At 40.0% G+C, this 144,179-nt stretch overlaps 1 protein-coding gene and 1 pseudogene across 1 annotated transcript; one reads left to right on the top strand and one right to left on the bottom strand.

Moving 5' to 3' along the window:
• Window positions 1–1,516: 1,516 nt before the first annotated feature.
• ITPRID1 (ITPR interacting domain containing 1) lies at window positions 1,517–74,192 on the bottom strand. The gene is given in 14 exon segments (XM_045865218.2): window positions 1,517–1,822; window positions 2,292–2,403; window positions 3,164–3,291; window positions 9,932–11,233; window positions 11,629–11,711; window positions 48,610–48,667; window positions 53,391–53,965; window positions 57,439–57,641; window positions 59,655–59,741; window positions 62,573–62,624; window positions 72,255–72,298; window positions 72,628–72,673; window positions 73,143–73,145; window positions 74,033–74,192. Coding segments are annotated over 14 exon segments (3,159 nt in total).
• On the top strand, window positions 55,434–55,549 carry LOC123836230 (U4 spliceosomal RNA; annotated as a pseudogene).
• Window positions 74,193–144,179: the final 69,987 nt, after the last annotated feature.

Genomic DNA, 144,179 nt, shown 5'->3' on the forward strand with positions numbered 1-144,179 from the left:
GAAATGAGGCAGCTGGAGATAAGGAGAGGGGCATAATAATTGCAAGGAACAGAGGTTGTTTGGTGCAACACTGCTCTGGGAAGGATGATCCTGTGACTTCTCTCTAATTCTCTGGGATAGCCTAAAAGGACTCCGTGGCTACTCACCCTAGGTCAGGGTAATATGACCCAAGTGATGTCCAAGGGAGACCACTTTGGCAGAGGCCAGTATAGCTCAGAGAGAAGGAAGCTAGAGGCAGTTAGGAAGCCCCTCTGTTGGGTTGTCACCCAGTAATAGGTTCTGAAGGGGCTTCTGGGAATGACATTGTGGCAGTACCCTCAGCAGTGATGTGATAATTGATTCTGAGGGAAGAGGATGAAGGAGGATGAGGAGATGATGTGAAATTGTGGCTCTGAGTCTACACGTCAAGGAGAACGGCAATGCCATGGACAGAAAGTATCAGGAAGAAGGATCCTGGCTCTCAGGCTCTGGCATACAGTCGGCCCCTGGACTTCCTCTCCCTCCACGCTCCCATCACTCATGTGCTCAGCAACTCTGTCTGGTTCTGTCTCAGGGCCTTTAAACTTTCCATTCCTTCTGCTTTCAAAGTTCTTTCCCCAGAATTTCACATGGCTTCCTCTTCCTCACCATTCAGGTCTAAGCCAAATAACCTCCTTTCAGCAAGGCCCTGCCTGTCACCCTCAGTAATGCCGTTCGATTTTCTTCCATACCACCCCCTACAGTGTTCCCACACTGTCTTCTCCATGGCATTTGTCAATGTTGAAATTATCTTGTTGGTTGTTCTTGTTTTCTTCGCTCCCCATCCAACTCTTTATGTGTCACAGCCGTCTCCAGCATTCGAGGATCTCCTGGCACATGGTAAGAGCTTCATCAGTGCTTCCAGGGGCCGACTGCCTCAGGTACTTCTGGGGCCTGGATTTTCTTTCCCTCATCTGTTGTCACTTCTCAACCAGGCCCTCCTGACATCTTGATCTCAATCAGACTCCCTTCTATGTTGTCTTTCATAAAACCGTGTGATTTCCTTCAAAGCTCTTTCACAGTTTTCAAATCCATATGTCTTTATGTGTCCACATTCTATCTCCCCCAGTAGACTCTAAGTTTCTGCAGGGCAAAGACTGTATATCATTTTTACCTAGATATCTATATATCTCTATCTCTATATCTATCTATCTATCTATCTATCTATCTATCTATCTATATCTATCTATTATCTATCTATTATCTATCTATCTATTATCTATCTATCTATCTATCTATCTATCTATCTATCTATCTATCTATCTATATCTTGGCTACCATGTATTCCCAGTGCCAGACACATAGTAGGTACTCACTTATTCTGTATTGAATAGATATTGAAATATTGAGATTCTCTTGGGTGGAACCACAGAGTAGAATATTTTTAAAAATAGCTGAAGAAGGGTTGATAAACACTTCTTGGGGGCAATTTAGATTTCCTTGTCTGGCCAGAATGTGCTCTTACACTTTGTAGGAAGGTCACCAAAACCACTCTGATTTAGAGGAAGACGTTCATACCCATTTCTCCAATAGGACAATTTGACAAAGGGGCTGGGCCTGACTCTGCCTCAGCTGGAGGAGACATCCTGGTGCTGCTCTCCAAGGTGGGTGGAGAGAAGGCAGCCAAATGGGTCACCCTTGAGCTGGGAGCCTGCTGGCCATCGTGGGGAGGAAAGGCAACCCCCGGCACCATGGCTGAGTGGACTTTATCACCTGAAGTCTAGCCATTCTTTTCTTCCGCCCAGTTACAGTCATGCAGGTTTGGATAGTGTTCAGGTTGTTCCTCTGTGAGAAGCTCAAGCTGCTAAAAGGAAAGTAAGAACAAAAAGAGTGGGCAACTTAGCATATTTGCACCAAACAGCTAAGCCAGACTTTTGGGAAAGGTACTCCTGGGTGGGGAATTCTCTAGAGGGGGCTCTGTGAGTTAGCAGCAGATTCTGGCAATGACTAAGCCATACTAGTTCAACAGTTGTGTTTCTTATTCTCATCGGGAAAATGGCTAATAATAATAATTATTATTAATATGTATCACTTATTTACAGGACAGGAGGAAAGATTGGCATAGGAATTAGACGACCTGAGTTCTAATCCTCAATTGCTACCAGCTAGCCACGTGGCCTTGAGCAAAGGCTTCACTTTTTTTATACTTAAAATGGAGGTGTTGGCCCATAATCCTAGAATCTGAACTGATTGCACTATCAGGTTTCTGATTTAATGCATCCCTCCGGCGGTCGGCAGGACAGAGTCCAGCTTCACAACCCACTGCCCCGTACCAATAGAATCTCGTCTTTGATTTGCTGAGCCCGGTCTCCTAAATGAAACTCCAGCTCTTCTATCTGCTGCCGCAGGGCCCAGCGGAGAGTCTGCAGCTGTTCGGCCTCCTCCCTGCAGGTAGAGAATAGAAATCGACCACATTTCCCATCACCTCCAAGCGCAGTCCTCCATCATCCCTCTCAAAATGTAGGTCAGGCCTCTGACATTTCTTACAAGGGAAAGTCACCTTCTTTATTTGTTATCAGTGGCAGACATGGTATATCACCAGGGCGGGTGTTCTTTCTTTTTTAAACAACTCTATTGCAGAATAATTTGCATACCATGGAGTTCACCTATTTTAACAGTCCAATGCAATGATTTTTAGTACATTTGCCAAGTTGTTTCACTCACCACCAGTCAGTTTGGGATCACTTCCCTCTGCCCAATAAAAACTCCTGTGTCCCTTTACAGTTAATCCTTATTCCCACCCCTCAGGCCCAGGCAACAGCTAATCGACTTCTGGGACATATGCTTTTCATCTATGTGAAAATAATGCAGATTTTCAAAACTCTAAGAACCCCCAATACTTACATTTGCATAAGTCCCATTCACATTAATGGAAGATATCCTGCTGGCTATCCCCATCTTCCCAGCTGACTGCCCATCTTCTGACCTCAAAAAGCCTTGGCCTTAAAGAGTGAGTGTTGCTATCTAGCAAATAGTTCTCACAGACCCCCACTGAGAAAGCAAGAACAAGAACAGGAAAGCAAAGGAAAAGGATTCATTTCTCATTAGTCCTCCTCCCTGGTGCTCATCTGTCCTGCCCTGATTACCTTTCCTTGCTCCAGGTGTGTGGGCTCTACTTACTTTTATGACTCTCTTCGATAATTACCTTTCCTCCTCTGACATGTCCCTGCAAAAGAGTGCCTGCTGTCCTGTAAGGTGCTGTTCAATTTCCTCCAGATGCTCCCGGAAACTCCGGCACACCATCTTCATCACTTCCATCTCGTGGACTGTGCACTGAGAACAATTAGAAAGAGCTGAAAAGGAAGTCCTTTTGGATTCACTGCAAGAGCTCACCACGGTGGAGCCTGCCTTCCCCCCTGGGGCTCCCTTGTCTGCAATGAAGCCCTGTCGCTAATGTGTGGGGAAGAATAAAGAGGAAAGCCCAGCCTTTGGCTTCTCCAGGCCAGGGCAGGCAATACTTGGCTGGGACGGGACGGTAGTTGGTTGTTGATTGGCTCTTGGAGACATTATGTCCCGGAGACAGGATGGCTGTCTGAAGAACTAGGTGATGTAGGGGTACAAGGACGCAGATAAAGGACAGCAGGAGGGAAAGGGCCTAAGTAAGGGTTTGTGCTTAGGAAAGTTGAGCCCTGTTAAATCTTGTTTAACTTGGGTTTTGAATACTGCCTCACTCTGAATCTCAATAACATTGAACACATCTGTCCTGATGGTATGTGTTTGATTAGAGAAAGTCTGCTTAGAATATTTTTTTTTATCAGTCTTAGCCCTGCTTAACTGCAATCCCTGATGGTGAAATCTGCAGGATCAGCTCCATGTGGCTAACAAGCTCATCCAGAGTAAGGCAGGCATCATTTAGGCATCCCACTATCTTCATGAACTGGAATCTAGAATTGAACTCTGTCTATGCTCCCCATCCTGCTCCTTATTGTTCCTGATGTGAACCATTCTTTAAATCTTACTTTCTCTGCATGACTGTGCTTCTGCCTATATATATCCTAATCTATATCTATATCTATATCTATATCTATATCTATATCTATATCGATATATATAGATATAGATATAGATATATATCTTCCTGCAGCCCCTAAGTTCAGTCCATTTGTTGGGAACCTGATGATTTGCTGAGTTCTTACTAGCTATCGCCCTTGTTTTCCAGCCCAGGTTGGATCATGCTTTGAATACATGCATGATCCAGGACCCCAGTATCTCCACCCATCTGACTTTAAGCGACATTAATGCTTGTTAGACCCTAATGCTTTCTCTACCAGGCGCATGGGTTTGCCTGCCCTCCCTGCCTCCCAGAGTAGCATGGCAGAGGCTGCTAGCTGCCTGCTAACTGTCTTTTCCCCCTTTATTCACATGAACAGACTTCTAATGTCTTAGGGCAACAATGTGTCTAACAAATGACATTTCCCAGCATCCCTTGTAGTAGGATGGCAATGAGATGGAAGTGGAGAGCATGGAGTGGGGCTTCTGGAAAGCTCTTTAAAGGAAACTGATTTTCATGGCAGTCTTCTTTCAACTTTCTTTTCTTACTTCCATGGAGACCAGTCTTACAGCTGTGTTAATTCCTCTTAGCCCTGTTTTTAGGAAGTCCCAGATTTCTTACTCTTCTCCTCCAAGCCCCATGGCCAAGATCCTGGCAGCTTCATGGCTACTTTTACTGGAATTGTCATAGTAGAAATACTTTCCTACAAGTGATGCTTTTATACTGAAAACTCCTCATCATTTTGCTCTGAGAGTTCGGTTTGATTCTGTCCCTTAATTTTTATATTTGAATAACATATTTTACATGGCAAAACTCTCTAATTACTTTTGCTTCAGTGTGAGTGCATTTGAACCAGTTAGAGGAGTATTTGAAGTGTTACTGATGTTGGCAATCGTGCTTGAAAGGTGACCACAGTTATGGCTCTTGAAACTAGAAAGGATGTTAGAGACCATGAAGTGTTCTTTTTATAGACAAGTGTTCTGACACAGAAGGGCAAACTGACTTGTCCAAGGTCAAAAAAGGGCAGATTTCAAGCCTGATTCATTTCTTTTCTTCTCAAGATCTAACTGAGTCACAGCAGTGTGGCTAGACACGGGGACAAGCTATTTGTCCCTTAGGACTGAGCTGGTTGAATGGTCCTAGTAGATTCCTACAGGCTGACCAAGTTCTAGGGATGGTCAGGCCAGGGGCATGGAGACATGGTGCTCAAGTAGGCTGAGCATTAGAAATATTAAAGTTTACGCTTCATCTAGTTATTTTGGGGTAACCCTTTGTGATTGGAAGGCACGCGGGGCTGGGATATAGGAGTAACTCCTGGCTGTTTGGTACCAGAGAAGGGAGTGAGGTGGAAGATTCTGAAACACTGCCATCTTCTGGTCATTTGGAAGTACTAACACTACATTTCAGCTCTAGAACAGGTATAGAATTAGTTTTCAGAGAAAAGGAAACCTTAGGCAAGGAAAAAAAAATAAGAGGCTGTTTCAAACTCTTTCTTCCGATGTAAGTGCTAGGTTATAACCCAGAATCAATTCAAGGTCTACTCAACTGACTCAAGCGCATTAAGACAAACTTTAGTAGTAAGAGCAAGAAACCACCAGAAAACATTGAAACTTCACTTTTGAGTTGGCTCATCTGACTTGTTAAGCTGTGTATGCTTTCTTTTTATTTAAAGCTAAATCATGAACATCATAGAAGAATTTTCTAATATCCAAACATCTAATTTCAGATGATCTTATTTTCTTTTCTGGAAAGTTTTTTTTAATTACTAAATTATTTTGAAGAATTCACATATACAAAAGAATGAATCATATCAACAAACCATGGTGTCCCACAAGACCACAGAAATAGCATTTACCAATTAGTCAAGTGAGTCTCTGCACTGTTACATACTGCTCTGTAAGGGGAGGAGGTGGGGAGGTTTTTCTGAGTCTTTTACCTAAAATTGCTCTTACTTTCAACACTTGCTTGGAACTTCCATTGAAAGGTAATAGATAGGATCTATCCCTGCCTATAATCTGAACTTGATCCAAGATTAATTGTCCAGATAAGTTTTTTTAATAAATAATTTTTGTAACCGTAGTTAGCACCTAGTATCTGATTTAGAGACATTCTTCTCCAGAATATTTTTCAGGCCTTACAAACCCAGAGTCACTCACCATAGATACCTTTTCTCTCTGTTCCTGAGTTTGTTCTTTGGCTTAAGCAGCCTGCTCTTGTGGGTGAATGCAATCCCCCATTTTCACTTGCTTTTCTGCAAGTTCTCTGTGTGCCTGCGTGTATACCTGCCCACGAGTATAATAAGGCACATGTAAAAGACCGTTTTCTCTGTATGTTTGTGGTCCCTTGACTCTAAATAAGGAGAAATGCATTGTCATCTAATAAAACCTGAGATAGTATGCATTTCAGGGTGTATAATGTCAGATCAATTTGATGTGAAAATACCTTTTTTTTGTACAATTGTGAATTCTAGGAGGACAGCAGGCAGAGGCAATATGACACAAGGTTTTAGAAGACACGAGATGGTGGCATGCACACTCATTTAAACTCCTACTCATTTGAAAGCTACACACAACCCTGAAGATGGCCGTTGTGCATAACAGGACACAAATCCCCTGTATGTTCTGCAGAAGAGCCGATGTCTCATAGTGTCAAAGCAAGAAAAAGGTCTATTTTCAGTTGTCAGATCTCCCCACACAGCTGGGGCTACCTCGGCCCAAGTTCAGCAAGAAATGGGGAGAGCTCTGCTCTGCATGAAAGGTCACTCACCCCTGGAGCTGACCCAGGCTTAATCTTTGGTTCCTGTTCTAATCAATGTCCTTGCCTCACTGCCAGAACCAGTCCTTACCCTGTAGCTGGCTTCTGCAGTTTCCAGAACCATGCTCCTACAAATTCATGAGGACACTCCCAAATACCTTATAAATCCTTTATGTCTTATTAAAACCTTTCATATTAATGGTTTTGCTGGGCTGTACTAACTGGTCAGCTATGCTCTCTGGATGCTGTGGTTTTCCTAGCACCTGTCGTCAGGCCTACCCTTTGAATAACTGAGCCACTCCAGACCCTGGTGTCCCTTTTGTCTGCACTGATTTGTCACAGTCACCTCAACCATGCTAAAAACCCTCATTAGGTCTTTTCCACTTGTGCCATGAAAGGCTGAGTTCCCCTTTTTTCATTTGTGGCCATATAACTGAATAAATGATAGGCTAATTGAGTATCATATATGGCTATTGCCAAAGATACTTGATTATTATATTAATAAATGAAATGATAGTGCTTCCCAAAGACAGTTTGATGACAGACATCTAGCTTCTTAGTCTGTGGATATGTGTTTGTTATTTCTCTCTTTCTCTCTCTCTCTTTTTTTAGAGCGAGCGAGAGAGAGAGAGAGCAAGAGCATGAACGGGAATGGGGTGGGGTGGTGTGGGGAGGGGAGGGGCAGATAGAGAGGGAGACAGAGATTCTGTAAGCAGGCTAAGCAGGCTCCATGATCAGAGTGTGGAGCCCCATGTGGGGCTCAGTCTCATGTCCCTGAGATCATGACCTGAGTGGAAATCAAGGGCAGACACTGAACTGACTAAGCTACCCAGGCACCCCTATTTCTCTTTTTAACCCAATCAGTAAATGGGTTGTTTTTAAGAGTTGCGATGTGAACAGAAACTAGATAGTATCTTATTATGGAATAAATAAACATTTCCATTAAAAGATTGACATTGGGTATATCTAAAGAGACCATTTCTTCTGGAGTTTTTAGCACAATTTTGATTTTTATTATTTTTAATAAAATTAAATATAAAACTAAATATGGTTTAATTTATATATCCTTGTAGAACTTACCTTAAAAATGTAAATTAGAAAAAAATCTTTCAGGATATTTTGGACCAACAACCTGGTTTACATCATGGAAACTGGAGTACCTAATTGTAGGATTTAATATTTTTTTCCCCCTACAACCTCTTAAAATGTTATCTTCTCCAGCCATCTTTCATACCTAACATTTTCCTATGTTAACTATGTAGCCAAGTATATGTTTATTTCCTTAAAGCAGAGTTTTTCAACCCTGACATTGTTGTTATTTGGGGCTAGATAATTCTTTGTTGGGTCAGGGGCTGTCCTGCATATTGTAGGATGTTTAGCAGTATCCCTGACCTCTACGCACTAATAACAGCAATGCCTACCCCAGATATGACAACCAAAATGTCTTCAAACATTGCAAAATATTACTAAGGATGGGAGCAAATTATCCCCAGTTGAAACCCACCACCTTACAGCATTTAAAATCCCTTAATAAATATTAGTGATGATGATGGTGGGGATGACTCCTACTACTTTCTAGGATTTGAACCTGGGTCTTTTGAAAGTCCGATGGACCTCAGCCTTTGTTCTTCACTCCCATGAAACTTTTGGATAGTATTATAAGCAGAATTAATCTCAATGACTTCTTTCACTAGTTCAACCCTTTTAACAACCCACTTAAAAATATTCCAAATGTCTCAAACCTTGCAATTTGAAAAATGATGTAGTAAATTACTTATCTTTCATTGATTCTCTTTCTACTTTTATATAACATTTATGCAGATTTCTAGATCTTGAAGGGCTATGTAGTAACTTGCCTTATCTTTCTCGTAATCACTTTCTCATGTTGTTATTACACTTCTACAGATTTAGATACTTTAAAGTTAGACACATCATTGCCTGGAGTGTGTTGTCTGAGAATTTGGTGTCAGCTAGATCTGAATTAGAATCAGAACTAACCACTTATTAGTGGGGGAAGTTGGAAAGTTACACTCTCTTGGTTCTAGGTTCCTCATTTGTAAAAGAGGGAGGACTTGGCATATATATGAGGGGCTCAGGATTTATGGCATGGGTGAAAATGAAGGTTACTCAACATACGGTAAATAAAGTAATTAGCATAGGCACTCAATAAATATTTGTGGAATTAAAAGAATGGGAAGGTCACCTGTCAGGCATCAAACAGTAGATGCTTAATAAATTACAGTTGCCCTCCGCTCTCCTTTGAACAGCAGTAGCCCTATGTTATCTGTGCCACCTTTCTGTTTTTTCACTTTCAGTGCAGGTGGTTTCATGTGTGATGCTCTTAATTTTTTTAATGAATGGCTAACCTTGACAACCTAGATCATTTCTTACCTTGAGAATCACTGAAGAGGGGACACTAGAAGGACTCACTAAATGCTTATTGATTTATCAGGGGCTGAACAGGTTGGGGGTCATTCAGTTTTCAGTAAACTCAATGTCCACTTTTAAATAAACTCAGCAAGATGGAGCAGGAGTCCCTCTATGTGACATAGAGCTTCTAGAGAGGCTCTAGATTCAAGAGCTGAACAATAATAAAACAGTGATGAAAATTAATAATAAGAATAAGAGCCACTCAGTTAGCATTTTCTAGGGCTTTCTGTGGGCTGGGCACCATGCTGAGTGTCCGAGCATGCTGAGTGCTTTACAGGCTTTCTCTCACTCAATCCTAAAACAATCTTGTGTCTATGGCATGAAAAGTCTCCCTATTTTACAAAGCAGGAACTAGGCTCAGAGAGATGTAATGGCTTGTGCAAGATTATTCAGTTAAGTGAATTTAAGACAGAGAATTGTTCAGTCAGACTGAATTGTAGATGAGGTACAGATGCATTAATGTTTATAACCTTACACATGAATTTATTGTTCTATATCACTCTGTCAAATGGAAATTAATAATGAAATTTGCCTCCTTACTTCAGAAGGTGATTGGACATATGAGATAAGAAGAAACTTGTGAGAATATATCGTAAGATATAAAGCTCTCTGCAGATATTACTCATGATTTGAGATGGAAAGGTATGCCCTGAAAGCTTGCATTCAGGGGACCTGAACATTATCCCTGAGGGGCTATTGCTCCATCTGTCTTCCCTCTTGGCAGAGATGAATACTTACAGAACACAGCTCCTTCACTGTAGTGTCCTGAAGGACGTTCAAAGTCTTCACAAACTGGGCTTCCAGATGATGATGTGAGCATGAGCAGTGCCTACAGGCTGAGGGCACAGGGCCAGGGCTCTGCCTCTCTGAGTGGCAGTGGGGATGGTGATGACAGCACACACAGCAGTGGGTGGATACAGCATGGCAGATGCCCGCTGGGTAGATACGAGGGAAGCCTGTGTCTAGAGAGACGGATTTGGTGAGGCGCTGGGCCTTGGTACTTGGAGCTGAACAGCAATGCCAGGGCCTAGGCTCACTTATATTGGTCTGAACAGAAACATCACAGCACTGTCTCAATTTTGTCTCCAGTCCTGGTTCTGTTGTGGGAGCAGGGTCACGCACAGTGCATTCTAAAGTTGTTCTTTTACAACCAGTCCCCAAAGCCACAGCATTCTGAGCAGCTGATGCCAGATTGGAGGACATCTGGATTGTCACAGGCTTGGAACCAACAGTGTTTGAGTCAGCATTTAGAGGAAACTTCTCCATCTCAGGTTCTGCTCTATGTGGTATGTGACCCAAAGCACTACATACTGGCTTTGTGTGGGGAGTATCTCCAGTGGGTTTATCTAGGTGGGGAATGAGCTTTTCGGATGTTTGGATAAGGTCAACTGTATAGGACATGACATTACTGGGCTTGGGGACATGCTGTGGTGGGCTTTCTCCTGTCAGTGAGGTATTGTTGGTGTCCGGATAGATTTTGTTGTTTTCTGCTCCTCTTGCAGCCTCAGAGTCTACATGAAGGAGCTTGTCATGAGCAGGATCAACTCCAGGTGATCTTTGGGACTTGCAGTGGTGGGTTCGCATGTAGGTTTCCCCAGCTCCCTCAAGCTTCAGTAACCCATCCTTGACTTCTGTGATGTGGGGCACCCTAAACCCCAGAGGGCAGTCACATCTGGAGATAGCTGTGCCCACCATGGCCTCATCTTCCATTCGGGGCGTGGGCAGATGCTGCCTCAGATGGCTGTCTTTCCTTGGCTGTTCTCCTCTGGCGGGCTCGGCAAAGGCCATATCTGGGGTCAATGGCTCTGGTGGCTTCTCTGTATCCTCAAACGGAGACTCTTTCTCCACCGTAGATGTTGAGGCCTTTTCCTCCATGATACTCCAGTCTTGATTTGAGAAGGCTGTGCTCACCATACTCTTGGAATCAGAGCCATCTGACTCCTGCTGGCAGTCCTGGGGCGGCACTAGGCACTGGCTCTGATCCCTTGGCTTTCTACATCCATTCTCAGCAGGACTCTGGCTGCTTGGCAAGGAAGGCATCTGTGTGAGAAACCAGGATAAAGGCAAATGGGTCAGGAGGGTGGGGGAGGCGCTAGGTTTAAGACGTGTATGTGTCTTTTCCTTATCATTACCACTGATTTAGGAGTCAGAAGATAAGGGTTACAAACTCAGGTTTACTTTAGTTCACTATTTTAACTAAGCCCTTCCGTCTATGAGGCTCAGCTTCCTTGTTTGGCAAAATCCAAAGAAAATAAAAAGGAAAGGAATGCTAAGCTTTCTGTCACCTTGTCTAGTGTGACTCCAATCCCTGTCCCTTGGCTGCCTATGGTGCGTGTCTTCCAAGGGCTGGCTGCCCTTTCCGAATGTGGTGGCATGGCGTGCTTTCTACTTATCTTTCCTTTTACCCATATTCCAACCCTCCAGTGGCCCCCTACCTGCAGGGACAGCGGCTCCAGGGGGTCATCCAGGAACCCGCTGCTGTCAGACTGGCAGCTGTCGTCTCTGTTCACTGTGGCACCTGTGGAAAGAAGTCAAGAGGCCTGGAGTCAGGGAAGGGAAATAGGCCGTCAGCAGGACTGAGCTCAAACCCTCTCTGTGCCGGACAGGCCGCAAATCCTCAATAAATGCCCACTGCCCGCAGATAGAAATGAACAGGGGAATTCCAAGGATTTATTTTCTCGATTGTCAGAGTGTCCAAGTGAAATTGTGTCACTGGTTTCCTGATACAAGGAGTAAAACACGAAATAAAGGAGAAAGGATGACCATCTCTTAAGATGAAATAGCAAACGATTGTGGATGCATCTTCAATAAGGGGGAGAAAATCCAGAAGCAAATGCATAGCTCTTAAATGCCACGCTGACAAAACAATAAAAAACAAAATGTATATATCTGTGTGTATATATTTTGCAATGAACTGAATATTATGTCCCTCCCACCCCCCCCCAAAAAATCATGCCTTGAAATCCTAACCCCCATGGTGATGCTATTATGAGAGCTCTCGTTAATGGGATTAGTACCTTATAAAATACCTTATAAAAAAGACCCCAGAGATGAGAGATCCCTTGCCCCTTCTACCATGTAAGATGACCATCTGTGGACCAGGAAGTGGGTTCTTACCAAACACTGAAACTGCCAGCACCTTGACCTTGAACTAGCCTCCAGAACTGTGAGAAATAAATGTCTATTTTTATGAGCCACCCAGTCTGTGGTATTCTGTTCTAGCAGCCCTAACTGACCAAGACATATATATTCTTTTTTTTTTTTTTTTACTAAATGTTGGATAAGAACCTTACTAGCTTCATGTGGACTCTATACAACTATAAGTCCATGCTCATGGTTTAGACTGCTTCTCTTGTCATTGCAAAAGGCTGGAAGGAGCAGAGAAAGAACAATGTTAAGTGAGGGCAGGTAACGACTCTGTAAATATGAGCACCTGAAAATTCTAAATCTATCTGAACTTTTACCATAGATATTATGTTATATTAGCAGGGGTGGGGGATATGGGTGGCTACTAGAGGATGAACCTACTGAAGATTAAATTGTAAGATTTTTTTCTCCTACCTAATGAGAAATGCTTTATGCGTTAGAAGAGAAGGTCGCCTGGGAGGAGGGTGGTTGGGGTGTAGCCCTTCTGCAAGAAGAAGAAAGAGGAGACTTATTCGTCCTGGGAGAAAAAGTTGGATGTGGGTCTGGGGAGTGGCCTGAAGGGAAAAAAAACCTGATTGTTGATGGATGTTATTCGTGGCTATTTGTCTATGCTCACCTAAGTGAGAAACAGGGAATTTGCCTTCGCTTGAAGAACTAGCTGCTGCAGAAGAGTTCAAAGGAAAAAGCAAACACACAGTCCAGGCTCTATTTAAGTGTTCTGGATCCAACCTTCAAGGGCAGGCCCACTAATAAGGATTAACAGTGCCTCATCTCCTTGTAGGACTCTCTCCCACCAGTTTTAATTGCCCATGTGTCTGAGCAAAGACAGCTGGTGGAGACGTGGTTCCAGAGCTGGTTTACCCAGCCCAAATTCCAACTACCTCACCCTGTGGTGAAAATAAAGAGAAGGAAGCTCAGCTTTGTAGAATCAAAATTTATAAATTCCATAAATTCATTTTTTCAGCCTCAATTAAAATGAACGTCTGAATATCAGAGGATGTAAGTTTTTTGGGGCACCCGGGTGGCTCAGTCGGTTAAGCGTCTGCCTTTGGCTCAGGTCATGATCCCAGGGTCCTGGGATGGAGCCCCACATCAGGCTCCCTGCTCGGCGGAGAGTCTGCTTCTCCCTCTCCCTCTGCCCCTCCCCCTGCTTGTGTTCTCTCTCTCTGTCAAATAAAAATCAGAGGATGTTTTTAATAGCTGAATCCTAGAGACATGGAAGAAATTTGAGAAAACAATTTCTTTGATCTTGTTACCTCTCTTATTATATAGTTAAGGGTAAAATATGGAAAATATTTACTGGTTATAGACCTAAAGAAGACTTCTGCTTCTGGCAAGCTGAAGTAATAGGAACTAGATTTTCCTCCCACCTGAAACAACTGAAAAACTGGACAAAGTATGTGAAAAATGGTTTCAAGAATATGGGCGTCAGGGGGCGCCTGGGTGGCTCAGTCATTAAGCATCTGCCTTTGGCTCAGGTCATGATCTCAGGGTCCTGGGATCGAGCCCCGCATGGGCTCCCTGTTCAGCGGGAAGCCTACTTCTCCCTCTCCCACTCCCCCTGCTTGTGTTCCCTCTCTCGCTGTGTCTCTCTCTGTCAAATAAATAAATAAAATCTTAAAAAAAAAAAAAAGAATATGGGCATCAGGTAATTAAAAATGGCTGCCCCTGAGAGGCAGGAAAAAATAATGTGAGCCCTATAATCACCCAGCTTCCTGCCTTGAGATAGTTCATAGACTGTGGTGTAGCGAGGGAAGGCGGACCCAGGCAGAACCTGGCAGACTCCCTGAGTTGAAGAGATAAAATTAAACGTCTGGAATGACTGAGCCAGATAGAGTTTGCAGGGAAGAGTGGAAGAGAGGAGAGATCTTCACAAAGAGAGAACTCACAGAAACCCTTCTGAGTATGTAGCTGAGGGCTGATCTGCTCATGTGTGTGAGGAAACACCAGAGGCTGGGGAAAGAATCACTGGAAAGGCTTAGAAAACATAGTGCCTAACAGTCCCCAGGCCTGGAACAGAGCATGCTTCCATCAGCCAGACTCCAAAACCTCACAATTCCCAGAGTACTTATGGGGCAGAGTACTCAGAAGGGCCTTACTTCAGGAGTGAGGAATAATTAGGCCTAGAATGAGCATTTTTCCCACATCACAAATCTTAAAAATGAGACCTGAAAGGGTCAAACTGTTTTCAAGTCACTCAACTGTGTCCCAGACCTAAGCTCAAGCGTATTTATAGAAATAAAGTAATATCTAGCACCCATAAGGTAAAATCTACAATATCTGGCATCTAACAAAAAATACCAGGAATGTAAAGAAGCAGAAATATATGACCCATAGTGAGGAAAAAATCCAATCAACTGGAACCAACCTAGAACTGACAGAGATGTTAGAATTAGCAAGCAAGGACTTTAGAACACTTATTATGACTACAGTCCATACGTTTAAGAAGCTAGAAGAAAGATTAACTGTGTCATAAGGGGAGACTACTAGATATTAAAAAATACCCAATTGCAATTCTAGAGATGAAAACTCAATGTCTCAGGTAAAATTTATACTGGATGGATTAACAGCATTTTAGAAGTTGCAGAAGAAAAAATAGTGAAGTTGAAGACATAGCAGTGGAAACTATTCCAAATAAAAAACAGAGATTAAAGAAAAAAAAATTTTAAAAATCAAAAGAACATCATCAGTGAACTGTGAGACAAGCCAAGTAGTGAACACATAAGTCACCGGAATAGCCCAAAGAGGAGGAGAAACATTGGAAGAAATGTTTCAAAGAAAAGTTTGTTTCAAGATGTTCGACAAACCTTAAACAAGAGAAATATGAAGAAAACTATACCAAGGCACATCAGGATGAAATTGTCCAACACCAATGATAAAGAGAAACGTCTTAAAATCAGCCAGAGACAAAAAGACACGTTATACACAAGGGAAACAAAGACAAGGAAAGCAGTGAGTTTCTCACTGGAAATGATCCAAGCGAGAAGACAGTGGAGTGACCGAAAGAAAAAAAAAAGTGTGGGTACGTTTTTGTTTTTGTTTTTTTTATTCTTATGTTAATCCCCATACATTACCTCATTAGTTTTAGATGTAGTGTTCCATGATTCATTGTTTGTGCATAACACCCAGTGCTCCATGCAGAATGTGCCCTCCTCAATACCCATCACCAGGCTAACCCATCCTCCCACCCCTCTCCCCTCTAGAACCCTCAGTTTGTTTTTCAGAGTCCATCGTCTCTCATGGTTCATCTCCCCCTCTGATGTCCCCCCCTTCATTCTTCCCCTCCTGCTACCTTCTTCTTCTTCTTTTTTTTTTTTTTTCTTAACATATATTGCATTATTTGTTTCAGAGGTACAGATCTGAGATTTAACAGTCTTGCACAATTCACAGCGCTTACCAGAGCACATACCCTCCCCAGTGTCTATCACGTGTGGGTACGTTTTTTAAAAAAATATTTATTTATTTACTTAGAGAGAGAGAGAGAGTGTGTGCACAAGGGGTAGGGGCAAAGAGAGAGGGAGAGAAAGAATCTCCAGCAGTGTCCCCCGCTGAGTGCAGAGCCTGATGCAGGGCTTGATCCCAGGACCCCGAGATCACAACCTGAGTAGAAATCAAGAGTTGGACACTTAACTGGCTGAGCCACCCAGGCGCCCTGAATGTAGGTACGTTTTAAAAGATTTTTTTAATTCTCTAAATCTTTTAAAATAACAATAAACAATTTAAATAAAAAATAATAACACTGTAGTGTGAGGTTTATAACAAAGACTTAGAAGAGTAAAACCAAAAACCAATACCCCCAAAAAACAACTGTTATAAAATTGAATAGTTTGTGTGGTAGGAACTCCCTGTGAGATTTTCCTTTAACTGTGACATACAATCTTTATAGAGACTTTAGCCTGGATAGAAGAACATTTGTTTACTTGTTGTCAAAGGAAATAGTGTATACACATTGTATCTTTATTATAGGAAATTTACTTGTGTGATATTTACACAATATGGTGTAATATTTAAGACTCCACTGCTCTTGTTATAATGAGCTCAACCAATATTAAAACTCTTTGGCTCCTTTTAGAGTTAGAAAAAAATCACCTATTTTTCTCCTTATAACAACTATGGGTACGAAATCAGTGATGATTATGGCAGAAACTGTTCAAATGCTCAATGCAGAATATAAAGTATTTTTCTGGTACTATACAAAGGGCCCCGGCCACTTTGGTTGGAGCCCCTCCACTGAGTAGTCCTACAGAGTGGGGTGAGGGACCCAAGAATTTTCCACACAAGCCTCCCATCCCAGTTTACGAGCTTCAGGACCCATGGCAGCTTTTCTTTCTTTCTTTCTTTTTTTTTTTTTTAAAGATTTTATTTATTTATTTGAGAGAGAGAGAATGAGAGACAGAGAGCATGAGAGGAAGGAGGGTCAGAGGGAGAAGCAGACTCCCTGCTGAGCAGGGAGCCCGATGTGGGACTCGATCCCAGGACCCCAGGATCATGACCTGAGCCGAAGGCAGTCGCCCAACCAACTGAGCCACCCAGGCGTCCCCCACGGCAGCTTTTCTACTTAGCCCCCAGAGCCCTTTTACAGTAGACAGACCGTGGGACAGGAAGGAACAAGATGGGACTGACTGTACCCTTCACTCTCCAACCCCATAACATGTAAATGTTAGGGATCCCAGAGATATTCAACAGCAGAGTTGAAACTTGCTGAAGGATGGAAAAAACAGCTTTGGAACCTCTTCTTCTTTCTATATGTTTTGGTGCAAGATTTGCACCATAAGCTGTGAAGGACTCCCGGTACATCATTATCCTTTAAACTTTCTAGATGATCCCTAAGCAATTACTATTCTTGAGTATAATCTTCATATAAAATGGTTTCTATTCTCCTCTTACAACCCCAAGATGGAATTATACATTTGAGCACCAGAACAAAACTCTGGGTCAGAGTTCATTCCTCCATATGCTGCTTGGTCCATACCAATCTGGTCCATATGAAAATAAACAACCACCAAAGTAAAGGGTCCCTAAAAGATAGAAAGAGTGATTTCCTTTAAGAAGGGCATGTGTAAATTATAACTGTTAGCATCAGTTAATTGCACTAGTGTAAAGCACAACAAACCAAAACAAATAACAAAATAACCTCCTAAACTCATTTAGGTGAATTTGTGAAACAACCAGATTTTGAGAGCCTTTCTTTGATGGTGAGGTCAAATGGTGGGATGGGGCATAGTTCTCTCAGGACTAGAGGCTTGTTTATCTTGTATTTTAGAAGTCAAATACATGCATCTGAATCATTTGGAGAGTTACCAAGCAAAGTGTGGGCCAATTTACAGATGGTTTAGTTTCTAAAGAGAACTAAAAATCTTTCCCTGCCTATAGACCCACCTTTTCAGCAACTAGATGATAAACATCTCGAAATTGGTTTTGCAAATTCTAAATATTCTCTTAAGGTTATAGCAATTTAATGATACAAAGAATGAGACACTTCCTCGCCCAGGATGGTTACAATAGATGATTAAACAGACAAATGCAAATGTGCTTTGTTGTGCCCACGTCCTCACACCTAATACGTAACACGGAGGGCATGACTTAAGGGAAGACAGTATGGTGAGTAATGGAAATAGTACCCGCATCCACAGGCCAACGCAGCCCAGTTCCTGAAACTCTCTAGTCCAAGATTGGGAGAATTTTAGAAGCCTCATCAATGGGATTTTCCACAGGCTCTTAACATGCCCAAGAAGTTACAGTTCTTCCTTACTTCACTAGATTAGGTCCTTGACTTCCCACCATACGTCTACCTACCAGTCCTTTTCTCCTAGCTAGATCTAATTACTATAACCCTCCACTACTGGAGGGATCCTGCTCCAAACCACCACCAACCCCCTTATGGGTTTGTCATATCCCTTGAGACCGCTGGCTCCCTTACTCTGCCAATCCCATAGTTCCTGGGGGGCCAGCTTCTCTACAATGTATGCTACTGAGATCCAAGTAGGACCCTTAACTGAGTCATTTAGAAAATGGTGGAACCAGATCTACTGGATTCAGATTCTGACTCTCCTGTTTACTAGCGGTGTGATTTTGGGCATGCTGAGTGTTGTCTCATGGGGTAAAGAATAAATGCGGTAATGATGGGTTACTTGAGAGGTTGCAATGAGAGAACTAAAAATCTTTCCCTGCCTATAGACCCACCTTTTCAGCAACTAGATGATAAACATCTCGAAATTGGTTTTGCAAATTCTAAATATTCTCTTAAGGTTATAGCAATTTAATGATACAAAGAATGAGACACTTCCTCGCCCAGGATGGTTACAATAGATGATTAAACAGACAAATGCAAATGTGCTTTGTCGTGCACATTTATAATAATAATAGATACTGGATATGTGAAGACTTTATGCACCTGTAAAAGATGTTCTAATTACATACATAAATTTTGTTGCAGAACATCCTCTTAATATTATCAATTAGAAATCAATCACGAGGGGCGCCTGGGTGGCTCAGTCGTTAAGCGTCTGCCTTCGGCTCAGGGCATGATCCCAGGGTCCTGGGATCGAGCCCCACATCGGGCTCCCTGCTCTGCGGGGAGCCTGCTTCTCCCTCTGCCACTCCCCCTGCTTGTGTTCCCTCTCTCGCTGTGACTCTCTCTGTCAAAAAAATAAATAAAAAATCTTAAAAAAAAAAATCAATCACGATTCACATCATTATTAAATATCATTCATGTGTACCATTATTAATATTAATATTCGTTAGAAATTACCTTTTTCAGCACAGGCCTGTCTTCACAGAGTCAGATTCTACCCTCCCAGTTAGGTGGACCCTGCCTGGGCAGGACGGCTTCACTGCCTAGAGGTTTGGAACAGTCCCGCCTGTGAGGAGACAGATGCCTCAGGCACTTTGTCTGAATAATCAGCAGGTGGCAGCATTACACCAACCACAGAACCGAGGACCCGGGGCCCTGCCCGGAGTCCCTGCAATGGCTGAAAGTCGCCAGAAAAGTCCACCCCCGGGGCTGCTTTGCTGAGCTGAGTTGATAATAAAGACTTTTGAATCTTAAGTAGAGAGTTTTACTCTTAGTGTAGTCTGAGTTCCTAGAGGCTCGGGAAAAAGAAAGTCTATGGAATTGAAACATAAATGAGGGAGGGAGAAAAGGAAAAGGAGTCTTTGGGGGTGTACTGTACGGGGGAGTTGTGTGGAGCAAAAGAAATATTTCAGCCTTAGCCTGGGGCTCACCGTCTACACTGATCTATTCCACTGCACTGATTTCTTTGCCATGGTCTCCTCTTTTCTGTCCCCCAGTGGTAGAAAATTCTGTGACAGTTCTGGTGAAGTTGAGTCACAGGAACAAATTATCTTGGAACTGGACTGGACACGATGCAAATCGAAACAGGGCAGGTGGCATATGCTTGCGCAGCAGCTAAGATGCGAGACAACAGGGACAGTGTGGATTGTCTGGACTCCAGAAGATCTGTTCCCCCCGAAGGCATTTTAAAAGTTAATTTTAAATGTTTGGTAGAACAAACAAAAGTTCTCTGCGGGCCACAGTCTGTCCTCCAGATCGGAAGATAGGACGGTGCCACCTATCATCCAAGGCAGGAATCCCTTCCAGAGCATTCCTTACAGATGGTCATCTAGCTAGTGCTTACACATGTGTGGTCACAGGGACCTACTTCTATCTGGTCGGAGCATAGCCTGCCTTTTACAAAATGCTTCTTTATATTGAGCTGAATCTACATTTGCGTTTTCCATTCGTTGGTCACAGTTTGATCCAGGGAGTAATACAGAACATGCTTAACCCCTTTTCCTCAAGACAGAGCTCTTGTACTCTCCAGGCCTTTCCTCCTGAGCTTAAATCTCCCCAGATCCTTTAAATCAGCCCTCACAGGGCAGTTTTCAAGGTATTGTGTCTTGGACTTTTCAGTTAAGCACTTACCTAGTAATGTTTGCTCTAAAATCCAGCACTCAGAACTAGATTGAGTAGTTGTGACAGTGTCTGACCAACACGGAGCAGAGGACTGCCCTTTGCCTACTTCTGAATATTTCACTTATACTCACAGCCCAAGATAAGTCTAGTCAGAAGTTGAGCTCTCAGTGTTGGGTTATATACTGAGATGGGTCTCTCTTTTGTTCTCTCGTGAAATTTGATCTAGCTAACTTGGGACTACATTCCTTATTTTAAATGTGGCTAACATTTCAAAAAAATTATTTATTTTATTTTATATTTTTTAAGTAGGCTCCACACCCAGTGTGGAGGCCAACATGGGGCTTGAACTCACCACTCTGAGATCAAGACCTGAACTGAGATCAAGAGTCAGACACTCAACTGACTGAGCCACCCAGGCTCCCCAAAAATGTGGATAACATTTTTAAATGACCTTTGAGTCTTTTCCTTTGTTAGATGCATTTATTCCATCTATAACTATTTTCATAAGATATTCATTGGTTCTTATTGCTTGTAATTTTATGTTTTCTATTTTTATAACTGGGATTGACATAGCTAATATGTGGCACACTTGATGCAAATCTGAAAATAAGCATCACTAATAGTCCATAACAGTCTTTTCTGCTGAGCTGGAATCCAGCCTCAGAATATTTATCAGTTCGACATTGCCAATGGCTCATATAAATCAATGAAAATTGGGATACAAGTTATTATCTGTATTTGCTATCTTACTGTTGTATTAATAAACTCCAAACTTCACATTCAAGTAGACCTGATTTTGAACTGCACCATAAACAGCTATCTCAGAAACTTAAATGAGGATTAAAGGGGATGATATAAAACATCTAGCATAGTTCTTTATTATCTGAATATTCAGAAAGTGGCTATTTGGCCTCGATATTTGGTAGTATTATTAATGTAATTAATTTTTCATGTTTATTTTATTATGAACTATATTTTCAATGATTGCTTTTTCCCTCTGGTAATTCACAAGACATGTAGAGTGTTTTTAAATTTAATTGGTGATAACTTAAAAAAATCCAAACATTTCAAACTGCAATTATTAACATCAAGAATTAAGCAGTATCTACTGACTCCCCAGTTAATCAGTATTTGCTGACAATTTTATTTTCTTCTACATTCAGCTTTCTCTGATATGATCTAGGAGTTTAGATCTAGGATATTATTTTTTCATGTTTCTTTTCTTTTAAGAATTTTCATGGTTATTTGCATTATGCCTATATAATTTATAATTCCTCGGGCTTTGCTCTTCTGAAATGATGCTTCACTAAAAATATGACAACTCAAAAGAGTATAGAATATTTGAACTACAAAATTTCCGCTTCAAAATATGCCCCCACTATTTTCTGGCATCTAATAAGAGGATGTTTGTTGAGAAGTAAGTGAGCATGAAAACCCCTCTCTATTGATCCCACGGTCTGACCATGGCATTTTTAAATGCATAATTCACACTGCTTCCTCTGGCATCTTTTCAATACCATTTTCTTAAAAATCGTCATATGAACAAATTACCTTAACAATTGTTGAAAAGGACACTTTAGAGTAATATTTCACAGGGAGTGACTTGTGATGTTTCTCTCTGCTCCCTCCTCCCCCACAAGCTATGTTTCTACCCACAGGAGAAAAGAAGCCAGTGTGCCTGGGGCTAAGAAGCATAGAGTAATTAGGGGTCATGCAGAATTTTGGAATGAAACAAGTTAGAATTCCAATTCTATTAAATATTTCTAAAACAGAACATTTCTACGAATCTATAAAGATTATATTTTTTCAATATACGTATCTTCTTTGTCTAAAAAGATCCTTATTTATTAGATGTTCCTGAGTCATAAAAGAAGGGGCACAGATCCAGGTTTTAAGAGCAAACCTGCATTCACTGTCCTGGAAGAATGTAATGACACATTTAAATTTAGATCCAGTGCTTATCCTATATTTGAAAAGAGAAAATTAGAAGTTTCCAGGGTGAAATGAACAATGTCCCCATCACCATTGTCCCCATCACCATTTGAGACAATGAGTGGATTGCAAATTTTGTAATACCAATTTCTTTGGAGCTTTTAATTTCTGTACTGATTCGACTACCACTGGTCTAGAGACAACCAGTCCCAATGTTGTCTTTTTTTGTTTTTGTTTTTTTCTCCTTGTGAAGCAGTCTGGGAGCAAACATATTACTGCTTGAGTTAACCAATTGATATGCAGGTGATTATGTCAAATCCTCAGACAGTAGGAGGAAGTAGTCCTTTTACATGGTAGCTTACTTCATCAAAAGTAATAATCCAGGATTAAAAAAGGGAAAAGAAAATTTTGGATTCACCATGCTGGAGAAGTAAGATTTTCTTCAAGAATCCAGCTTATGGTTTCCATCTAGCTGCAGTCTAGGGGATAGATGTAGGACTCATGGCTGCATCAGGGACAAAGGGGGACTCTCAGGGAAGCCAGCTGTTTGCTGGTTGCTCTCCATTGGCCCTTCCTTGCCTCCACTGCCTTGACCCGGTCATTCTCTGCCCAATCTGTACTCCAAGTTTGCACTTGTGTTCAATCCCTGGGAGATGCCAGGAGAAGCAGGAGGTAGAAGGGCAGGAGAAATAACATGGTGTATTTATTCACCCACCTCCTTCATGGGTGTTTTTTGAAAATGGCTGCATTCCTTTAGTAAGTGTCTTGATGAGGTGTTCTCTTCTCAGTCTTCCACTTTTACTTGGATCCAGTAGCATGATTCTTTCTCACTGTCTTTTCAGACATGGCCTTCTACTCTTGCTAGCCTTGGGGTGCTTCCCCATCTCTTCTTGGTCCCTTGAATGGAGCCCACCCCAATAAATAGTTCCTTTTCAAACTCTTTTCAGTCAAACCCTTTGAATATACTTTCTCTTTCCTGCCTGAGTGATAGACTCAAAACAATCAATCAGACAACTAAAAATGCCCTGCCATGATTAATTTTGACATAGTATTGTATTCTTTCCTTTCAATTCTCATTAATCTACTTTTTAATAAAAACAAGGTTTGGGTTTTTAGGGACCTCAACTCACTCAAGTTTGGAGAAAAGATGAACAGAGAATTGGGCAGCATCTTCCATATCTGTCATATTTACCCACTCTCTTCTCTTTGTCCTGTTTATGCTGATGATTCTCTGAAGAATATCTTCCATGTCAGATTTTTCTTTTCTTTTCTGTTTTGCAATACTAATGTTCTTTTTTATTGCTCCCAAGTCATTTTAAGTTCTGGTAAAATTATTTTATATATATTCTCATTCATTTAATAACAACCGTTTACTGAACGGCTGCTCTATGCCAAGCACAGAATGGACAGTGAGGAGAATTGAAAGATGCCGTCCAGCCTTTGACGAGCTTGTCTAGTGGAAGAGCCACAGATTAAGGATAGAGTAGATGCTAAACAAAAATACTAAGACTGCCTTTTTATTTAATTCGATAACAATGAAAAATATCCCAGGACATCTTTCCCAACATATTTTTTTTAGAAACACATAATTCACAAGATATGCCTCCTAAGCAATAAAAATCATCTTAAAACTGATGATTAGCTATCTTCTAGAAGAAGCTTGCTCTATTTATTCATTCATTCCACAAATATTTATCTATTGAGTGCATACGGTGTGTTAGACAACGTGCTAGATTTAGGCAATACATGCCTCTCCTGAAGTTCACAGTCTAATATTCTAAGAATGAACTTTGAGGATGTCAGTGGCCTTTACCAAGAATAAGCTGCCTTATAACAAGAGTTTTGGGGCACATTTAAAACTAAATCCTTTTATCTGGGGCCCCAATAGCCCTGGCTTCTCCAGTAGAACATGGTTTCACTGACATGGGAAAACTGTTTGGATTCAAAAGCTAAAAATTATTCAGAAGAGAAATTCTGAGTAACCACTACAGGAGGGAACTCAAATAAAGCTGTTGTATCCATCTTTGTGTTATTCATGATAGCACAGGGAAGCGTGATAACAAAGGAAAAAGACAATCACAGATCTGTAAATAGTAAAATACAAACAAAAAATATATTAGGAAAACTTATTTCTACCTAGTAGCACCAGGTAAGTGAGGGCAACTTAAAATGTTATTAGTGGCAGTTCTCAGAACATAAGGTTATCACCCAAACTTAAAATAGAATTGTGGTCGTAAGGTGGCCTATTTCAAATGGACATTTCAAAAGGAGTCATACAGTTGGTCTCATTTCAAACAAGCAATTTTTATATCTTTGATTGCACAAAATATACTCCATTGCTTTATGTGATGCTATGATTCTTTTTCCTGGACTCTGCTCGTACGAAAGGAAAACCAGAAGATGCATGCACAGTAACAGATTTGGAGGCTGAATTCTTTTTTTTTTTCCCTTGGTAGAACATGTTTTTGCCAAGATTACAACCCACTTGAACTTCTGTCTGTTCTTTGATTTTAGAATCAACTTAGGCTCCTTTTAACACTGGAAAAATCACAGATTGAGCCATAGATAAAGAAGTCTTAGCAAAGTTCTTTGAAGGTTTTTATCATCACTAAATATCTGTAAATAAAGAAACTTCTTTTAACATTTAGTCTAGCTGAATCTGAATTATAGTGTTTTAATTTAAGGTGAGATCATTTTATTTTGATTAAGCATTTATAACATAAATTTATAAAGGAAAATATTTAAAAAAGACATCCTCAGAAAAGCTTACTCTGATTTTTTTAAATATTTAAAGAACATGCTTTATTTAAAAACCTATTTGGTGTCAGCATACATATTTTTGAGTGTTTGCTCTGTGCCAGGCACTAAGGTAAATTCTGGGGACTGAAGAGAAGTCAGACACTCTTCTTGACATGAAAATGCTGTGGTATAGTGGATTTACCTGCTTAACCTTTGCTTTGCACATATAGTTTAAACAAAGAATAAATTAGGACCATGTTATGCAGAGAATTTGTTAATCATAAAATAACTAGAATTGAAGATTCAAAACTGAGAGTCTTGGGTCTGGATTTGGCACTAATCATCACTGGCACTTGGAGCAAATCACTAACCTCAAGGGCCTTTCTTTTCTTCTACATGAAAGTATGAGGGTTGGCCTAGAGATGTAGTCATTAAGCCTTTTATTTTATAATCACAAAATTTTGATTGCCTGAAAATAAGCATGACCCCAATCCTGCACCTAAATATCTAACATGAGTATGCATATTGGCTCAATGTGGTTCCCCGAAGCCTATGGAGATAGAGAAAGAATACCTTGCATGTATTTACGGACAAAGAAAAGGAGAGGAGACTAAATCTATTTTTAAAACTAATAAAATATTATGGTTAATATATATAAGATTAAAGATAACATGAGTATATTTTAGAAACTGGAAGAAGAGAAAGGTAAACACAGAGACAGGGAGCAGTGGGAGGAGGGATTTCCTCTCTTCAGCGTATTATATATAAGGCAATGGACAGTCAGGTCATCCAGAGTGAATTCTGAAATGCTTTGTGTCACCCAGTCCCTCGTGAGACATGTAATAAGCCATCTTATCCATTCTGGCTTCTAATAGAATGCAATCTGCATCAGCAAAGCACATTGTATAATAAAGTTATTTACAGCATGGGATCTGGGCAGAGCATGCCATTTGGAGTCAGAGAGTTCTGGGCTTTGTCCTGATGCCAACACTTGCCAGCTGGGTGAACTTGAGCAAGTTCCTTAACTTTTATGAGTACTGATTTCCTCGTTCACAAATTAGAAATAATTGTAGGTAAGTCTTGATCCTCAACTATAATTATGGTGTTCTACATTATAACCCAATTAAGGAGGGCAAGTTTCTGAAAATCTGCTTCTGCCCTTTTTCTGGCTCCCTTTGGCTTTCTAGGCTCAAGACCTTTTAACGTCATCTCTACCTGCTCTAAGGAGAAGAACCTCCTGGAGGCATTTTGTCTTGGAAGTGAGCTATGGATCAGCAAAGAAACATTTGTACCTTCCCTTTCTTGACCAAAAGTTTTGTGAAACGTGGGTACCCAGAGATGGAAACACCCCAATGCCTCCAGCAGAGTTGTTTTCTCAGAGGAAAAGGACGTGAGAGGGAACCCCCAAAGAATAATGTAAACTTCCCTCACTGCATTTTCCCATGAGCAGCCCCAATTATTTGTTATGGGCTATTGGTCATATTGTGGGGGAAGAGGGGCAAATTAGTTGGTGACTGGAAAGATATATACAAAGCAGAAAAGGTCTCGAGTTTGGAGAACTGACTACACTTTTGATCTGGGTAGAGACATCACAGCCCTTGCTCCTATAACACTAAGGCATTCAAGAGGGCATGACAATTCCTAAAAGTTTGTGAGCAACATGGCTTCTGCCTTCTCCAGGCTTCCTTAGGATGACGGGGAGGCTACAACAACCAGGGAATGTTTGAAGAGCATGTACAATTTCTGCAACCACAATAAATATAAGTGTGCTTCTGAAATTCTTTTCCCACCATTTCTGTTGCTAAAATAGAAAAGGGACTATATTTTCTTCTCCTGCAGTGATTTGTAGTATTAGAAGTAAATTTAAGCACATTTCTTCTGAAGAAGTCAATTTTTTTTCCCTGAAATCCAATTATTTTATCTCCATTCTCTCAACCAAGTTAACTGAACTTATTTTAGATAAAGTAGTGTCCTGCAAAATACTGCAAAAATTGGAGGGAACACAACTATAAATCAGAAAATCACAAGAGTATGGTGTTTTTTTTTTTTCCTTAGAAAATGAGACATTGGTGGTGCCTGGGTGGCTCAGTAGGTTAAGTGTCTGCCTTCAGCTCAGGTCATGATCCCATGGTCTTGGGATCGAGTCTCGCATTGGGCTCCTAGCTCAGCGGTGAGCCTACTTCTCCCTCTGCCTTTGTCCCTCCCCCTGCTTGTGCTCTCTCTCTGTCAAATGAATAAATAAAATCTTAAAAAAAAAAAAAAAAGAAAGAAAGAAAATGAGACGTTGAATTATTTGGAAGGTAAGGAACTTGCCTAAAGAACAACTATTGATGGAGGAGACCAACTAGAATGCATTTTCTCTGAAATAATTTTGCGTGAGCTCTTAACTTCTACTCACAATGAGGTTTTCTTCACGAAAAGCAAGATGGTTTTGATTCTGGGCTGACAATGCGTTTTCTTTTAATTAAATTGTTGGGGATAGTTTGTTGCTATTTCAATGCCCCTCTTGCTTAACTTAGAAATCCTTACGACTGCACAGAGGTAGGGTACTTTTGGGCACTCTAACTGTAAGCCTGATTTTATCATAGGTTCTCAATGAATACTGTGGATTGAGAAACTCCTTTACATGACTCACCTTCTCCGCAAAGGTCTATCACTTTTTAGCCATTGGCGTTATCCCCATCCTAATGAGAGCAATGCTGCACATCTGCTGAGGGTATAGGACTAATCATAAGATTTTTTCGTCTCTAGGCTTTTCTTCCGGCAAGATGCCAAATGCTTTACTTATCGAACAAGTTGATAGACAAATTGTGCTGGGACGGGCACTCCCACCACTGAAGCGCCCCCACCACTAATGCCCACCCATCTCTGGGACAGCTCCTTGCAGCTGTTTCCCACCTCGCCATAGTGCCCAGGAGCAGTCGGCTTAAAAGGGAAGAAGACTGCCACTCAGAGCACAAGCAACAGGGGGCTGGAGGAAGAGAAGATATAATTATCTAGATTGGAACACGACCGGGCCAACAACACCATATATGCAAACCACTAAGATTAAAATCATTCCACTTATCAATGGAGTGCTCAGGTTTGAAAAGGCAAAAAGAAGGTCGGGGAAGTTCGGGAGTCTGACAATTATTTGAAAGACTAGCTAATGTGTTTATGCAGCCAGCATATGCATTTGAGAAACCTTCCTGATCTTGTGTTTTTTATCTCATTCCCTTGTGCATAATCCTCATGCTGTTTCCTGCTTTGGGCACAGAGGAAATCAGAAAAAAAGCCATTGAAAACTACTCTTCCGGTTGTCTGGGGAATCTACTGTATGATTTAAGGTACTAGCTATTTTCAAAGCTAAAATAGCAGATACTGCCTGTGGACTCAATGAAATGATGAAAAAATTTGATCTGTGTTGCTGTGCGGAAGGGTGTGTTAAAAAGTGTATTACCTCCTTCTCGTCATGGTCCCACTCTTCAGTCCCCTATGTTTGGTTTTTTTGTTGTTGTTGTTGTTTTGTTTTTTGTTTTTTTTCTGGGAATACTTCTTTTTTTTTTTTTTTTTTAAGATTTTATTTATTTGACAGAGAGAGAGACAGCCAGAGAGAGAACACAAGCAGGGGGACTGGGAGAGGGAGAAGCAGGCTTCCCGCCGAGCAGGGAGCCCAATACAGGGCTTGATCCCAGGACCCCAGGATCATGACCTGAGCCGAAGGCAGACGCTTAATGACTGAGCCACCCAGGCGCCCCTCTGGGAATACTTCTTAATACAACACTTTAACACAAACCTTTCCCCAAGGTCAGTTTCTAAGACAAATGGTAACGATGATTCATAACAGCTCTAGAACCTGAATGTTAAAAAATCTAATTTACTGAAAGCAAAAAGCCCAGATATGTAAATATTCATCACTGGGCCCTGAAAGGCTAACCATAAATATAATAAATAAAGAAAAATAAATTAGCAATGATTTACATTTTTAAAAAATCCAGAAAAGTCACAATCGAAAACCATGATCAATTGAAGGTAATGCTATTAATATACTGATAACAAACCACAATTCTTGAAATTTGCAAGAATTCTAACAATTTACACATCTGTATGTATAATAGGGATCTTGTAATGCTGTCAAAGCAGGCCTCTTAACAAAAAACTGAGTTAGAATTCCCAGTACACTCTAACATACTACTTGTATTAGTCTTTACTTTGAACTTAATATGTTACTAGTAATAGTCTTGATCTTACCTGAAGACTAGAGTATAAGCAATGACACATACCTTACTCATAAGCATCAGAGAAAGGATTTCCATCTTTTAAATCAGTTAATGTTTCATTTTCCTTAAAAGAGTAAGGACAATACATTGATAATCACTGATCATGTCTTTATATCTTCGTCCACAGAAATGACAGAAGAGGATTTGCAAATGATCTGTGGGATGAATCCATACTGATAACAATAGTACTAATAGCTACCGTTTACTGCTTGCTGTTATTACTTGTGATATTCTGTACATGTTGTCTCTCATTCTTACAACGGCCAAGTTAGGTAAATTTTATCATGCCCATCATGAAAATAGAAGCTTTGAGGTTTGTGGGCCTCAGATAACTTACCATAGGTCACACAAATAATACACGTGACCTGACCTTTTTCCAATAAAGCACATATATCAAATCTTTGGAGTTTTCTCCAGTCAGTCCTGTATCCACACCCAAAGAAGAAATGAGAATATATTGGCAGTATGTGTTTGATGAATCTGTATTACTTTATTTTCTAAAGGTTAATTCTGGACGATGGTAACTTCTACAATTTTGCTAATCGATATATATGTCCTAGAAGCTATCTTATTCTCCTTTCAAAAATTTATATAAAACTAACCTGAACTAAGTTACATTTTCAAGCCTACAGCTTATAGCTAAAAGGAAATATCCATGTAGCCCCTTGGCTGATGGTGATGGAAACTATTAGCAGTGGACCCTCAGTGAGGTCCAGTGTCCATCCCTGCCATTCTAGTCCAGGGAACAAGAAAGGACAGTTCAGGATTCCTTGTGATCTGAAAGCATAAATGTAGCTGCTAAGTCATGAGTTTTCTCAGTGGTTCTTTCTGAAGTTGGTTTCAAAATATAAGCAGACTTCTGTGAAGTCAGATGACAATGGTGTCTGATACTTTCTTCTCAGAAAACCTTCCTTAATTATCCAATAAAATATAGCTCCCTGGGCCAGGACACTTTATACTATATTACCCCCATTTTATTTTTTTATAACCTTTAAAAATATCTGAAATTATCTTGTTAATTAATTAATTCCATAAATACTTATTGAACATCAATTATGTACCAGGATCTGCATATGTTCTAAGGATCTGGGCATATAGTGTTGAACCACACAGAAAAAATTACTGTATTCATGAGGCGTATATACCAATGATCAAACACTCCATCCTACCTGGGATCAAGGACACTGGATGGTGTAGTGAAGAGTTCTCTAAACTTTAATATAGGTGACCTGGATTCAACTCCTAACCTTGGTGCATACTAACCAGTTGTTCTCTGGCAAGTCACTTAACTCCTCTGAGCCAAAGTCCAGCATCTAAAAAAGGTAATAAGCTTGACTGCTTGAGCTATTGCACAGATGATGTGGGGAACAAAACATATGAGCTAGAAAATATCGAAGCTCTTATTAATGACAAGAAGGACACAAATGTAACTTAATATCTTTATGCTGTACAAAAAGCAATAAGGAGTTCAAAATGATACCTGCAATTTAAATTAAAAAATGATACCTGCATTTCTGAGGAGCCACTTTTCAAATTCAGGAATGTCCAGAGTGTTATTAGGTATACAACATAAATATAAACATAACTACTGGATCTGGCTTCAGACTTAAAAAAACAGACTGCTGATCATATGGGAATTTAAAAGAAAGATGGCCTTAACTAAGAATATCTTTCCTTCTGGTGTGTCTTTCTTCCTGATATTCTACTAGCAGAAAATTTAAAATCCATTGTTACTGAATAATAACACAAATGTAGGGTCTGGGCTAAAATGTTAGAATGAACACGTAATTTTTTCTTGCAAATATCCTACGAAAGCTCCAGTAAAGAAATGTGTTTTATTACAAAGACATAAAGAGAGAGAAGTACCTCTAGACCTTCAAACCCTATTACTCCATAAAAGCAACATGAACATTGGCAAGAATTGTCAAAATTAACTCATTCAGAACTCTAGAAATTAACCAAAGTCCTGCAGCAATCTAAGGAACTATATTCAAGAAAAGAATAGCTGTATATAAGTAAGAACAGTGCACTTTGTGGTATCTTACCTTACCTGAATCCTGTCATCCTCTCCCCAGCTCTAACTACATTAGCCCTAAAACCCAGTACCCTTGGAGTAATGAGAGCTATGAAAACCAACAGCTCTAGCACTTATTGGAGCAAGCAGAAGGGATGCGAAAGCCCCATTCCTGGAGAATTGTCACTGTTGGACCTGTGTGGCAGCTCTCTTGTAGGACTGTGAAATGGCATAGCTGCTTTGGAAAACAATTTGACAATTGTTTAAAATGTTAAACAGAAAGCAACCATATGGCCCAGCAATCTCATTCCTAGGTATCTACCCAGGAGGAATAAAAATGTACATCTACACAAAAACTTATACATAAATGTTCAAGGAAGCATTATTCATGATAGCCAAAATGTGGGAACCACCCAAATGTCTATCAACTGATGAACGGATAAATTAAATGTGGCATATCCATACAATAGGTTATTATTCATCCATAGCAAAAGGAATAAAGTATGGATATATGCTACAACATGGATGAATCTCAAAAATGTTATGCTAAGTGAAAGAAGCCAGTCACAGAAGATCACAAATTGTACAATTCCACGATATGAAATGGCCAGAATCGACACTGAACCAAAAAGTAGATTAGCAATTGTCATAGGGAGAGGGAGCATCGGAAATGAAGAAATGACTGATAATGGGTATGGGGCTTATTTTTGGGGTGATGAAAGTCTTCTAAAATTAGTGATGATGGTTACACAACTGTGAATACACTAAAAACCTTTGAATTGGTACCTATGATAAGGGTGAATTTTATCATATATAAATTATATCTCAATAAAGTTATTATAAAAATAAATTGAAGAATACATAAAAATGCATGAGGGGAGAACTAGAAGGAGATGAAAACACCTAACTTCAAGAATAGCATACTTTTTGGAAAGCTACTAGAAATATTCCTCCATCAAAGTGAAGGCATCCCCAAGACAGACAAGTACCAAAAAAAATAGGGATCTAACAAAGATTCAATCCAACTTTTTATTTTATTTATTTATTTATTTATTTTAAATTTTATTTATTTATTTGAGAGATAGAATGAGAGACAGAGAGCACGAGAGGGAAGAGGGTCAGAGGGAGAAGCAGACTCCCCGCTGAGCAGGGAGCCCGATGTGGGACTCGATCCCGGGACTCCAGGATCATGACCTGAGCCGAAGGCAGTCGCTTAACCAACTGAGCCACCCAGGCGCCCCTCAATCCAACTTTTTAGAAAAGGAAAGCGGGAGAGCAAATTTGAGAAAAGCAGAAGACTTAGTTCGTTAGTGCCAATATGCAAATTATAGAATTTTCAGAATGAGAAAAAGGTGTTAAAAATGATTAACAAATAATTTGAAATTGAAGGACATGTATTTGTGATTAAAATGGATCCTGGTCACTGAGTCCAGTGGATAGAAATAGGCTCACACATGTCATTATGAAATTTCAGAACACTAGAGACAATGAGAAAATCTTTAAACTTCTAACAAGACAGAAAAATAAAACAGCATTCACCTTGGCTTTAGACTTCTCAACACTATAACATTGGAAGCAAGAAAACAGTGCTGCAAAGCCTTCAGAATTCTGCAGGAAAAGAATGTAGAATTTGATGCTGAGCCAACTTACCAATCAAGTGTGAGGGCAGGATAAAGACATTTTCAGATACACAACATCTTAGGAAGTTTACCCTTTTCGCATACTTCTTAGGAAGCTACTAGAGATATTCTTTCATCAAAGTGAAGGCATCCATCAAGACAGAGAAGTACCAAACAAAAACAAAAACAAAAAACTGGAGATCCAACGAAGATAAAACCCAAAGGAATTTCCAAGGTGATGTTGCCAAGATATCCTAGAATGATAACTGCATCAGGCATGAAAGGGCCACTATCTGATGCGAACGGCACACTGAGGGCAGGGCTTTATTCTCTGATTCTACACCCTTTTTATCTAATGAAATCAGTGGAGGATGTTCTATGAACAGCAGCAACAACAACAAAAAGAATTCAAAGAGAGAAAAGAGAAGACTTGAGCTCTAAGAAAGAGAGAATCTAACCCAAGAAAAAGGCAAAGGAAAGAATCTCAAGGTTGACTGCTTCATAGCAGGCTTAGAAATCATCCCATCCAGAGAAAAAAAGAATGAAAATTACCGTAAGGGTAGATGTGAAGAGTTCACTGAAATTATCAGACTTGCTAGCCTAAATGAGGTAAAATTTTACTGAAAAAAAAAAAAGTACTGAGAAGGTATTGGAAGGTGTAGAAAGAGTTGGCAATGTGCACAAAGGAAAATAAACAATAAGAAAAAAAATGCTTTTCCAGAAGAATCTTGATCCATATCTTTTATTCAGTATCTCCATTGTAAACCTTCAGTTTCTTCAATTTCCCTGATGAACTCCTCTATCGATACGATAGTTGATATATTTGAAAATGAGTGTCTGATGGACATAAAAAATCTTTTATTTCTCTAAATTCAAAGCTCTTTCTCCATATCAAGTCAGATCAACAGAAACCTAGGATAGTGGATTGCATTATCTTTGCAAAGTTTTATCTGTGTGACCTTGGTTTCATTTAAGCCTCAGCGCATTGGACATCATGAGTTTCTGTCTGTCCCTCTGTCTTTATGATTTCAGACATTTCGGGATGAGCTCGATTGTCTTTTTATCATAGGCAGAAGTACAACTCCTGGGAAATCTTTGTCAATCTCATTCATCCATTGAACAAACCGTTTTGAGCTTCTAGTAGCTATCAGGTCCCCCACTAGGTTAAAAGGGTATGTGTGTCAGGGTCTTCCAACTGCTAGGAAATCATAATTCATTCACTTTCCAGTTAACAAAGAGCAAATAATGGTTTTTGAAATAGTCTTCTTTCTCAGAATGCAAGAATTTACACTATCAGTATTATTTATTAATATAATAGAAAAAATAATGATAAAAACTGAACTTTGAAAGTCCCTGGAGACCAACTCTACACATTTTTGAAAGAAAATCATTTAATGAAAATAGAGTATCTACAACTTCATACCATTTTGTATTTTATAAAATAAATTGTAAAGCCCATTGGTTAAAGCGTCAGACCCCGATCAAGGTTAAACCTGTGGGATTGCCATGCAGGTGGGCAAATTTCACATGCTGCAGGAAATAGACCATGTCAGATATGATCGTTGACGTCTGTGTGGGCACCAGAAGCTGACTAGAGTTGGCAGCGGAAGAAACCAATCAAAATCTCAGCTGTTCTGGCTCGGTGCCTCTCTTTAACCTCTCTACCCAGGAAGAAGAATGAGCCTTACCTCTGGCTTCAACTTGCCCAGGGAAGGCTGGGAGGGGGAGATGCCAACTCTCTTTCCAAGGTGAGGAGAACAACCAGGATATGATCAGTTATGGAAGGAAAAATCCTAATACTCAAAGCCTCTTCTAGCACTGGTTTCCTTTTCAGTGGGATACCCTGTTTGCTCAACCTTTTCTAGAGCCTTGTGCCTACAGGATGATGCTTGCTACACTGGACAAGAATTGGAACTTCCTTCTGACAGATACTGAAAAAGGAGCTGGGAAGCTATGATTTCCCCCTTGTGCTTTCCCAAGCCACTGATCTTCAGACTACTTCATATAACCTGGGACTTCTGGCAAAAACAAAACAAAACAAACCACCTTTTAATTAATGGCCTGGTTTCCTGATTAATGGCCTTGTTAATTAATGACCTTATTTCACCTTGAAAGGTTTTACAGGAGCACTTGGCCAGTGATCAAAGGGACATAGAAAGGAGTAGAGAAGTGAGAGGGCTGAGCTGGGGTAAGAATAGGGGATAAAACACAAGAGAAAGAGCATCTGAAACGCTGTCCTTCCTTACTGTCCTTCTTTCATCTTTGGTGCTTCCATCAACTACCTGAGCCACACCCTCCCTTCCCTGCATAATCGCCAATCCAGGATTGAAAACATCAGTGAGAGAGTGATTTTCAAATCCCCTTCCAACACAATCTCTCGGGCTAAAATGAAATAAAGCATTCTTGGTTTCATATCTGGCATAAACTATCTTCTGAAAACACTTTAGAACACATCGCTTGTTAAACCAAAAAATTTTATAAGGGGCATGGCAAGGAACACTCCTGTTTATTTCATATCTAGCAAGTTCTGTGGGGGTGTGAATAATAATATTATAATATTAATATAATAATAATAACCATTATTATTATGTATTAAGTCTGAATTTAAATATTAAACTCAACCCTTGGTTAAGTCATAAACTTCACTTTGCTCCCTTTGTTGGTGTAGATGATTTCAACCATGTGAATATATGTTGATTTTAATATTTCCTTAGAAATACAGCAGTGCTTTCTCTCTGGAACTATCACAGTAGTTCTACCTACATTTTTATATTATGGTGGTATCTTGGCTATTCTAACATAACAACATTAAAATTTTTGCTAGGGAAACAGAGAAGTGTTTTAGCAAGAATAAAAGCTTGAGGTCAGACAGAACTGTGAATCCCAGCTCAGTCACTCATTAGCTGAGCTAGATTGATCCCAATTACTTATCCTCTCTGAGCTCGGTTTTCTCATCTATAAAATGGGAGTAAAACCCACCTACCCCCATGGCTGTTTTGATGATAAATTAAGAATGTAAAGTGCTTTGTAGAGTGCCTGGCACCCAGAATGCTCAGTGAAGATGTACGCTCATTCCTTAAACTCATTCCTCATGCTGACCCCTCTGTAGATGTGACGCCAACCCTTAGCTATGGAGATGTATGGAGAGAATCCTTAAAAGAAGTAACAGTCTCGTTAGGGACCTGTGTCTTACACCAGCTAATTATAATTCAAGGCAAACTGTGTTAAGGCCTAGAGAAAGGCATATGTCAAAATTTAGGGGAGCACTGAAGAAGGTGTATCCCCAGGGAACAGAGTTCTTGGAGGAAGTGATAGAAGAGTCATCAATGAACCGAGATACTGAGGATGGGTGACATTTGGCAGGTGGAAAAGGAGACTGGAGGGGGATTTCGTGAAAAAGAAGCAATGCATTGCAGAGACGGAAAGGTGGGGAACGCTGGAGGCCACTGAGCAACCCCATATATGCAGTGCAGGCTACGGGAGAGGAAGCGAGACTGCCAGGATGGACTGAGGCCAGAATGCGACAGGCCTTGAATTCAATCCTAAGGAGATTCACATTCATTTAGAGACAATTGAGAGAAATAATTTTTAAAAAATATGAATAAACACAACAACATCCTTATGGACGTAAAAGCCACCAAAGACGGTGGAGGGTGTTGTATCTACAGAACTTAGCATCAAGCAACTGCCCCTTTCATTCCATAGTGGATAATACCAGGCTCCACACTATTGGAACATACTCAGTCAATTAAGAAAAGTACTGATTGCCGCCTGCAAAATATCCCCATGGTGCCAAAATGTCTGTGGAGTGGGTGGGGAGAGGGAGGGAAGGTGTGATAATTAAAAGAATTGTTACTTGCGATGTCACAGGAGCCAATGTGTTAACTCTGCATGCTGGGAAGCTAGAGTGCTCCCAGCTGCCACGGGGAGGGAGGATGTGGTTTGATCCCTGGCACCACTCATTGGGACAAGATGAATCACAAATGTGTTAATAGTGAGGTTCCATGTCATAATGTGCCAGATGGAGGTGGTTACATCTCTGATTGATTGCCTCCTGGCCAAGACAGGGGTTTTCCAGAAGGCAAAATTGGCATCGGAGCTCAAGGGATCAGCAGGTCTTTATTTTGGTCAACGTGGACCTGACATTCTCGACTTTATGAAGTGTGGCTTCCCCCACGACACGGGCAGCCAGAAACAGTATGTGGATGAAGAAGGAGATGATGAGGGTGTGATACATGCAAGAAACAGTTTTGCACTGGACAGAGCTCCTCTGGCTAAATGTGGCCCTTAAGGAATCCACGAGGGTGCTGGAAATAAGGGGGTGGGGTGCGGGTGGGGAGTCGCAGTAGACGCCCTGCTTGCGAGTGAATTAAATAACTAGAAATGGAGAAAGAAAGCCAAGGAAGAGAAGGAGCCAGAGAAGGAGCTTCAGATACCCGATCCCCACAGCCGTAGAGTCCGGGCGCCAGGCTGAGGCCACCGGGGCAGAACCACAGAGCGGAGCGTGGCAGGGTGACCTTCCTGCCTGTTCCCTCCCACTCCCCCCCAACCGTAACCACCCAGCTCTTTGTTGTGGTGGTTTCCTTCCCCCAGCACAAGCTTCCAACTATAAACAGCCAACTACAAGGGCAATAACTGTGGCATCCTACTGGGAACTAAGGCAGCCTCTCGTGCAGGCGCTGGGTCCTAATACAGGACAGTGAATAAAGCTTCATTACAGAACAATGGAGTTAGCTGCCAGAGCCTACAGATTTGAATAAACAACAAATAAGCAACATCTGCTCCAGCATATGTGTATGGTAAAAAAAAAAAGTCACAAAATAAAAGAATTTGTAAATGCCAAAAGCAACACTAAACTGCCAGAGCTACTGTAGAGTGAATTTTTAATTGCACATGCAAAGCGGCAGGCTGTGGGTATTAGTCTCACATATGTTTTGTTGCTGCCAACCTGGGAGTATAGATGAATTTAATTAAATAAGGATTATCCCTTCTCCCCAGTACAATTACTTATTTATAACAATGATAAAATTGCCTAATAAAAAAATTGTAATATTTCAAAAACAAGCCTAGAAAACACCCTGCTTTCCGTGTAAGTCGTTCAGGGCTGTTTGAGTTTGAGTGTGTCTTTTAAAATTAAGTCTTTGCCTACTGCCAAGGAAGAAAAAGCAAACAACCCTTATCATAAAGCCTGCCGCAGTTAAACAGCCAGAGACAGCATTATGGAGAAATATAAAGAAGACACAGAGCAGCATGGGAATTGCCTTTCGTGGGGCGTGTAGAAAATTAAGCAATTGGACTCAAATGGAGGCCAGGTGACTGAGCCAAGGGACAGGGCCACTGAGGCTTGGTCTCCCCCATTGTCTCGGTCCTAATCTGTTTTGTGAACAGGCAGTCACCGGTGATTGATCAGTTCCCTTTATTTTGGCTCTCCCTCTTTCCTGCGTGCTAATTCTCTGAAAACAAGTAACACTACCCCAACCAAACAAACAACAGAAGAGATGGGCACTCGAGCCCCTCTTCTCCGTGCCAGAGGAGTTCATTTTTTACCTCCAAGTTAGCAACCCCCATCGTCAGGGAGGCCAGTGGCGATAATCCAAGTATGAAACTGTAGATGGCAAAGTAGATTCATGTGTAAATTACTACAGAAACCAGTATCTTCTGAGTCTCGTGATCTAAGTTTATCTTTGAGCAATTTTGTTGCTGAAATAGCTTTACTGCGCTAGAAGTTAAGGCAAGTGCTAAGAGCTTATGACCAGGTGCATTCTCCCGAAGTCAATTCAGAAGCCAGGCAGAAACAAAAGGCAGTCGGGGGCTCTGGGTGTGTGGCTGTGGGCCGTTACACCATCTCTCCACCTCAGTGTCCTCATCTGTGCAATGGGAACAGTAATGATAGAATCCACCTCCAAGGGAGGATTCAATGAATTAATACATGTAAAGTGCCTGGAATGGCACCTGGCATGGAGTAAGCGCTCAATAAATGTTGCCAAGAATTTAAAGGGATGCTTTAGCAGGGCACTCAAATCTGCACTTGGCTCTTTCGCAGATGTTAGTAGCTTTCGATTTATCTTTTGCTTTTCCTTCACGACACATCGCAATTGTAATTCAATAATTAATTGGTTTCTCCTGAAATTCACAAGCTCCACGAGACTAAGTTCTGTTTTGCTTTCATTTGCATCCCCAGAACCTAGACCAGGTTCTTACATGTATAAGCACTCATTAAATATTCATTGAATGAATGAATTCAGTATGGAAGGAGAACTAGATTTGAATTCAAAAGATCTTAACCTGAATTTTGGTCTTTCCTTTGCCACCTGTGTAAACTCAGGCAAGTTGCTTAATTTGTTGATGTCTTATTTTTAAAGAGGAAAGACTACTATGGTGATTACATTAAATAATGTAATTGAAACTGCTCAGGACACTGCAAATGTGGGTATCAAATATAAACTTTTAATTAACAATGAACCGCTTCCTAATAATAATTGATTGGATTATAGAATTAAGCAACAGATTCCGTGTATATTCAGGGAAAACAACTTTCTGAGAGATGTTGCTGGAATGTGTGCAAAACCAAAATAAATTAAGTCTACATTACTTAGGACTAAATGCAACATGCAAAAAGAAAGCACCAATTCATAGATTTGAAAGGAAGACACATATTGGATACAGTCCTAATTTATAAATACTGAAATCCATGCCAGTAAAATCATTAAAAATACCATGTGCTATATTTTAAGATAATCATTATACTCTGCCCACAGTGCACTGTTGCAACATTAAATCACCACTGGTGAATTTGAATGGAAACTCTTCTGGCTAAGGTAAGAGAAACTTAGATGGTATCATGTATGCTGTTCCCTGATGGGTCAGGCACTGTGCTAGGCGTAGGGATGGCAGGTAAATAAGACAAGATTCCTATTCTCAAGCAGAACATAATTTAATGTAAAGGAGAGAGGCATAAGCAAATGGTTACTGTTTTTCCAGATGAGTCCTGGAGAGGTGTTATTTACTAAGGCTAGCAATAGCATAAAGGGAGAGTTTACAGGTAGAGAAGAGAAAGGAGGAAGAGTGGTAGGGACTCCACAGCAGAATTTTCTGCTTAAGAAAAGACAATGGGCTATTTTTTGGTGTTCTTCTAAATTAGTATACCAGCCCCTTTGAAATAACAGAGTGATAAGAGAGAGAGAGAGAATGAGAATGAGAAATTGAAAGAGAATAAACAGAATCTAATATAGTGGTAACTGATAAGGAAGAAGACCAAAAGGCCAACTGGGAGACAGGATATAAAAGGGACCTCTTCAAAGCTACCTTTTCCAAATCTGCTTTGGAGCAAAAACCCTATTAGCAAAACCTTAATAATTTAGCTCTCACTCAATCCCCAAATATACTCAGTTTGTGAAAATGAACATTTAGCATTATCTTGGTTGAGTGATTATTTATTCTGTTGTGGACAAATTAGAAAATACAGAGAAGCAAAAGAAGGAAAAACCAGATGTCACTTATCATCTAGACTGCCATTGTCTGTACCATGTACACTTGCGCTTTCTCTATTTTTGTTTTTTTTGTGGGAGGGTTGAGGGTTAGAAATTTGTATTAAAAATTTTAACTTGTACCATATAAAATATTTAAAAAGAAAAAAATACATTACCTGAGACCCATCACTATGAGATGGTCACCAAACTATTAACTCTAGTTGAACTCATATGCAATTTTATTTTATTTATTTATTTGAGAGAGAGAGTGATCGAGAGACAGAGAGAGCATAAGCAGGGGGAGCAGCAGAGGGAGAGGGAGAAGCAGACTCCCTGCTGAGCAGGGAGCCCGAAGAGACGCAGGGCTCGATCCCAGGATCCCCGGATCATGACCTGAGCAGAAGGCAGACGCTAAACCATCTGAGCCACCCAGGCGCCCTTCATATGCAAATTCTATGTGTATTATATAGCTTATATATATAATTTTATATAAGCAAATTGAGATATTTTTCTGTAAAAACACATTTTATTTTATGGCTTTGTTTTTCTCTCTTAATTATAAGTTTTTAACCACTGTGCATGAAATACCAATTCTCATTTTTGATGATGGCATGATACCCCATATAATGTATCATGATTTAATTAAACAATTTACTTAAACAATCCTTTCTTTGGACACTTAAGCTAGTTCTAATTTTTCACACCTCTTTTATAATTGCCTTCCTGTAACTTCAAAGAGGACATACCCAGGTAGGAAGATACACACAGTTGCAAAGTTTCTGATACATATGTTATATGTTGCCTTCCAGAAAGCAATGTGTATTCTTGCCAACATTAGATTATATGATTTCTTAAACCTCTATCAATTTAATAACTCATCTGCCTATTTTAGTGTATATTTAGTGTATATTTCTTAGATTACTACTGAGGTTGAAAACTGCTTCGTTTGCATTAGCTGATTGAATAAAATTCCTACTGACACCTTTATTTTTTGTTCAACTCTCTTGCATTGGGAAATTTCAAACATGTACAAAGTATAGAAAATAACACAACATGTATCTATTTCTTCTCACCACCTACCAGTTCTATCCAGTTCTATTAAAATTTAACATTTTTCCATAGATACTTCAGATTTTTTTTTAAAGGAAACATTATAGATACAGTAGTCTTATTTACCTGGGTTTATCCCTTCCTGATCCCATTGCCTTCCTCCTTACCTTCCTCCCCAGAGTTAACCAGGATCCTGAATTTGGTGTTTATATTTCCATTGTGTATTTTTGTGCTTTTACTTGGTATGTGCATTAGTAATGCATACCAGGTGTTGCTAAGGTACATATATTTTATATATTGTATGCACCTAACTGTGATTTATTTACCCCCACCTTATATTCGTGATATTTTTTCATGTGGACAAATTAACCTGTTTGCTTATTATCATTGCGGTGTATTATATTCTACTCTTATGACTATGCTACGATATCATTAACCTTATTCTTACTGATTTGATTGCCTTTAGGTTGTTTTAAGTTTTTCACTATTTCAGTGTTGCAAAAAAAATGTTTTTTATATGTTCATTCATCTGCATATATGTGAGGATTTCTCTAGGGCATATGCTACCCATGAAATGGCTAAGTCAAATGGTCTGTGAATCTTTAACTTTACTTGATTTTGCCAAGCTGCTTTGCAAAATGGCTGTACCAATTTATAATCTCCCCAGCCTGTAAGATTTCTCCCCTCTCACCAATACTTGGTAGAATCAAATTTTAAAAATTCTGTCAGTCTAAAATGGTATCTAATCATTTAAATTTATCTGTTCTTGATTATAATAGGGTAGAGCACATTTTCTTCTATATAGGTTAATTTTTTAATAAACACCTTGCTGTATATAAATTGTAGATAACTTCTAGTTCGTGACTTTGTTTTTTAATTGAAGTGTAATTGACCTGTGACTGGTCTTTGAACTTTGTTTACGCTGTCTTTTTTGAACCAATAATAACATTTATAATGAAGTCATATTATCAGAATTTCTCTTTATAGTGTGTGTTTTTTGGGTGTCCCGTTCAAGAAACTGTGTCTTGCTCTCAGGTCATAAATATACCCTTCTTTATTTTCTTCTGTAAGGACCAATGCTTTGCTTTTCACATTTAGACCTTTGCTATACTTGGATTTATCTTTGTCAATGGGACAAGCTAAGGATTTAATTTTCAATCTTTTTCATATGGATAACCAATTTTTTGTATCAATCATGTTCATCTTTTCCCCACTGGTTTTGAAAAGCTTGCTCTGACTTTTCATTTCCATACATGTAGGGGTCTGTTTCTAATCTCTATTTCACTGGTTCATCATCTTAAAAACAATTTTTTAAAAGATTTTATTTATTTATTTGAGAGAGAGAGAGAGAGAGAGAGCACAGAGGGAGAGTGAGAGGGAGAAGCAGACTCCCCATTGAGCAGGGAGCCCGACGTGGGGCTCAATCCCAGGACCCTGAGATCATGACCTGAGTGGAAGGCAGATGTTTAACTGACTAAGCCACCCGGGTGCCCCCCCCCCAATTTATTTTTAACAGTGGCATAACACTTTAATTACAATTATGATATAAGTGTTCATTTCTAGTAGCACAAATTCCTCCTCCATGATCTTCATTATTATCTTAGCTTTTCTTGGCCCTTTACTAGTACATAGAAATTTCAGGACAATCTTGTAGGTTCCACACAAAAAAAATAAAACAAAACAAAAACCAACCCTATTAGGATTTATATTGAAATTGTATTGTGAATTTTATTATTAGTGAAGACTTGGCTTCTTTATAATATTGAGTGTTCCTGTTCATGAACATGACATAGCTCTGCTTTTATTTAGGTCTTTGTTATGAGATATGGTAATATTTTATAATGTTTTATAATTTTCCCAATAAATATCCTGAATCTTCTTTGTATATATTCAAAGTTACTCTTACAGGTTTATTGTTGTTGGAATTGTGAAAGAAATCTTTTTCTTTTTTCTTTAGTGTCTTCCTAATTTGTTACTGGTGGTGCTTGGAGATAATACTGATCTTTGCATTTTGCTCTTGCATTCAACAAACTTGCTAAACATTATTATTCTATTACTATGCCTATTAATTCTCTTGGGATTTCTACGCGGACAGTTATTTTGTCTGCAAAGGTGGACAGTTTTTAAGTTTATATACATCTTACTTCATGGTGTTGTCATTCTGCTTTGACTTCTAGTTTGATGCTGAATAAAAGTAGTGCCAGCAAGTTTTGTTCATGGTTGAATAGGATTTCCTTGAAGGTTTCGTTGTTAGGATTGATAGTTGCTATCAAGATTTGATAGATGCCTCTTAGGCTAAGAACATTTCCTTCTATTTCTACTTGCAAAGAGTTTTTGTTAATTCTTTCTCTCAGCTTGTCATTTGCCTTTTAATTTTTTATGATTGTTTTTCATACATAGGTGTTCCATGTTAGGTAGTGAAAAATTGATTAATTGAATTAGCTATTGCATTTTTTTAAAAAGATTTTATTTATTTATTTGACAGAGAGAGACACAGCGAGAGAGGGAACACAAGCAGGGGGAGTGGGAGAGGGAGAAGCAGGCTCCCCGCGGAGCAGGGAGCCCGATGTGGGGCTCGATCCCAGGACCCCGGGATCATGACCTGAGCCGAAAGCAGTCGCTCAACCAACTGAGCCACCCAGGCACCCTAGCTATTGCATTTTAAGCCACTCTTTAAAAATAGTTTCCTATTCCAAAATTATATAAAATTCATCTACATTTATACTTTTAGCCCTTTGATAATTTGGGTGTGTTTTTTGCATTTAATTGTCTATCTGAAATTTCATTCATCTAAAGCTCTATTGGTAAACGGTGAAATATTTTATAAACATACACATCTTTTTCCTAAGCTAACAAGTTGATCATATCATTTATTTCCTTTAATAACTTATCATTGTAGTTGATAAATTAGTTTTTCCATTGTGAAAAAACTGAAATGTTCAAATGAAAGCTAGTTTTCAAGGATTAGTATACTTTTAATGCTTTACTGCATTTAAATCCTCATTATTGAAAAATGTTTACATCTGTATTCATAAGGAAAATTCATCAATTTTGTGAGCCATCTTAATCAATTTTGAAATCAAGGTTTGTGTTGTTTTTCTTTTAATCTAAAAGGAACAGGAAAGATTTACAAATGTTTGCATTATCTGGAAGATTTATACAGAAGAGCAATTATCTCTTGAAAAATTGAGAGTCTACTCATGTAACAATTTTGGTTTTATTTTGTCATTGTTCTTTGCTGCTTTTAGAGATAGTTTTTGGTAAACTCAAGTTTTGTTTATTTTTCCCCTCTATGGTATTAGTTTACTTAACAGTTCTATTATGTTACTTTGTTAATTTTTTGGTTTAATTTTTTTTTGGTTTAAAATAGATATGTATATATGAATATTGACAACATAATGCCAATATAAATTTGGTAATATAAATATTTACATTTTCTAAAATATCATCCATATTAATTATCCCTAGTTTTAATTATACCACTTGTATTGGTATTGGTATTCCTTTATAATTTAAACATGGGTTTTGCAAATGATATAACTTCTTTTCTGTATCAGTGGTTCTGTCTTTTCTCTAGTTTTATTTTGATTATCTAATTTTATTTGTATGCCTTTCTCTCTTCTATGGTTTGACAACTTTGTTTTTATTCCCTACACAAAAAACTAGTGCTTTGATTTTACTTATCAAATTATTTTTTCCTGCTTTCTACATGATTAATTTCTGGCTTCTTAATCTCTAACTTCTAATTACGTTTATACTACTGTTTTTATGATGATGTCTTGAGGCAAATAATTTATTTCAGTTCTTACATGTTCGATAATGAAAACAATTAATGCTATGAATTTGCCTCAGATTACTGCTTCTGTTCCAGGTCTTCAATTTTATATGAAATATTCATCATTATTATTGAAATAATCTGAACTTACAGTTTTAAATGAGCAACTCCTGCACATTTTTTAGGATGGAGAACTCAGTCCCCAAGTCCTGGATTTAGTATTTTGTTTTGTTTGTTGGGAGGAGGGAGTGTTACTTATATTTTTATTTTTGAATTTGAATATTACTGCATTTATCCATGATAAGGTGGCCTATACATAATGTGTGCATATGTAAGAAATCAATGAGATAGTCTTTGCATTTACAAGTTGTTAGTTCTTTTAATAAAATATACCAAGAACACTGAGAAAGAATACTTATTTCAATATTTTTCTATTATGCTCATGTTTTCAATTATAATATTAATATATTACCTATCACCTTTTACTATGTCATGTTTGGTCTGTAGAAAACGGAGAGGAATATTAAAATTTCCCAGTTTTGGAAGAGATGTTGGTCAAAGGATATAAAGTTACAATTGGGTAATATAGATAAGTCTAAAGATCTAAGGTACCTGGTGACTATAGTCATTAATACTGTATAAAATATTGAAAATTTGCTAAGAGAGTAGATCTTGGGCACACTTACCACACACACAAAATGGAAACTGTGTGAAGAGATGATATGCTGAGTAGCTTGATTATGGTAGTCATTTCAATATGTATATGTATATCAAATCATCATGTTTCATACCTCAAATACATACAATATATTTAAAAATTAAAAAAACAAAAAGTGTCCAAAAGTTTTGGACTAGTTGTCATGGGGAGCAGAGAATTAATAACAACAAAATCTCCCACTTTTATTGTGTCAATTTCCTATAGTATCACCAGAATTTTTTGCTAAGTAGTGTTATGAAAATAACATATACACACAGTAACAAAAGAAAATTAAAAGATGCCAATTAATTTAAAACATGTTAGTCTCCCTTCTGTTAAGGTACTTCCGTTAGCAGTTTCTTATATATTCTTCCAGAAGCATTCTGTGCATACTTTCTCCCCTCAGTAGAAATAGATAACTTTTTTAATAAAAAGAGATGCCTATATAAGGTATTTTGCACATATTTTTTTTTCTCATTTAACAACTGTAGATCATATCAACACATAAATATCTGCTTCATTTTTCAAAATAAAGTCTGAGTAGATTTTAATGTAAAAATGTACCATATTTCTTTAAAGCTAATTTATACTTTTGGGCAGGTAGGCTGCCTCTAGCTGTTTGTTATTATAAATATATTTTTGCAGTCAAAATCCTTGTGTGTACACTGGAGTCTACTGATGGGTCAAATTGCAGAACTGGAATAGTTGCATACCTTTAAAATTATGTGACATTGACAGATTATACTTCAAGTACTTATGACGATTAACTGACAACCAACAATGGGTAAGTTTGTTTCACATTTTTACTATCACTTGGTATTACTAAACCTTTAAATACTTGTGACCCTAGAACCACAGTTGATTATTATCTATCAGGGTTCTTTGGGTTGACTCAGCTCAGCTATGTGGTTGTTGATTGGATTCTCTCATGTGGTGGCAGTCAGATGACATCTGGCCTGGAGTCATCTGAAAGTCTAACTGGGTTGGACATCTAGGATGCCTCACATGGAGGCTCGTTCAAGGCTGTCCACCAGAGTGGACATTCCCATGTGGTTTGGGATTTTCTCAACATGAGGGCTGCTTTCCCAGAGGGGATGTTCCAAGAGCAGGTATCTCAAGAGCCAGGAAGCAGCCAGGTGAGTTAAGGGCTACACACTGGACATAGCACAGCATCACTTCCACCATATCCTATTGGTCAAAATAGTCCATGTACTTTCATTTTCAAATGAAGTCATCTTGGTAACTTTGAGTCAAAATTCATTCATTGATATTCATATACATATATAAATTCATTCATATATAATTTGTTCATATATATAATGAATTCATTCATTCATTTATTCATATATAAATAAAAGTAATCTTTTCCCCTTTTTCTCATTAATAGAAATAGAACTAGTGTTACTTATTTTTTTTCTCAGTCCTATTTTTTCTTTGGTTAATGACACTGTTTTTGAAAGTAATAAATTATATTTGCTTTACTTTTGTTCAGATTGTCTCCATTAGGTTAACCTTCACTCACCTTACTTTGCTCTCTGAATTTGAAATTAAATGTAGGTTAGTGCTGTTGCCTAACTTTCCAAATCATTTTTTGGAATGATTGAGGTGCCTTATATGATATCAGCAGACCTCTTAATTGAATGTCAGGGAAGGCAGTTCCTATTGGCACAGGGACCTCCAGCTTCATTGAGAAACATTCAATTAGATGGAAAACAGATGCTTATTTTTGTCTTATAAACCTCAATGCAGGTTACGTGGTAATTACTTTGAAGAGCAGGATAACAATTTATGTAATCAGCAGGACCCTATAATTACTAATGCATAATTTCTAAACAGCATTTAGCAAAATGAGGCCCATACATACACTTTGTAATGAAAAAGATGTGTTTGACACCACACTAAATTAAATTAAAAATTTGCATATTTTCTTCCAGGAAATGCACTAGCTTCATCTGCTTTATTTTGCTTCACTAATCCCTATCTACTTTTAGCTCTGTTATAGGATCATGGAAATGCTGAATCACAATGATGGCTGAATGGGAGCTTAAGAATGAGGAGTAGAGAAAGCCCTCCTTGTCTGCTGTCTAGGATTCTATAACAGGATTCTGAGAGATTATTTGGAAAGTGACATCTAGGCAACTTGTTTCCACAGATAGTTAACATGAAGGTCCTACCATCACTTAATTTAGAATGTAAGGGCTAGCAGAGAACTTAAAAAATTACCTCCACTTACCTAAGACCCAGTAAAATGATATGACTTTTGTCACATCAAGCAGTTGTCAATAGGAGTTAGAAAGTATTCACTCAGTTAGTCCCAGTTCTATGTGGAATCCCTTCCACGCTCCTGATCAAATCACACAGAGTTAATCTGAGACAAACCACATGCTGCATCAGCCCAGGGATGTGGGACATATCTGTAGTAAGTCGCCTGAAATTTTTATGTACACTGGCATTGCTAGTAGGGTTTTTTTTTAAAATTTTTTATTGTTATGTTAATCACCATACATTACATCATTAGTTTTTTTTTTTTTACATCATTAGTTTTTGATGTAGTGTTCCATGATTCATTGTTTGTGCATAACACCCAGCGCTCCATGCAGAACGTGCCCTCTTTAATACCCATCACCAGGCTAACCCATCCTAATCATAGTAGGTAGGAATTGTAGTGGTAGTAAATAGCAGTAGGAGTAGCTATGCCATCTTCTGAAGATAATTTAAGCTATACATATTAAGAAAGTTGAGTACTAGTTCATCTTTCTGAAAGGCCATGGATGACTTTGCACACCGTAATAAATCTTACCTGTAATTCCCGACATCATGTCAAAAGGATCACCAGTCTCTTCCTCAAAGCTCTGGACCTGAGACACCAAAATACATCAATCTCATTAGGAATGTTTTCATAATAAATTCACTTCATTTATTTAATCAACATATAATGAGTGCCTCCTGGCTAGTGCTAAGAGGATTAACCATGACTTCCGAACTCAAATAGCTTACAGTCAGCTGCAGGCTGGTGGCATGTACAAGGCACTCAGGATAAAAATTAAAGAACTAAAGGAGATCAGGAGAGAGAAATGAGGGAATCACTTCCGGGTGGGAGGAACAGAGACCCTGCCTGGAAGATGTAGCATTTGAGTGAAACTTAAATAATAATGTTATTATTATTCTAGATTTTTTCCTTTTTTTTTTCCCTAAAGAGCTTTAAATATATTTGGAGAGAGCAAGTTATTTTCCACGTTTAATTTTATCTCTCTAAGGGATTTATTTATGACTTGGTAAATTTATGGAGAGCAATTCAGAAAATTCACAATTTAGTTGCTGTACAGAGCTTAGATAGCTCAAAGAAAATTGGTTTTCCAAACTGATAGGGCAGAATTTATTTTTAAAATTCTTTTCAGAAATTAATAAATACTACTCTATTGAGAATAAAATTATGCATAAAACAAAATAATAAGTATTTCTTTACAAATAATAATATAGGTTACTATAGAAGCTGGATAAATAAAAAAGTAAAGAAGGTAAGAAAACAGTGACTGTTAATATTTTGGAGTGTGTTTTGCAGGTTTCCTTTTTAATATGTTTTTTCCTGAATATAGTTATGTAATCAAAATTTTTCACTCAAAACTTAGAAGGGGAAATCTTTTCCCACTTGTAAGATTTCTTTGAAAACACCATTTTTAATGACTTTACAATAGACCATATTTAGAAGGTACATTAATTTACTTAATGGTTCTCCTAATGGTGGAATGTTTTCTGAATTTTGCCAATAAAAGTAATAATGGTGAGATGAGTATCCTTGTACAGAAATCTTTTTCTACATGTCATATTATTTATTTGGACTGGTGTCTGAATAGTGAAAGCTGAATCAAAGGACATTTAAACATTGTGGTACATGTGGCCAAAGATGACCTTTAACTCAGGAATAGAGGACCACAAGGATATAGCTCAGCAATGTGAGAAGAACTATCTATTCCTTCTTTTTAATCCTTCATCTCTTTTCTTCAAAGAAGTTATTTTATACTTGTAATTAATTAGACATACTTCTTAACATTATTTTTATTGGTTTTATAACTCAAACCAGTGTTCAGCATATAAGTTTTTAAGTACAATAAGGAGATTCTTTCGCTCTGATTATTATCATAGGGAAAAGCCCATTTAGTGCGATGTAAAGTATGTATTCATCTGTTGAGAAATAACCCTCAAACAACAAAATCCCAACAATCTAAAATGAAAACCAGATGTATTCTTCGGTTAGTCCACCGGAGCCAAATTTATTAATAAATTTTTAAAAATTAAAAATAAAGAAATAGTTATTAACTTTGGAAATATCTCCCACCTAATCAGGATGCTGGTTGGCATTGTTTAATAACATGGGCAATATTCTCACACATGAGTTCTAGAGAGCAGGATCCCTGTATGGAAGTGGGAAGAAGATTAAAATGCTTTATTGTGGATATAAAGAAGCATCCTACCTTGACTTTACAATTGCAGATGCTTCATTAGTATTAAATTCTCAATATGTTTGGGAATTAAAAAAGAAAGGAACAGACTCAGTTTTACTAAGTAAAATTAAACACACAAAAAATCTATGCACAATTTTCTTGGAATCATAGTTTTGAAAAGTGAGCCAAATATTGCCAAATTCAGCCTTTAATAGGATGTTAGGGAAATCATCATAGATTGATCTGGAGGCAAATTTTGGCCAAACACAGTTGAAATTCTGATAGCTAGATATTTAAGGACATTGGCTCGTGTTTTAAATGCCATGAAAATCTGCCAATTTCACACATATTTTTCATTTCTTATAATTGGATTTTTAAATTTGCCATTAAAAAATGACTATTAAATCTGGCATTAGCTCCTGTTTAAGACGCAACCTACCCAAGCCTCATTTACTCATCCATTGGTATCGAGTGAAACAAATATTTTTCTCCCAGTCTATGATGAGGATGTAATATTTTTTAAGTATATATTTTAGAAAAACAAAATTCAAGTAGTGAGTTTCTTTTATATTGTTTTCGGGGCTCTCTCTGCCTTAGATATGCAGACAGCCTCTCACACACACAAATCTGGGCAAATATTAAAGGAACACCATAAACAAAGTTAGCTATGTAGTTCAACAGAATAGTCTGTTTCTCTATGGGTGCCACCCACAGACTAAATTAATATTATCAAATATTTTTCTCGTTGACTTACTCATTCATAAATATTTACTGAATACCTACTATGTGCCTAAAAACAGGTGAGTTTGTTTTCTTTTATTTTGGTATCTGAGTTTCTTCCTACCCCCACATATACTACCAGATAGCTTTTCCTTGAATAATTGTCATTTAAGAATATTTGATAGTGTGCCGTGCAAGAACGGACATTCTTTCCTCAGGCCTTTTTATGCTGAATATGATATTTATCTCTCTCTGTACTCTCACATATAGATGGCATCCAATGGACATTATTTTCCTCTAAGTCAGTCTAGCCTGAAGCATAAAAAACTTCGTAAGGGAACAGTAGCCCCTGTGGGGTGTGCCAACAGGCTGGAGATGGTGACATTTCTTGTTTGGACCGTAGGTGATATAGCAGACTGACAAATGGTTTGCAGATTTTCTTGATATTCGTTATAGAACTTTGAGTAGTAGCTTGGTAATCAAATAATCTTTGCAAGATTGAATTAAAAGAAAATAATTTTTCTTAGTGCCACCTCAGTTTATCTTCAAATCAGGGCACGAGACCAAAGGTCTGCTCTTTTCTCCATTTGTAATTTTTATTCATTTGAAAGCTACTGGTTTACATTCAGATTAATATTTTAAGGTTTTTTCAAAATACTTTAAGGTTCTTGAAATCATTTTGACATAAGACATGTACACATATAAGCATATATATACATAGATATTAGGAGTATTGACAGCTACAGATTTTGAGGCAACTGTTGTATCTTTGTGGGATGGGGAGGGCTACCAATAGGCATATTCGCCTACTTCCTCTTCTTCTTTTAGGGCTATGGGTAAGCCTTACTTTCTTCAAATTCCTTGGTCCTCTAGCCCCCAGCGGGTTCAGAACCTCTCTTCTTGCTCCCCAGAGATCCCAAACGTGTCTAGAGTGATATAAAAGTTTATCAGCAGAGCTGGCACTCTCCCTGCGTGTTACTGGTTTCTGGACCCATCTCTGCCAGGGCACAGAGGTTCCCGTGAGGGCGGAGTCTGCCCCCCAGAGCCCATCAGAGCGCCTAGCATGTCCAGGGCTCAAAGGAAAGGTGGGCCCACCTTCGGATTTGCATAAAAATACCCTGCCCCACTTCTGGATAATTTACATGATAAAGGGGAAAATTTTGCTCTTTTGTTCTTCCTTGTCATTATATTAAAGAAAAGAGAAATGTGTGAAAATGTGGGAAAATGTGGGTATGTTTTTTTTTTTTTTAAAGACTGAGGAGTGCATGGCGGGGGGCTGTCATCTAAATGAGGGTGAAAATTAGCATGAGTGAGGGAAGGTAAAGATGAAGAAGCACATTGAAAAATATGTGAATAAATATATATATACATATATATACATATTTGTTGTTTTGTTTGAACAAAAGCTCTTTAACTATTTGACTGACATTAGTCTTTCTCCCAGTCAGGAGAGAGAAGTGCATGGGCTTATGAGGGTCTGACCCTGGGTGGATGGGAAATGAAGGGTGTGGAGAGGAGAAAACAGGCAGTGTGAAGAGGCATGGAGAAAGGGTCTGTAAAAGTATAATCTTTTCCCTATCCCATGGCTCACGCCTGTGTTTAAGCAGCCACTGACGCGTGAACTTCAGTCAGCCCACAGGACCCATGCCAAGGGGTGCTGTGCCGCAGTGCAGTCCAGGGAGAGCCAGAAGTGGGAGAATTACCCCAACAAGTCAGCCTCAAGTGCATTCATACTTGCCCGGGGTCGGCTCACAGCGGCATAGAATGAGGCGGACAATCAACTGCATGGGCGCCGGAAGAAGGTGGGACCAGCCCCAGAAAGGTATACTGGCCTAGGGATGAGGCTGACGCGGAGAGCTCTGGGTACACAGAGTGGTGAATATATATGTGTGCAATGCAAGTGTGAGTATCGATAAATTCTAAAGCAAGCAAACAAATAAAATACTAGTCCTGTAAAATCAAAACCAAACCCAAGTCCCTAGTTCTTTATCCAAGGCCCTGCATGAGGCATCATGGCGGGAAATACTTCCAAGACACATCTCCTTGAGGACAAAACCTGGTCATCGGGGAGCTGACAGACCAGCGGGGGAGATGTCATCGACACACATGTACAGTCTCTGTCATATAAGCTCTCCCTGCCAAGGCTGTGAGAACCCAGAGTGGAAGTGGTGGGCAAGTTGCATTGAATGGCAAGTACTTGTTTCACCCTCCAAGGCGGTGAAACAAGGAAAGTGAGAAAGTGGATGGAAGCATGCTAGAATGGCCTTAAATGTCCTAGACTCCTGTTCCAGGAGTTTGGAACAATAAGATATAATGCTGAGGGGGTGAAAGATTAAGAGGTCAACTGAATGTAGGAGGCAGAAAATGCCTTGGGGAGGGTTGTTCCCTTGGAAGTTGAGCGTGTAGGTATAACACTGACCTCTTCCATTTCAAAGGAGTCTGGTGCTTCACTTGCGACACAAGACAAGCTCTTGTGCTTGCTAGTTTGAGTAGAGTTCACCTTTTGAGTTCTATCCTTGACTGACCTCTCAGACATACAGGAAAGAGGAGCCCTCTTGGCCAGTGTGGATGAGCAAGACCATTGCTTGCTCGGAAGACCTCGGGGAGAATGACAAGGTACCAAATCATCACAGGCTTGGAGAGATGAGTGCTCTGCCGAAGGAGACAAATGACTTTGGTCATGGTTGTTTGTCACAACTGGTAACTCTGCTCCACACTCTCCTGATTTTGCAGAGGTGATGAAAAACTTGCCCCTCATCTTCAATGACTCTGATGCTTTTGGGCTGCAGTCTCTCCTAATGCTCTGCTTTGAAGCTCTCTTGAAAAGTTCACCCATTTTTCTTTGATGTTCTTTGGCTTCATTCACTGAGGTTCTTTGCACATTTTCCCCTCTATCTTCCTCTTCAGCTTTGTTTGGCAGGATGTTAACATTATTCATCAAAGATGAGAAGGCATTGGCTACGTGGTCCAGGATCTCCAGCTGTCTGAAACGACCTGAACAATTCAAGGAGCACAGAATTTTTAGACTGCATCTTTTCCATGAAACTGCATGAATATGGTCAAAATGGAAAAGGTTGGTGACACATGTGTTTTCAAGATGGGAAGGACTACAAGCTCTTGAAACTCAAGTTTTTCTCAGTACATGCCACTGGTTATTATGGAGGTGATTCCCCAACAGAAGGAGATGCCATTGTGTCATGGGGAAGTGAACACCTTTTATACTTGGTTAAATATTCATGACTATATACATTCATATATGCCTGTAGTGTTTATGTGTGAATCCATAAAAACTATAGGCGAGGATGAATCTTAATTTAATCTTATATATTAAACTAAATGGTAAAGAGTGAACCTAGCTCTTTCATATGAGGTGAACTTGCATATTCTTCCATGGCTTTAGGTGGCAGATATCTTAATCATCACTTCCACCATCTCCACCTATACTGTCACCTAATAGTGTGCAAAGATTATGGAATATAGAGTCAGAAGGCCTGGATCCAAATCCCAGGTCAACCAATCCCTGGAAGGGTGATGTCATAGTAAATGAATTAATAGAAATATGGTGCCTAGGGCCTGTGCCAAGCACATAGGAAATGGTCAGTTTCCTCATCTGGAGAATGAGGGTAATAATACCCATCTTCTGTATCTCTCACACCTGTTGTGAAAAGCACAATGTTGTACAAATATCAGTAGTTAGAGTTATAAATGTGTAAGACTCAGGACGGAAATATATTGTCCTCAATCATCCAAGAGAAGACAGTCATTAATGTGAAAATCCATTTGCCTTTTCAAATGAACCAGCTCCTCAATTTGTAAGTCTTTCTGGATGGTTCATTTAGGCAATTCGCAAGTATTGACTTCATTAACGTATGGAAGGGACCTAGTGCAGCTAGGGCAATTTGGGGACACATTGCCACTTTGAAAGAAAATGGTGAAAAATAGTTTTGGTATCTCCAGATAATAAAACCAAAATGATGGAAACAGAACACTTTGTTTTCATTACACAGCCTTTTCTCAACCCCATTGATAGCATGCTGGGTTGCATAGCTCAGCAGTGGTCAAAGGCCACGTTGGTGGGTAAGGACACTGTCCTCTGTTCTGTTGTTTGCACCAGCACAGCAATGCTACTGACTTTCCCATGAGCATATCCTTGTGCCTACCTGCTCCCTTCACCAGAAAAGGGAAGATAGTGACTACCAATCCTTCTACTTTAAAAACTGTGATGGACTTTTCACAGAAGATCGTGATATTTTTTTAAGACCAAGAGGAACTCTTGGGTTCTGAATATTTTCAGAAGCGTTCTGATGACATTTTCCCCCTAAATTCAGCTTTTGTTGAAACTAAATCTTTTTTTTTTTTTGTGAGCCCAAGGGTATGACTAAATCATAATTGTACTTTTATGATTGTCTTAACATCCATCCTATCGCAGAATTGTTAGACTAAGATAAAAATCTATCCATTTAGCTTTGCCCAGTGGCAGTATCGTAGCCAATGAGGTTTATCCGAGGTGCGATTATTACTAATTGAAAAATCTATCCATTTAACTGGTTGAGTCAATTCAAAGAACACAATCTTGTGGTATTAGAGGAGTGGGAGTGTTTTCTTATTGTTTTGTTTTTTGTTTGTTTTTGCCTTTGGGGAGACTGAGCAATGAAGCAACTGATTCTCATCCCTTTAAGTTTGAAGCTTTTTTGGGCACCTGGGTGGCTCAGTTGGTTCAGCGACTGCTTTCGGCTCATGTCATGATCCCGGAGTCCTGGGATGGAGTCCAACATCGGGCTCCCGGCTCAGCGGGGAGCCTGCTTCTCCCTCTGACCCTCTCCCCTCTCATGCTGTTTCTCTCTCTCAAATAAATAAATAAATAAAATCTTTAAAAAAAAGTTTGAAGCTTTTTTTATGGACTTTGAATGAGACATACTTTCCCTTCTGTTTTTAGAACAACCAACTAATTTTATTATTGCTTGTTTTACATTTGATCATCTCAGTTTTTTTGAATCAGAAGTGTCCTGGTAAGTGTTGAGTGAGAACAGTTACTGTGCATTATTAGCACGGTGTTGATGGTGGAAATAAGAGTGAGGCACAATCACAGGACTAGGGGCCCATTTCCCGGGTCTTCTTTAATCCCTGTGTCAATTTCATCTGTAAAATGTTTACATCACAGCTCAGGTCAAACACTCCCCAAATAGTGAGAAGTGCTCTTATTTTCTCCAAAGAAAGAACTGATCAAAGACCTCACATTTCCCTATGTCAGGAGGAGACAACAAAGAATGATACTAATTTCCTCTAAAAGGTAAAGAGACATGGCATTGCAATATCTTCAGGGATACATACTCTTTTTTAAAAATTGCATTGTTGAGATTTTGAGACCCATTTCACTCACATGAAAATGGGGGAGAAACAGAGGCTAAAGTGAAAAACCTAAGATATTTGATTGAGAAAGACACTTTATCTCACTTGACTTTCATGAATTTATTTAAAGAACAAATTTCAGAAACAGAATTTTGGCATTTTTTCCAGTCCAGAATTCCGCAAACTCTATCCCATGGAGGAGATGTTCTTCAATGCTCCTCCAAGAGGGGTTTTGTATTTAAATGATTTTGAAAATGCTGTCCTGCATCCTCTCTAGGAGACCCAGAGTGTACTTCAGTATATTAAATCAAATTCTGAAGTACATAAACCTGTTTAACTCCCAGTCATCTTTCCCCCAAATTATTTGAGCATAGTACACATGCTCCAAGAACATCCTAGTAATGTCCTAGAGAAAAGTATTCCATTGAGCACCAGGTGGGGGAAAATAGCAGCATGCGTGATAACTAAGAGGGTAAGGCATAGTTAATCCACAAATCTGGAAATGTGACAGCTTAACACCTACCACTTACAGCTCATGGTGGAATAGGAAGTGTTCTAAGCCTCATACATGAGGAAATTAAGGTTTCACCTTGTGACTGGTGATAAGCTTTGCCAGATCCTGGTTCCTCTGCCTCCTGGGTATGTGGTTATGGTATACGTTAGTGCTGTTCACAGGTACTGCATTTTCTTTTTTCTGGACATACGGTAAGATTGCACATTCTCACCCCTTTGGAGTTAAGCATGGCCATGTGACTGATTTTGGCCAGTGAAATCTGACAATGAAATCAATGGGTAAATTCTGAGCCGAAAGAGGTAAGAGTCAAGTATGATTCTCCATTTCCACCTTTTCTCTGTCACTGCAACCAGTGACATTCCAGATGATGGGGCCAAGTCCATATAGGAGGACAACATGGAGCAGATCTTTCCCCCAAATGTACACATGAACCTGCAGCAGACACATAGAGTGATCAAGATGTACACATTTCTGTTCTAGGCCACCGCAATAGAGGGCTGATTGCTACTGCACACATCTTCCAGAGAGTCCCTCCTGATACTGTGGCTCATCTGGCCGCTCACCCCCATTGCTGAGATTCGGAAGCCATGCAGCCTTCACTTACCGTATAAGTCAGGGTTCTCAATGTCCATTCGCTGCTTTTGAGCTTCAAGAAAAACCCGGATGTTGATTCCTCTGGCGGCTGAGCCACAGCCCAGGAATCTGGCTGGGATTTGTGTACAGATGTCTGGCTCATCTGTACCAAACCCCAGATCCAAGAGAATCTCCACTGGATCTTCTTCCCAAAATTCCAGCCATTCAGGAATGCTGTGGTAAAAATATTAATATCTTTATCCAGTAACAGTTCACTTAACAAAATCTGTTTTTTTTTTTTTCTAGTCACCTTGCCTCCCCACCCCAATCTTTCAGAAATTGAGTGAAAGAAATCTAAATAGGCAAATAGATGGTGCATCTACCAGAGCTCATACATACTTACTTAAAGGATAGTCCATCACTCCCACTCAGGGACTGCTTGTCTGTACTTTCTGTGCAAGACCAGTGAGTTTATTTATCTGACTTTCCATTTCATAACAGGCAAATGTTAAGTTAGATGGGGCAGAGAGATTGTGGGTCAGAAGCCAGAAGTAATACACTGATAACCACAAAGAAATGGTAGTTCATGGCAATGTGAAAGAGAAGAAAAAAAGCAAAACCCTGTAAACAGTGGAACTCAAAAAAGAATGTTTTTAAAAAGAACCAGTCTGGAAGCATTGTCAGCTACACAGATCTGTTGATGGAAATCACTAAAGGCAGACTCCAAGGACTGATACTTACAAGTAATGATTTTCAGTCCCTAAGTAGGATTAAAATATGTTCTGTATTTTTTTTTTTTTTGGACGTGGGTGAGAAATAAGTGGTTTCTTTAAACTGTTTGACTCAGTTTTGGCACTTAAAATAATAAACTTTGGTTATCTGGAAATTATATTTATGTATACCAGCTACTTCCCAATTACTGCCCTTCTTGGTGACTGGTGCTATTGACTACTGCTTTTAAAACTCATGGACAGTGTGGGAAGCAGAACTTTTGATAAGGTTTTCCTAGGTTTGCTAGGCTCTTTTGTTCCAAGTTCCCGTTTGCCTCTACTTTCCATGCAACACTAAGGAGCTTATTTGAGATAGTTTGGATGATCTATTTTCATGACTTCATCATTTAAATTGGATTAATTACAATTCATTTATTTAGCCATTCACATATTTAACAACAGCCACCTGTAGTCTCCTTGGGCTGGCCCACTTACCACACATTACCCAACATCGCATTCACACTTTCTTATGTGACATAGAGATCTGGTGCTTTGCCTCCTGATTCGATCAAGGAAGAAAAGATAAGCCAAAAACTCTTACTGCAGGGCTTAAATGTCTCAGCTTGGATATCCTAATCATTGGAAATAACTGGAGACCAGGGGTACCAATCACTTGATACCTTTAAATAAAAAAATTTCAAGGGAGAAAAAAATTCTTGTGAGAAATCTAAATTGCACATGAAAGATTTAATCTGTGGTCGTATTGACCTCACTGTACAAATTTTTATCCTGCCCATTTATACAAATATTTATGGAACATCTGTCACGTTCCAGGCTCTCTGCTAGGCACCCATGGCACAAAAAGGACCAAGGACATAGTTCTGCCTTCCAGAGGTTCAGAATCTCATGTCCAAGAATGTATTTATTGATTGATTTGTCACTAAACATATTTTTAATACCATTAACTCTTATTTATATTTAATTATGCAAGAAATACCTAAAATACATTCACCTTGTTAAAAAATTATTATATTATACATAAAGCTCTCTTTCCTCTTAGCCATTACCCCCACCAATCCTGACTCCCTTCCTACTAAATTTATATGTATCCTTCTATATATTTTTCTGTTATATATATGCTTTCTAGTTGTAACTGGTTCGCTCTATAAATAGTAGCATACTCTATGTATCTTTCTGCATCTTGCTTTTTTCCCCTGAAAAATATGACTCGAAGATCATTCTAAGTTCATGTATATAGTTCTCTCTGCCTATTCCTTTTATCACTGTGTAGAATTCCATAAAATGTGTTGGCCAGTAGTTTGTTTGGCCATCTCCAAATTTAGTTCAACAGATATTTAGTTTGATTTCACTGACTCTTTTACATTGTTCTTGCAAGTTGGAGACTTGAAAATCCTTTATTTATTCTCTCATCCGTTCATTCAACAAGTTATTTCTCTAGTGCCTATTTATAATTTCATGAAATCCATTGTCACACCGAATGATTTCTCTGGATGACAAGTGCCTGGAAATCACATACCTTTGTGGTATACTTGCAGCAGAATGGCAAGAGTTGAAACTGGTCCCTCTGGAAAGGGTAAGAGTTTCTGAAAACAGATGCAGAGATCTACAGTCGGAGGAAAATACCAACGATGAGTTGTGTTGATTTAGATAGTCCCCTGGAAGATCATTGTGGATCTTTCCCTTCCAGAACAAACATTTCCATTTCCTCCTCATTTCTAATAATCCCATAATGGCCACACCTTTGAAAAAGAGAGAGCATGCAGTGGAGAAGCTGCTCCTCTTTTCAAGAGCGTTGTGTTACAGAAGGTGTGAGAATTTAAGTGTTAGGTGCCTGCTAGTGCTCATTATAAAGGTGACAGAATGTCTCACTTTTGACAGATGGCAAATCATTGGGGAACCTTTCAGGAACACAGCTCTGTTAAGCACCAACTTTCCAAAGAAGTTAAAATTGTGTGATGAAAGAGGTATGGCGAGCAGTCACTGAAGTGACTCTGTATTAATTCCCATAATGGTGAAGGATTCCATATCGCAGGGTTAACAATCTCCAAATGCTGTCTCCAGGGCTCCTGTGGCCATCCATGTGCAACAAGGAGTAACCGACTCCTCTACTACCACAAAAAAGAGTGTCACTCTATCCAAATAGGCCTGCATTGCAAGTCATTTGAAAGTACTTCCAAACAGAATGAAACCCTGTTGTAATATAGTTCAGCTTTATAGAGCTCAGTTATAGCATCAGTACATCTAGCCTCATCAGTCAGAACAACCAGTTGGCCCAAGATTGAAATTAATCAAAGAACACCATGTAGATATCAAGTTTCGCTAGGAGACCAAGTTATCTTGAATTTACCTTAGTCCTTGTCCCACATTTAGTCAGAATAGCTGGTCCTTGCCTCTTTGTTCAATTGCTTCTCTGCGTTAAGGTGGAAAAAGTGTATGTTTCTGAATAATAAAGACTCTGGTTTTAACAGACGGTTGAGTTTGCTGGGAGCCCCAGAGACGCAGAAGATATCCTTTTATTTATTGCCTCCCCTCAGTTTGTTTTAAGCCTGCCATATTTCTTTTTCATTCTGGGTTTGAGGATCACACCTTACTTTGTAATGTTTGGCAGAGCCACCCAGAAACTGCCCTGGCCTTGGATCCAGGAGAATCCCTGTATGTATAGTCATGGTTCTAACCAAGCCATGAGAGCAGGAGTGAGTCACTGACCTTGGCTTTCATTTTCCTCTTCAACAAAATGAGAAAGTTGCCTAAGACATTTCTGGGGTCCTTTAGAGCTCTCTGATTCCGTGAGCAGCAAAAATAGCTAATCTGCTAAAAGGGGAAAACTATGACAAAGTAGCGTTTTACTTGTGACTTGGTGGGAGTCAGAGGGAGACACTATTGAATATTTGGTTTTCAACGAGTTGAGATTATCTTGAAAATGCAAGGGTGGCTGAGGTATGGGAACAGAGTTCCCAACCTAAAAAGCTCACAGTCTATGCCAGTGGTTCTTTTTTTTTTTTTTAAAGATTTTATTTATTTATTTGAGAGAGAGAGAATCAGAGAGAGTACATGAGAGGGGGGAGGGTCAGAGGGAGAAGTAGACTCCCTGCAGAGCAGGGAGCCCGATGTGGGATTCGATCCAGGGACTCCAGGATCATGACCTGAGCCGAAGGCAGTCGCTTAACCAACTGAACCACCCAGGCGCCCGCCAGTGGTTCTTAAACCAGAGTGTTTCTCAGAATCATCTGAGGGGCTTGTAAAAACACAGATCTCTGAACCCTACCTCCAGATTTCCTGACTCCAAATGTCTGGGATGGGCCTCAAAAATTGGCAATGCTATTAAGTTCTGAGGTGATGCTGTTGCCACTGCTGGGCACTACCTTGAGACCTAGTCTACCCTCGTATTAGAGACTCTCGCTGCTTTCTACCTGTAACATTGGAAATCTTATGCATAGTTGACCCTTGAACAACATGGGGGCTAGGGGCACTGACCCCCGACACAGTCAAAAATCTACGTATAACTTTGGACTCCCCTAATACTTAACTACTAATAACCTACTGTTGACTGAAAACCTTACCGTAAGAGTCAATTAGCACATATTTTGTAGGTCATATATAGTATATTGTGTTATACAGTAAAGTAAGCTAGAGAAAAGAAAATGATATTAAGAAAATCAAAAGGAAAACACATTTATAGTACTGTATTGTACTTATAAAAAATCTGCCTAGTGAAATAAGTCAGTTGGAGAAGGACAAATACCATGTGATTTCACTCAGATGTGGATTGAAGACACAAAACAAATAAACAAACAAAGAAAAAAGAGATAAACATAAAGCCCCAGACTCTTAAATATAGAGAACAAACTGGTGGTTGCCAGAGGGGAAGTGGATGCTGGGATGGGTGAAATAGAATTAAGAGTACACTTATCTTGATGAGCACTGAGAAATGTATAGAACGGTTAAATTGTTACATTGTACACCTGAAACCAGCCCTGTATGGTAATTATACTTGAATTTTAAAAATGTCTGCATATAGGTGGACCCACACATTCAAAGCCATGTTGTTTAAAGGTCAACTGTATTATTGCCCAGTGAACAGCATGGCGATGAATAATATTGACAAGGTGAGAATACGAACGCAACTATTTTATGAACCGGTTCTTCCGAACCGTTGTGTTATAGTAAAATGCCTTTTATGCATATGTTTTAATTAAATTCTTTGCCCACACCCCACACCAGCATTTGTTGATTGAATTGGTTCACTCCTTTATGACGTTGAAAGAACCTCTATTTCTCTCAAGGCTCGTGAAAGCATTCTAGGTGCTGTGGCTAAACCAGTGACAAGATCCCAAGCTCCCCGGCAGTATTAAGGAGTCTCCTCACTTCCATTTCATTTATGAAAGATGTGGTTGTAAAATACTGGAGTGGAGCCATGTGGGTCCCGCCACCTACCTCATGTAGTCCTTCACTGTCATGTGCACCATTCCTTGTTCATGCAAAGAAACTGCAACAAAGAAAAGAGGAGATGAGCTTAATTTCCTTTAAGCACATAGAAGATTTTCTGGTCCTCAAATGAATGAAGAGGGGATTGATTTTCATATCTGAGATGGTATTGACATGAGGTACAAGGCATCTCTGTAGCGAACAAGACAGAATGTAATTAATGGCTAAATTGTGTGACAACCACTTGAAGAAATGTACTTGTTCAGTCAAGAGGGAAGTCGGTGGCAAAGGATGTAGTCAGCAAAGGTTTCACGGAGAAACCGGCACTTGTCTTAGATTTTTAAGAACGGGTAGAATTTGATGGATGGAAAAGAGGTGTGGCCAAGCGCGAAGAGTGTCTGTAGCAAGTCTGATGAGATCATAGGGCATTTTGGAATACTCACTCGTGGTCCACAAGGTGGAGGAGCAAGGGTGGGGACAGGCAAAAGAATACACGAAGGACCCTGCATTTGTGGACCATCTGCCATGCATTTGTATCTGCTAATCCTTATGACAGTCTTAAATTTAGGACCTATCCTGATTTTTCAGATGAGGAAACAGACTCACAGGAGTTGAGTAATGAGCCCGTGATCACATAGTCAAAAATAGCAGATCTAGGAATGTATCATTACCTCGATGACTGATTACAGCAATTACAGTTACTATTTACTTAGCATTAAGTTTACAGGAGGCAATGTGCTAAGCACGTTGCATGCACCACCCCTTTTAATTCATACAACAAATCTATGGAATAGGTATTACGAATCCCCCTTAACAGAGAGGCAAACTGAGACCAGCAGGAGGCCACAGCTTATTTTTATATTTGTTGCTGTTGTTTCTTTTCAAAACACCACACTGCCAACACAATGTCCTGTAGCTTATTTGAAAACCAGAAAGAAGAGTTTATAGGTATGTGTTGGGCCATGGATTTTGAGCAAACAAATAAATGTGAGAGAGATGATGCTGAAGGTCCATTTGCCTGGTTAGTGGTGCTGAGGACAGATGAGAAGAGCTAAATGTTGGGAGGCTCCTGAACGAGCCGTGGCCACCTGAAGGATCTGTGTGTCACGATGTAACGCTGCAGCAGGCGTCTGCAGAGAGAAACGTTCAGAACAGGGGCCAGTTCCTCCGGAAGTTCACCAGCCTTCTCATTTCCTCTCACAGTGGCTTTCCTGGGGGCGAATGTGTGACTTGTATAAAACTGGAAGACTCACCACCCAGCACTTCCATGAGAAAGTCAAGTTTCTCATCACAAGAAATATATGCAGGTGGGGAGAAATTTTGGAAAAACAAACCTAAATGATTGAAACATATTAAAAAAAAAGGGTTGAAAATAATAAAGGGCTCTTCAGCCCTTCAGAGTTCTTGTCTGGGTAGGAGACTACGAATAGATCTCTAGGTATCTGTGAACTTGCCTTCGAGTGCCAAATTTTGGGGTGGAGATTAGAATACGTGTAGTTTCCAGCTGTTTTTTCTTTCTTTTCTTTTTGAAGATTTTATTTATTTATTTGACAGAGAAAGTGAGAGAGCACAAGCAGGGGGAACAGCAGAGGGAGAGGGAGAAGCAGGTTCCCTGCCAAGCAAGGAGCCTGGTGCGGGGCTCGATCCCAGGACCCTGGAATCATGACCTGAGCCGAAGGCAGAGGCTCAACCATCTGAGCCACCCAGGCGCCCCACCAGCTGTTTTTTCAAAGTCTCAGTGACCCTGCTGAATGGGGCAGGAACACTGGTCTAGAAAGATGAAGCCTCGAAGCCTATCACTGAGGTGTGAGCATACGGTGAGTTCTTAACTAAGCCCAGAATACACAACTACAATTTTAAAAGGTAGCAAGAGTGTGGTTGCGATAAATATCTGCCCTACAAAAACAAATGGAACTCTGTCACACAAGAGTCATAGGGAGTGAAAAACATAAATCCATGATGTGCTTTTCCAGCACTGGGACCAAGCCATTTAGAGTCTCACAGGACAGTCTGAAATTATTATTCCTTGCCTGTTGGAGGGTTTGTTGGGTTTTAGTTTAGTTCAGTTGTTGTTGTTTTTTTCCACTTTGCTAATTTGTAAGATAAACTTCTTGGGCTTGTCAGGGTTAGGTCCTTGTTCCCTTTGCCCGTTTTCAGTAATGAACCTGAACCCAGAGGCACCAGCCAGTGGCCCAGTTCTCGCCAGCCCTGGGGTTCCTAGAATTTCCTTACAATTCAGAAGATACAGCAGCATTGGCCCAGATCTCTTCAGGGAGCAATGTGTCAGAGCCCATTGTGCTGCAAACCTCTGCAGTCTCCATCCTACTCACTTGGTTCATTAGCGGTTACCTGCCTGGCTCCCGGGAGCATTTGAGTCTGCTACTTCTGACCACAAGAATTTGACACTGAGGGAATGCCACCATGGGACAAACTGCTCCTGTTACCCTGCATTTACTCAAGCTTCTGTAGGCATCATGCTCCAGTCTGCCCCAGGCAGAAGGTGGTTCATCTATGGATGTTCCTGTATCCATCCCATGAGGCCCTGCCTGCTAGGATCTCCTTACGTCCTTCTCGCTTCTCTAGTGGCTTCGTCTTGCTATTTTCCCCAATCTATTTTTTCCTTCTAAGATACCCTTATTAGGCTTTTAAAACCAGATTTTACGCTTTAAAAGCAATGGTGGATTGAGGGAGGAAAAAAAATAATAAGGTCCTCCCATCCCTAAGGCTCATAAGGGGTGCTTTGGAAGAGAATTAAAGCAAGGAAAAAAGTTCTCTGCTGTACTCACTACATCCCATTGCATGGGTTAAAATGCCAGTTCTGACTCCCTTTTAGATACTTGAGTCTCCAACCGCCCTCCCTACTGTTAGGTGGACTTCTGCCATCTGAAGCAGCACCCACCGCACTTAACCCTGCAAAATGTATTACTGGAGAAGATGTAGCGAGATATGCAGAAGGCACTAATTAGCACCTTTATTGGCTTAGAAAGCATTTTTTATTTTGGTTTTCCTAAGCATTTCTGACTGATTCATGGAAGACATTTGGTTCTTTGGAATATCGTCCAATAGACTAATCAAATTACATTTTCACAGGGCTCTAAAATAATAGCATTCTGCAGCTTTCTGTATATTTAACTCCTGCGTGACCAGACTCGGAGTAGAAGCCGTCGGCAGGGCTTATTTGTCTCAGTTTGCACATGATAACAATCTATATTCTTACAAAATAAAAGATTTCTTCGTTCTCCCTGACACTCATGCTCAGAATCTTAAAGCCAGTTGTAATGCTCTGCTCTTCTCCACTCACATATCTGCTTATTTTCCGGATGCAGCGGACTCCTCCTCTCTCTTCCAGCGCTGAGCCCAAGCCCTCGTGACCTCAAGCCTGAGTTCACAACAGCATCTTCCCAAGGTGTGCACCATCTTCCTCTCGCCAGGAGAAACACTGGAATCTGTCATCTCTCTTCTTAGAAACCATTCATAACTCACTCTAATAGAGATGGCAAGTGTGTAACATGCCTGGTTCCATTCCCCAGCAATGCACCGATGGCCGCTATCACTAATTATTCATGACCTTCTGTTCAGGTGAACAAAGATACAGTCTCGCAATTCTCCTCAACACAAACCCCAGTTACAACTGCCTCTCCTTTGACTGGAACCTGAGATGATCTTCATACATCAAGTGCGATTGCCTCTTTCTGGATTTTAAGGCGTTTATAACCAGACAACACCCTATTTATGAGAAAAATTTCCACCTTTGTTCCCCAGCCTGAAACCATTTCTCTAGTCCGACCGCCTTCTATATGCTTTCTTGCACACATTTGGTTTTCTTTTCATTCTGTGCCTTTGTTCAAGCTCCTTGAACCAAGTGACATTGTCTTCCTTTGCCTCTTTGTTTTTTTTCAAACCCGTATCACTCTTTGACTAGCTCAAGTTGCTCTTCTTTGAAGATTTCCCAGTCTGACTTACATCAGCTTCATTATGGACCAGTTTTACTGAGATCTTTTGTTGACTAACTTTGGGGAAATCATATGTGTTAGAGATCATTCCTACCTCAGTGGGATTTACAATTTTGTTAGTGAGGCCGCTCATATCCCTAATAATTTGAGGCAGCATGGACCAAGTGCCATATGGGTAGAACCCATCATGGATGTAACTGGTGTGCGGAAGAAAACTTGAGGCTCTTAGGGCAGGTGTCAGGAAGGGCCTTATAGAGAATATGAGACCCAAGGCACAGCTCAAAAGAAGGCAAGAGGAGAACAGAACAGGAAAGACTTTAAGACAGGAGACATTAGATGAAGAAAGGTGAAGCGTCAGGATAGCAATGAAAGCGGATAAGACAAGAGGGTCTTGTGAAACATTGGCACAGATTGTATTCAGATTGCAACGGTCCTGGGAAGTCAGAATGACATAAGTGAGAGCAGGAGCCATGCACTCTATGTCTTTGTATTCTCCACTAGCACAGTGCTTTCTTTTCTTTTTTTTCTTTTCTTTTCTTTTTTTTTTTTTAGAGAGAGAGAGAGTGCAGAGGGAGAGATAATCCCAAGCAGGCTGCACGCCCAGTGGGAGCCCAATATGGGGCTCGATCTCACGACCCTGAGATCATGACCTGGGCTGAAATCAAGGTCGGATGCTCAACCGACTGAGCCACCCAGGAGCCCCTCTACTAGCACAGTTCTTTGCTCTGAATGCTTTTGTTTGATAAGCATTAAGGGAGCATCTATTATGTTTAACTGGATTTACATCGACCTCATCTTATAGGCCACAGATTTTAGAATTTGATCTTGTAAGTTCTTATTTAATAAATTCCTCTGGAAAGATGTAACTTTATCCTTCAAGGACCTCTCTGGGGATTGGAGAAGAAATATCTAAATATTAAAAGGACAAATGAATTAACCACCCCTCAAGTAATCAATGGCTCCAAGCTGATCTTTGACAAAAACTTTTTTTTTTTTGCTGTAGACATTGGATCTGGTTTTTTCCCCTCACAGTTATGCTTTGCTCTGTTATAAACAAGGGCACATTATATAAAGCTTTCCAGTGACACATGCATTCGTGTAGGTGTCTGTCCCAGCAGGGTAACTCCAATGCGCTCTCACAGGGCAATGGTGCAAAGTCTAATTTGTTCTTCAGTGGTGGGAATGGGCTTGTCGAGAACCAGCTCCTCTCCCCAGGCTTTCTTATATGGAATCTGGGATTAAGAAGAATCAGCAGCCTGAGAAGAACTAGCTCCTCTCCCCAGACTTTCTTAATATGGAATCTGGAATTAAGAAGAATCAGCAGCCTGAGAAGACAGACCTTCACATCCATGACCACATACCATTTAGCACCCCAATTGAGCCCAAAGAGGTTCTGACTGTCCTATTGTGTTTGTGGTTATGGAAGGTCCACGGATCCTCAGTGAGCACAAACTGAGAATCAAACTTGTGTTTGCTTATGATGTTGGTGACCACTATGAGGATCTGCACCAGTGGTGGTGGTTCTCAGAAAGGGAAAAGCTAAAGAAATTGAAGGATGCCCATAAGGGTCTTCCCTGTAAGTCACGCATGTGCCTTGAGCAGACAATGCTCTGGAGATATTTAGGATGACTGCCAGACCACTCAGCTAAGACGGCCAAATATTTGTCAGAAGGCAGGGCAGACAGTGAGAGGGCATCCTTTTTGAAAGCCGACCTTCATGTGGCTTTCCAGAGGAATTATATGATGTATCTTTTTTATTTTAAGATCCAGATATGGTCATTTTACATTTCCATAGACACTACTCAATTGACATAAAAATTAGTTCTACTCTAAAAAATTTCAGTTCTGGAGGACTGTGTCCTGGCTCTGAAGGCAGGTGCACCAGAACCAGATGACCTGGAGAGAGAAGCAAACGCCAGTGAACTCAGCCACGATGCTCACACTTTGACTTTTCTCGCAGGGGGATTGGTGCAGGGCTTGCTTTCCTCCTGGGGGCTCCCATGCATAACACATAGAGTAAATGATCCTGGGCCTTTGGAGTGGCAGTGTGGCTCCAGAGTCAGGATCTGAATTCAAATCTTGACCCCCTTACCTACTAAATGGGCTACTTTGGGCAAGTTACTTAACCTTTCTGAGTCTCATTTTCCTCCTTGCAAAAGTTAGTAATATTTGCCTTGGGAGATGGTTCGGGTAAGTGAGATAACATAGGTAAAGTACCTAGGCTGTGTGCCCTTTGTGTGTATTCATTTCTCCCCTCCCAGTTCTACTGATGAAGAGGCTGACATGCCAAGGGTGAAGGGCTTTATCTAGCATGATGGTACTGAGCACAATGGGAAATGGGCCAGCCAGATTCCAGTTTAATAAAAATGAGACTTTAGGTAGCCACAGAGCAGCATGAATGCCAAAGAGTCACCATAAAAGGCCAACACCCCATCTTGGCCATCTCTAAATTCAGAAGGAATTCAGCAATAGGACCCCTGAAGCCTTATGCCACCTCCCCCACCCCATTTTATCTGGGACTCAGTCCAAGACCGGGAGGCCCACTGGAATGCTTTCTATGGGAGGTACTGTGTCACCTGTAAGCTGAGCAGGCACTTGGATCTTGTTGCTACTTCATTGTATGAAGACCTCAGGAGTGACCAATGAGGGAATCTAGCCTTAGAATAAATTCTACTTGTAGTGGGTTGAATTTAATTTCTGTATCTGAAATCTCATTTTATTTTTTTAAAGACTTTTAAGGGTTTTATTTATTTATTTGAGAGAGAGAGAGAGAGTGAGCACAAGTGGGGTGAGGGGCAGAGGGAGAAGTAGACTCCCCTCCAAGCAGAGAGCCTGATGTGGGACTCGATCCTAGGACCCCGAGATCATGACCCGAGCTGAAGGCAGATGCTTAACTGACTGAGCCACCCAGGCGTCCCTGAAATCTCATTTTAGAATGCATCCTTTATTTAGAAATAGGGTTTTTGTAGATATAATTAGTAAAAGTGAGGTCATACTGGATTAGGATGGGTCCTATGTCCTTACAGAAAGAGAAAAGCTTTCCCTCCACAAGGAAAAGCGGTCATGTGGAGACAGAAGCAGAGAATGGAAGGCTGTCACCACAAGCCAAGGAATATTGAGAATTTCTGGGAGCCATCTACAGCTAGGAAGAGGCAAGGGAGGATTCTTCTCTAGACCCTTCAGAGAGAGAATGACCTTGTCGACACACCTTGAATTCAGATTTCCAGCCTCCAGAACCATGAGAGAATAAATTTCTGTTTGAACCCACCAAGTTTGTGGTAATTTGGTATAGCTGCCCTAGGAACGAATGCACCACTCTGCGTCATACCAAGATTGCACGAACTGTTCTGGGATTTTTCCCTCCAGTTGCGAACATTCTTCTCTCTCCTCTTCCATTTCTTTTCATCTTGCCACAGTTCTTCTCCTTGCCACCCTCACCATGACCTTCAGGTTACCAGTTGCTGGTCCTGTTCTAGCTTCCACATTTTTTCAGTATGACTCTTGGCTTCTCTGAACTCTGCATTTAGTGGTCTCATCGTGGCTATGACCAGTATGCAGAGGGCTGATGGGATGCTGGGCTTCAAGTTCCTCTGACCTCTTCTAACCAGCTGTGCCCCCAAACCACGGTGCTTGATCACTCTGTGGCCCAGATTCTTCACCTGCAAAGCTCAGATGAACACCAGCCTTGCTCCCACACAGGTTACTGAGTTTAAAATATGATAGATCATAAAGAGCCTTGTAAAAATGAAGGCTCAATTAAACTTCTAAGAGGCTATTCCATTATTATTAAAACCTTCGCTGAAGATAAAGGACCTGGCAAATGGGAACTGTGCATTTCTGATGTGCTAGCCCTTCTTTCCTCCAGCTTTGCACCTCCTGTCTGTGCCTTTACGCTTCACCTACTTGATTCAGAGGTGGAAGGGTCATGGTTGTCTCATTTCTGGGAAGTGAAGCTTTTAATAATACAGTTACTGACAACACCAGAGTTAGTGCCAGGCCTCCCACTATGCCCTGGGCAAGATGAAACATCAGGGGGATCTGACATCTCATGCCGGCTGTATTTCTTAAGTTCTTGCCTCTTCTTTTCTTTTTTCTTTTCTTTTCTTTTCTTTTTTTCTTTTCTTTCCTTTTCTTGTTTTTCTTTTCTTTCCTTTCTTTTTCCTTCCTTCCTTCCTTCCTTCCTTCTTTTCTTTCTTCCTTTGTCAAGATCTTATTTTTAAGTAATCTCTACACCCAGTGTGGGCCTAGAACTCACAACCCCAAGATCGAATCACATGCTCTACCAACTGAGCCAACCGGGCACCCCAAGTTCTTGCCTTTTCTTGATTCTGCCCTACTATAAACAGAGATAAACAGAGATACTTATATTCAGTTTATTGGCAAACATCTTCAGAGATTTGGGGATCATGGAACTTTTATATTTAAAAAAATAAATAAACTTGGAGGAGGAAATTTCAATGATATACCTAGTTTTTTGTTTTTGTTTTTAGTAAAAAAGTCCCCAATTTAAACTGGTTTGTAGCCAGTGGTCAATCTTAATTTAAGATGTCAGTGGAAGAAGTGAGATAATTAAGATCAACTGAGTAAGTAACCATTAGACGAATAGTTTTCCCCTCTAATCATTAAACTCCTAATTTACGTCATTTTTCTACGTACATTATTTATGGTATTTCATCAGTTTTAAAGCACACATTTTTTCGCATTTTAACATCTATGAAATCAGGAAGTGTCTTGTAGCCAATGTTGCCTTTCATTTATAATTGCCAGGGCTTGCTATTTTATTTTCCTGAGCAGTACTTAACACGTGAACGCATTTCCTTCCTTCCTTCCTTCCTTCCTTCCTTCCTTCCTTCCTTCCTTCCTTCCTTCCTTTTCTTCCTTTTCTTCCTTTTCTTCCTTCCTTCCTTCCTTCCTTCCTTCCTTTCTTTCCTTTCTTTCTTTCTTTCTTTCTTTCTTTCTTTCTTTCTTTCTTTCTTTCTTTCTTTCTTTCTTTCTTTCTTTCATTTTTAAGTAATCTCTACACCCAAGGTGGGGCTCAAACTCACAACCCCAAGATCAAACGTCACATTCTCCACCAACTGAGCCAGCCAGGGTGGGGTAGGGGGCTGTGTGAGTGCATTTTATAATCATTTTTCTATGAAGTACAGTATTTCATTTAAAGAAGGTGGGAACTATGAGATCTGCAATTAATTTCTTTTTCTTTTTATAATATTCTTGTCAAATCTCAGTGTAACAAGTGTGATACATTTTCTGCGTCAGAAATATATACTTGCACTGTTTCCCATAGAATTCAGTCATCTGTTCTTTTTGAGATCAAATGCACCATTAGAAAGGGAGGATGTAATTTTGAGACTGGAGAATAGAAAGAAACTAGATTTAGACATAAAAGTACCATAAGTGTGAGGAAACGTTAAACAATTGCATTTCCATAATTACATCCTTGCAAAATGTCTTCATAGAACCCGGTGAATTTTCTGGTAGAGTCTGAGCTAATGATGTGGCAGGAAACCTGGTTTACAGCCCCCACCTGCTGCTGAATGACCCCCTATCCTTTCTGAGCCTCTTTTTATATATCAAACAAGGCAATTGAGCTGGATAGTTTTTGAGATCTGTTCCATTTCTAGCAGGCTCTGATAATTCTCATTTTAAGATTTATTCACATAGACATTTTAACAAATTTAACAAATTTAACAAATCAAGGCCACAAAGCCTAAATGCTTTTGGTTCTCTTGTCTTACCAGTGTGGTCGATGACTTGATGAAAGTTTTCATCTACAGAGACCCTATAAAGAAACAAAAATATTGTGAGTCAAACAATGTGTACAACTCAATTATACTAAATTGCATTTTAATTAAACAGATGAGAGTAAATGCAGAGCTAGGCTTTATTATGGGAGGACTTTTTAAAAGCAATCAACAGCCAGGGACTGGAACAGTATTCTGTTGTATACTTTAAAATTGATATATAACTTTTGTAAAAATAGAGCATTCCTTCATGCATTCAGTTAAAATGAAAAACCCTACATGTCTCACCTTGCCCCAGAAGAGTTACCCACATTGTTTTCACAGAATTTTGCAAGAGAGTTGTGTAAAGGCACGAAGAAACACTTACAAGAATCCAGAGTCCAGCCACTGCTGAATACTTGCTTGTTTCGAATCTTCCATAAAAGAGAAAGAAACAGATCAGTCAATCAAAGCACACCAGCTCAAATAATGTTACCCCATTAGCCAGGCCCCACCCATAGCTCTATTTCCTACATAGTAAGTCACATGTTTCTACAAGCATATTCATTTATTTTCCCAAGGCAAAACGTCCTGCTTTCCATAATCATTCTTCCCTGAGAATGAAGTATAAACTTGGCAAATGATTGACACCAAAACAGAAAGAAAGAAAGAGAGAGAGAGAAAGAAAGAGAGAAAGAAAGAAAGAAAAGAAGAAAGAAAGAAAGAAAGAAAAAGAAAGAAAGAAAGAAAGAAAGAGAAAGAAAATGTGAAAAGGAAGAAAAATAAATCACTGAAGTACAAGAGATGTTAGAATAAATTTTAAATTACCTGGTGTGGACATGAAGAGTGAAAAAGCATACCAGACTTTTGTCTTTCTCTTGTTCGATATAGATCACCATGGACCCTCTCCTTATTGAATCACATTTACCTAAGGCAGCTAGCCAGTGATGTTTATTTGCAAGGAGTTCTCTGCCAGGTTCTTAACCAAATTTGCATTCATTCCAGGGACAAATTGTACTGGAGTTCCAGGATTGCCAAAGGCACCCTGTGTTAAGAAGGCACCAGTCTTTTAAGGTGGATCTTTGTCACTGGCTTTACAAATAGTTGACGGCAAAAAGGAGAGGATAGAAAAGCAGCATTTCCTGGTAAATACTTCTTTCCTTTCTGGTTGGCTACAGGCTACTCTGGGCTGATTTTCTTTGACTTTATCCCACCAAACAAGGAAGTACCTGACTTACCCCCTCACAAGGTGTCTGGTGAACCAGAAAGGCCAAGTAGGCATGCAAGGTGCTTATTTTTTAACTTAGGGACTCTAGAGAGGTAGGATGAGTTGGGTGGTGGGCAAAGAAGAAAAACCATCAGTTATATCACAGTGGAGGGAAAAGTGTTTTCCTCCTTATGACTCTTTAAACTATTCAAATTATTACGGATGCTTCGTGCAAGACCCAGTAAATAAGAGCCTTTCAATAGGATGTTTGGTGTTCTGAAGGAAGCCTCATGTCTCTGGCATGGACTCCATGTCACTTCAGGGTCCTGGGGGACTTGGGACGAGGAGACCTTGGAGTAGAAAGGGAGAAGTTGGTCTATTTCCATCAAGAAGGTGTGTATTTCGAATGTTTGTGGGGGGAAGTCAGAAGTGCCCATTTCGTAGAAGTTTCTGGCATTTTGCCAGGAACACTGGTATCTTCAAAACCAAGTGTTTGTTCCAGAATCATTTGCCCCCAGCCAAGCCCCCATGAACCTCACCACCCACAGCAGGATGTTTTCAAATAGCCCTGAGGGCCTGTTCTCACCCAGCATGGGGATGGTGACATTCTGACTTTCCTCTTCAGAGACAGGAGGCAGCTGCTCATCTAGGGGAGCCCAGGCCCTCTTGGTGGACCTCAGGATCTCTCTCCTGCTCTTTTCTTGGCCTCCTTGGGAGTTGCTGTTTCCATGAGACCTCTCCGCCATTGTGAGAGAGTAATTCGGCAAACTAAAACATGGAGACAAACAAATCAGACCCGATGAGTCTGCTTTCAGGCTTGACTCAGTGAGAAGGAGAAGACAGAGTGCTAACAGGCCGCCACAGTCTTCCGGAGCCTGGAGCGCCCACCCGAGCCAAGTTCTCTGTCTCAGTGAGGAGAAGTGGTTCCCTCTCAATGGAGAGGCAGCTGGAGACTGGAGACTAATGTGGCTTCACCTGTTGTCAGACCACATCTACCCTCTGGTGGATCCAATTGGGTAGTCTGTGATGTGCAGGGAGAACAAAGAAATTGTGGAGTGGGAGGGCACTCCAGCCAGGAAGAAAGATTGAAAGTATTGATTAACATAATCAGTATCCTTCAAATTTATCCAACAGTTACATCTGCAAAAATATTTTTAGAGAACCCAAAATGTAAAAAATAAGAACTTTGGCAACAGATCAACCTGGACAAGTCTCACCTCTGCAACTTGTTGGGTAGCCTTGCATATATTATATAATCTTCCTAACTTCTCTTATTTTTTAATTGGGTATAAACTGTTCTGAGTTTTACTAACTGTTGACCTCAGTGAGTACTTATGATGTGCTAGATTCTATGCTGAATTCTATACATCCATTATTTAATTGCCAACAAAGGAAGCAGTCTGATTGTCACAATTCTATTTTATTTATTTTTATTTTTCAAAGATTTTATTTATTTATTTATTTGACAGAGAAAGAGACAGCAAGAGAGGGAACACAAGCAAGGGGCATGGGAAAGGGAGAAGCAGGGTTTCTGCTGAGCAGAGAGCCCGATGCAGGGCTCGATCCCAGGACTCTGGGATCATGACCTGAGCCGAAGGCCGACGCTTAATGACTGAGCCACCCAGGTGCCCCTAATTGTCACAATTTTATAGTAAATTGAAGAGCAGAGGGTTTGCATACCTAAAGCCACGCATCAACTCAAACCCAGGCACTGGACTCCAAGCATATTCCCGTGATTATTAAGCTAGACCATCTAACCGAAAAGATGGTTGGGACAGTTAGAATATTAATAAATATATTATGCATATGGCACAAGAAATATTGACCACCCCCATTATCTCATTTAACCTTTGTTAATATCATTATGAGGCTTGCAGGGTAAGAGGAGGAGACAGAAGCTTAGAGCAGCTGAGTAAATTGTTGAAACTCCCCAGATTATCAGGACATTAAGAATGATGGTCTCCCTCTTACTCATCAATGTGTCTCCAGTATTTGAATTCCCAGCATAGGGTAGATGTTAAATAAATATATATAAAACTAAAGTAGCAAAGCTAGGGTTCAAAACCACACTTTCTGACTAAATTATTTCCATGGCCTACTTGAATTTGCATTCGTTTATTCTTCAAGTTTAGAGAAAGGACTAAATAGTCAAATACCTATTTCAGCAGCATAACTTGCATCCCTAAACTCCCATAATCACTGGTCACATGACTTAAACCATCATTTCTAATCAGTGTTTAATCAAGGCAAGTCATTCAGATTTATTGTAAAGATTTGAATATTTTCATTTAAACATAGGTGAGCATTCTTGCTGCAATTGGCAGTCAGAGTTCCCTTACATGCTTTATATGTTAAAATTCTATAATTCAACTGAAGTATAAATATACATTTATTGTTACAATAGTAAATTACTGCAAAAATCAATGACAATTGTGATGGCAATTTTATAATTAAAAAAACAAATACTAAGAAATTTCAATTATTTAAAAGTTATGCCAAAGGGTGGACAGTTAAAACAGTGAGGCTTTTAGTCAGCCAACTTTAGAAAGTTAATTTTTGGGGGGTGCCTGGGTGGCTCAGTCGGTTGAGCATCTGACTCTTGATTTAGGCTCAAATTGTATCTCGGCTCAAGTCAGGTCATGATCTCAGGGTTGTGGGATCAAACCCTGCTTTGGGCTCCAAGCTCAGCAGGGAGTCTGCATGAGATTCTCTCTCTCTCTCACTCTGCTTGCCCTCCCCTCCCCCCGCACGGGTTCTCTCTTTCTCTCTCTCAAATAAATAAACAAATCTTTTTTTAAAAAAAGAAAATTAACTTTCAGAATATCCTCTGGGAACAAATAAATATTAATAAAAATTTCGATACTGACACAAAACAAAAATAATACAGGTAAGATTAAATTTCTAAACTTTATAGGATTATTTGGTGTAGTAGAATTCGTAACACTAGATAAAATAAACTTTAGGAATTACATTTAATTTCTGGCTATTTAATTTTACACACGCTTTGGATCTTTTGAGTTAAAAAAGTCTTCTTTGGCAATGCCATGAATCTTGCATGTGTATTCAACTCTGACGGTGCAAAATTTCACAAGGAGGGAAAATCTCCAAAATCGTGCTCAACAAGATTCATGAAATATCAGACTCGGTAAGTACTGAGGGTTTGAAGAAAAGAATAATGTATTAGGGAAAAATAAGATACCCCCGAAGAGTCTTGCTCCTCCACCAACCTCGGCTGAGAGTGCCGTCCTATTTAGCACAAAAGATTCTGCTCTGTAGTGGAAGCAGGAGATAACAAGCAGCTGACATCCTCAAATTGGCGCTTCTGTACTACAATGTCCAATTTTAATGGAGCTACCACTTTTTTCAACTAGAACGCTGTAAAAATCATCAAAGTTTTAGATAAAAGTGCTGCTTTATTGGTCTATCCACAAACTTCTGTTCCAAAATGCCATGTTTGACCTCAGCCACCAGGCTTGCACAACCAGTGAGGATATCTCCCTGCCAGCTCAGTTGTAGTTGGCTTTAGAGCGGTAAAAAGCCTTCCAAGAAAAATGGGAACCCTTGCTAAAGGCGAGGGTCAGGGACCAGTTTGTCAAGAAAAACTCTTTTGTTCCCATCTGTTTAGTGGATGCCTTTCTGGTTAGTAAACAAATCTGCTTTGGATTCTTGGATGCTTGGGTGACCTTCCTTTGGCATCCACTGGCTTGACCTGAAGAGCAGTTCTTTGCAAAGGGACGCGGATCAGGTGGCAGCCCTGAATTGCCCAGGGGAACCACAGGGCAGAAGTTTTGGGATGTGGTCTCTGCAGAATCCTCCGATTAACCTCTTTATCCCCAGGACCATTTGGAGCCAAATTCTTGCCAATGCTGACATGGTCCAAAGTGAATCTTCATCCGAGATTATGTTGCCGTCTGTGCCTGAAGGTCCCTTCCCTGTCTTCAGATCCTTTCTATTCTAATTACAATGCCATTAATCCTTATGTGTATAAAGAACTTCCTTTGATGTGGGAAATTTCTTATATTATCATGTTTAATTTAAAAAGAGGATGAAAAAGAATATATGCACCAAGAACTCAATTTTGTAAAAACAAAACTGAAGCGAAGTGTATTGAGAAGACAAAAAAAAAAAAAAGGGAAATGTACTGAAATGTTATCAAGTTTTCAAATTTTTTAAAGTACTCAAAACGAGAAAGAAATTGGTGTTGTTACATTAATTTTACATGACATTTTCTTTCACTTGAGCAAATGCAACTATATATATGAAGCTGCCAGCCCACAGTGAAATCACAGAATTTGATACTTTGATACTTGAAGCAGTGACAATGGTTACATTCTTGTCCTCTGGGGTTACTTAACTTTTTTCACCTCTATGCAAACAGGTTCTCTTGCCAAACAGCTTGTTCATACTGGAGAGTAGGGACTGTGCATTATTTATCTCTGTGTTCCCCATAGATTCCAGCACAGAACTCTGCCCAGGGTACATAATCTGTAACTGTAAGTTGATTGCTTGGTTATTTGGTAAAGGGATACCAGCTGGTTTAGCCAGCATTCTTGGCTCTTACATGGTTAAAAGAGTAAGTGCTTTCAGGTCAGTTAACTCCAGGTTTTAATCTCAGCTCTGCTTCTTTTCTGACATCTCCTTGGGGAAATTTTCAAACACCTCTGATAATCTATTTCTTCATCTCTATAATGAGTATGAAATAATCACTTGATATGGCTGTTGAAAAAAATTAATGAAAAATGTCTATAAAATAATCGATACCCATATTAATCAGTTTTTTTTCCTTTTTCCTTCTTATGTTGCCTCTCTAGGCCCTTTTCATGTCAAGAACTGTCAAGTATAGGAAAAGAATAGGAAAAGAATTACCAATCAATGTAACAGTTTGGTTCTTTTTCCACAGGAGATAAATTTGACCCTCACAGTGTATGGATAACCTGTGTTATCTTGAGATTACATAGTTTGAATAATTGAGAAGATACAGTTGGAGAGTATAAGAATAAAATATTTCTGTGACCATGAGAATGCAGATTTACCTGAGACTAGAGACTCATATGAGAATTTGAAAATTCCTTCAACTATGGTCTTAATTTCAAGGTTATAATTGATAATTGTAGGCTGTAGTTCTAGCCTTGGCCCCACTTGTGAAGGAGACCTGTGGTCAAGAAGAGAACATCATAATGGGAAAAAAATTCCACAAGCATTCTTGGTCCACAGGAATCTCACCATCTCTATGTCTCTACAATGGATCCTCATCATCACTGCCTCTGCTCAAGCCTTCCGTTAAGATCTCAAATGGTATCCAGGCTTGCCTTGCTCCCCTCCACATGCCATATATAATGACTTCCCCCAGTAGAAAAAATTAGGAGAAGTCTACATAGAGTCATATGATTCAGGAATACCTGTCCCTTTCTGAGCTGTGATGTCACTCATAGAGGTTTAAAAAGGAAGCTTGAGGGGTGCCTGGGTGGCTCAGATGGTTAAGCATCTGCCTTCGGCTCGGGTCATGATCCCAGGGTCCTGGGATCGAGCCCTGCGTCGGGCTCCCTGCTCTGTGGGAAGCCTGCCTCTCCCTCTCCCTCTCCCACTCTCCCTGCTTGTGTTCCCTCTCTTGCTGTGTCTCTCTCTGTCAAATAAATAAAATCTTAAAAAAAAAAAAAAAAAGGAAGCCTTGAGAGCCTCTCATGCTCTCAAAAAGATGATTACCATGAGCCTCAATATCACTCACTTCCCTCCACAGACCAAGAGACCAGTCCTGGGAGGCTGAAACTTTAAGAGAACTGATTCACACTTCTTACTCTAGGAGACAATAGGACTAATCCCATTATATCCTTGAACCATGCTCATATGGCAGTGGACATTTCCTCATCTGGCCCAATCTCCCAACTTCTCCAGGCGCTCCCAACCCCTTTGCCCTCTGGAATACATGGACTGTCACTTACCAAATCCCCTTTATCCTAAGCTCTTCACCAAATGTCTCCTCATCTCCTTTTTCTAATTGAAACCTGAACATGGTTTCCTTTGCCCCTCTCTCAAGCTGTGGCTTTTTCTTTTTTACCCATTGAATCAGGACCATAATCTTGGAGATGGTGTAAAGTTCCTACATGTTCCTCATTGATGCTTTCAGATTTTGTTTCCTCTCTCCTTTAAAGCATAAACTATCAGACTATGTTGTTATCAACATCCAGGACATTTACACTCATTTACTGAAAATGGAATGGTATTTCTGTCACCCTCCTGGAAGATTTCATTGTCAATTGAGATGATCCCTCAACACCTGACCACTCACTCAGTTCAATAATCTGCCTACTTTCAACATTCCTTCCCTCCACTCAATTCCCATGGTCATACTTCATTACTATAAATGAACAACTTCCAAATTCCCAATTTCAAGCATCCCTTGTCACCTCTATTCTACTCACAAATTTTGCTTAGACACCATTTTCCCTCTCTATTGGATCATTCCCTTTAGCTTACAATATGCTGTAATGTCTCTCATCTTAAAATAATCCTCCTTTGACCCTTCAATCTCTCCCTATCTCCTACTCTAGTTTTCTGTTCAACTCATGATGATTCCTGAATTAACACTTCCAAATCTTAGAATAGAGGACCTGAGCTTCAGAATGGATATTCCAAGTTACTTGACATCTTCGCTTGGATACTTACAATTTTAACTTTATATGTGCCACCCTGAATTCTTTACTCTTTCCTTGACTTCTGCTTGACCCCCTATATCCCTGCCTTTATTCCACTGTTCCCCATCTCAATAAATGGTGTCACTATTCAGGCCGTTGCTCAGGCCAAGAACTTAGGAGTCTTTCTTAGTTCCTCTATTCCTTTTACGTCTCACATCAATTCACTTAAAAGAGTGTGAGAGAGGGGCCCATATAGTATATCTCACATTGACCTCCTCTGCTGCTGTCAGCCTGATGTGAATGAGAACTTGTAGTCTCACTTGGATCACAGCAAATGCTCCCATGTACAGACCTATCCACACCTCCCACTCTTATTACCCACCCAAGTCAATATGCAACACTTAACTATCAGTTCTTATAATTTCAGAATTTTCAGTAGTTGACCATTTCCTTTTAATGGAAACAATCTTTTCATTTGTTTTTTTAATACCATGCTCTCTCAGATTTCCTCCTATCTCACTCAGGGCTTTTTTCTTAAGATCTTTTGTTGGCTTTTCTAAATTTTTTTTAGAGTTGGGGGGGAGAGGCAGAGAGAGGGAGAGAGAGAATCTTAAGCAGACTCCACACCCAGTACAGAGCCTGACATGCAGCTCGACCTCAAGACCCTCAGAGCATGACCTGACTCAAGATCAACAGTTAGACGCTTAACCGACTGAGCCACCCAGGCACCCCTGGCTTTTCTAAGTTTTGAGTGTTCCACACCTCAAATCTCAGCCCCCTCTTATCTCCTCTATGTACATGTTCTCCCTATATGAGTATGGCTTTAATTGCTCCTCTGTAATCTAATAGTTTAGTGTAAATCACTATTAAAGTATGCTTACATTGTTTTATAAGTTTGTGTTTACAATTCTGTTTAACCACTGTGGGATTTTATTCAGGATGGAGATCTTAGCTCTCATATCATAATTGTGGGAAAAAGGTACTCAATATATGTTTGCTGAATAAGTTACTGTTTAAATGAATGTCAACAAGGAATTGAGAAATATCAATGCAAATTTCGTTATGAAGTCATGGATAAAACTTTGATATTCAGCAATTACAAAATTTGTGGAAAGGTGCAACTTGCCAAGAATAGCTATATGGTATCAGGAAACAATGTAACCTGATTTAGAAAAGTGACCTGATTATATACAGATACATATATATTTGCACACATACATGCACATATATATCAATATATATTCAGTGATATAAATATATATACTACCTCCACTTTGAAGCAAAATTTTCTGGGTAGTCACCTGATGCTCACTTCCACTATTTCAACCAAAACTATCTGAGGAAATACCTTCTTTTACCTTCTCTTATGTGCCTTCCAACAGCTAACAGCAGATGAAAGATCTTAACTCATCACCAGGGAAACAAAATGTAATTTATTTTAATTAATCAACAAATACAAATTGGTTGTATGACATTGGGCATGTGGTTTCGAGATGTCGTGGAATGTAATTTCCTCTCACAGAATGTGCGAGAATTGGATGAAATGATTCCATAAGATGATTATTCTATTTCTAGCCTCCACATAGCCTATTAGTTGACCAATGGAGCTCACATTTTAAAAATATTTTAAAGCTATGTCCATCAACGCTATACAAGGGATAAGAATAAAACACTATTCCTACTACTTGGAAGACAATTCAAAAACTCAAGCAACGAAGTCAGGCCGGGAATGCCCTTCTGCTCTTCCTCCCTGTCCAAGTATCCAAGCCCCATAAATATGGATAAAGATTTCCAAGTGATTCAGCGAAGTAAAGGCAGATCCTAGAGAATAGAGTGTTCTGTCAACACTCTGCTAGAAGGAACACGCAGTCTGTGATGACTTGCTCTGTGGGTGGCTTCCTCCCACTGTGAAATATGTGAAGGGGGCTCTCTTCTGCCATTTAGGAGCAAGCTGGATTTAAAGACAAGGCAGTTGTGCCCAAGTTGGGATCCAGAATCAGTTCTCTCAGACTGGGAGTTTTCATTTTTTGCTGGTGAAATAAGCAAGAGTATTAAGATTATAGTCAAGAACCATATATACAGCTTCCTAGAACTTGAAATGCCTTTGAGGCTGGGAACATTGAATCAACTGATTCACCCGCTGCGAGCCCTGTTCCAATCCCTTTCCAACTTTAAAGAGATTTTTCTTTCTCAATGATTCTTTTGTTTTTCATTATTTCTACTCTTGTCTTCTCAGCATTTGCCTTGCCTCACCCTGGGGAAGGAGAATGAAAGGATGTGGGGCTATCTCCCATTCCCAGAGCATCATAATCTAGGTTCCTTCGTGTACACCGTATTCTGGATGCACAGAACTACGTGTGGTTTTCAATGTGCCCTCCTCTCTGCTGCTACTGGGAGCAGATCCCTCCGCTGGTGCTGCTTTTCTCTTTCCTGGATACCATTTCACTGACTGCAAATAGAACTCGTTCTGTACAACTTTCTCTCCTTATCACTCTCCACTTCCATCCTAGCCCACTTCTGACACTCACAGCAACCTGTGCAACTCCTTATGATAGCACTTTTCACACTCAAGCAGTTTATTTCCACTTCTGCCCTTCCCACCCAACTAAACGGACCCCCCTGGAGGCAAGGACCATGACTTACTTTTTTGATATCCGTGGCACTTAGCCTAGACCATGGGTAATAATTGGCGATCAGCCATGACTGTTAATGAATGAATGATTGTTCTGATACTGGACTCTTGTCTTTGCTCTCAGGAAGTGGGAATTGTGACTTATCTTTGTAGTCTCCATCACATCAGAGACAGTACTGTGCACTAGTCATTCCTCATAAAAATGCATTGTATGCATGAACTATTAAGTAAATAAATGCAACAATAGTATCTACTAATTCAATTCAATGAAATATTTTACTGTCTATGGTGTACAAAGAAACTTTGAGGAGCTTACAGGTGATTAGAAAAAATAGTGGTTATTAACTATATATTGTGAAGTAGAACATAATATGCATTTTAAGAGAAGTATAAAGCAACTGCTCTCAAATAATAAGGGAGGAAAATGCTCATTTAGGGACATAAAAAATGTTTTTTCAAAGGGGAAGTATTGGGTCTGGCTCTTGAAGATGGGTAATGGATAGGCAAACATTCCAGACAGGGGGATTAAAATGCATGTGAGCAATTATAGCATAAATTTCACCAAAGGGCTATTCAGCAGTGGATTTGCAACAATTAAACAGATGTTCTTCAATGCTAGCTTACTGAAATCACAAGTCATCTTATCAGATGTGTGATGATTAATTTTATGTGTCTACTTGGCTCGGCCAGGGGGTGCCCAGATATCTGGCTAATCATGATTTCTGGGTGTGTCTATGAGGGTGTTTCCAGAACAGATTAGCATTTAAATCAGTAGACTAAGTAAAACAGATTGCTCTCCCCAGTGCGGACAGGAATTATTCAATCTGTTGAGGCCTGAAGAGAAGAAAAAGGTGGAGAGGAATTTCTCCTTTTCTCTGCCTGACTGTTGAGCTGGGACATAATCCTCATGCCATAGAACTGGGGTTTACACCAGTGATACTCCTGGCTCTCAAGCTTCAGGCTCAGACTGGATCTACACCACCAGCTTTTCTGGGTCTCCAGCTTGCACATGGAAGGTCACAGAAATTCTCAGGTTCCACAATTGTGTGAGCAATAGGTAGGTAGATAGATGGATAGATAGATAGATATAGATTTTTCCCTCTCTCTCTCTAATTAAATATATGGAATTATTTTTATATTATATACATATATATGTACTAGCTCACTTCTCTAGAGAACCTGACCAATGCAGATGGCTATTTCTCTTAAAAATACTCTTAATTGGGCTCTATAATACCTTCCTTCAATACGCCTTTCCTAATACCTTAAAAAAATGACTGGTCAAGCAATTTGCTTTAGATTTGCAGGTGTACAAGGCACCTGGGTGGCTCAGGGGGTTAAATGTCTGCCTTTGGCTCAGGTCATGATCCAGGAGTCCTGGGATTGAGCCCCGCATTGGCTCCCTGCTCAGCGGGGAGTCTGCTTCTCCCTCTGACCCTCCCCCCTCTTGTGCTCTCTCTCTCTCACTCTCTCTCAAATAAATAAATAAAATCTTTAAAATATAATTTTAAAAGATTTTCAGGTGTACACATCTCACGTTTCAAAACATATTTGTTACACAATAAAAATTGCATCGTATTTCAGTCCAATAGGAAACCATCATAATGGTTAAATTCTTGACTACAATGAGAATGTGTTCCATCCAAGAACACACAGAAATAGCTGGTAGTGAGGAGAAGAGATCAAGATTTAAGCCAGCCCCTGGGTCTAAATCCTCGTTCCAACCTGGATTATTCACAAAGGCACATTCTAGCATATTCTTTACTACTCTGACATCAAAGGTGTCATCATCCTTGCTTTCCCACCATGATCATAACCATAAAAATCTCAGGGAATGTAGAGGAGGAAGCAGATATTATTCCTTATACGTAATTATGAGAAACTGTCCTGATATTACAACTTTATACCTATTAATTATGTTGAGAAGACAAATCTTATCCCAGATAAAAATCTACATATGTAGAAATAGGTTATTTATGCATCGTTGGAAGGATTCCTGCATTAAGGCAGGTAGACTTTATATTATTTCTTAGAACTGCATGTGAATTTATAGTTATTTCCAAATTTAAAATTTAATGGAAAAAATACAAAGCAAAACAAAAAAGAGAGCCCTACACAATTCATCAAAATAAATTCTAATAGTGTTAAGGATTTAATGTGAAAAAATAAAATGAAAATAGTCCTAGAATATAATATTGGTAAATGTTTTTCTAATCTTGAGGTGGTGAAAGCTTGGGGAGAAATGACACCAAAGGCAATGAAGAGAAATCGCAATGGATTTAACCAGTTAAGAGTTTAAAATTTCCTATGGCAAAAATAGTAAGAATGTCAAAATGTTAAAGAAGCTGTAAAAATATTGACAGTATATGTGACATGAAAGGCTTTTATATCCTTGATGTATGACATGCAATTATAAATCAATAAAAAAAAGACACATAGAAGTAGAAGCGATGTAATGAGGCAATTCTAAAGTAGGAAATCGGGGCGCCTGGGTGGCTCATTCAGTTAAGTGTTCAACTTTTGATCTCAGCTCAGGTCTTGGGCTAGGGTTGTGAGTTCAAGTCCCACGTTGGGCGTGGAGCCTAGTTAAAAAAAGGGAGAGGAATCTAGGAATGGCTAAAAAATGTAAATGTAGTGAAGCTTATTAATATTCAAAAAAATGAAGACTGAAAAGACAATAGGTTACCATATTAGATTCTCAGAAATCCATTAGCGTGAAAACACCTAGAAGGTGGGAAATTGACACTCATCATTGTAGAAATATTAATGAGTGAGACCTCTTGGAGAGCTCAGATAATATGTACTAATGTCTAAAGGATGCAGACCTGTGGGGAGATGGGAAAGCCATTCTTTAGAGAATGCCAACAAATAATGATAGAAGGAACGACAGAGAAAATCATGAACCAAATCGCAGTAATAAGTACCAGTGAAAATGACACACAAGTCCCACTAGTTACAATAGAAAGTAAAAATAATCTCTTCCTCTTATCTCAGAAACATTGCTTGAAATGGTATTCACAACCTAGGGGAAATAAACTAAGAATTTTGAGCCTCAAGCATTCCCATCCCCTGTGTTTTTGACCTTTCTGTGTTAATGGCAGCCACCCAGGCAGTCATGGGAGTGCTGAAATCATCCAGGCCAGAATCCATGACAGTTAGATTGCTTACCTTCCTGCTTATAGTCTTTCTTCCTGGGCATCACCCCGTCACACAGCTGCAGGTAAAGAAGTTTCAGATCAGGCCACAGCTGCCCTCCCATTGCAACAGACAGACAATGAGAACTGAGGACTGATACCCTTCCCCCACAGGCTGGAAAACTAACAAACAAATGGTAAGAATGACTCTACCAGAAGAAAGGAATTTTGGCAGAGAAGTGGCCCTTACAGCTTGCTGTGGCTGTTCTCAGAAAGTGTCTGTTCCTATTTGGACGCCTTCCTGTCTCCTTGAGCATCACAGCTGCTAACACTAAGAAGTCCTCGTGACCACAGAACAGTGACCAGGTTTCTATCTGCTCCTGGTTAGAAGTTAGAGGTGGAAAGCCAGAGTAGTGTGCTTGCCAAAATCTACAGTCAAGTTGGGGATAAAGATACACAGTGAATCTCTCTACCCTCCCCTCCAGGAAAGCAGTTAGAGAGTAGTTAGAAATGGTAGGAGTGGGCGCCTGGGTGGCTCAGTTGGTTAAGTGACTGCCTTCGGCTCAGGTCATGATCCTGGAGTCCCTGGATCGAGTCCTGCATCGGGCTCCCTGCTCAGCAGGGAGTCTGCCTCTCTCTCTGACCCTCCCCCCTCTCATGCTCTCTATCTCATTCTCTCTCTCAAATAAATAAATAAAATCTTAAAAAAAAAAAAAGAAATGGTAGGAGTGATTAGTAACGAGTCTGGGACTCAGGGGAGGGGTGCGGGGAAGGAATACAATGGCTCTAGTTGTGCTTTTATTTCTATGAACCCTCTGGCTGTTCCTTTAATGCCCTTGACTGTTGGCAGTACCATCACGTCTGAATACAGGGCTGGAAAGTACTTTGCTGAAGAAGTAAAGCAAACTTGTCTTCATTTGGTTACCATGGTTATGGTACCGTGTGTTACCAACCCGACAATTTGCATTGCAAACCATCACTGGAGATGAGGACAGTAGAACTTGATATTCCAGGTGGAGAGATTTAATTCCCAGGAAGTTCTATGGAAAATTCAGAGGAAACAAAACACAAACATATACACGCATTCCCAAACCCGTAAAGAAGGGGACCAATCTGTCAGGCCTAACAGTCAGTCCTACTTTCCGTGGGATTTCAGTATCTATGAAGAATTTTAATTGAAAGATCAGACAATTCCACTTTAGAAAGGTAAATAGGCACAACAGCAACTTCATTTTTAAAAAATTAAATTTCACAGTCACATTCACCGTGCATCCTTACAAAGGACATACTGCTAAAGCACTACTTAAATTATTCTGTTCTTGAGTCATGCATGCCAACAGTTCTTTTCATTTTGATAAGCAGCATTATCAGAGTTTGGAATGATAGAAAAAACCATGTGCATTTCAAATGATATTTAATTTTAAAAAATTATAAAATCCCTGCTTATAGTCTTTCTTCCTGGGCATCACCCCGTCACACAGCTGCAGGTAAAGAAGTTTCAGATCAGGCCACAGCTGCCCTCCCATTGCAACAGACAGACAATGAGAACTGAGGACTGATACCCTTCCCCCACAGGCTGGAAAACTAACAAACAAATGGTAAGAATGACCAGGGATGCCTGGGTGGCTCAGTCGCTTAAATAACCAACTCTTGGTTTCAGCTCAGGTCATAATCTCAAGGTGATGGGATCGAGCCCCGACTCAGGCTCTGTGCTCAGCGCAGAGTCTGCTTCAGATTCTCTCTCTCAAATAAATAAATAAATAAATAAATAAATAAATAAATAAATAAATAAAACCTTTAAAACAACAACAACAAGCAGGAACCCTAATATATAAAAGTGAAGGGATTAGGTTGTCTTCAAGGGGAATGAGGGGAAAGGCCTTATTATAACTCCCTTAGCCCTCTCTCTATGACAGCTTGTGAGTTCCTCGGCAGAGCTCCTAGTGTCTGAATACCCCTATAAACTGGCTTTGAACCTAACCTGGGAGATATCCCTTGTCTCTTAGGATTTATCTCACCTCTTTACCGCTAGCATCTGAGACCTTTACTCTCAGGAGCCCAGGAGTGTCTTAAGGTCTGAGGTAACACCATATCCTTTTCCTCCTGTGGCGCCCACTGCTCACTTATCCTCAAACCTCTACATCGCTTATCGATATGATGGTCTTGGACAAAAGCTAATTGACAAAACATATTTTAATTGAAATATCATGTCCAGAATTACACTTAAAAGATGAAGTCCCTATTTAAACAGTTTTCATCTCAGAAGATTTTTTCAAAAGTGATTTTTTAAGTAAAAATGGGCATGCAGTTGCATCTACAAAGAAACTCTCAATTACCCATATTGGTTATCTATTAATTACATATGTATTTATTCGTGTAGCTCATTTTTTGAGAGGTTGCAGTACACATGCATGGAAATCTGCATTTGAAAACAGAAGAACAGGAGCCTATCTAAACAGCTCCTACTAGAATGGTCTTGGGAAAATCAGTTCCTCTTCAGAGCCATAGTTAAATCAGAAAAAGTAATGCGTTCATCACTGAATTAAAAAAAACTTTTCTGCATGAAAATTAAAGAAGATATATTATATATCAAAGTCTGTGAAACTTTGAAACTGGCAACTGATAGCCAGTACATTGTTATTCCAAGAACAGTCTCCCAAATAGAACACTTCCTTCCAGGTCTGTCCTTCAGCTTACAGAAGAATATCCCTCAGCCACATATAGATGCTAAGGTGAACTAGTTCACCTTACTAGATATCACTAGATAGTAAGGTGAACTAGTTCACTGTCTTGGGGAGGAGGCAATAAAGTAGATCAAAATGACAATAGAGTTGCTAAGTTTTTCTGGAAAAAAAGAGAAAGTGTTATGGGATCTTATAGGTAGAGCTCTTGGCCCAGCTTTGAGGGTTTGGAAAAAGCATCCTGGAGAATATCAAGTCTAAGCCTGGTCCTAAAGGAGAATAGAAGTTAGTGGAGGAGGTGAAGGAGAAGGGAAATAAACTAAAAGGTGGAGTTTCTCCAGTTAGAAGAGAGGTGAGGGTAGAGCAAAAGTGAGATTGGAAAAGTGATGACATGCATTTTCCATATTTTCAATAAGTAGGTCATTCTCATAGCCTTGACTTCTTTGGATTGATACAGTCATCTTGTAATGGAATGTCAAGGATAAAAGGAAAATGAGACCCAGAAAAGCCAAGTGATTTGACAGTTTTGCAAAATGAATTTTTGGTATATTAGGCACTAGAACTAAGGTGTCAGGAATCCTTTACGTAACACTTCTACTGTTAATGGGTCATCCTGGGAAAACAGGCTAAAAGAAGCACAGTTTTAATGTCTCCCCAATCAGGTGAGTTCACCTGCAAACCTCTTTGTCTGGGGTAGCCTTCTTAAAGTGCCAGTAAGTAAAGGTAAGCCCCTACGTTCTACATGGGGTGGGAGGAAGGTAGAGGCAACAACATGTGCAAAGGCCTTTGGGCAAGAGAGAGAATGGTCCACTTGAAGAATTGCAAGAATCTAGGTATGGCTACTGCAAAACCTATGGAGACTTGTTTCAAGTGATATAGCTAGAGAGGAAGGAGTAACCAGATCATGAAAGATGTCATATGCTATTAAGAGGTTTAAACTTTATTCTGAGGGTAGTGGGAAGTGGCATGATCAAATTTATATTCTAAAAATGTCCTCTTGCTTCAATATGGAGAACGGAATGAGCGGAAGGAACTAAACTGAAGGTGGGAGGCTGGAAGCCAGGTGAGATAAAATGGTGACTGCAACCATGGCCCCAAGATTAGAGATAAAAATGTGAGTAACTTAGAACTATGTGGGAGAAAAGAATCAGTAGGTTTTAATTGCCAGCTATGTGGGGGGAGACAGTGGCCAGAGATTTTTCTCAGGTTTCCAACTTGGGCAAGCGGTCAATACCATTTCTTTATTGAGCAGGGATTACAGAAGGAGGAGTAAGTTTATGGACGGATCTAGTGTGTTTTGTTTTGCAAATGTAGTTTGAGGTTTCCGTGGAAACAATGAGGGGAAGTATCAGTATGCAGTTTGGATACTGAGTCCAGAGTTCAGTAGTGAAGTCTGGGCTAACATACATGTGCAGCTACAGAATAGCTCCTAGTTGAAGCCAAAGTGACAGATGAATTCACTAAAGGAAAGAGTCCAGAGTGAGAGGAGAATCTAGACCGAGAAGATGAGGAAAAGGGTTAAGGAATGCTAAAAACAGAAGCAGGCTTGTGAGCTCTAAAGAACTGAAACCACACCAGCCAGAATGGCTAAAATTAACAAGTCAGGAAACGACAGATGTTGGCGGGGATGCGGAGAAAGGGGAACCCTCCTACACCGTTCGTGGGGATGCAAATTGGTGTAGCCACTCTGGAAAACAGTATGGAGGTTCCTCAAAAAGTTGAAAATAGAGCTACCATATGACCTAGCAATTGCACTACTGGGTATTACCCCAAAGATACGAATGTAGGGATCCGAAGGGATATGTGCACCCCGGTGTTTATAGCAGCAATGTCCACAATAGCCATACTATGGAAAGAGCCAAGATGTCCATCGACAGATGAATGGATAAAGAAGATGCGGTACATATATACAATGGAATATTATGCAGCCATCAAAAGGAATGAGATCTTGCCATTTGCAATGACGTGGATGGAACTGGAGGGTATTATGCTGAGCGAAATAAGTCAAACAGAGAAAGACATGTATCATATGACCTCACTGATATGAGGAATTCTTAATCTCAGGAAACAAACTGAGGGTGGCTGGAGTGGTGGGGGGTGGGAGGAATGAGTGGCTGGGTGATAGACAATGGGGAGGGTATGTGCTATGGTGAGCACTGTGAATTGTGTAAGATTGTTGAATCACAGACCTGTACCTCTGAAACAAATAATACATTATGTGTTAAAAAAAAAAAAAAAAAGAAGATAGCAGGAAGGGAAAAATGAAGGGGGGGAAATCAGAGGGGGAGACAAACCATGAGAGACTATGAACCCTGAGAAACAAACTGAGGGTTCTAGAGGGGAGGAGGAGTGGGGGGATGGGTTAGCCCGGTGATGGGTATTAAAGAGGGCACGTACTGCATGGAGCACTGGGTGTTATATGCAAACAATGAATCATGGAACACTACATCAAAAAATGATGTAATGTACGGTGATTAACATAACATAATAAAAAAAATGAAGAACTGAAGCCTTTGACCCACATGAGAAGCCAGATTATAATCGTCAGGTTGCTTGGAGTGGAGAATAGTCAGATGTATTGTTGAAATGTCTACTGGGAGTAAACTATCATAGGGAGAGACAAGAGACAGTTCAGATTTTTAGTAAAAGGGTTCTCTTCTAGAGGGGAGGGGGGTGGGAGGATGGGTTAGCCTGGTGGTGGGTATTGAGGAGGGCACATTCTGCATGGAGCACTGGGTGTTATGCACAAACAATGAATCATGGAACACTACATCTAAAACTAATGATGTAATGTATGGGGATTAACATAAGAATAAAAAAAAAGAAAAAAAAAAGGGTTCTCAAACCTGGGAGTTCCAGGAGCCTAGAGCTTTTTAGTCAGTCAGTAGGTCTGGGGTGAAATCAGAAAATTTGCATTTTTTTCTCAAGTTTCCAAAACAACTGATGTAGTGAATCCCAATAACAGCATTTGAGAATCATTGTTTCTGGCTAGTGTGTCCTTTCTCCTGATTGAACTCTAACCAGTTTTGCCTCTTGTCATTTTTCTTCTACACACACGCTCACCTCCTATTATTAAACATTTAAAAAAACATACTGATTAGGCTAGAAGAGTGCTACAATTCCCACTTTCACCCTCAGAAAACTCTTACAGAGAAGATGAAAATGATGATGGTAGTGGTGGATTAATGCTCAGAAACAGAGCCTGGGGTAGGGAGTCAAAGCTTCAGCCTCCCTAGAATCTTCATCAGACCCACATTCTTTACTAAGACCCATTGAAGTGTTTCCTGTTTTATGAAAAAGATTATGTCAACATAACTTCAAAAGTATACCCACTCTCATTTCAAGCTAGTCCTTCCCATATAGGAATTCTGTATTTAATAGTTATGACAAAAATAAGACGATAAAATGATGGTAATGATGGCCACTATTTATTATTGACTAGTGCCAAATCCCACACTAAAAGTTTTACAAGATTTTCTTACTAGAGTCTCCCAAGAAACTTAGGTGGAAGTCATTCTTTTTTCTTTTTTTTTAAGATTTATTTATTTATTTGAGAGAGCGAGAGAGAGTGGGGGGGAGGGGCAGAAGGAGAGGGAGAGAGAATCTCAAGGAGACTCTCAACTGAGCGTGGAGCCAGATGTGGGGCTCGATCCCAGGACCCTGTGATCATGACCTGAGCTGAAACTGAGTGGGATGCTTAACTGACTGAGCCACACAGTTGCCCCAAGGTAGAAGTCACTCTTATCCTCAACTTGTAGATGAGGAAACTGAGGTTCACAGATGCTAAAACAATTTGTCCTCAGTCACACAAATCATCTGGATGGAGGCAGGGCACAGGCACATCTAGGTCTATCTGACCCCCAAATCCATATTCTTAATAATTATACATATCTCCAGAGCTCAAAAAAAAGTATGCAAACACTTTCCAATGATTAGTTCAGGGAAGGAGAGCATATTTCTTCAGAGATGTCAGTTTTCCAAGTAGATTTAGCCCTGGGCTCATCAAGCTGAGTCAGAGAAATGGTTGTCATGTTTGCTGAGAGAGTTTCCATGCAGTTCCAAGAATCTGGCTGCACAGGGACAAGAGCTAAAGGTAGGCTTTCCTTCCTTCCACATTTATGCAAAGACGCTCCAGTTCAATAGTTTTGGACATTCCCAATGAGCCAGAAACTTACGAGAAAACATAATCTCCATGTACAGTACAATTAAATGATGATTGGAACTGATTTATAAGTTAGTAAGCTACAAAAATAAATGGGAGGCAATTCTTTCCTAAGTAACCTTTAGCAGATAATATGATAAATCTAAATGCTAAATGCTTATCATGAGATTAAGTGACCCCAAATAGCTCTATATTCCACTAGATGGACGTTAAGATGGGATTTCACTTTAGGAAGACATTTAACAATGCTTATTATATTTTAGCCCTTAGAGCTAAATCTGACACATCATGACTGCTCAACAAATATTTGGTATTCATTCTCATCTCAATAAATCCTGCTAGGTCAATTCAATCTTTCCACAGTAAAGATCCAAATTAAAAGCTGCCTCCACTATAAAGGAGACTTCCCCCCACCCCTCATTTTATTCTCATTTATTTATGCTGGTCTCAGAGCACTTACCACATTGTGCCTATTAGACCACTGAGTCTCAACTGGAACTGATTTTGCCAAACGGGCCTTTGGCCATGTCTGGAGACATTTTTATTGTCACAGTGGGGTGGAGGACGCAAATAGAATCTAAGAATAGAGGCCAAGGATACTGTTCAACATGCCGTAATGCACAGAGCAGCTACCCTCCCCACCCAACAACAAAGAATTTTTCAGTTCCAAATATCAAAAGAGTGTTGAGACCCCATATTACAAAAAAGAGAGACATAAATTGCTTACGACTTAGGACCCCAAGTGGTTAGTCCCAGCTCTGGTTCCAATGTGTACTATACGTGAGACACGGTGTAGGTCTCAATCCTCAGTATTCTCACCAGTAAAATGCAAACATTTATTTCATAGGTGTTCCCTCACAGAATTATTGTAAGGATCGCTGCAATAATGTATGAAAAATGTTCTTTAAACTGACTACAATCATATTAGATGCAATGTCATTTGTATGTATGATGACAATAATGATAATAATCATGCAGGCAGTTTGGATACATAGGTTTAGAGCTCAGTAATGAAAGAAGCTGGATTTCAAATCTAAATAGAATCTTATTGATTTTAATTTCATCTCAACAAGTATTTATTGAGTAATATCTCTGGGCTAGCTTTCTTCTAGGTACTACAGAAATAAAAATAAGATATTCTCCCTGAATTAGGGAGCTCTCTTTTTACATGGAAATAGAGTCATAAACAAAAAGTTATAATCCTTTGTGAAATAATCTAAGATAACAGAGGATAGTTGAATAAAGTTTTTTAGAAGCAGAGCAATTCAAAATATATTTTAAAAGTTTATGGGCTGCATTATTGCTGGCAACAACAGCAACAAAATCCCTTTCTTTACTATCTCACTTTACTGATCCCCATGGGGGAAAATGTACATTCCTATGACTTAGATTACTCACTCTACAGAAGATGAAAGTTGGTAAGAAAATTGAAATTGCTTTTTAACCATGGATATGTTAAATCTGACCGTATAGGAAAGTAACATGACGGAGGCAGCTCTAATCTTTACTCCTGAAATGGGACCACTAGCCACGACTCAAAACAGCTGCATTCACCTTGAATTGCTTATCCCTGTAATTGAGGTATAAAATGCTTTCAGAATGCAAATGAATGGTATTTGGGGACAGTTTTTGAGGACACTCCAGGCAGTCCAGGATCATATTCCCATTTACTGTGCTCATAGGAAATAAATAACTGGTCAATAAATGTCTGATAAATTGAGCCAATGTGACACAGTGATATAGGAAGTGGGCACTAATTTTACTCCTTCCTCTACTAAGTCACTGAATGTCTGATTGGAAGGGAGAATGCCAAATATTCAGACATTTCATAGAAAACAGTAAGCGGAGTCATCTTGCCTACACATTGTCTTGAGAACTGAAAAATATCGGGATCATTGAATAGCTGTTATATTAGTGATATATACTTCCTACACTGTCCCTTGTCATAGTCCTTTCCATGAATGTATTCAGCATTGTCCACTCTAGTGGTTCCAAGCCATGTAGTCTAAAGCGTTCTTCAGTAGTTCAAGAAGAACCATCACCCTTACAACTACCATTTCTGTCAACAAACCTCACAAATTGAGAAAACAGCTCAGGTTTCTGACACAATCCTAATGAGGGGTAGTGTATGTGTTACTATTTCACAACAGGAACACATTGAATATGACACAGTTTGAGAGCATCTAAGATCCCTCATGGATGCAGTCCAGGAGAATCTTTATATTACCTCCAGGAAACCCACCAGGTCCTCACAGGGAAGATGTAAGAAAGATCCCTTCATGGTTCTGGGAGAAGGAGAGGAAAAGTAATCATTGTGAAATATGTTCAGCTCCTTCGCCACAGCAAAGGCCTACTTTCCAGGGGAAAAAGCCTTCGCCAGACCCTTACCCAAGTTGTGGAAGAGCATTTCTCCTATATTAGACAATTTTAGCCTTGTCTCACCTAAAAAAAAGCACCATAGTCAATAGTGGTCAGGGCTCCAAGGATATAGACTGGGAAAGCTGCAACTGTGGGCAGGAGGGAAAAGGTTATCCCACTAGAGAAACACTTGGGAAAGTCATAGCCCTAACACATAGGCCATTTAAGACTGAGATCTAATCAGATGATTATAGAATGCTTCCTCTCCCCAACATTTAACCAACACACCAACAGGGTTCCAATATAATAATAGTGGATTACAGCTGAAAGAGTTGCAAGTCTCTGTCTTTATCTCTCTTTTTCTCCGAGGAGTTACTTAGGGAAGACCAAAGTCAAAATAGGAGCCAAAAACAAGGACACTAGAGGAATTTGAAACTTCTGGTACCTAGAGCTATAGCAAACATTAAACATAGTCCAACTTCTAGTCACATTAACATAAATTCTCATACCAAAAGCTATTTATCTCAGTTCCTATTACCTGATACAACATGTATGACTTTCAAACAAAAATTTACAAAACACATGAAAGGCAAGAAAAAACACAGTGTGAAGAGACAACACAATCATTAGAACCAAACTCAGATATGACACAGATGCTGGAATGATCAGATAAGGAGTGTAAAATAACTATGATTAATGTGTTAAGGGTATAATGGAAAAGGTAGACAACATGCAAAAAAAGATGGGTCATGTAAGCAGAGAGATGGAAACATTAATTAAAAATCGAAAGGAAAGTCTAGAAACAAAATATATTGCAACAAAAATGAAGAATGCATTTGATGAAATCATTAGTAGACTCACACAGCCATGGAAAGAATCGGTGAGCTTAAAGATAGGTCAGGAGAAACTTCCCAAACTGAAAGTCAAAGAGGAAAAATAATGAAGTCTAAAACAGAGCATTCAAGTACTATGGGACAATTCTAAGATGTGCCATATACAATTTTAATATCAGAAACAGAAGAAAGAGAGAACATAGCAGGAAAAAATATATTTAAATAATAGCTGAGATCTTTCCAAAATTAATGGCAGACTCCAAACCACAGATTTAGAAAATTCAGAGGGCACCAGGTAGGATAAATGTGCAAAAACCACACCTACATATATCATTTTCACACTATAGAAAACAAACAAAAAGAAAATTTTGAAAGGAACCAGAGGAGGGGAAATGTACCTAGAAAGGAACAAGGGTAAGAATCACGACAGACTTCTCACCAGAAGCCATGGAAGCAAAATGAGAGTGAAGGGAAGTATTTCAAGTATTGAATGAAAAACCCCCACCAAATTAGAACTTTCTATCCAGTGAAATTATCTTTCAAATGTGAAGGAAAAGTAAAGACATTCTCAAAAATACAAAAGTTGGGAAAATTCATCACTTGCGGAATTGTCCTGAAACAAATGTTAAGAGAGTTTCTTCAGGTAGAAGGAAAATGATATAGGTCAAAAATTTGGATCTATAAAAGAAAAGAGAATCATGGAAAAATAAATAAATAAAGGTGAAATAAAACATTTCGTTCTTCTTATTCCTAGTTGATCTAAAATATGTTTGAAGTAATAATAGTAACAATGTATTAGGTAATTATAATGTAAGGATAATTGAAATGAATACAGTAATATCACAAATGAGATGGGAGGGAGAAATTGGGAATATTCCATTATAAGGTATCTGTACTACAAATGAAGTGGTATAGTGTTATTTAAAGTGAATTTAGAGGGCGCCTGGGTGGCTCAGTTGGTTAAGCGACTGCCTTCGGCTCAGGTCATGATCCTGGAGTCCTGGGATCGAGTCCCACATTGGGCTCCCTGCTCAGCAGGGAGTCTGCTTCTCCCTCTGACCCTCCTCCCTCTCATGCTCTCTCTATCTCATTCTCTCTCTCAAATAAATAAATAAAATCTTTAAAAAAAAAAAAGTGAATTTAGATTAGAGGTGCCTGGATGACTCAGTCGGTTAAGCGTCGGACTCTTGGTTTTGGCTCAGGCCATGATCTTAGGGTCGTGAGATTGAGCCCCACGTAGGCTCCATGCTCAGCACAGAGTCTGCTTAAGTTTCTTGCTCCTTCTCCCTCTGCTCCTCTCCCCTGTGCTCTCTCTCTCTAAGATAAATAAATAAATCTTTAAAAAAATAGAAGTGAATTTAGATTAATGTAAAATGTATATTGTAAACTCTAGGGAAGTCACTAAAAGTGTTTTAGAATAAATATAACTGACAAGCTAAGAGAAGAAATAGAGAATCATATAAAATGCTAGATAAAAGCCAAAGAAAGCAGAAAAAAAGGGGGGAGAAACAAAGAATAAGTGTAACCAATAGAAAACAATTACAAACGCAGTAGATACTAATCTAATTATATCGATAATCTCTTCAAATGTGAATGGTCTAAATATACCAGTTAAAAAACAAATACTGTCAGAGTGGATTAAAAAAACAAACCCTAATTATATACTGTCTATGAGAAATGGACTTTAAATATAAGGACTCAGATAAATTAAAAGTAAAAGGGATGGAAAAAGACATACCACACTAATCAAAAGAAAGCTGAATTAGCTATGTTCATTTCAAACAAAGCTGACTTCAAAGCAAGGGAGATTATCAGGGATAAAGATGGGCACTGTATAATGATAAAGGTATAAATTCTCTAAGATGGCATAACAATCTTGTGTATGCACTGAATACAAGAGCATCAAAATACATGATGTGAAAACTGACAGAGCTTAGAAGAGAAATAGACAAATTTACTATCATAGTTGGAGACTTCAACACTCCTCTTTCAGTAACTGATAGACCAAGTAGGCAGAAAATCAGTAAGGGTATTGACAGCCTGAACAACACCATTAACCAACTTGATCCAAATGACATTTATAGAAAACTGCATCCAGCTACTGAAGAATATACATTCTTCTCAAGCTCACATGGGACATGCAGCAAGATCGACCACATTCTGGGCTATAAAATACATTTACAAGATGAGATAAATTTAAAAACTTTATAAATTTACAAGACTAGAAATCACACAAAATATGTTCTCATGAACAATGGAATCAAACTAGAAATTAATAACAGAAAAAACCTGGGAAATTTCAAAATAAAGATTAAACAACACAATTCTAAGCAACACAATATGAGTTACAGAAGAAATCTCAAGATAAATTTTAAAATATTTTGAACTAAATGAAAATGAAAACATAAAAGTACAAAAAGGGAAGGGAATTTATAGCACCTATTTTAGAAAAAATAAAGATCTAAAATCGACAGACTAAGCTTCTACCTTAGGAAACTAGGAAAAGAAGAGCAACATACGCCTAAAGCAAGCAGGAGAAAAGAAAAGAAATAATAAAAATGAGAGTGAAAATCAATGAAGTCGAAAACAGGAAAACACTAGAGAAAAATTAATGAAACCAAAGCCAGTTCCTTGAAAAGATTAATAAAAGCCAGGCCTAGAATAAAAGAGGAAAGACACAAATGTAATGCGGGAGCCAGATTTCTCACAGTTGGAGTCGAAATTTAGAAGTAAGCAAGGGGAAGAGGCTGCAGTGACCCAGGTGGTAAGGGATTAGACTTGGGGACATCAGTATTAGCTCATGATTAGCTTACCGAGGTACAGATGGTTACATATGGACATACTTACAGGTATGTGTATACACATGGGTCAGCATACACATATATATTTCCTCCCTCTGTCAGCTGAGAGGACCTAGAAGCAAAACACCCTACCATTAATAAGCATGCCTAGTACCTAGATCTTGGTTTCTAATACCATTCTCCAATAAAAGAAACCAATGCTCCTTGAGAGATGGCTGATTCTAGGTCTAGGGCAGGAAATATAAAACATGAACTGACAGCTCTTGACAGGCCAGAAGGTATGGAAGTGCTACACACACACACACACACACACACACACACACACACACACACACAATGATGTGGTATGTCAGAGATACAAAAGCCAGCTGAAAAAGGTCCTAACGGCCAAAGCTGGTAAAATTTGAGCACATACTAAATAAAACAGTGATAGATCATAACCGAAAGTTTAAAATAAATAGCCACGAGTCCTCACTGATATAAATGAATGACTGAATAAATAAATAATTGTGGGAAAATAGACAAATCTCCCATGCAGAAGAATTCCAAAAAATTTAGGTCGATACACCACCTTCTAACTTCCCACTCCTTGGATGTGGGCTATGCATGGTGACTTTCTTTCAGAGAGTAAAGTATAAGGTGTGGGTGGGGGGTAACTTTACAGTAGAGACACCTGACAGTTCCTGAGCCAGGTGATCCAGGGCAGCATCATCAGCAGCATCATGTTGACAGTTACATACCCTTGATCCGGTATGAGGAGGATGCTACTTTACCTCTGGGTTCTTCCTCCCCCACACTCAGAACCCCACTCTAATAATGAGACAAACACTGGACAAATGCCAACTGCAGGGCAGTCTACAAAACACCTGGTCAATATTCTTAAAAAAAAAAAAAAGTCAAAGTCATCAAAAACAAGGAAAGTCTGAGAAACTGTGTCAGTCAAGAGGAGCCTAAGAAGATGTGACAAGAAAATGTAATGTGGTGTCCTGCATGGGATCGTGGAACAGAAAAAAGAGTATTAGGTACAAACTAAGGGAATTTAAAAGATGGACTTTAGTTACTAATAATGTATCAAGATTGGTTCATTAGTTGTAACAAACGTGCCACAGTGATGTCAGATGTTAATAATAGGGAAAAGTAGATCTGGGAAACTCTGTACTACCTTTGCAATTTTTCTATAAATCTCAAACTATTAAAAAAATAAAAAGTTTTACTTATGTGGAAATTAGCCTAGATGGCATTTAGTATATCCACTCCAATGCGGAGATTCAGTGACTTTAAATAAGGTATCTGTGATAGTGTGCTAAGTGACAACTAGTAGCAGGATATATATATATATATATATATATAAAATTATACATTATTGAGAGAGATTGGAAATCCATATGTGTATATTTGCATACATACACATGTATGTATACATCTACGTAGAGCTACAACAACACTGTAATCTCTGGACACTATCATTTCCGATTATGGACAATTTTTATTTTCTTCATTTCACTGTGACCATATTTTAAAAACAATTTACCAAGGACACAATTATTTTTGTCAACTAAACAGAAATTAATAGAACTTTTTATTTTTAAAATCAATGAGTATCTATGATGAGTGAGGTCTGTCTGGGCTGTGTGTCCTTCCTCCAAGCTCAACTAGCCTCCTGCCTTACCTCTGTCATTGTATTTACAAGAAACCACTTTATACGTTTATGTTATTTGTCCGTCTTCCTTCTGAAATTACCAAATTCTCAAGGAAAACAAATCTGCGCTCCTACCACCTTGCAGAGAGCCTGGCATGCATGCTGTGCCCTTGTGAAGTCTTGGACAAGTAACTGCTTGAGTTTCTTCACATGTAAAATGAAAAATGTGAGCCACTGCCATCTCTGGGGTTCCTTCCAGATCTAGGATTCAAGATTCTTTTCCCATCTCAATGAATTGGGCATAATTTCGCAAAACAGGAACTCTAGGGAGATTATGTGACTTGCCCAAATTCTTCTTTTGCATCTTCTGGAAGGTGATGGAAGATCGAGACTCAGGACATGTCGGCTCTGTGGGAATGGGTTCAGAAAGCCTTTTTCTGTAAGTTTTAAATAATTTATTATTTGCAGTTAAATTTGTCTTTGAAAATTTACAAATGTCTGAACAAACCAGAATGGTTAAAGTATGAAAGGATTAAATACGAGGATAATTATTTTGTAAGATCCTCATGAATTTTTTTTTTAAATTCTCTCCACTATGCAGAAAAGATCCTGTGTGATGAAGTGAGCATATTGCTATATGTGTGTCACTTGAATGATGCTGCTTTTTCCTTGAACCTGAGATTAAGGAAGAATGGTGGAAAAGCATGATTCTGTCTACACCTCTAAAAGTCACACTCGGAGGCCTTTCCAGGATCAGTGATTCTGCCTTGTCTTGATCAGCAATATTCTCTAGCTAGCCCACTCCTGTTCCTCAATGACACTGATTGCTTGGAACATCAAGTTCACCTAGAAAAGCCCATGACAGTAGTATTAGCTTTCTACTGAGCTGTAACAAATTACTACACATTTAGCTTTAAGACAACACACATTTATTATCTTATAGTTCTAGAGGTGAGAGGTCTAAAATCGGTGTCACTGGCCTCAAATCAAGGTGTTAGCAAGGCTGCATTCCATTCTGGGGGCTCTGGAGGAGAATCCATTCCCTTGTCTTTCCCAGCTTCTAGAAGCTTCCCACATTGCTTGGCTCGGGGCTGCCCCCTCCAGCTTCAAAGCCAGCAGGGTAGCGTCTTCGGATCTCTCTTACATGGACCCTCTGCCTGTGTTGTCACATCTCCTCTCTAACTCTGACTCACCTGCCTCTCTCTAACAAGGACCCCGTGATCACTCTGGGCCCACCCAGATAATTCCCGAGAATCTTCCCATCTCAAGACTCTTAAAATGAATCATATCTCTGAAGTCCTTTTTGATACATAAGGTAATATGTTGACATCTTTGCTATGGGGGCCATTCTGTCTAGCATATACCCATCCTTCTTTTACTAGCCAGTAAATGGAGTGGACACCTCTTGTGTGGAGCCTTATTTTCATGTAATCTCTGAGTCAGGCACCTTTGGTACCAGTCACATCTTGTCCCAGAGAAGTCATTGCTTTGTTGGTTCTGGAAAGATTGCCCTTTTAGAAAGTGTAAAAGGATACATGAGGCTCTAATTATAGCTCTGTGAGCATATGATACTTTTCTATCAGGCAAAATTTGTTTTTTTCCTAAGAGTATAGCTTTGGTGGGACAGACTTAGATTTAAATCTGGGCTCCATCCTCTACTATCTCTGTCACTTAGAGTGGGTGGCTTGCTTTTTTCCAAGCTTTGCAATCTCTGACTCAACCACAACTCCTGTCATCCTTATACTATACCCCACCATCCCTGAGATTTCTCTATTGAGATGTGAAGGATAGCCAGCGTGTCTTAAATTACATAGTAAGAGGCACAGTTGAACTTCATAGACTTAAATGAAATAAATAAGCAGAAAACAAACAAGATTATGTAATTTGGGTGGGCTTTTTCCATGAAGTCTAAAGTTTAACTTATTTAAGTCTCTTCTCTGAAAACTTTTTTAATTCTTATTTTCTAGAACCTATAAACACATACCAAAAAACCTTTGAAAAACTACCTAAAGTTCCAGTAAGACTCTAAGGTGATGAAATATTATGCACATTATAAAATATGATGTTTATAAAAAGGGGTTTACTATTAATCTTCTGGACTCTTTCTCTCCTTGCCCCAGCCTGTGTCTCTGTGGTTCTCTGTAACTTGTTCAAGTTGTTCTGTGTGCCCAATTGTTTTGGGAATCCAGCTCCTTTTTCCTTTTTTTGAAAAGAAAATTAAACTAAGTTCCCAAAGTATTCCCCTTCCTTCCCCAATGTCTCCTTTTATTAGTATTATATTGAATTGGTTAAAAGTTCAATGTTTAATTAGGAACCTAGTATATTATTAGCAACATACTTTATTAAGGATTGATTATATATATGTACATATATAATATATTTTTTTCTTAACACAATGTTTTTGGCATCTTACAACATGAAATAGAAAACAATCAGCCCCATCTGCAAAAGAGCACACCTTGATCACATTCTTGGGATCTGCTCCCTGATTTCTTGTTTCTCTTTTCTCATTCTCTCATTCACATTCCCTCTTTCAGTCATTTTTTTCTTTACATATGAAATGCAGCGCTTCAGTTCATTGCCAACATTTTGAACAACACAATGTATATAACATGAAGTGAGAAAATGTTCCCATCTTCTCAATCTTGTGAAGTAATCATTATAAAAAGTGTGGCCAATTTTGTCCTCCACGATGTTTCATCTGTAAACACCTGCTGGACGTCATGCCATGACCAAACATGTAGATCTGACTTATTTTTTAATGACCACATAAGTGCCCATTGTATGGACATATCATAATTTGTTTCTTTCTACTTCTCTCTCGACTGTTGCAGCAGAAAGCAGATTGTTTGTTTCATTGCATTTATCACTATATGTGTTTTTCAGTGGAGAAGTACCAAAAAGGAATGAAAAAGCAAACCAATAGCTATTTCCTTAAAAAAACAAAAAACAAAAAACAAAACCCTTTTCCCCAAACTCCCTCACTTCTTGATCTTTCATCTTGGAGGAGTTGGGGGAGTGGCCCAGGAAAGTTATTATTTAACAATGTATTATCAAACACGAATAAACAATTACTAGAGCACTTCCCTGAGAGTACCTCAGTAATGGTGATGTCAGAACCAGGAGCAGTGAGAGGGAGCCCTGTGCTGACTTTAGAAAAATATCTGCTGAAAAAAAATATCTGCTGAAAATACAGTTACTTTTATTATATAGCAAGACAGACAGACACACATACATATATAAAATAAAAGCTTTTGTATTTCCAAATGTTGATATATAAATATATATATAAATCTGTTCTATTGTCCTATTAGAACATTCAATTTCATTAGTTTTAGCTATGTTTCATTAATTAACAACTTATATCTATTAAAGATGAGGTACCAAAACATGATTCTGATTAGGGCTTGCTGAACATTGTTCTGAATGATATCCTCACACAAAAATATCACCATCTGGAAACCAGAAATGGAGCATCATGCTTACAAGTGGTTCTTATCTCCTGGACTTCTCTACTTCTCTCTCCCTCTCTCTGGAGGGATTCCCCTGGAATCAGCTAGCTCTCATGACCACACCATTTATTTGTCAATTCCTAGCTACAGCTCTAGATTATTATCAGTGATGTGCCTCCGTCCACAGAGAGACTCAGACTTCATTCTCCTCCTTCTGTCTCCTCCTCAGGGAACTCCTCAGCCACCATCACTGACAGCATTTCTCATCGTTCTACTCATTTCTAACAACTGCAGTCTCATCAATGTCACCTGCATGCCACCCAAGCCTGTTAGCTTGGTCACAGTCAAAAGAGACTTATAAATACTTACAAATAAAAAGTACCTATAAATAGGAAGAGGGAAAGAGGAAGGAGACTTTCTGTAGTAATCAGGAAGAACATTTAGATTGCTAAGGCACAAGGAAAAGTTCTTGACAAACAGTCTTACCTTTGCCTAGTGGAGTAGAGCTCAGGGGACAAGCAAAGCCCATCCCCGAAAGAAGCCGATCGTCACAACCCCTTCCACCGGCCCCCATCCATCTGCAATGAAAGCTCCACTCCTGAACTGACTGAAAGTTGTGTACCTGGACAGTTCCTAAGGGAAACAGTGTAGCATTTGACTAATCTTGCATAACATTTTCATAATCCACGCCCATTTGTCCCAAGGAAAAACCTGTTTTCCTGATCTTTTTTTGTATCAGGAAACATTCAAAACAGGGGACTGAGATAGTGGGGCTCCTTCAGACAAATGAGTCAAATTAGAGGAGACTTCCTGTACGCATGGGCACTGCAAAATTTTGGGAGGTCTACTTCCTGCCGGACCCAGGGCTGGAGAAAGGAGACATGAAAACAGATCACTCTCCTCTCCCCAAGAATCTTGCAGCCTTTTGGGGGCCACAATCAGAAACTCCCATGGAGAAATGTTGAGGACACAGACAGAGAGGGGACATATTATCAACCGGGAATTTGGGAAGGCTTCACCAAGGAGTAGTGTCTGCAATGAGTTTTGAAGCATGAATAGGAGTTCTCCTGATGAATGAGGATTGAGCTAGGCTTGGGGCAGTGGGAAGGACGTTGAAAGCATAGAGAACAGCATACAAAGGTACTAAATTATTGAACAGGATGATACATTTGGGGAACTGCAAAGTCATCTGTATGGCAGAACCCGAGTATGTGGAAGCAAAGGGGAGAGATGAGGCCGAAGACGTAGGAAGCCTCACCTCATGGGCTGATTTACGACTTAGAAAATAACAATTGTGAATTTGGGTACTATAACGATTCTACACTTTACTGGCTGAACTTAGCATATTATTTGTAATTGCGAGAGAGAAGCATTGAAGAGAGGAGTTTGATGTATATTTAGTTACTCTGGGTGCTCAGAAAATGGGTGGTCTGGTTGGTCAAACAACCTACCTTGAATTAGGTCACTGAATACCAGCTTCCAAATAATTAGAATAATTAAAGTCCAAATATTAAAGTTGTCATTAGTACATGTGAATACTCCTTTGACACTTCAGAAGGATCTTCAAGACTTTAGAAAGTGTCAGGACTGTAATCATCATGACTCCCACTCTGTGTGAGGTCCAAGGTGATTGCCAACCAGGTCTGCTAAGGAGGAGGTGAGCTTAGGATTCTCCTATTTTAAAAATCACTTGCATTTAGAATATTTTTACACTTTATGTGCTGTGAAGCCTCCTGACAGACTGAATTTGGGCCAACGTAATAAATGAAGCACTGCACTAATAATGTTAATACAAACAAATAATCAGAATAAACCACATTTCCCCACATGATCTAGTAAACATATGGTCTTGCGGTTGAAACCTGGCAAGTTAATTGTCATAAGAACCCTGAAAAGAAGGTGGAATGAATTGGTAATTCTATCCCTAGGTCAGATCCCGTCCTTAGTATTTCCCTGTTCCCACAGACTGGTAAACCTTTAAAACAGCAACTACATTCTATTGTTAGCATTTCTTCCCCCCAGTGAAATTGCATTAATGATTATAATTTGCTCCATTAGTATTGGTTTTACAGCTTCATTAAATGCATCCATTATTTTACTTTGTTTTTAAAGACCTGTTGGATACCCAGGGCAGGAAAGGTGGGTTTTTTTTTTTTTTTTTTTAATCTTCTCTATTTAACATGTAAGAAGCTAAGACTCAGAAAGGTGACTGCTTTGTCCAAGGGCACATGACCAGAACTCCTGAACTAAAATGGATGCTTCTACCTCTGAGTCTGAATTCCTTTTTCACAATATCATACTGCCTCGAGGACATGCCTTACTTACCAGTTTAAACACTATGTTCCCAACACTGTTCCTAATTAAAACCTCACATCAGACCTGCATATTGTAGGTGCTACTGTTATTCCCATTTTGCAGATGAGGAACCTGAGACCTGTAAAGATTAAGGAACACAACCTCTCAAAGGAGGAATTAGGATTCAAACCCTAGTAGCTGGCTCCAGAGTCTGTACTCTTAACTACGGCCAATATGCCCCACAAGGCAGCTAATCTCCCTTCCCTGATACCATTACTGTACCTTGCAATTTTCCTACAATGTCATTGTCTCTGTGGTTTTCTTCCCCACTGAACTTGAAGATTCTGGACAGCAGAGCCAATGACTTAATTATTTTTGTTCCTAGCCTTATATTCATTAAGCCCAGAAAACAGTCACCTGTACTTCCTGTCTTCTGATCTCAGTTAATGACATAACCATTAACTCAAATCCCAAGCCAGAGATGTGGGGATTATGTTAGATTTTTCCCTTCTTCCTCATTCGCATCACAACTAAGCCCTGTCAATTCTTCTTCCTTAACTCCTCTCAAATTTATCCTTACCCTCTCTCCACCACTACTACCTGTTTATAAGCCTAGGCTTTTCTGCATTGTATCAGCCACCTTGCTGGTCTTCTCGCCTCCTTACTTCCTCTCTTTCCCGTCTATCCTCACAGCTAGTCTTGATCTGACCATGTTACTCACTTACTCAGCATTGTACTCGGGTGAAGAACCCGAAAGGTCATTTTTGTTTTTTGTTTTTCTAACACATCACATCCATGTAGATAGATGTTGCTTGCTTCCTTTATCAAGAAGAACTTCCCCTTACTTCTTTGCTGGTAGAGTTCCTACTCATCATATAAAACTCAACTCTATTTATTTTGCTTATCCATTCCAACACTGATAAAATCTCAGCTGGGCTCCAGCACTACCCAATCACCTACAGTGAAATTATGAGCATTCTTGTTCATGTCTCTCATGACTAGGTGTTCATGACGTTGTATATGAGTTTGTCTGGGATATATACCTTGTAGTCAGATTTCAGGATCAGAGTCAGATAGGCAAAGTCACAAAGGCTGGCCTAGAGTCACGGATTAGTGAGAATGATAACTCAGGTATAGCCAAGCCTTACATTTTTACTTTGTTTTTGTGTAAATGATATACCTAAGATCAAGGATTGTGGTGTTTTGAATGATCGCAGCTCCCTGGGGTCTCTTTTTAACTCAGGATGATACCTCCAAAGTTTTGAGGTCTCAGCTTGCCTTGAAGAGTGAAGGCCAAAACATAGCTGAGAGGCCCAGAGTCCCGGGCTATCTTCTTCATTATTTTCAGTGGGTATGTAGAGTGGGTGTGACTAACATCAACATCCATGGTCCACCTTATTACCACAAAGGGGATTTTATGCCATAGAAGAATTGAATGATCTGGTTGCTTTTCTGTCATTTTTCCCTTATGGTATCAGTGCTCCTTCTCATCTCTACAGATCAGGCCATTACCTACCCTAGAGAGTTTTTGCATTCCTTATTTCACCCAGTTCTGCCACATTGCTCTGCAGAATGGTGTTGCATTGTCCGTATTCTCACCAGCGGTTCAGGAGAGATCTCATTTCCTAAGCATTTGCTAACTCTGGGTGGTATCTGATTTTCATTAAGATGGGCAGAAAGTGGTATGTCTGCATTATTTTAATTTTTACTTCTCTTATTACACTTTCACTAACAAAGTTGAGAATCCCTTCAAATACTTTTATCTTTCCATGCTTCCCTTTCTTTGAATTGTATCGTCATAACCTTTACCTATTTTTCTACTGTGTTTATTTTTGTTTCTGGTTGATTCATAAGAGTCCCTTGTATTTTCTAGATTAATCCCTTGTTGGTTTTTGAGGTTGCAAATATGTTCTTCCTAATCTGCCACCCATATGTTAACATAAACTATAGCGTGGTTCATTGAACAGGGTCTTTAATTTTGATGTTGTCAAATCCAATTTTTGCCTTCTGGTTTGTGTTTTGGGGTTCTTATTTAAGAAGTACTCCTCCACCCAATGAGTAAATAAATTACCATGCCCCCCCATTCATTTTATAGCTTTACCTCTAATATATGGGTCTTTTATGACCCTGGAGTTCAATCTAATATTCAGTATAAAGTGTGGACCCAAACTTATTTTTTATGCATATGGTGAGCCAGTTTTCTGAATACCATCGACTGAATAATCTTCAGTCACTCCACTTCCCCTTACTCCTGTTTGTGGAAGCATTTCTTTAATATATCAAATCTGTGTGTGTGTGTGTGTGTGTGTGTGTCTGTCTATCTCTCTGCCTCCCTCTTTGTCTCTCTCTGTCTCTGTTTCTCTGCCTGTCTCTGTCTATATGGATAGATACTATATGTATATAGATATAGATATATGCATATATCTCATAACTCCATCTTTATAAATACCTGTCTAGTGAGAGAGAGAGAGGTATATTTCCAGATACACACACAACACCACACACACTCACACATCTTATTGGTTCTGTTTCTCTGAAGAACCCTGACTAATAAACTAGTATAGAAGACTGATATTGATATATAGTACCTAAGTTTATATCTGACAATCTTGTGGAACTCTATTGTTACCATATTTTGAAAATTCTGTTACACTTTCTGTACAGATGATCCTGTAAAACACAATAATAGCCATGTTGTCTCTTTCTATCTTCACAGCTTTTCTTTCTTTTTCTTCCTCCTTTAATTTTTTTTTTTCTCATTGCATTGGCCAGAACTTCTAACACTATTTAAAACTAATGATGCACTGTATGATGACTAACATAACATAATAAAATAAAATTAAAAAAAAAGAAAAAATAACATGGTAGTAATGATAGTGGGTGTACCCTTGTGTTATTTCCTACATTAAAAGGATCAAGGCTGTATTTCTCTGTTGTGTATGTTTCCTGGATATCTTTAATATGTAGACTTTATCAAGTTAAGGAAACTACCTTCTAATTCTAGTTTTCTAATAAATTTCTCTGAGTTAGTCTTCTTTTAGGTACTACTTTCCTAAGATAAATCCTCAATTGATTATGGCGTATTACCTTAAAAATACATTAAGTATTCCATTAGAAATATCTAATTTGAACTTTTCTTCTGTTTTTAAGTGAAATGTCCATATAATTTCCATTTCTTGTTCTTCTCTAGCCTTGAAATTGCAAATATACTAGCCTCATGAATTAGTTATTTACCCTTCCTTCTTTTTTTAAAAAAAAATTTATTTAAAAATGATAGAACTCTTTTTAAAAGTCATCTGGGCCTGGGGCTTTCTGCTGGTAAAAGCAGGGTGGAGGTAGAAGTCTTTAATCATTTCTTTATTATCAAAGAAATCCTATTATCAGGATTTATTCATATTTTCTATTTATTCTTGTGGTGTTTAATTTTCGTATTTAGTATGTTTTTTGAAATTTATGCATTTGGCTCAAGTTTTTCAAATTGTTGCTGTAGTTGTTTCTGATATTCTTTTAAACTGTAAAAGCTTTCCATTTTGTCCATAGTTATTTCTCAACTTTCTGAAATATTTTGCAGATAAACATTTTTAAAAAATTCAAGTATAATTAATGTGCAGATAAATATTTTTAATGTTCTGGTTAGTCTTACCAAATGCCTCAAGTTTATAAATCTTTGAAAAGACCAAGTTTTGGTTTTATTCATCTTCTGTATTGCTCTTTTATTCTACACTCCGTTTATTTCTGCTCTAATCTTTATTATTTCCTCTTTCCTCATTCTAGGGTTTACTTTCTTGCTTTATATCTACCTTCTTGACTTATATATTAGATCACTTGTGTTGAGCCTATCTGGCTTATTGATCATATATTTAAAATTATAAAATTTCCTTTTGTTATAAAGGACATTTTGGGACCAACTAGTGAATTCTCAGTAAGGTCTATAGATTAGATAACAGTATTTTATCAGTGTTAATTTCCTGATTTTGATCACTGTATGGTAGTAGGTAAGAGATTGTTCTTGTTTTTAGACATTTAACACTGAAGTCTTTCGGGATAAGGAGGTATCATGTCCATAAGTTACTCTCAGATAATTTAGACCTATATATCTATAAATCTACTTATATCTGTAGATTGATAGGTAAATAAAGATAACTAAACTCAGAGAGAGAGAGAACAGCAAATGTGGTAAATGTTAAGAATAGGAACCTGGGGGGGCTCCTGGTGGCTCAGTCAGTTGGGCAACCAACTCTTGGTTTCATGTGAGATCATGAAATGTAATTGCTAGGTGAATAGACACACATTTTTTTTTAAAAGCTTTTATTTATTTATTTATTTTTAAAGATTTTATTTATTTATTTGAGACAGAGAGAATGAGAGAGAGCATGAGAGGGAGGAGGGTCAGAGGGAGAAGCAGACTCCCTGCCGAGCAGGGAGCCCGATGCGGGACTCGATCCCAGGACTCCAGGATCATGACCTGAGCCGAAGGCAGTCGCTTAACCAACTGAGCCACCCAGGCGCCCCTAGACACACATTTTTAAAAAAATATTTATTTATTTATTTGAGAGAGAGAAAGAGAGTTGGGGGGGGGGATGAGCAGAGGAAGAGATTCCTTGGGCAGACCCTTCACTGAGCACAGAGCCTGACAAGTGGCTCGATCTCATGACCCATGAGATCATGACCTGAGCAGAAACCAAGAGCTGGATGCTTAACCAACTGAGCCACCCAGGCGCCCCTGCTGTCTTCCTTTTAATGTTGTTGGCTCTTTAGCTACCTTGATGTTTTTCCTTCTGAGCTCATAGTCCTCTGGATATAGTGGACATTTTGACTGGTGATATGAACCAATGGGAAAGAGTAAAAACCTGGATTCTTCCTTAGGTCCATAAGAGTTTAAATGGTGGGAATGAAAGAATGCCCCTTAGTTAGATGAGTCACCTGAGCTACCTTTGTACTTGTGTGCTCACTCTGCTCCTTTACAATGACTCTCTCATTCACTTGTCATCATCTAACCAACAACTTGGGGTCGGGTAAGGTGGTGATTAAGGAGGAAAAGCTCAATTACTGATTGGCCCAGTTGTCATGTATCTGTTGCTATTGGCCCTGTGGCCTCCTCCAGCCCTACCCTGACCCAGGTGTCCCCTCGCCTCACTGGGTTGGTTGCTGATTTTATCTTTCAGAGGTAGTGGGGTGGGCAGTAGTCTGCCCAGGGTAGAGTAGGGGAAAAAAAGAGCACATGTGAAGTCCTCTTCCCTACCTAGTCACTCATGCATGGTTGCTGGTCCTTCTGTTGTCCAGGAATGCCTTGGGTTTCTTGTAAGTTGGTTGGGGCTGTCTCTGTCTTTCTTTATCATCTGGGGTAGTTCCAGAGCTCAGTCCCAGAAAGGGAGACACAGGCCATGTTAGTTTTTATCCTGTGTAGTGATTTTATGAGGATTAAGTGAATTCATTATATAAAAGCACCCGGAAAACAGTGTGTCACCAGTAAATGGTATCCACTACCAGTATTATTATATGAATATTATCATGTCATAATTCATAATAACCTTTAATTTTGCATAATAATAAATACTCTCACCAACATTTGAGACTCCACTCTGGATGAAAAGATACAAGATGTATTCCACATAGGCCTTGCTCTGTGGCCCATGACCCAAACTACTGAGTATTTCAATGTGCACAGCTGAAGGGGCATGCACCCACTTGGAACAGAGAGGGTCCACGAAGCCTCAGAAAGGACAGGGTTTTTAAGATCTTTGTGAATTTGCCAATATCTCTTACTGGATTTGGTGGAGATGCAACTGACAGCCATGAGCATCTGTCTTGAGGAAAAGCAGGGCCAAGACTGTGACCAGAGAGTCTGATGGACACCCAAAGTGACACGGATGTTGGACCTGAGGATACCACATTGTGATTTGGTGGGAAGAGCAGGAAGACAGACAAGAAAGAGACATGAAATCTGGAACATAGTAGGGACTCCATAAATTTGGATTGTATGGAATTGTTCTGGATTTAAGAACTGGACCAGCTACTTTCTAGCTCTGTGGCATTGGCAAGTTGTCTAACTTTTTTGATCCTCAGGCTCCTTATCAGCCAAACGGGGATAATAATGTCATGCCTGCCTAACTCAGAGGGTGGTTTTGAGGTGCAAGAGTCAAGAGATAATTCACTTGCTTTGAAAACAGTCCAAATGCATTGTATTGATAGCTTGGCACCTGCATTGGAGGATTTTACTGTGGAACAGAGACCCATGGTGCGCTATGGACCAGCGGAGGGTATCTCTAAATCCTGAACATGGTCAGACTGCATAGTTGAATTTGGTACTTTTTAATTACTGATGAATCCCTGATTGCTGGGCTCAAGTTCATTTGCCAATCTTCTTCTTCAGGGCTGAAAACACATGCTATAACTCTCACAACCCCTACCCCTTCCCCCCTGCCAAGGGGAGTTTTGTTTACCCTGAGTTTAGAGGTGAGCTAATCACACCAGTTACTCACAGTCTAATTTCCCTCATCTGCAGCCAAGTATTTTAGGCCACTGGCCAAACATTTTGGTGAGAGAATGGAACAGGTGGAATCCAGCTATGATGCTGTTATTCCATCCTGGTGAGGTAGGGAGCAGCCCTGCCTGATGACAGAATGCATTACCTTTCCACCAGAAAAAGAAAAAAGTTGTTGGCCCATTTAAATAAAGAGGCTACCCCGGGGCTTTCATGTTCATAGGATTTACCTGTGAAAGTTTTTCCCATATGCACAACCTTTCCTTCTCTCCTTCCCTGCTCCCATTAAACTGGAATGAATCTGCAACCTCTGTAGAGAGTAGTGATGTTGAGTAAACTATGTCTTTACAACTTCAGAATCACAGGCCACCCTGCGAATATCCTCCAGGTTTGTTGAAAGAGCAGGAGTAGCAGTAAATGTTTTCCAGGGAAAGGCCTTGAGACATTACCGATTTCCATTCTCCTCTCCCATTGTTTCGGGAAGTCAAGCCCTTCTCATAGAAGCAGAGCTGAAGGCCCGGAGCTGACTATGAAGACAATGTGAGCAGTATAAGGGAACAAGGGCTTTTTGACTCTCAGTCCAAGGAAACATGATCCCACAGAATCTCTCCCTCCCCACTCCCAGTACATCTTCCATGATGATGGTCTTGGGAACATCAGTTCTCCCCGCCACGAGTTTGCCAGAGGTCTTGCAAGTAATACCTAGTGAAGCTGGGGTGCAAACCCAGGCCTTTCTGATTCCAAAGCTGAGAGGCTTCCCATGATGTCATTGTGCTATAGGTGTTTTATGTGTGAGGCTCACACAGGTCAACAGCATGTCCAAAGCTTCTCTTCCTTCAGCTACCTAACACCCACACCAAAGTGACCATACTTCTTCACTTGATAATCAAGACAAAATTGTACCTCTATGCATAATGAGGCAGGATGTTTAAAACGAAGAAGGTTCTGGAAAAATTGAGTAAGTATGGTCACCACACACCTTCTTGTTAGGCTGCAATTTTTTCAGTAAACATTTACAAAATGTCTACTGTTTTCCTCAGTCTATGTTAGGAGATAAATACATTCAAAATACAAGCAATTAGAGCCAGTCATAGGCAAAAATTGAGGTTTTCACTTCCTGCTTTAGGAGTTCCAACACCCAAGTCCTAGCAAAGGGGCCTAGCAACAGGAACTGCACGGCAATTCAAGGCCAACTTACAATACTTTTTTTCACTCTACAAATCACTAAACATTATGGTTCAACAAAGCAGTATCTCTAGAACTTTCAAGGGCCATGATGTATCAGCTCTGTGCTCAAGAGCTGTTTAAGAATCAAACCATTCTTCTGCTTTGAAAAACTCAGTGGAATTACTCCCTTTAGGCTTGTGAGCTATGGGGCAGCACATCAAGACCACAGTGGAAAGCTGATGGACCTGAGCTGAAAGGAAGCAAAGTCACCCCAAACTACCCAGCCCAAGCACAGCCAAAGGGCTCTCCATAGCATGTCGGCTCCCACAGGCCTGGGACCCACCCTGCAGACATCTCTATCACACTGGACTTGGAGAAGAGCCAGAAGTCAGGGCCTGAACTTCTGGGAAGATTTGATAGTCCTCGACAGACTGGGTTTCCAGATTAAATAGAGAACAATAAATGGTTCAGATAAGTTTGTGGATGGCAGGCCAAGGGGAGGTGACCCATATTTCCCTTACCAGTCAGAGCTCACCCTTTGGGGGCGGGAAAGGAATGTTTATAAGATGGGTGGCAATCGGGCAAATGTTCGCTGTTTCTTTCATTCTCTATAGGACACTTGCTCTTTTGAAGTCAAATTTCTCTCAGTTTATAAAATATTTTACATCTCTTACAAAGCAAGTTGAGCTGAAGGGTGAGGCACCACATGGTAATAGGAGCTATTAAGAAAAAAACAAAAACAAAAAAACAGTCTTCTGTAAATTTTATAACTGACCTTTCCTTAAGCCAGCACCGTGACATCCTCTCCAACGCCTATCCATCCCTGAGACCAGAGTGGTCATCTTGCAAAGACTTGGAACACTTGGCACTTGAGCTGAAAAACAAAATTGAAAAACTCAACCTGGTTTATTTGGAAAATTTGCTTTTTATTTACAGGTGCCTTCATACATTAACTTTTGTTACTAAATCCTGGTATCATTGCATTAGGCAGAGGTCAGGATGCTGAGGCCTATACTTTGGCTTCTTTGGAATTTTTGATACTCTGTATATGAGTTTACATGTAATTGATTTGTGTACATGGTTTATGGGCATGGGGATCTCAGACTCTCAGTTTGTAAGGATGTAAGTGTGAAATATATATTGAAAATGGTCTGTATTAGTTATATTATTCATATCACCTAAAATCTTGCTTATAACTTAACATATATATATACTATATTGTTCACTTGTTCTGACGAAGAATTATTAAATAGGCCAGGCTGTCTCCAGACTCACTCCTTTTATGTTATGTCTTCTTTATTCTTGAGCTCCTAATTTTCTTACCTTCTTGTTTAATTGGAATGGGTCAGCAAATAATTCTATCAAGTGGGGTACATGTGTCTTTAGTATATTTTATGAGCTTCTGTTTATCAGAAGATATATTTTTATTGCCTTCTCACAATTGACTGAATCTAAAATTCTTGGGTCTAAAAACTGTTCATTGACAGAGAAAAAAGCACTGCTTTATCGTCTACTGGCATTTTAGGTTACAAATGAGAAACTGAACTAAATTAACGTTTGTTTCCTTGCGGAAAATCTGTTTCTCTTATTTGGAGCATAATTGATTTTTATCTTTATCCTAGTTGTTTGTCTTTGTCCAAATGCCTAGATGTGTGTGTTATTTCTTTGACTTCACATAGAATATGCAGAAAATGCTCTTTTATTATAATTTTATGTCTTTTCTACGTTTTCCAGTGTTTCATTCAGAAATAATAATAATTTTCAAGTTGGCCATCTATATTTGTCATTAGTGTTTATAGTCTCTTTTTCTTTCTCCTTTTTTTTCCATATTACTCTGCATTCTGGAAAAAAATTACAAATTTGTCATTCATATCACTGCTAATTTTTTTTACACATCAGTTCTACTCTTCTCCAATGTTAGATTTAATGCTGCTACCATCTTCTAAGATTCTTTAAAATTCCATATTATCTCATTTAAGTCTATTTTAATCCCACACTCCAACCTTTTAACCTCAATCTGTTCTCCCTTTATGGCTCTCTGCTCATGTTTCACGAAGACCATGTCTTTTTTGTTCCATACTGAATATAGCCTAACTGCTTCCCCAAATTTTCCTTCAGATCATGAATGATTTGTAGAAATATCTTCCCTTCCTTATTTTATCCAATGATATGCTAAATGTGTCATTGGCTGTTATTTGCTTTCATAGTCCCCACACGGCTCTCTTACTGCTATTGTCTATCCTTCAAGAAAGGTGAGATCTAGTCATATTTATTTTCACACAGGGTGTTTCTACTTATTGATTTCCCTTCTCCAACCTAAAGTTCAAGGGCAGGTTGACGAGCTCATCTTCCAGATCCCTGACCAGTTTCTTCCAAGCTTTTAGCTAGTGGATAATCTTCCTGCTATTCTCCTGCCTTAGTTCTTTCATGCTACGAGCCCAAACAGTATGTGAAAATTGATCATGCTAAACTTGCTTTGCCTTGTAAGTTTCCTTCCTCATCCCTGGGTTTCACTAATTTCTTTATAAGATACCTTTTCTTTAATCTTTAATTTTTTTTTTTTTTTTAGAGAAAGAGCAGGGGGAGGGGCAGAGAGAGAGAGAGAGAGAGAGAATCTTAAGCAAGCTCCAAGCTCAGCATGGAACCCAACACAGGCCTCAAACTCACGACCCTGAGATCATGACCTGAGCCGAAATCAAGAGTCAGACGCTCAATTGACTGAGTCACCCAGGTGTCCCATTCACTATTTCTTCATAGTATGGAACTTTCCAGAATGCACTCTGCCCAAGCCCTGCCCTCTGCAACTCCTACTTGAGTTCTAAGATACATAGTCTTTGCCTTAGAGTTTTAAAAGTGGAAAATGAAGGATTGGGGAGTATACACACTGCTGGTCTTGTGGGTACAGGTCCTAGTTCTTAAATTTGCAGGAAATGATATGGAAGGAAGGAAACATCTATTATTTCTTTAATCATACAGTTTCATAACATTAAACCAGGGCATGACACAAAGTGGTCTCTTTTTTTCTGAAATAATTCCATTTGTGTTTTATTTAATAACAAGGCATTCCAAATCTTGAAAATAAGTTGTCTATAAATCTCAGTTTCTAATGCTTTGGATTTTCTCTTATTCTGCCTCTTCATGAGTATTTTAGTAAGAAGGTGGGAGAGACTATATTGGGAGCTACTTACCAAGCAACAGTCTGAACAATTCCGCAATGATCAATTTTTAGTAACCCTTTGGGAAAGATAGTTAAAATCATTGAGTCATTGGGCATTAATCTGTTAGAAACCTTAAATACCATCTGGTCCATCTATCTGAGATACCAAACTGTGGTAGAAGAACCTATGCTCCAGCAGACTCTCCAAAATCTGCAATTCCGCTGAAGGAGATCGTAAATTTTCCTATTAGCCTCTGTCTCTACCCCTGGCTGTAGGTGAGGGGCATATATACAACGCCTCAGAGAAGCTAGATACTATCTCTTTGGCAGCTTTCCTAAGAGAAGCTGGTATATTCTCTCATATCCCAGCCTTTAGCCTGATCTTTCCATACCAGGAAGTGGATTCATGTTTCTACCTTCCTCCTCCCCCCCAATCCCAATTCCCGGCACTTCCAGCAACACATGCCAATCCATAACAAAATGATTACCTGTTACATTCCCATTTGCAATATTCGTATAATAAAGGGTAAGAAGAAAAGCTGGGGTGGTCATTGAGCCCAGTAGGGAAAACAAGTGAAGTGACAGAACTTGTTTATCTGTATTCACCTTCTTCTTGTTCCCAATTAAATGTGGGGTAGTGCTCAGACTCTCGGGCTCTCTCTCTTTCTGTTTCTGTTATGCACACAGACACACCACACACACACACACATACACTCGTCCATACACACAAAGAAAGCATTAATCATTGACTGTTTCTGCCATGGCCTTGATTCTCTCATAAAAGCAGAATAAACCAGAGTTTCACAAATTATAGTCCAAGGTCCATGGAATGTTCATCCATATTACATGGAAACCAAGACCAATCCTTGCACAGCAACAACAACAATGAAGACTCATGGGGAAAGGCTTGGTGGTGGAATACATTTGGGGAGTGTTGACTAAGCATGAACAGTCCTTGTAGCAGGAGTTCTGAAGATCTTTCCTGAGCTGATGTGCACTGAGAATCTCTAAAACCAGGGCAAAGTAAAAAGTGTTTCCCACCTTACTGAACTATGAATATTTCACAGGGGTCAGAGTGTTTACCCAGAGCAAGTTTTAGAAGCGTGGACTAAATGCCTTCCCCACTTTTCCCCAAAGCTTCTAGATTTGGGGGCTTTGGAGTCCTGAAAGCTTATATTTCAAACCAGATACTGCTCTCCCCTATGTGGCCTCTGTTAAGTTGGTAAACCACTCTGAGCTTTAGTTTCTTTTTCCACAAGAATTTAAATAATCATGTGCTTCACTAGGTCATTGTGAGGATTACATGGTAAGTCCACTCCAGTGCCTAGCAGAAGGCTTGTCTCCTTTCCCCTGAAGATTCATTTCCCATAAAACATTTTCAAAATGATAATGAACTTGATTGGCCCTACCCAAAAGGCACAGATCTCCAACAAGTGGTTGGTCACTGAAGAAAATCTCTCATGGTTCTCCAAACCTCTATGAGGTTGCCAAAGTGCCCAAACACTTCATATATTGGACATTTATATGAGAGCATTGAGGACCATGTAAAATGCAGAGGCTCTTGTGAAGCCACGAAAGCACTTAGTACCACTGTGTGAGTCAGCTTCTCAGATTAACATCTCCTAACCAACAAGGCCCCGAAGGAGAGCAATGGCTGATAGGTATTGTGTGTAAGGGCCTACGTTAGGGGGGCAGGTTTTGCATCCCTGCTCTACAGTTCACTGGCTGGGGATAGGACTGGACTGGATGATGTATGAATATCTTAGTGCAATGCCTAATGAATTATAGGTACTTAATTTAAAAGGGATGTATGTATTGTTATAATTAGACACTCATTAAGTGAGCAATTACTCAGGGCCAGGCACTGGGGGGACAGTTCTTGCTCTGCTCTCCTTACAGGGATGTGTTTGCTGAGAAGTCCAGGCATTGTTTAGGAAATATTACGTCATCCAAGCCTTGGAGGTCACTCTAATTTGTGTTCTCCCATCCAGTGATCCATCCAGTGATCGAATATACTCCACCTATTTCCCTACAGGTCATCCAGGCTCTGCTGGACTTGTGAATGATGAGGAAGATCTCCCCATTTTCCAAGATAGCTGATTCCATTTTCAGAGGCTGGAATGGTTGAATCACCTCTCTTAGGGGGAACACAGGTATCCAACACTGCCAATTGTGCTTTACAAAAATAACTTCCATGCACATTTTAAATAACCTTGACCCATGTTAAAATCACAGCCAGCATATTTTCCTGTCTTTTTTTAAGCAGTAATTCTTAGCTGAAACATTCCTCTTTAACTGCCATTCCTTTTGCCTGGTACCACTAGTGACCTCCGCCTTCCTTTTGTTTCGAATAGAGCTGATGCCACAAAATCTGGCATGATTAACTACTATGTCTATTCGGCTGCTTGATTAACTGCAAATTCCACTTGCCCTCCTGAGCTGCAAGGACTCCCTTCCCATTGTCATCACAGGGTGCAGCCTTGGCAGTTTATGCTCACGTCAGCGGTGAGGTCCACATCCCATGGGGACGGTTGACTGTTTATTGCTGTCCAGCAGGAACAGCAGGAGGAGAGCTGCCGGTCCTTAGCTTCATCTGGGTCCCCATGGCCTGCATCAAAAGGAGCCACAGGATTTCTATTTTCTCCTCAGTGAGGGCACTGAAAGGCAAAGGTAGAGGGGATGGAATAGGCACGTTAAGGATGTTGGAAAATTCTTTCTTTTATATTTGGAAGGGACAGATTCAAGTCCTGGATTATTTAAGATAAATTTTCTACCAGGATGAATGTGGGTGAATGCTCCGCCTCTGCTCCTATCTTTTGCTTTCCCTATGCTCAGACTCAACCCCCACTTGGAGGTCAAGGACTCATTACATCAAGTCTCTTTTTCTTCCCTGCCTTCCCTTCATTTTTCTAACGGTGGGTGGGCAAATCACTGGGTTGCCTGAGAGGGCAAATGAATGTTGGAGGACTGGGGAATGTCCAGTCTCATTTTCAAAGCTATTACCTCAGGGCTGGGCTCAAATTCCAGTTTTGCCCTTTGCTAATGGTGTGACTTGGGCCAAGTTAATTCACAAATGCCTCTGGAAGACATGTGTTGATAACCCACTTAGAGAAAACTATGACTCAAAGAGAAGTGACTTACCTAAAATCAAAAAACAAATGTGTTCCAAGATAAGTTCTTAAGTCTGAGTCTAAAATCCATTCTTTGTTACTTGACCAAGCTCTCTGATCAACTAACAGATGCTGAATGAATTCATGTCAGTTGCTAGATAAGACTCTTCCAGATCTCCCATTCATGGATTTTCCTTGTCAGTGACAGGTTTTGCCAGCAGAGTTCTATGTTCTTTTCAGTGATATTGACAAAGGAACCAGCTCCCAAGAGGACTGAGTTTGAGACCAAGCTCCATTTTGCCTACAGGGCAACTTAACCTAATCTCTTTGAGCCTCAACTTTCTTACCTAAGAAATGAGAAAATAGCACTTCTCCCATAGGTTGTGTCATCAGGATTAAAGCATGATGGCTAAGCACTTTATACAAGTATATGGGATTACTAGTATTGTTGTTATTGCCAAGATGCATCCGGTTCTTTGGGAGCAGAAACTTCTGTGCAACATGAGCTACCCTTTTGCCAGAATGATAAGAATGTGTAGAGGAAATGGTAGAGTCTCTACTCCCAGAGGCAAATAGAAAATGAGTAGTCTTGAGTAGTCTTGGTTTTTCCTGACACTTGGTCATGAAAAAGCTATTTCTTTTGCAGTGTGCAAAGGACAATGAGGGAACAACTAGTTTTTGAGGCAAGTCATTCATGAATATCCCTCAACCCCTGGCAGGAGTGGACAGTCTGGTTTCTCTAGAATGGGATTTGGCAGTTCAGCCTGGGGTTAGGAGCAAAGATGATTTCTCTGGATATAGTCATAGCTCATGTGTTCATGTGATGGCATTTTTGATCAATGGATCATCTTCCTCCATTACTCTACCGACATTATTCATTGATGTTCTTTTCAGTGATGTTGATATAAGAAACATCTATAATGTTTCAGGCTCTAGAGTTAGAGCAGTGAAAAAACCAACAAGACCCTCACCTCATGGAATGGACCTTCTAGCAGAGGGAGGCAAACAATAAATAACCAAGCAAGTGAATGGTAAAATAATTTCAAATCGTAAGAGGTGTTACGAAAAAAAATGCAATAAGGTGATGGAGTTGAAAGGGATTGGCAAAAGGTCCTTTAGACTGGGTGGTAGGAAAAGGCATTCTGAAGAGATGAGAACTGAATGACAAGAAAGAATTAACTAGTGAGCTGGTGATTCTCCACTTACCCCCATCCACACCCTGCTCTTCCCTATCTGACTCCCTTCCCAACTGGTTTGCAATGGAATTTGGCCAACGGAGATACTAATGGGCAGGAGGAGGGAGAGTTGGGGCATTGTGTCTCCTGCTCTTTCCTTGCTCAGTGCCTGAGCCTTTGCACCCTCGGGGAGACTGTGGCCCTCCACAACTGCGGCTCCCATGGAGTGGCCCTCCATAACTCCAGCTCCGTAATAGGGAGCATTCCACCTTAGCCTCAGTCTCCTGGCCTTAGAGGTAGCAAAGGCGTCTCGCTTCTGCTCCTCCCTAGGTTTCTCACCTTTCTTGGTTGTTCCCTTAAACATATCCACATAACCTTTCCTTCATTATAATCTTTGCATCAACAAATTTGGGGTGAAATCTGCTTCTTGCTGGAATCTAAACCCATATACCTTGTGAAGATACAGGGACGGAGCATTCCAGGCAGAGAGAACACCATTATGTTATGGGCAAAATGAAGAGGATGATATTAATCTTCATGTGATTTTTAAAATAGATTAGAAGCATGCTCACGTGTGTAATCTCATTTAAGTCCCATGACAACACAGAAAATGTGGGTAGGTATTATTCCCAATTTACAAACTGGGAACCTGGAACTTTGAAAGATAAATGACTTGCCAAAGGGTGACATGGTCAATACTAGAGCCTAATCTCCACTGCAGGTTTCTGGCTCCAAGTTCAGGCTTCTTTCCCCCCTCATCCGTCCCTTAGCAGGCAGATGATCAAGAGAATCCAGGGGGCATTTCTCAAACAGCAGCTTACTAGCTTTAGGAGCAGCTCACAGAGTCTGTCACACTTAACTAACTGCCAACCAGAATCTTTGTTTCAGTCAGAGTCACTTGAAGCTTCAGAACTCCAAAAACTCCTCCCAAGATCAGAAGTGACCAGAACAATCATCAAGTCTCATAGTGACAGCCACATAATTAAAGCTTACAAGTTGATACTTCTGTTCCAGAGTATATGCATTCCCCGCCTTACTCAAAACACTTCTTTCTCCTAAATATGTAAAAGTAGCCACAAATAATCAATTTTAAAGAAACTGGAGAAGCTGGATATTTATTAAAGTCATTTGATAGGGAAAATGTATTAATAGAATTATTTTGGTATGTGAATAACTAGTGCAAACCCAATGTGTTTTGAGGTTGAGTATTTTGTATCAATGGTTCTCCTAAAGTGGGCACACTGGCATAGTTATGATGCAGACTTTATGAGCGATTTCACATAAATCTAGGGCTAACAGAATTAATTCTTGAAAGTGGAGTAAACCACAGAAAAATCCAATCTCCGGCAGTAGATCATTGCTTCCAAGACTTTCGCAAGCCACTTCGCTCATTAACTTATCATTTGCAGCTTAAAATATCTACATGCCCCTCTGCGATACCCCCATAGTTAGTCCTCTGAGGGTTTCCAAGCCAGATTGAACATCTGGATTTGCAGTGAATCCTAAAGGTCACCAGATTCAGAGTGGTAGAAGTAGATGGATAGATGAGCATATGACAACGCACAGCCACCAAGACAAACTGCTCCTGCTGGCCCAGGCCAGCCTCTGGAAGTTTCCACGCATTGAGATAGATGCATTGTTATGTGGATGGATTATTATATGGCTTTGGAAAAAGTCAACGTTTTTCTTTCTCTCCCATTTGGCATTTTGGAGCCTGCTGTCAGGATTCACACTGATTTTTGGCTTGGTTTCTAGAGGTTTTTTTTCCCCCTTACTACAGTTGAGCTTAAAGAAAAATAGCACAAAGAAATTGTTAAGAAGAAAGGAAATCATGCTCCAGATGGTTTTGAAGAACTCGAAATTGACCCAGAGCCCAAGAAAAGGCCTTTTATTTATAGAACATCGAGGAAAGCGGTATTCCTTTTATTTGGTCATAAAAGCAACAACTGAAACTGCTCTGAACATCCGTAAGAATGCACTCCGGCGTGTGTGTGTGTGTGTGTATCTGTGTGTGAAGAGATGATATATATATATATAAATACCCTCTCCTAGGAACCTCATAGAATCTGTGAAGAATACCAACTTATGATCTTCAAATTTGCTAACTTCCCTGATGATAAAGGGCATCTCAAAACATTGAGAAATGGTGAAACTCAGTCTCCCAATGGTAGAAAGTTTCTGACAGATCCACTTTGGGAAACATAGACTCTCCCTCATGATATTTAAAATATAGAATTGTCAAATCCTTATATGGCATACCAGAAACTAATTTAACACTGTACGTTACCACTACTGGAATTAACACTTTAAAAAATAAAAAAAAAAAAAAGAAATAAAATATGTCGAGGCAGATGAAGTCTTGGGCAACGTGGGAATGTGGGAAAGGACAGGGCCGGCAGGTGGTGGGCTGCCAAGGAGGCTGCAGGTGTGATGCCTTCGTGGTTAGAGGTCAGAGAAACTGTACTCAAGTAAGCGTCGGCAAAACAATAAGGAACAAGGATTTATTAGTGGGTTTTTTGGGGTGATAAAGGAACCAGGGCAGTGTGGGAGGGCCAGAGCCTGGGGCCTGGGACTCCGCACAGTCCCAAGTGCTTCTCCATCCCTCCTTTACACCAGCCCGCCTGCTTTTGACCCCGTGGTGCACACAGTTTTCACCTGAAGGCAGAGAATGTACTCACAGCTGGTGTCTAAGCACCAAAGGCACATCATCTTTCCTGTTGGTTCCAGTTAGAATAAACCTCAGAGAAGTAATCTGATGAGTTCAGCTTGGGTCACCCATTCCTCCCTTGACCAGTCACTGGATCCAAGCAGATCATGCTGCCCAGCCTGGTTCCCCAGGATCGGACTCTGCACAAAAAATAAGTAGCAGTGGGAGGAGGGGCCATCATGGGAGACGGGGGTGGGGGGGGGGTGGGGGGGTGGTGGTGCCCTGCTCGGTTGAACACCACCCACTCCACCACAACAGCGACACCACGCTTAACCCATTGGGTTGGCTTGTGTTGGCCACACTTATTATCCCAAATAATATACATTTCAAAGATGGGACACACGTTTTAAAGTTGGGGACAGCTACTCATTGCGTTTCGGGTGGCGTACAAAGAGCTCACCGTGGCACACAGATGCTGCATGAGGTGGCATCCTGCCTCCCAACCTCAGCCAGTGTCCCCCTCTGTATAATCACACTGTTCTTCCAGGTCCCAGAGCACCGCAGGCTCTTGCCCTCCTGTGCAGTTAATGCATTTTATTCCTTCTGCCTAGAAAAGCTTCTCCCTTGCTGCTTGCATGGTTGAGACCTTGTCGTATTTCAGGGCTCCTGACCTCCGAGAAAGCTTCCCCGATCCCTCTGTTTAAGAAAGCCTTGCTTTAAAATTTATCAGAGCACTTCGTTAAGTTTGTATGCCACTTCACCAGGCTGTAGTTGATATATTTGTTTGCTCGTGTGATTGTTCATCTAGCTTGTCTGACAGACGGTTAGCTCAGTAAGTGTAGGTACCATGTCTGGTTCTCTCATCCCTATGTTCCCAGCATCTGTGAATGTAGGGGCTCATAAGTATTCGTTGAATGAAGAGCTGAAGGGTGGAGAATGGATACATTGTCCAGTGGAATGCAGTGGCAAGCAAGGAATAAAAAGGGAAAATGAAATCCAGGCTGAAACGGAAGAAGGGGGATTCCGAGGGGATCCTGACGGGCGGTGCAGGACGCACATAGGGCTGCTTTGCTCACAACACCAGGGGGCGCCATTTGCATAGACTACAAGGATATTGGGGCGTCTAGACCATATCCTCCCACAGTTTGGTCCATGCCACGTGAGGAACAAATAAATCCATTCTAGAAAGGCACACACTTTCTGAGCTGTTTCAAACTGGAGATCAGTGCTTAAATCATCTGTGGTGAAGGACTGGTTTTGTAAAACGATTTCCAAACCGTTGCTCACCAAAACTTTTATTAACTATAAAAAAATGAATTGCTAAAAAAGAAAGAAACAGAAGACATACAAGATAAAAAGCCCAAACTTGTAAATAGGTTGAACAGACATAAAATCACTCTGTCCAATTATTATAAAAATATACGAACACTTTTAACTTCTGTACTTACTTCATTGCAGACCCACACTGGTTTATAGAATAATACCGGTCTGTGAGCTGCACTCAAGCATCATGCTTTTGAGGACTCAGGTCCAAGTGAAAGACCAGGCACAAGGCTAGGTGATGGTTAACACCCTGCATGGAATTCTCCTGGTAACCCTGTGAGAAGAGCAGGATGAAGAGTGAGGTGTAAGGGCAGGGTCAGAAACTGTTTTTATTAAATTTTGAAATATGTTCATCCTGGGGTTCTTTTGCATTAATTTTGATCTTTAAAAAATACGATGTTAAAATAATTTTTTTTTTTTTTGATTACTGAGTTTTTGGTGTCCCCTGGAATTTTTTTGTCCAAAGCAAAGTCTTTATTCATCTCTCCCTGGCCCTGGCCTTGAGGAAGGGCAAAAGACTGACTGTTGTATATACAGAAAACTAGGTGAAGAGAGGTTAATTGTTCAGCAGGTGAATAAGTGACTGACACATGCACATGGGTCTATCCTAAAGCCATGTCCTTTCCATTGTACCACACTGCTGCCCACGCTGGGCATCCACCAGCCATTCATCCATTCACTAGCAATGCCATCGGAGATCAACACTGAGTATGTGCTACGTGCTTATCTAGGAATGAGTAAGTTAGCAGCAGTGAGCAGGGGCCAGGTGAGAGATGACCTTGAATATGAAGTTGAGGAATAGGGGTCTTCTCTGGAGTTACTGGGGCATTCTAGAAGGGACGTGGTTAGAGTTAATATTTGGAAAGTTCACTCTGTGAGTGCAAGGGGATGATTTAGTAGACTGGAGTGGGCCAAACTGTAGACAGGTGCCCGGTTAACAGAAGTTTGTAGCAATCCAGGGGAAAGACAAGTAAGAAAGTGAAGATTTGGAGAGGGATCCTATGACTGGCATTTTAAGGTTCAAGAGAAGAATGAAATCAGCCTGCTAACACCCCGTCTGTGCCCCGCCGTGCTCACGAGGATAAGGAAAGACATAGTATAGGTCTATTGGAGAAGCCAGGCAATATATAAGTGCATAGGGAGCGGGGAGGGATGAGGAGGAAAACAGTGAGAATCTGGAGTGTGGAAAGCGGGTGCAAGGAGACATGGCAATACAAGAAACTGGTAAAGGAGAGAGCAGAAGGCAGGCAGCATCTGCGTGCTCAAGGACAGGAGGAAGGGGGAAGGCGGGAGTAGGCGGAAACGGCAGTCAGATTCTCAGCAGCACTAAAATTGTCCCTGCCACTTGGCAGGAGTCAGTTCAGATGTCCCAGATCCAAGAGCCAGGCTCTTTTTCTCATTCATGTAACTGCACAAGGAACAAGTTGGTGAGACTCATGGACCAAAGGATCCCTTGGTAAATATCACTTCTATCCTCCGGGGGGTTTTAAGCCCTCAAAGCTTTGTTTATCAAAGTGATGACAATGACAAAGAGTTATTTCTGCCAGAGTGAACTATAAGAAATTTCGTCTGTCTGATAGAAAAAAGTGTATGAAGCACAGTTCAAACATGCGCAATGCCGTTTAGGAAAAATTGATTTAGAATCAAAATTAATACATAAATGGAAACTATGACTCAATCCTTAGAGACCCGAAAATGCACTCTTTCCGTTACTGACCATTTTTATAGTGGAAAAAAGATGCCCTGATACTATGGACAACTTCACAATCCTCTCAACTCTTTCACTCAATTACGGATTTATTTTTGCATTTGTTGTGCATATACACTAGGCAACTGTTGATTTAAAATTCCTATAGGACAGGAAGAGCAGGAGTTATTACTCTCATTTTGTAGAAGTGAGACCTGGGCCCAGAGCTCTGCCGAGATTTGCCCAAGGTCACACATATGCTAAGTGTCAGCGCCATGGACTCCGAGTCAAAAGGCTTAGACACTCCCACAGGGCAACTTACTATCCCTACGGCTTTGGGCAGGACATTAAACCCTGGGAGTCTCTGTTTCCTTGGCTGAAAACTAGTGGCAGCTCTCCCTATTTGTTGTAAGGTGTTATTGTCTAGCAGGAAGGGGAGGGATAGAGGGGTGGGACACAGCGTCCAGCAAATGTGATTGGAGGAAAAACAGAAAACCCCAGCGTATCTGGGGCCCCTAAAGGGGATCAGACCTCACTAGGATGTATGAACAGGGAAGAGGGCATGGAGAAATAAGTTAGAGTTATCACGAGTCCCGTAAGTGTCTGGAAGACGGAAGAAAAGTTCACTCCTTGAGCACTCACTATGTGCCAAGGACTGTGCTAGACACTTTGGGGTACACTATTGTTTCCATGACTACTTTTGACCACTTCCTATGTGCTGAGCACTGTTGTAGGTGTTGGGGATACCCAAGGGAGGAGATATAGATCCGATGGCCCTGGAGGCTCACCTCTTCCCTTTAATGTCTTAGCAAGGAGAGTTAGCTCACTGGGACAGGGACCCAGGCAGACATTCTAATGAGGACACTTCTCTACTAGGTGCCCATTCTGCACCCTTAAAACTATGTGGAACTTCAAGGTAGTGGCAGCCTTCTCTCCACCAGAGCTAAGGTGCACCTGACCTAGCACCCTTCTCTGGAATAATGAACCTTGAATGATCATGTATATACAACTCCCCTTCTGCTTGTAATGTTTCTCCAATATGCTCCAGTTTATATCACAGGATACTGGTGGCTCTCAATGCCTTTGTTGCAGAACACAAAGATGCTATTCTCATGAAACTGACATTTCTGTGGACGAGGTGGACAGTGAACAATGAAATAAAATAGACTCTGTCATCGACTCCTTCCAACTTTCCCTCAACTGTTCAGGTTTGAATCCCACAGGCACCCCATGTGTCACATCCAACCATGGCTGACACCCTCACCTGGGTGCTCTCAGCTACTCTTGTACCTTCGATGACCACCTAAGGCTCTAAATCTTTATCACCAGCCAATGTCTCCCATCTGAGCACCCGACTCATCCCTTCGGCTGCCTCCCAGAAGTCTCCACATGAGTTCCAGAAGCACTGCAAACACCTCCTTCTTCACCATTTTCAGTCTTCACTTACGCAGGCACCATCGATCCTGCCACCCAGGCCAAGAACCAGGAAACAGTCAGCCTCCATCTTTTCCTCAATATCTTCCTACAACCAATCTGTCACCGTGCCCCACTGAGTCTTCCATCTCTGGTCTCTTCATCTCTCTCTCTCCACACCCCGTCTGCTTTAGATCCAGCCCCAAGATGTGAGTTCATGCTCACAATAGTTGGCTAGCCACTCTCCCTGCAATGAACCTTCCCTCCAGGCCTCCCTCCACCTGCACCACGGTGGTCTCCTCAGAGAACACATTGAAGCAGATTGCTCTCCAGTTTCCAAAAGCCTGTAGAAAATGCGCCAAACTCCCAAATGTGTCTTGGCTCTCCCTCTCCCACCTCCCCTCCAGCTCCTCTCCCTAGAAGTGGCCTATGCTCTGGCCCCACCAAACTTCTCACCAATCTCCAAATATAACTTGCCATTTGAGATATTCAAGTCTGCAAACCCTTCCTAGGTGCCCTGCCCCCTCATCAGCCCGAAGAACCCAACCCTCTACTGAGATGCACCTGCATGTGGCATCATTTAAAATGCCTTCCCACCTTCCCCCAGCTGGAGAGAGTCTGGGTTCTCAAAACACTTAGAAAGATATATCTTAATGTTTTTTCTTTACATGCCTATTTTCCCACTGGACTGTGAACGCCTTAAAGAGCTCTTTGTATGCTTAAGGCCTAGAAAGTGATATATAATATTAATAAAAATAACAATAAATGATGATAATATCTATCACCGCATAGCACTTACTATGTTCCCAGTGGTAAGTTTGTGTCTGTGAGTGTGTTTTCACAATCCTCACAAGAATCCTATGAGGTAAATGCTATCATTTTTCCCATTTTACAGATGAAGATATGGAACAAAGTACGTTAACTGACTAGGCAAATATCGCATTGCTAGTACAGGGCAAAACTGGATTTTGAGCTTCGGACCAGAATCCTTGGTCTTTACCACTAAGCTTGACTGCTTTGCAAAGGGCACTCTGCAAACTTGGATATGGCTGGCTGACGGACTGGAGCTCAGCTAACCCTGAGCACTTCCAGAAGGTCCCTTCTCCAAATACTGTCACACGGGGGTAGGGCTTCAACATATGGATTTTGGGAGTGGGGGGAACATAATTCAGTTCATAATGCTTCTCTGATCCAGGAAGTGGGCATAATAGAATATTTGGGAAAATAAAGTACAATTCAATAAGGATATATATATATATATATATATGTAATATTTATATATTATGGCATATATTATATATAATGATTTAATACATTTTTATACATACATATTTTACATATATATTAATACATCTTTATAAAGAGTGGATATTTGGCTTTAAAAAGATTAGTTTCTTAGATTTTATCTTCTTATTTTTGTGGCCTGTCCACTAGCAGGTGAGAAACTGAACTCAGGTACTGACTCCTCATCCAATCCTCTTCCAGACCAAATGCAGGTTTGTTGGTCTGTGGGAGGTGTCTGGCTTATTCAAATCCACCAACGTTTTACTTGTAACACCTACATGTTTCAGGCACCGTGCTGGACCTGAGTGGGGCAGGCAAAGGGAACAAATGTACACAGCTCCACACCAAAACTCGTGTCTAGTCTAATGGTATTTCGGCTAAATGGAACGCAGGTTTGATAAAAAGAAAATGGCCAAACTAACATGGGATGCTAGGAGTCAAAACAGAAAGAGAAGGAAGGGCAGATGAGAAGAAAAGCTGGAGATCTTCCCTCCTGCACTCCCTTTCTCGCTTCTGCCCCCCAGAGAAAGAGAAACTGGCATAAAACCATCTAATAGGCAAAGAAAGATTTGTTTGTATAATTTCCTAATAAAACTGTAAAAGTTGGCCTGACTCTAGTCGGCTGAGTGTTCTCGCCCCGCTGTTGGCCAGGCTCATAAGAAAAGCATTATACCGAGGAAGTTCGGGTATGAATTTTATCACTCCCCGAACAGTTCTGAGCAATAGAAGGGGAGGCATTACTATGAAGTTTTAAAACTCGTACTACTTTGAAATGATCACGTAAGAACCATCACAGGGGAATGCAGCAAGACTGCGATTTCTCCTTGTTTTACACCACAGGACTGAAAAGGGAGTTGAAGGAGATTAATTACATTCCCTGCTAATCAATGCAAAGACATATTTTTCTGCTTCTCCATCTCATAATTTTTATTTCATCTAGTTTGGGCTTTTTTAGGGTTGCCAGATGTCCCAGTTTCAGTGGGACAATCCTGCGTTTTGAAGGTATGTCCCATCTGCTCTTGAAAATATTTCTGTTCACTGCTCTCTCGTGGACTGTAGGGTTTTTAGAGCTGCCAGCCAGAGTACGGCTGCTGGAGAGAGGATGATAAATTATTGTAACACTATAAAAAAAATTACTCACATCCACCAGAACCCCACCTTAGCAATGCTGTGAATTAATTCTGCGGGAATCTTTGTCATGAAAGGTGAATCTCCAAGGCACCATATGGGAATTTAAAGCTCTTTCCACAGTGGCTTCGAGAAGACAGAAGATGTAGGCAGGGCAGGATAGGATGCAGGGAACGATTCCTGGACTTTCCATTAAAATACCTGGCTCTGCCATTTTCCAGAAGGGTAACTTTGGGCAATTAGTTGAGAGAAGAAACTATATTTTGAGCACCTACCGCCAACCTGACTTGAGTTAAGTATCTGATGCATTGCTACAATAATGTTGGATTGCATAGGTCTGACACCCATTGTATGGGTGAGAATGTTGAGGCTCAGATCCACGAGGCTGGAGGCCTCAAATCCAGAACAGAATTCCACGGAGTCCAACTCCATGCTCTTTTCCTTACAGATGACCCGTTTTCCTTCATCTAGTCAGCAGGGATAATCATAGCCTATACCTTGCAAGATGTGAATTGGAAGTCGGTGAACAGATTCTCTAAAGGTCTCCTCCAGGGCTCCCATAAACTGGGGCAGGGGAACTTGTCAGCTAAGGTCTTGTCTGTGAGAGGCTTGAAAAGGACAAGTTCCACGAGCAAAGCTTCTTAGTGCTGGTCTAAGTTCTTTTGAACTTGACCTCAGACTGGATGTCAAGGCCAACACTGCCAGAGATAAGCCCCGCCATCTCAGGGCCATGGAACCACCTTCTCTTCAACTTTTGTATTCTTACATCCCTCATTTCTCCTCACGGAGGCATTGAAACCCATGCTTCAATTCAGCTATCATCGGAACACAGCCACTCACGACATTATGAACAGCCGTCGTAACTTACTGAGAGGGAGCTTAGCATATTTATTTTAAGGAAACAAGGCTTTAACAGCAGAGGCCAGGCTGGGCAAACACTGAGGGTGGTTGCTGTCCCAAGTAAATCCTGGGAAAGAGGCATTGCAGGGGAAGCCGCGTCACCAAATGAGAATGTTCTGGACTCCTGTGGGGAAGGCACGGAATGATTTCCATCACACCAATAGCTGGATGTCTTTGCCAGGCCCGTGGCTTTCTTATTGTCATCCTCGACAGTAAAGCCTCAATGGAAAGAGAGTCAGTGGTCTCCAGCGTGGGCCTTTGTCAGTGTATCTAAGGCACAAATGTGCAAGTGGCAGAGAGATCCTAAAATACTGCTAGCACGTCAGCTGTCATCACTTTGGATGTCTCGCTGGCAGCGCATCACACAACCTACTCATTTTCTTGTTTTCCTCCTCCTGCCCTTCAGAAGGCATTTTCTCCCAGGAACGATGAGCATCTTTTTCTTAGATTTCAGTTCCTGGCGTTCTTATCCTTCCACACCTCTCTCTGTCCTTTGTGTGGGGTTAAGAGTTTTTACCTCGCGACCCGTAGAAGTGCTTCAGGGGGTCAGTAAACCCCTTGCAATTTTTTCGGAAGTGCACGTACATAGGCACATTCCATCAGATTCTCAAAGGGCATCTATGACATCGAAGTGATTAAGAGCTAATGCTGTAATACATCCCTTTCCCTGGGGTTGTAGGGCCAAACACAACGATCTGGGTGGGAGGTAGGAATCCCAGCCCATGTTCTATTGATGGAGAGCAGAAAAGAGTTAGTTCTAATCCGAGTTCCCTATATTACAACAAGGAAATGACTATAGCCCCAGATGCCTCTGTTTCTCAGCTGTAAAATGGGCTCAGTCTGTCTCTCACTGACTCCATGGCCCTTTGTTTCCCAAGCAGCCCAGGCTCTGGGCCTATGGGCTTTCTTACCAGTTCTGCATACTCCACACCCTCATGGCCTGGGGTGATGTCACATTTGGTTTCTCTACTCCCGACCTCTACTACTTGGCCCACCACCCTGCACAACAGCGACGCACTTGCGTCCCTCTGTTTGCAATGTCCTGGGGAGTGGAGGCCATGGCTTACTCTTTCCGCACCAGTGGCCAGCAGTGGAAATGAAGGAAAGAAGGAATTCATCAAGTTGTTGGTAGGGTTCAGCGTGTCTGAATTCCCACGCACCCCACCACCTTGCTATAGAGAGAAAGGAAAAATGAGCCCCGCAGGGCGTGCGTTTCTAATGGCACAGAGAGGGTGGGGCTGTGTGGGCGACCTCACTGCCTTCTAGCTTTAATGGGTACAACAGCTTATTAAAAACACAGAATTCTAAGCACTGCCTGTAGAGATTCTGATCTCCCTGGGGCTGGGGCACCTGAAAGTGCACTTTTAACACATTCCCAGGTGGTCCTGCAAGGTTTGGCGTGGTCAGGGCAGCGGGGATCAGACATTAGTGCCCTGAAAGACAAGGGCAGACAGCCTTTTTTCCTGAGATCAGAAAAGGGTCCGGAGAGCTAAGGAACCATTAGATTTCCTCGACTGTCCTCTGGGTGGCGCTGTGCAGAAGCTTCTGTGAAACAGAAGGTGGCTGTCTGGGCTCTTGAAAACTCACTCCTCGTGGCTGGCCCCCAGGGTGGGGGGGCTTCTGCTGTGGGCTTAGGATTTCCAGTGCCAGGGATTTATATGAGGCGATGTCTGGCAAGTATGAGGTTCTCATCCAGATTTCTCTGGAGAGAGCGTTGTTTCAAAGACAGGAAGATGTATCTGGGTCCCCAAGGTACTTGTCACTTCTCACACAAAGCAAGGAGTTCAGAATGGTTGGGATAGGGGGCTTTAGTCACTCTTTCCTCCTTGCCTGTTATTTTTAATTACAGAAGCAATACATGCTTTTGTAGATTATTTTAAAAACACATAAACAAAAAAAAAAATGTTTAAAAGTCACCTGAATTCACACCATCCACAGATAACCACTGTTAACATTTAGTGTATATCCTTAAAAGGATACTATTTGGTAACTTGCTTTTTGTAACTGAACAATATAGAAAGAACATTTTCTAGGCTAGTAACCACTTTTATAAATCATTTTTAATGTTACATAATATTATAGTATTTCATTTATAGATGGACCACAGTTTATTTAACCAATTAAATTTTTGGTGGGGCATTAAAGTTCTTCACATGTGCACACGCTCTCTCTCTTTCTTTCTTTCTCTCTCTGTGTCTCTTTGTCTCTCTGTCTCTGCCCCTCTCTGTCTCTCTCTCCCTTTCCTTCTTCCTACCCTTCCTCCCTCCCTCTTTAAGTATCTTCGGCTTTTATGGCCAACTCTGCTGCCACATTGTTACCGTTACCCACTGGCACCTTCTTAGGGTTTTTTGTTTGTCCAGTGATTTCCTAAAGTATAAATTCCTAGAAATAGTATGTCTGGGATCAAGGATACATAGTTATGATTTGTAGTTCTTATTGCTCTCTGGAAAGGTTGCCCATTTCACTCACATCACCAGTGAGTGAGAGGGAAAGAGAGACCTCCCTAAAAAGAAGTCTTCTGACAATTTATCCTGCCGCTAGTCTGGCTGAATTGGATGGTAAATTAGCTAACCGACCCTACATTCTGGGGAGGCAGGGAATCGTGGCTGCAGAATGCCTTCACAGAAGGGCTGTCGGTTCTCCCTTGTTCTAACAGAGCACTCTGGATATAAGCCTGCTCATCCTCTCTACCCTTATCTCTTGGGCTTAGGGACCTAGACATTTACTGGAACTACCCTAGTATTACTCAAGAAGAGAAATATGGGCAAGGTGATGGTGACTCTGCATGGGGTGGCTAATAAACTGGGTGTCAACCCCATTACCTCCTCACCTTTCTTTGGGACAATGATAATGACTGTCTTTTCCTCCTGTCACACTGAATTCCCCAGGTATGGGCAGCGGGAGAGTGATTGGGACTTCATGCTTTGCCTAGGGTGGGTAATGAGCAACCCAATAGGGTTTATAGGCAAAATGTTGGAACCTACTCCCTCCTAACAGCAGGGAATGGAGAATAGGTGTACCATGGCCAAAGCTGGAATTCCATAAAGCCATGAGGTTAAGGTGGAGCAAACCCGCATGATAAAAGAGAACACCAGAAGGCACAGCCGAAGACCAAGAAGTAAAAAGAGGCAGGAAAGTTGCCAAAGGATACCAGAGGCAGCAATCTGAATTGGATACAGAGTTCAGAAACTGAAGCCATTAGTCCAGGAACAAGGACAGGTGGTCAGAGGGTTTGGGCACAGTCTAGGGTGCCTTGTTGCTTTGAATTTGCTTTGATCAGGCTACATGGACATGAATGGATCACATACAGCTCCCCTCTTCCCAGCAAACTTATAAGTCTCCTGCCCAAACGCCCAAGGGCAGAACAAACTGGCAGATATAGCTAGATCTTCCAAGTGCACTATATTATGGTCATTATAAAATGCCAAGCAGTAGAATGACCTTTGGCAGCCATGGTGGAGGGGAATATTCCATAGAGTTAGACAAAAGTTATCAAGGAAGAAAGGTACCAGGCTAGGGATCTAGAGACGCCATATGCAAACACTCCCTCCCATTTCTTCAGCTCAGCTTCACTACACCTGCAGCAAGGATGGCCCCAGAGTCAGAGACCTAGCCAAAGGCCTATCAGGCATTTCAGCCCCATGTGCTGGGGATGACATGGGGCTGGGCATGGATAGGGAGAGACCACACCCTTGTATACCCTGCCAGGTGTCCTCCATATGAATATATGTGTTCCATAATTAAAAAAAAAAAACTAATTAAATTTGTTTCCCAAGTTGTTTTCATAGAATTTTGTATGCTATAACAATACAACATTGGGTGAAAAGAAAGCAGAATACAAAATTATGTATAATTTCAATTCTGCAAAAATGTTTTTACATACACACACATAGAAGGAAATAGACCAATATTTTGACAGTATAGGGGAAATTTTGAACTTTGATCTATTTTATCAGCTGATATTGGCCATACTCTATCATCAGTTCTAAGTCTCCTGTTTAAGGAGGCAGGAAGCAGCCAGGCCTCTACCACTAGCTTCAAAAGACCCAAGTGGAGGCCAGGCAGGAGCATCGGTGGGATCCAGGATGTAAAAGAAGAGGCCAGAGCACCTAGCAGAGCAAAGTCACATCCTTAGCCAAATACCAGTGAGAACTATTGTCCCTTTTATAGCTTTCTCTCATTTCTTCCTTTTGCTCTCTCTGCTTTCCTCTGTAATATTTTTATTTGTTACACTGTTTGTGCCCTTTCATAATCAAGGTAGATATTAGCCAATTAACTAATTCATTACAGTGAAGTAGGCATGGCAAACAATGTCAGCAGGAATATAATGCTTGCATTTAGGTTAATTGAAGAGTAAACGGCAGATAGTTCTTATCCCATGATGCAGATTTAGCCATTTTCATGTAATCTGTGTTTGTAATTCACTGGTTGGAAAACACCTCCAAGTGTCGTTAAAAAGAGATATCCAAACTGGGGGGACCCAACTGTGTGATGAGGCAGTTTGGATGGAGCAGAAAAGATCAGGCATAATGAGCAACGATATGGGTTTGCTCCCAGCACCCACCCACCCCTACCCGATTGCCAGCTGTGTGATGTGGGATCCGTCACGTACACTCTCTGAGACTCAGTTTTCTCATTTGTTGAATGCGGATGTCCTCCCCATCCTCTAGGTAAGTAAAACTGATACAAAATAAGTGCTAGCAGACCCACCACCAAGAAAGGAATTGTCATTTGCTCCTCTCTACCCACATCTCCTCAACTTCCAAACCAGGTTAATGCAGTTACTATTCCTCAGGAGACGCTCTCTGCTAAAGTGGAGTCTGGATACAAGCCTGCTCAACCTCTGTTCCCTAGCACAGAGCCTGGAAATGTGAGCCATTCTTACCTTCCTTCATGCCTCTACCCCCAACAGGTCTAGATTTCTTTCCACGAAATTCATTGTGAATCTCCACCTCCCACCCTGAAGTTTTAACTTTGCTAAGTCCTGTATTTGTTCCATTATAAGTCCAAGGTGGGTGCCAAGACTGTCATATCTCAATCATTTAGAATGCCTTTTAGAAGATATTAATTAGTGTTCAGAAATACCATCACTTAATGTGAATATTTTCTTTACTTGACAAGAGTAAAAAGGAACAGAACTGTTGTTACCCATAAAATATATATTCCATGAACTCTGAATTTCGAAAGATGAATTTGTCTGGTTTGAATAACCATGTCCAGTAATTAATCTTCTATTTTGGCAATTCTCTTTTTCTATGAAAAGAGTCTTCTGCTTGACCATCAAGCTAGATCAGACAAGATTTTTAGTATATGTGCTGCCGAAGCGAGCACCAGACAAGATTTTTATTCTTCCTTTTTCCCCTAGAGATTCCAGCCTCTAGAAATCTCTAAATCTATTTGATAAGCACCTGAAATATAATATCCCTTGTAAGCTACAGTTCCATAAACTAATTTTTGATATAAGAATTCACAAAACAATGCTTAGCAAATCCGTTTGCCTGCAGATGTGCTCAGAGCTCGCCTTGCCTAGGTGGTCAGGTGCCAGAAGAGAGTCTTCCAAGGGGAACCGGTCTTTTGTGTAACATTGACGACCTAAGCTCAGCAACAGTATAACCATATCAAATACTTTCAAAGAGCAATGGAGGCTGAGCCTTCAAGAGATCTCTTGCAATTGTGAAGACAGAGGTAGAGCCTCCCCCCCCCCCCCCCACTGCCCACTGCCACTTTCTCCCACATTCAATTTCCATACACAAGTCCTCCTGAGCCACCATTGTCAAGTCTACTTAGAGTGGAGAAGAATCCAAAACACTTAGATTATTTTAAGGCTCCAGTATATTTAAAAAAAATAAAGAAATGTCAAAAGAGGGTCACAAAGAACGATGCTATTTTGAAAATATTTACTTTTAACAAATTATGTTTCATACCAGAAATACAATGTAATGCAATCATGTTGTTCACAAACATCGGGTAGTAATAAAAGTAATACCGGCTTATATTTATCAAGTGCTTACTATATGCTCTGCCTGGCTCAATGCGTCTTTCATATCTTATGTCGTTTTAATGTTTTTCCCCACAACCTGATGGAGTAGATTCCGTTATTTCAAAGACAAAGGAATTGGGGCACAGGGATGTTCCGTAGCTTGCCCAAGGCGAAAGGGAATAGAGATAGATTTACAGCTTTCGAGGTCTTCTTTCAGATCCCGTTAGTGTATTTTTGAGACTGTGGGTGTTGCCTCAGTTACAGCCAGAGATGTAAGTCTAAATCTGAGATCTTTGTGAATGTGAGACCCTGGGCATTGGCAGTAATCAAGATGACACGATGCACGAATGCCAGGACCTTGACACTGTGCTTACCAGACATGTGGCCTCAGAGAGAGTGCACTCCAGCTACATACTTCCTGTTGGCAGAGACTCAGCTTAGACATAGGGTTGGTCTTCCTCTGGAAGGCAGTGAATACTCCCCGAATGTCTTCTGAAAGTAGGAATGAAGCCTCAGGCTCAGTGATTTCCCCAGCTTCAAACATCACTCCCAGACTTAGACTTAGAGCAAGGCTAGAAGTCCAAGGAAGTTACCTTACTGCCCTGCCTTTGTCCTCACCCCCTGGAGAGAATGGGCTCTTCCTGGACACATCCACTGCATCTCCAGCTTTCTCAGCAACGTGAGTGAGCAGAATGGAGAATCAGTTGGCTTGAGTCTTTGTATCTTTGAACAAGAGAAGGAGCGAGAGAGAAAGGGTGACAGCATGTGTGTATTTTCACTTCTATTATCCCATCCACTCCTCCACCTACCTGGGTCTGGCTTCTGGCCCCTGAACAGCTCTTCTAGTTATAGTGGTGGCCTTCATGTTACTTAATCTAATGAATCACAACATCATTTTATTGCACCTGCTTGTTGTTTTGGGCACCACTGACCATTTCTTTTTCCTAAAATAATCTCTTCCTTTGGTGTCTGTTCTCAGCACAGGGCAGGTATTCCTTCCGCCTCTAGGGCCCCCCTTCTCAGTCCCACATGTAGGACTATCTTCTGCAAAGAGTGACCACTGGCCTCTTCCCTCTCCCATTTTTCTTTGCTTGGTCCGTGGTCAATACTTCAATCCCCAGTGATACACAGGAGACTTCAGACCAGACATTTCCTTTGGTCTCTAAATGCATGTATCCAAAAGATTACTTATTACAGCTCCTTTGAGATATCTCAAAGGCACTTTGGATTCAACCTTTCGTGTGCTTCTGAAATCAAACTTATGATTTTCCCACCATGAACTTGGTCTTTTTCTGGTGTTTCCTTTGTCAGTGAATGGCCAGAATTCACCGTGTTCCTTCCCCTTTCAGGATGCTTGGCATATGATGCTCTCTTTTCCATGTTAGTATGTGTTATAGAGATATATACAGTGCATAAACATATGTGTGCATTTTTACCAGTTGTCAAATATATAGAAATGAATCCCATTTTATCACTTGCTAAATTTCAGAGTCTTAATGACCATTTTCATTTATGTACTGAGGTAAATAAAAATCACTTATTACAAAGAAATGGACTTGGTGTTAAATTCTGCACAAGTAAAATATTTAACTCAGTGCACACTGCAATTCTTTCCATTGCAATTATTGTAATTACAGCCTAAATTGTAATTTGCCATTGTAGACAATTGGATGAGTTTTTTCTATTTCTTGTTTCCCCACTCAGTGGACAGTTGCTTACACTGATGTTTTTTTTGAGGGAATGTTAGTCATAATTTTGCTGTTGCCACAGGTCAGCCATTAGTCTACTTCCTAATTTAAACATGACGATTAGAAAGGGCTATATATGCTGATTTATTTTAGTTGAGGTAGAAGCATGTGATAAAAAGATTCCAGAGGCCCCATTTCTCATTTTCATCCAGATGTAACCCTCAAGTGCAACTTCATCTCTCCAAACACTTTCTAAATATTTATCTTACCATTTACTTTCACCTTCCATACCCAGGACCAGCTATATAATTTGCAAGGTCTAGTGCAAAATGAAAATGCAGGGCCCCTTGTTAAAAACTATTAAGAATTTCAAAATGGTGCCAGCTACACATTAAATTAAGTTTGGGGCCCTTCCAAGCTTGGGACACAGGTCACACACCCATAAGCAGATTGTGTGTGTAACTTCTACAGAGTTCTCTTTCAATTCCTTGTACTCCAAACACCATGCCTCCAATTCTTCTGGAATTTGTATACCTTCTTCAGCTTTCTCCTACATTATTGTACCCATTTTTATTCATTCATTCATTCATCAAACACTGAAGGAGTGTTTCCCATATGCCAGGAGATGTGCTGGGGTGCTGGAGATACGGAGATATATAGGTGATGAATCTTACCCCCAGGGGACCAGAGTCATTCTCCAAAGGACTTCAGGTACCAACCTTTGATTTGAAGTCCCTTCATGAGATCACAGATGTGTTGCCAACCTTTTGCTTTTTTGATAGTCAATAAATGTATGATATGAAGTTCAGGTACATTCTTAGCAAAAAGCAAATTATATCAAATGGGATACCATTGAACCATATTAGCAAAAATTTAAAAGGAAACTATAATTCTCAAGGTAGTCAAGGGTGATTTGTTCACATTTACATTTTAGGGTGCAATCTGATAATATATATTAATTTTAAAGTACTATTTAATTATGCTTCCTTCTTTTGATTTCCCACACAGATATATTAACACACATGCAGAAAGACCTATACAGAATGCTATAGATGGAAGAGAGAGAAAAGGGTTCATTACAATACTTTTATAATAGGGGGGAAAAACCTAGAAACAGTGATGCTCATCAAAAGGACATTAGTTAAATAAATTATAGTTTGCACAAGCAGAGGAATATTGCGTAGCTAACAGGAAGAATGGTATAGATTTCTTTTTTGTTGACAGGATGCCCAAGGTATCATTGTGAAGTGATCAAAGCAAATTACAGAATAGCTTGTGGAGTATGGTCCCGTTGGTGCTTTGAAAAGATAATGTTCAACTATCCCAGCAAAGATATCCAGAGCTATGTCTATGTCTGATACAGACATTGGCTGTGTCTGGAAGGCAGAAGAAGCAGTAACTGTGGTGCTTCTGAGGAACAGGATTGGGCACTTTGGGCCAAGAAGAAGACGTTTACTATTTACTCTGTTTCTTATTGAGTGATTTAAACTGAAAATGAATTTTTACTTCTTTCATAATAATAAAAAAAAAACACTCAATTAAAAACAACTCTGAGTCACTAAGCCTATTTTCCCTTTCCATCCTTTACCTCTAATATCATTTCGGAAAAGACAGAAAGAAAGGAATAGTTCAGAAATCCAAGAAGCCATGACATCTACAATCAGGAGGACATGGCACAGCCTTTGTCCTAATGGCAGGGATCAGTTTTGCATGAGAGTTACATGGTCCTTACTCGCTGCACTGTCTGCCTTTGAAAACTTTATAACTGTGGCCCATGGGCAGAACTAGTCTTTTTATTTCTGGAATGAAAACAAACTTGACCCAACCACTGTAGTCTTAAAGAGACCTCTTTAGCACTGAAAATTCCTTATGTCTCTCTAGCCCTGCTGAAAATCATTTAGATGGGATATGTTTTCATCAAATGCCCACAAACCTCCATAAGGAAACTATGGAAATTGCCTCCCTGCTCACTAACCCAGTTTCCTCTTCTTTCCCTTTCCTCCCACCTGCCTTCCCCAGAATTCATTGACACTGGGGACTAGATTATGCTGCAAGAACAAATGACCCCTAAATCTTGGTGGCTTCCAGCCTCAAAGATCTGTTCTCACTCATGCTACACATCTGTCATCAGTGGCTATGCTTGTTCCAATCACCTTCACTCCAGGTCCCAGATGATGGATAGTCTCTACCTGGGACATTATAGCCTCCATCTGTTATCATGGCAGAAAGGAAAAAAAGGATGTCAGGTCCACAGGGCTCTAGAGCCTCCATTCACAAGTGAGAGATGTTACCTTTGCTCAGGCTTCACTGGTCAAAACAACTCTCACGGTCATGCCTAAGTTCGAGAGATGAAGATATAGTTCTGCAGGGGTGGTGAATACGGTTAATAACAACGTAAAGAAATAGAGACAATTACAGGCCCACACTGAGAACAATACCAAGATTTAGAATAATGGGTCAGCAATGGGGAATAGGCAATATAAACAAAACAGAGAGTGTAAGCCAGCCAGAAAAGGTTTTTTTTTTTTTTCTCCTATTTTCTACTTTTTTTCTTTTTGTTGTTGTGGTGGTGGTAAAATACACATAACATAAATTTTACCATCTTAGCCATTTTAAGTGTCCCATTCAGTGGTATTATGCCTTGTGCAACCATCACCACCATCCCTCCCCATAACTCCTTTCAACTTGTAAAACTGAAACTCTATACTTTAAATGTTGAATTTTGATCTTTTCCTGGGCTATCAGGGCACAGTGTGATTCTCTCTCATGGTGCTGTAGCTCCTAGTCAGCCATGCAATCACATAAGCTAACAAGTGGCATACTTACAACCATTCTACCCACACAACCATTCTGATTTGCAGTTTCAGTAGTGTACTCAATAAATTGGATGAGATATTCAGCACTTCACTATAAAGTGGGCTTTGTGTTAGATGATTTTGCCCAAGTGAAGGCTAATGTAAGTGTTCTAAGCACATTTAAGGTAGGCAAGGGTAAGCTACGAAGTTTGGTAAGTTGGGGTGTAGTAAATGCAGTTCAGACTTAACAATATTTTTGACTTGCAATGGGTTTATTGGGATGTAACCCCAACGTAAGTTGAGGAAGATCTCTACCACATTTTGCTTATCAATTCCATCAATGCACACTTAGGTTGCTTCCACGTTTTAGCTATTGTAAATAATGCTGCTATGAACATGGGTCCACAAATAGACCTTTGAGATCCCACTTAACAATTCTTTGGGGTATATGCGTGGAAGTAGAATGGCTGGGTCATATGGTAATTCTACTTTTCATTTTTTGAGGAAACACCTTACTGTTTCCCACAGCAGCTGCACCATTTTACAATCTTACCAGGAGTGCACAAGGTTTGTGTTAGTTATTTTCCCAAAGCAGCATGGACACATTCCCCCTTAACAGGGTGATGTCCCCAGACTGAGAGACCCTGTCTCACAGTAATCATCTTCCTTACTAGTTATGTCTATTCAGATTTTCTATTTCTTCATGATTTAATGTTGACAGGTTTTATGTTTCAAGGAATTTGTATATTTCATCCAGGTTATCCAATTTGTTGGCATGTAATTGTTTATAGTACTCCCTTATAATCAGTTTTGTTTATGTGGAATTGGTAGTAATATCCAATTTAACATTTGATTTTAATAATTTGAGTCTTCTCTGTTTTGTTTGTTTTTTTCATAATTTATCTAGCTAAAGGTTTGTCAGTTTTGTTGATTTCAGAGAACCAACTTTTGGTCTCACTGATTTTTCTCTATTATTTTTCAAAGTTCTATTTCATTTTTCTCTATGTGATCTTTATTATTTCCTTCCTTCTGCTAGCTTTGGGTTTAGTTAGGGTTTCTTTTTTTTTCTAGTTCTTTAAGTTATAAAGTTAGGTAGTTGATTTGAGATCTTTCTTGTTTTCTAATGTAGGCATATATAGCTATAAATTTCCCCCTTAACATTGCTTTTGCTGTATCCCATTAGTTTTGGTATGTTGTGTTTTAATTTTTATTCATCTCTAAGTGGTTTCTAATTTCCCTTGTGATTTCTTCTTTGATTCATAGATTGTTTAAGAGTGTGTTGTTTAGTTTCCACAAATCTGTGACTTTCCCAGTTTTATTTCTGTTATCAATTTCTAACTTCATCCAGTTGTAGTTGGAGAAGATACTTGTATAATATATATCTTTTAAAATTATTGGTATTTAGTTTGTGGTTTAATGTATATTCTATCCTAGATGCCTCGCTAGCGCAGTAGGTAGTGCGTCAGCCTCATAATGTATATTCTATCCTGGAAAATGTTTCTTCACTTAAGAAGAATGTGTATGATATTTTTGGGTAGATTGTTCTGTATATGTTAGATCTCAGTGGTTTATTGTGTTGTATAAGTCCTCTATTTCCTTACTTATCTTCTGTCTGGTTGTTCTATCCATTATTGAGAGTGGGTATTGAAGTCTGCAATTAATATTGTAGAACTGTGTTCCTCCCTTCAATTTTGTCAGTTTTTGTTTTATGTATTTTGATGGTCTGTTATAAGGTACATAGATGTTTGTAATTGTTATACCTTTTTGCTATATTGAATCTTTTATTAATATATAATGTCCTTTTTTATCTCTTGTAAACATTTTGATTTAAAGTCTATTTGGTTTAATATTAGTACAACCACCTCTGCGCTCTTTAGGTTACAATTTGCATAGAATATCTTTTTCCATCTTTTCATTTTCATTTATTTATACCAAGTATTAAGGATCAGCCTGAGGTATAAACTTAAGGTCTTTTCAGGTTTTTTTCTGAACAGGAGCCTTTTCCTGCACATGTGTGGTCACTTTCTAATTTTCCACATAATATATGCATTTGCTTTTTTTTGCCTTTTTTTTTTTTTTTTTTTTTTTTTAGAGAGAGAGAGAGAGAATCTTAAGCAGGCTCTACAGTCATCGTGGCTCAATCTCATGACCCTGAGATCATGACCCAGGCTGAAAT

This window comes from Mirounga angustirostris, unplaced genomic scaffold (genome assembly GCF_029215605.1).
Source record: "Mirounga angustirostris isolate CCGP_5_RB_7025 unplaced genomic scaffold, mMirAng1.0.hap1 SCAF_12, whole genome shotgun sequence".
NCBI classification, from domain to species: domain Eukaryota; kingdom Metazoa; phylum Chordata; class Mammalia; order Carnivora; family Phocidae; genus Mirounga; species Mirounga angustirostris.